General features: G+C 31.7%; 1 protein-coding gene across 1 annotated transcript; it reads right to left on the reverse strand.

Moving 5' to 3' along the window:
• Positions 1-761: 761 nt before the first annotated feature.
• On the reverse strand, positions 762-114,733 carry MBNL3 (Muscleblind-like protein 3). Its single transcript, XM_051212501.1, has 7 exons — positions 114,225-114,733; positions 56,161-56,312; positions 40,660-41,235; positions 31,438-31,668; positions 22,541-22,612; positions 8,631-9,444; positions 762-5,474 (listed from the first exon to the last, which is right to left on the reverse strand). The coding sequence occupies exons 3-7, from the start codon at positions 41,077-41,079 to the stop codon at positions 5,440-5,442; spliced, it is 1,572 nt and encodes a 523-aa protein (XP_051072686.1). The 5' UTR covers positions 41,080-41,235; positions 56,161-56,312; positions 114,225-114,733; the 3' UTR covers positions 762-5,439.
• Between the last annotated feature and the right edge of the window lie 29,446 nt (positions 114,734-144,179).

Consider the following 144,179-nt stretch of genomic DNA (forward strand, 5'->3'; position numbering starts at 1 on the left):
TATGACAAGTGACAAATTAGAACATAAATATAAACATACATAATGAGGGAAAATCATATGAATTACATCCCTCCAGATATAAGAATCAAATCGATATTTGGTGAAGGTTATATTCACTAGGATTAGTCATATTAACGTAAATGATACTGTAGTGAACAAGAACACAAGTGGGGACAATCGAATGTATTTGATACGAAATTACAGAGCATCTCACTAAAATCTGAGAACCATATAGTAAACCGTTAATTTGCAAAAGATCAGTCCATTGCCTCAGATTTCATTGTTCATGCATTTTCATACCAATTGCTCTCCGTGTCCGTTCTTTCCCTCTCAATCTTCCACTGAAATACATTCTATGCCTGACCACCGTTATATACTACTTGTGTGGATATCAGTAACCCACACCACAATACTACTGAAGACAAGATTAGGCTTCTAAATGGAAAACTGGTAAAAAATGGATATTAAAATCTATAAACGGATTGAAAAAATATATTATGTTGATAATTATTCTTTTGGAATCTAAAAAAGTATGTCTACATGATTCATTGGTTAGTTAAGTAACCATGTGTTGAAAAGAAGGCTAAATCGACTATCAATGCGACGTACTATACAACCATGGTCATTATCATTGAAAAACAAACAAACCTAGACAGCGGGTACACAATTGCGTTAATTCTCAATGTCTTTACGAACTTACATGTATGTACAGCCATATATATATATATATATATATATATATATATATATATATATATATATATATATTGAAGAGTGACTGTAATATCCAAATAAAAGTGGCTGGGAAAACAAATACAGTTCAATGGCCCATTGAAAACAAATGATAAACATCCACCTTTCTCCACTGCAAATATAGTTGATACTGGCCATAGGATTAGTTTGCAGAAAAGTGATCTACGGTCAATACCGAAATTTGCTAAAACCCTATCCCTAAGAAAACTCAATTCCATCTTTTTGTTACAAAAAGAATCTATACTTGCATTAAACCTACCGTGATAAATTTAATTGATTTTACTATTCAAAATAGTATGATGCATATGCATTTTCATTATTATCTCTGCTCTTCCTTATTTTTTAATTTGTTTTGTACGAACCTCGTTCCTCCAATAAATATCCTAACAAACAGTCGAGATTATTCGAAATGTGTTGTTACAACGTAATCTTGAAATAAACTTCAGTTTCTTAACCCCTGATCAAACGACTAAATTTAGAAAAGTTGGATAGTGGCTAGCAGTGCAATCTAGGATGGGGATTTTACCAGATGGGTATATATCACGGTGTTGATGTCTGCACCAGGAATAGAAGCCAGTGCGTTTCAACCTAAACACGTAATTAGTTGTCCACTTAACTACTGATTTCAGATAACCACTGTCTTGTGAAACGAGATTAACTGAAATTATTCGTATCATCTTAGTGATAACACGAATGTTACTAGTTAGCTACTTTTGGTATTTGTTCATCCTTAGCGGATTGCCACGATATCGCCTGATATCCACAGGTAATTTTGGTAAAATTCGATAGAGACCAGCATTGAAACTCAGGTTTGGGATATAGTCCCAATGTGAACAGACAAGTCCCAAATAGGACCAATCGCACATCGTAGATGCAACTGATAACTTGACTAAAATACTCATGAATATCTGATAATATCGAGGAGATCCTCCCAGGATGTACAAATGTTAAAAGTGACTGATCAATTACAGTCCTTAATAACATAAATAAACACCTACAAATTAAAAAGCATCCGTTTTAGTCGCAACTGTCAATTAACATTTTATATCCTTATCACAACTATTTATTACACCAAACTGAACAAATTTCAAAACAAAACTACACAGATCACACATTTTAATAGTCATAACAAGAATGTAAATAATAATAATGATAATAATAATAATATTAGTAAATTATAATTAAAAACACTGAGTAACTTTTGTTAACGTATTGATTTGTTTATTTGATTTAGTTTGAGGCACATGATGAAACTATTTTGAACATTTTCCAATTACTTCTTCATTCGAACTCTTTTCTACACTGATTGATAATCGTTTTCGAAATCAACATCAATTGATGTTACTAGGGCCAATCGTTGTTGTCATAATGGTAATAATAATAATAACTGTCGTGTTAGTGTATGTATGTATGTATGTATGTATGTTTGTAGGTATGTGTGTATGTATATAGACATAATAATAGAAGAATCACGATGAGTCGTCAAAAAAAAATCATTATAACAAACAAAATAATAATGATAATAATAACCACAACGATAACAATAAAATGGAATCCCTCGTCACGAATGTATGGAACATTAAATCATTTACTGATTAATGAGAGGATATATGTTTGTCTGTTCAATATGATCTTGTTAATGTTTAAGAGTTCACACATGCTTACGAGAAAGAAATTGGAACAATTTATTGGAAAGATAGATAGAATCAAGTTTTTTTAATATTTTCATAAAGACAAAAAAGAGGATAGTATGTTTCTAAGTGTGTTTTTGTTTGTCTGTAATTATTATCTTGATTTACATTCAACAATATCAAGGTACTACATACATTTTACACTTTTTCTGATATGAATTACACTTTTTTTTAATAAAAAAAAAACAACCAAACATCAAAACAACATGATCACACCAAAAACAACAAAAGAGAATCAAAGAAAAAATTCATTTTGTTTGTGTTTATTTTTCTTAATTAATGTGAAAAAATCATAATCCAAATTTGATTACATCATGATATCATAAGAAGAACTAAACACTGAAAACACAAGTTAGAGAACAATTAATGAGAAAGTAGATTGAGAAACATTGATTTTTCTTTTAAAACACAATGATTTGAAGAAGTCACATGGAAAGTCGAAATTATTGATCCGATTAATAAACACAACATAATGGTATTAATCTCTGTGTTAATATTCATTTGAATTCAATTCTATGTTGTTTTATGAATTTGTTTATGGGGGGGGGCGGGTATACGAAATGTATTTAGTTGTTTAAATGACTTATATGATTATAACGAATATAATGAGTGGATTTGTATGTGGGTTAATTATTGTAATACAAAATGTAATAATACTTATCTATTTCATATTATAATCCTTATCACCTTTATTATTGCAATAATGACTATCATCATGGATAATACATGTTAGATCATACACACACACACACACACGCACAGATAAACAAAAGAATAAACAAAGAATCATTCGATTAATTAATTAATTAACAAATAACTGAATAAATAGTAGTGAATCGAGTAACGATATCTGTCAGTACTAATACTACTATCAGGAAATGAAATTTGGAATAAAAAATAACACACAAACATACAGATACACATAATCTGAAATAAAATGTTTGTATGATAAATAAATAGACAGACTTCCAAACCTAAGAAGTAACTAATAAAAGTGAACAAGTCACACAAAGAAAAATTTAAAAGGAAAAAGAGAAAACACTCTTCTAGATTATCTCTAACACCTAACCCCTCATTGTTTCTATAGTTGTCATCAATAAAATCGAATAAAGAATTATATAATACTGATCAGTTTAAATGTGTTTTTTTTTCTTCTGATTAAATTCTCGAATCCAAGGGTGTAAAAGACCCCAGGATAAGACTGACGAGTGATGATCAATATGAAAAATTATGAATTATGTTTGAGTGATAAATAACATGAATAAAGTTTCTCATTTAAGGGTTGTTTCCCTACACCCCCCCCTAATTATTTGTCACTTTAAAATTTATTGATTTATTTATTTTATGTTTTGTACGAGCAGGAGGAATTAGTTGTACACGAAATAATTTGTCATTTGGTTTTCTCAACAACAACAACAACAATCAATACCTTAATTCGTTGTAATGGAACAGAAAAATAAAACGTGTCATTCACAGTAATAGTTGCTTCTTATCATTTTCTTTTCTAACAATCATACATCATTTTAAAAAGACAAACAAGTGTAATTCAAAGAACAAAATTTAATAAAAGGCGAAATTGGTTATTGAATGTGGAGAAAAAATGAGAAAAAATAAATAAATAAACAAAGAGAAAGAAGTAAGAAGAAAATTATAACTGAATAAGATAATGCAATATTTACCCATCTGTTAATAAATAAAAACAACATATAAAATCATTCATAAATGTAACACAATAGGTGATTAATTAGTGAATTATAAATAGACCATTCACATATATTTAAGAATATATCATAGAATAAAGTATAATATTCTATACGTGTATATATGTGTATGCATAGATGTACGTGATTGGACAGAAACACATACATACATACATACATGCATACAGAGAGAGAGAGAGAGAGAAATACATCAACAGCACACATAAGACTATCTGTGATATATGTAACGATGACTTTTAAAGAAAGGGAAAATATTAATTCGATAAATCAATGATTATTATAAAACTGAATAAATGAAACATTTAAACATGTATATTATATACATATACATTAGATATTTAATTATTCCTTATTTTATTTGTATTTAGTTACTATGAATGTTTCAATGTTTAATTTGTTATTGAAAAAAATAAAATAAATAAATTTTTTTATTTTTTTAAAAAAAAAAAGTTGTAAAATATATCATAAAACAATAAATGGATAAAGTAACAAATGCTTGAAGGTTTTTATTTTATTTTTTTGGGAATTGTTCAATAGTTTTCTCTTAGTTCAGTTCGTTTCTTCTTCTCTGTGTAAGTGTGCGTGTGTGTGTGTACATATGTGTGTTCAGTTCGTTTCCACCTTCTTTGAAATAAATAAATATCGTTGTATGTATATAGGTAAATAAATAAACAAATAAATAAATAAATATAAATAATAATAGTAATAATAAATTAACCGTTGTAATTATAATTTTAATGGAAGATTCACTTCGGTCAATGAAATAAAAAAGGCGCATTTTTTTGTTGTTGTTGAAAAAAAAAGACAAACAAACATCAAATTAACTTGTTTAGATGAACCAGAACAAGTACACATACGCGCACACACATATACACACACGAACACAACAATAACAGTCAAGGAGAGGGAGAGGGAGAGAGATAGCGTGAGCGTGCACACGATAGTGACTAAAACAAAACTTAAAAATTTTAATACTAAGAATTTTAAATGGTTACATAAACTAGAATCTTATTAGGAATATTATTACCAGGGGGAGGGTTTCTTTGGAAATAAAAATAATCAAAATTGAAAGAAAGAAAAAGAAGAGAAGAAAAAGAGAGAATGTTTATTATAAATATTATTGTTGTACATCCTGTTTAGTTTAGTATCAATGAATCTTTTGTGAATATTATTTGTGTTTAATTGATTAAAAATTCATTGTAAAATGATGGGATTTTCAAAAAATGTATTTCTTTTTATCATTTCAATTGTTTGTTTGTTTGCTTTTTAATTCATTATTGGTAAGAAAATGATGGTATTTCAATATGATCTATAAGAAATAAGGGGAAAATGATTATTGTTAATGATAAATTACAGAGAAATTATAGATGTTACAACTTGATTAGTTTGAGAAAATACTGAAATGAACGATGAGATCAAATTGATCATTTTCCTGATTGAGAGTTATTTTACAAATCTTAACCAAATAACTATTTTTTTTTTCAAAAACGGAACCATTGGTCAACTTACTTAATATGTTAATGTCAATTTTTATTTGTCTACAAAGTATTCAATCTGGATAGTGTAGCTAAAAATTACTATTCATCAGTTAAAAAAATATATCTCATTGAAATCATGGATCGATCTAAGTAAGATCACCATTGAAAACCTAAAAGCATTAAATGGGCGTTTTTACCTGGCATGGAACGCCTTAGAAATGTATATTCATGACCCGTCGAATGGAGATCAAACTCAGGTCATTTGGTTCCACGCATGAACACTAAACCTATAGACTGATTGATTGAAGCTAGAAATTAACACCATTGGATGTTGGCTCAATGGTCTAGATGTTAAGCGCTCGCGCGTGAGACCAAAGTTCTTCGTCATACAAGTTCACAAAAATACATATGGGCAAAGTACGTGCACTCCTTGTTTCACCAACTATCTCCAATACTAATCAGTGTGATAAATAATATTTCTATGACTACTAGTGTGATTATTAATATTATTCGTTGTACTAATGATAATTATCATAATTATAATTGTTCTACTTCTATAGAGGTGACAAATTTCACTTAAATCAGGTATTATTGTCCATTGCCAAATTTCTCCGTTTCTCTGTCATATCTCTTTATTTATTTGAACTATTAAATGATTATCAATGAACTATTTTATCTTATTGTTTCAATAATAATAAAATGGTATATTGCAAATAAGAGAACTTTTGTACAATTATTCACAATCGATAAGATTTCGTTGACATCATGAACCGATCTAATTTAAACTACCGTTGGAGGCCTAGAATCTCTAGACAACATTTGAGCGCGAGACGGAATATTGTGGGTTTGATTAATGAGTGTGGGATCATGGATGCGACATTGCTGAGAAGTCGTATACTATGATGTAATGGCCGTCCAATACTTGAATATTTTCAATAGTTGTTCCACTTAGATCGGTTCATGATTTCAATGAAATTCAACAACCTGTACAACCCCTTACTGACAATAATAAATGTATTTCAAAAAATGGAAATGAGGGTCATAGAACAACCAATAATCTTTTACGTGTAACCATTCACAGACTATAGAAAATAAGTATTATTGTTGTTTACTTCCCAAAGATGTTATGCCAACTTATTTAAGATAATTACCTTCTGTCAGTTCTTTTGCAAAAACTACAGTCTAGCAAGTTTGTTCCATTTTAGAAATCTTTATAAATAGTCACAGTAGTATAAATCATTTAGTACAATTGGTTCACTTCTTGGAACTAAATGTCACTTACTCTTCTCCCACTGATAAATCAGTCCATATACTTCAGACAATAAATAATAACACGAACACTTATTTTAGGAACTATCAATATACATATGTATATCTGAAACTCTTATAGAAAACCATAAGGCTCATAGTTATTATTTGAATAACACTTAATTCCCCTATCTAAACCAATCTTGTGCTGAAATCCCTATCATTTTTCAATGGTTTTTTTAGAATCAAGTTTAATCGAATACTGATAGTTTCGATGTTAAATAAAACAAATTAATGTCACAAGTTCTCAATTTTCAGCTTTGACAACTTCATTATTAGTTATCATAACTGAGATAATGATTGAAATGAAATATATTTTAATTCATAAATGTTACGATTAATAACATGTAAGTTAAACGACTCTATTAAAATCACGAAAGATATATATTTATGTATAAACCAGCTTCCGGCTGAATAGGAAATTAGGAAAAGACGATGGAACTGGATAGGGCATATATTACGCAAGTCATCAAACTGCATCACGAGGCAAGCCCTAACTTGGAATCCTGAAGGGAAACGGAGAAGTGGAAGGCCAAATAACACATTACGTTGGGAAATAGAAGCAGATATGAAAAGGATGAATAACAATTGGGAAGAACTGGAAAGGATTGCTCAGGACAGGGTTGGATGGAGATTGATGGTGGGCGGCCTATGCTCCTCCACGAGGAGTAACAGGAGTAAGTAAGTTAGTAACAACATATAATAACGACGTTTATGCCCGTTCAACTTTGTTAAGATTAAAGTGTTTCACTCATGCTGAAAGCTTTTACTGCCGAATATCTCTATATCAATGTAATAATTTTGATTAGAACCTGATAGTAAAGTTTTAATTATGATTTAATGTAAATATTTATATCAAAAAGTATAACTCCGCGCTGAACTCTTAATATAAGGAATAGCATAGATTGGCATTGATTAACTATTCTATGGAATATTATATTTGCTTTCGATATCAATACTTGACATTATCATAAAATGAAATACATGATCTTTAATCAATATTGAATTTAGTGGTCTTAAATCAATCACAGTGGTGTGGTTTCATAAACCCCGAATTTCATTTCAGATTTCGGGTTTAGTGTCATCCCCTACTTTTTATTATTCGACCTCATTTATTCTTTTCAAAATGTTTTATTTTTGATCTGTAATCTACACCACAAAATAATTTTATGGAGATAACTATTGAACATCGGAAAACATGAGACACATGTTTCGTCTTAATACTGAAGTACTCAACAGCGCGCTGCTAGGACTACGTTATGAATCGAATATAGGAACTTCAAGATGCACAACGAAAGTATGACAAATATTTCCAATATCAGTAACTTCATGAAGTTGGATAACTAACACCTACTGTCATCTTTGATATCTGTCTCACGTCAAATATAGTTGAAATTCCATCGATCATAGCACCTCAATGGAAGTTTGTAAATTCCTCTCAAGGTCGCCCACTACTGAGTACATATTTAGCTTATCACTATGATCGAGATTATTTCCCCATACTGTTTCTTATCCAGTTTATCTATTGCTAGTTACTCTAACTTAGAGGTATATGAAAACTTCAACCGATAGATATTCTATAACAAGTTATCATGTATTATTATTATTACACTACTTTAACTTCGGTATAAAATTAAAATCTATGCCATAATATTGTTAATCCTCAAATAATCACTTACAAGGAGCTTGAAAATAACCTGTGTGATCGGGTAATGCAACAGGAAAATGTGACGACAATGTATTATGCGGTCCAATAACTCGATTTGCCGCTGCAGCAGCGGCTGCTAACGACGCAGCTGCAGCTAGTGATGCCGCTGTTAATGGAATCGGATTCCCATGTGCTCCTGCCGCTGCTGATGGTGGTGCTGGCTGTGGAGGTGGTAAACCCAAACCAATGGAATTTTGTTGTTGTGACTGTTGTTGTAAGCTGAAAAATGCTGCTGCCGCAGCTGCGGCAGCCGCTGCTGTTGCATTCATTGTATTATTATTATTTCCATTGGTACAATTACTCCCTGAACTACCCCCACCATTACTATTACAACCAGTAGCAGTCCCAATTCCAACACAATTATTAGTATTTGATACAGCAGAAGTAACACGTATTCCAGGTGATTGACTATGTTCTTTAATATTCCCTGTTTCATTACTAGTTCCATTTATTAATCCTGATGACCCATTCAACTTGTGATGATGACTATGATGATGTTGATTTTGTTGATGGTGATGATGATGACTGTGATGATCATTTTGTGAATTTAATTTACCTCCATTTACTTGTGTTACTATTCCACATGGAGTATAAATTGATGAAAAATCAGTTTTATTATCTGGTAGACTAGATCGTTTATTTGATAAACCATTTATTGTATTGTTAGTATTAAGTAGATGACGTGGTGTGTTAGTTGATATATGTGTTGGTAAATTTGGAACACCATGTAAACTTGTCATTCCATTAGCTGTAATTGCATTCAAATATGGACTAAATCCAATATTCTAAGAGATAAAATAATAAAGAATAAATATAAAAGTATAAAGTTATATTACTTATTATCAGTATAAAGGTTAGTCGAGATTATTTATGTCAACCCAGGAACTATCAGTCTCGCGCGCGAGCGTTTAACCACTAGACCACTGTTGAGTTCGAATCTCGGGAGGCGAGGTCGTGGATGCGCACCGCTGAGGAGTCCCAAAATGGGACGAAACGGCCGTCCAGTGCTTCCAGGTTTTACATGGTGGTCCAGCTTCAATTGACTTATGATCTCAACGATTGAAATCACTATAATATCCACAAAAACCCTTCTCTGATTATATTTTTTCTATTACACATATTATAATCTTAAAAATATTATTTTCTTATAATAATCAATATGATTCATATCACAGTGTTAATAGATTATTAATTTTTTTTGCTACACTGCCTCCAAATGTCCTGGTAAGGCCGAGGGTGGGGAAAGTCAGCTGTCCCTCTCGAAATGCTCTCAAATGGCTACGTGCATATAGCCACAGCCAGGGAACTCCTACTAACTGCCTTCTCGTGGCATTACTGTTGTTGAGAGGAAGAAAAGCGAATATCCGGCGCTTTAGTCAGGTTGGTGGACACGGAGTTGGAAAACCCTTATTCCAAACCAATGGTGCACATGGGCTACAGTGTCCCGAGGGAACAAATGGCGTATGAACCTATCGTTGGTCACTGGCTACCATGGGACTGCTTCTCCTGACGCTGCTCTACTGCCTTGTGGATCAGACCTCTAGGTCAAAGGCTCCGGGTTTGGCTCCCTAAGAAAACATCTGCTTCAGTATGGGCACCCGGGCAGTATCATAGCCCACACACAAATCAAGTGAATTTTGTGGCGAATATGTATTCGGTGCCCATTTGTATCAATAATTATGTGTTCAAATAAATAGAACTACACTGAAACAGAACAAAGAAAAATGCTATACTATACTAAAAGTTGAAAGATCATTTAACTATGGAAAATATTGATTCATTCTCATTATCTTATAAATAATTTATAAATCAATGAATTATTTTCTTGATTTTTCAATTCATATAAATAGATTACATCTATATGTTGAAGTTTGTAGTTAATTTATTTTGTTTACTTACTAATTTATAAGTAGGATAATGTATAACACATAAATAATCATAAAAGCAATAACACAACTTTCGAATTATCGTAGAAATATCGCTTTGAAAAATGATATTCAGCAACCACCATTCAAAATCAAATAAATAAATCAAGAATTCATAGATATGTTCATCCGAAACTGAATGATCCCTTAATGTTGATGTTCACTCTACGACTCGAATCCAGTATTGTTCGCTTTAAGCGCCATCCCGTCACCCACTTAGCTACTGAGTCCTGATAGCCATTTGTTTGTCCAATGAGATGAAGTTGAAATTCACTTGATATTGTTTGATTGAATATTCCGATTGATGATTTAGTAATGCAATTGATCAGTCTCTTATTGGCATATGTGTTTACTGTGCGTATTTCCTCGATATTGCCTTAATTCAAGTGCATTCTAAGCAAAGATGTATAGTGGCTAGCAGTGGAATCTAGAACGGGCTCTTCGTTCTATTTATATGAAGATTCAATTAAACAATACCAAATGAATTTAGACTCCGCTTCATTGCACTAGCAAGTGGCTAACAAGACTCAGTAGCTAAGTGGATAACATGATGGCATTGGAAGTGAATAGTACTGGGTTCGAGTCCCAAACTGAACATAAACTCTGAGATACATATACATCTAGCTGACCAGTCCCAAATAAGATGAAATGCGCGTCCTGGACTCCAACTGCTAACCACTATCCATCTTTGTTTATAAAACCACTTATTACTTTTATATGTTTTATAATTTTAATCCAAATAATTTTTCCCATAATAACTTAATCAATTTATTAAAATACTAAAATGACAATTCATGTAACCCCAATTTAGAAATCTCCTTATGTAAATGATCATTAAGTAGATTTCAGAAAAGAAATAACTAAGTATATTTGATGAATATCTGTTAGGATGTTATGACAGGATATAAAGTCAAAATTAGATCGATTTAATCATTATGATTTTTATTCAACATTAGTCCCGTTTTAATTCAATTCGATGATTACTCAGTATGTGTGGTGAGCTACTTATATCCATATAAGTAGTATATAACGATGGTCAGACATAGAATGTATTTCAGTGGAAGATTGAGAGGGAAAGAACGGAAACAAAGAGCAATTGGTATGAAAATACATGAACAATGAAATCTCAGATGATGGTCTGATATTTGCAAAAAGAACAGTCAAGTTTGAGACAATTGATTAATATTTTGAAAATTAACTATTTACTGTATGGTTGTCAGATTTTAGTGAAATGTTCTGTAATTTTGTGTCCAGATACACTCGGTTGTCCAACTCGTGTTCTTATTCACTGCATGTATAGTATTTGTTTCGTTTTCCCCTATGACATTCTATTCTGTATAACATACGACATTCTCGTATGAACTGTTTTTCATATATGTGGTTTATTCTGATTATTAATCAAAAATGGATGTAAAAACCAATATATAAATGAGTGTATTTCCGACTAGACTGTGTCAGGATCGCTCGTGCTTCTGGCTGGTTGCGGAATATATTTCCCCGTTTCGAACTTCTATTTCTCTCTCTAGTTAGCTGAGCTGGGACGCGTCAGAATAGCTAGCTTATTGGTCTTTTGTCACAGAGTCTTTGTTCCGTTCACAGACTAGGTGAACACGTGATCTCTCCAAACATAGCACCATAGAAAAAATCAAATAATCATTCCTTTATAAAATAATTAATCTAATTAATATGATTATGATTTATTTATGAGTTAGAAAAAAAATAATAATAAAGAATCAGATAGTGAATTAAAGATCATAAAACAATTAATTATTTCAATAGTCGAGATCATGAGTCAATTGAAGCTAGACCACTATGGAAAACCTGGAAACATTGGACGGTGGTCAAGCGCGAGGTTGGTAGGTCCTGCGAGGCGAGGTCATGGGTGCGCACTGCCGAGTAGTCCCAAAATAGGACGAAACGGCCGTCCAGTGCTTCCAGATTTTCCATGGTGATCTGGTTTCAATTGACTCATGATCTCAAGTAGTGAAATTACTACCATCTCCACAAAATCCCTTCTGATACAATGAATTATTATTATCTTCTAGCTATCTGGATAAGAAACCTTCAAAATGATAAAAAACATTTTCAGCTATTAATTCAGTATTTAATTGAGATGGATAAACTTTTGATGTAAAAATAATTTGGTGATATCTATGTTTACAGCTTTTTCTTTAAAGTAAATTTATATATTAACTTATGAATAGGAATGTAAGGGTTTGATTTTTTCTATTTCCTATAACGTATATGTAGTGTCGGTTACTATGTTAAGTTTATATAACTTATTCTAGCTTCTGGACAGGTCAATCTATTCATTCTTCCATAGTCACATTTAAGCCTTGTTAATTATTCACTTATCAACTTTGACTGTTCTTATGTAAGCATGTATGTGTGCATTTCTTATCCTACTCATCACATGTCGGTAACCTATTTTTTGTCTGACTATAAATATCGATTCACACTTGGTTGGCTCACTCTCCTTTTCTACTATGTGCCATTTTGCTTCGCTTATTTCCTTTCGTCCCTCTGACTGTCATCCTAGATCAATGATTGTACAAAATATACATATTCTTGTACTTGACTTATTTAATCCGATTATTCACTAATATGACTTAAGTCAATGATTATATACGAAGATAGATAGGATGTATATTTTGACAGTAATCATTCAATAACGATTATTTTTTTCGATCGAATTATAGTTAGATACCAGGTCACTAAATCATATTGATCCATTTTACTCTTAAAATGTTAGTGAATTTTCTTTTTTTAATGACCCCTGCTCATCTGCATACAAGTAAAATTTAAAGATTTCCAAATCAATCTAAATGAATTTTAAAGGATTTCTCTTAGAGATCTGATTACTTTTAGTAAGAATAAACAAAGCACCCCCCCGATCATCAAATATTGATTTTTGAAATACATTAACAATAGACATAGATTTATCATAATTTTATGTAAAAATCGATAAAAGCAACTTATCAAACTGTCATTAATACCATTATTGTTGAATAATAGTAGTATGTCATAGTTATTTGTTTAAGACGTTTATAGAATAGATAATATAAGACTTAGATTTCCTATTCGTTTGACAATATTTTGATCCCTTTTCTAATTGAACATAACTTTTTTTTATGAAGAGACTAATATTTGAATGAAGAATATTCTTTTCGATGAATTCACTTCATGGTTCTACAATTATCACATATCCAAATGAATAATCCGATAAATGGACAGGTTTAGGATAAAGTGTATTGTTTAAAGTTATACCATATGAATTTGTGATTGGTAAACAAAATAATTCCGCTCGAAAAAGTCGAAATCAGGACCTTCGATCTCGAGCGCAAACGCTTAATCTCTAAACTACTGAGTTAGCGTCCAACGGTGTTAACGTCTAACTTCAACCAATCTATGAAATTGCGTCACCGTCCGTCACAGTCTTCAGTGAGTTCCTATCTCACAACAGATCCGGATGAACGCCACTGATCATGGCTTCTCACTAGAACTGCAGAAAATACCTCTTGAAGTTATGATTGGTTTTTCAAAATATTATTAATCACAATTTTGTTGTATAATTAATGAACAACTAAGTTACTATGTCTACATATTCTATTGATTATAAGCTTTCAGTTAACCAATAAACTATTATCATAAGGAGTTAGCGATACCATCCCATAGAAAACAACCTTGCTAAAAATACACTAACCAAAATAAACAATTTAAATCATTTAAACTTTGTCCTCCGAGTCGAAGGATCTTCATTCACAAAAATAATGTCGTATCATGGTGAAAGCTGGGATTATAGCGAAGCCACGAGACCAAAGCTCCTTCTAACAACAAGATTAACAATTGGTATAGGTACATGGAATGTTCGGACAATGTGGGAGGCTGAAAGGACCAATCAAATAGCTACGAAGTGAGGATACAACTTGATGGTACTCGGAATCAGTGAAACACATTGAATCCAAGCTGGACAGAAATAATTAGATTTGGACTAGGTGCTATTGCACTCTGCTCATGAAGAAAAAATGCTTCGCACACTCAGGGAGTTGCTCTGATATTATCCAAAGAAGCACGTAAAGCACTTGTAGGATGGGAATCTCATGGATCCATAATCATCAAAGCATTCGTCGAGACAAAGAAGGAGAGAATCATAATGAATGTTATCCAATGTTATGCAACCACCAATGATAGAAACGACGGCGATAAAGATCGGTTTTATGAGACGCCGCAGTCGACCATACAGAACGACCCAGGATACAACCTGACCATCCTGAGAGAAAATCTAAACATCAAAGTAGGGATGGACAACACCGAGTTTGAATATATCATGAGACAACATGGACTGATTAAGATAAAGAAACGAGAATGATGAGAGATTTGCAAATTTACGTGCACTCAATAGAGTCGTTGTGATGGAACTATATTCCACCATAAACACATACACAAAGCTTCATGGGCCTCAGCGGATCACAATACACACAACCAGATTGAACATATTTCCACCACAGAAAATTCATAAGAAACGCAGAAGATTTGAGAACTACGAGAGAAGCTGACATAGCTTCAGATCTCCACCAACTGATGGTTTTCAAGATAAAACTGAAGCTAAAGAAACACTGAATATCTCGAGAAACAGCATTACAAAGCTTCGATACAGCATTCCTTCGACATGATGACAAACTCAAACTATTCAAAATAGCTCTCAACAACACGTTCCAAACATTACAAGATCTACTCAAAGAAGAAGAAACTAACATGGAGGACAGTTGGAAAGCGATCAAACAACCACTAACTTCAACGTGTGAGGAGATTCTGAGACTCAAAAAGCATTATCATAAGGAATGGATCTCTGTGGAAACCCTGGACAGGATTCAAGGAAGGAAGAGCAAGAAGACATCAGTTAACAACGAACGAACAAGAACAGAGAGAGTCAAGGTACAAACAAAATACACAGAAGCAAACAAGCAAGTAAGGAGGAGCATTAAATCCGACAAACAAAAATATGTGGAAGAACTAGCAACGACAACGAAAAGAGTTGCAACAAAAGGAAATGTCAAACAGCCATATGATACAACAAAGAAACTGGCAGAGGAATATATTAAACCAGACAGAACAGTCGACAACAAAGAAGGAAAGTCAGTCACCGAGCTCCAAGAACAGAGTAACAGATGAACTGAATACTTCGAGGAACTCTTGCATAGACCATCTCCATTGAATCCAACAGACATCGAAGCAGCACACACACATATTCCTATGGATGTCACTCTACCAACGATCAAAGAAATCAGGATGGTCACGAGACAAAATGGCGAGTGGGAAAGCAGCAAGACCAGTTGAAGTACTGAAGTAACATATAGAAGTGACTGCAAAGATACTCCACATTCTATCCAAGTGGATTTAGGAATAGGAAGAAGTGCCACAGACAGGCTGAAAAGAAGGATACTACATCAATATATCAAAGAAAGGAGATCTGAGCAAATATGTGAACTACACAGACATCATACACTATCAGTGCCAGGGAAAATTTCCAGAGTTTTACTGAAGCGGACGAAATATTCAGACGCACACCTTCCAGATCAAAAGGTCGGATTTCCTGATGATCAGTCGTGCGAAAACCAAATCGTGATACTACGGATCATCGTTGAACAATCATTTGGATTGAATCCATCACTATACATCAAATTCCTTGATTATGGGAAAGCATTTGACAGTGTGGATAGGAGAACATAATGGAAAATTCTTCGACTCAATGGAATGAATAGCTGAGAAGATCGGAAATATCATACAGAATTCATACGACGGACTAAATTGAGAAGTGGTGCATGAAGGACAGCTGACAGACGCATTGCAAGTAAGGGTCGGAGTCAGACAATGCTGCTTACTGTATCTCACCCTTTCTCTTTCTTCTGGTGGTTGACTGGATTATGAAGACCTCGACTTCTGACTGGATGTACGGGATATAATCGAGCGCTTAGAAGCAACGAGACAATTAGGATTTGCAGACGACCTAGCTCTTCTATCTCATAAACATGAACAAATGGAGTTGAATACAGCCAGTGCGACAGCAACCTCTATACTATTAGACAAAAAACATCCTTAAATGCAACACAAAGAGCACCAACCCAATGACGCTTGATGAAGAAACTCTGGAAAATGTGGGAACTTTCGCGTACCTAGTCAGCAGCATCATCGATCAACGAAGAGGATCCAGTGCAAACATAAGGGTGAGGATTAGCAAAGTGAGGACAGCATTCCTACAGTTGAACAACATATGCAACTCAAAACAACTGTCTGTCAACCAATATAAAAGTAAGAATCTTCAATACGAACGTCAACACAGTTCTATTGTATGGTGCTGAAACTTGGAGAACTACTACAACCATCATTAAAAATATGCAAGTATTTGTGAATAATTGTCTATTTATCAAGACGAGCACCAACTTAGAATCATGAATAGAAACAGAAAAGAGGACGGCTGAATAACACACTGCATCTAGAATTGTAAACAGACATGAAAAGGACGAATAGGAGCTGGAAAGAACTAGAAAGGATTATTGAGGACGGAGTTGGATGTAGATTAGTAGTGGGTGGCCTATGTTATTCAACAAGGGGTAAATGGAGTAAGTAAGTAGGTAGGTAAATAAATTAGAATCAAGTTCTGATTGGTGACTAGCTACATGGACATTGGTCGGTGGGTTTCAATGTATAACAGTAACTATCAAATAATCATCATATTTAATTAAACACTATCGAACTATTACAAATCAATCATAGTGAAGAATGAAACGGAAAAAAATGTTTAAATTAAATGGATAAAATTCATTCATCCTACCAAATAATGATTCTCATCTCATTAATTCCTTTATACTTTAATGTTCTTTTTCTATGTAAAGGTAAAACTTTCATCATTCATGCTTGTTCAAATGGATTATTATTATTATCATTATTATAAACATGATACGCTTGTTTGTGCTTATTATTATTACCTATAATCAATAAATGATTATAAATATTATTGAAGAAATTAATTAAACACTCTTTTTTCCTATGTGGTGATTCTATCTCTGTTGGTATACTAATTAACAATACAATCAGAATGTAAGTTTGTTATCATTGAAGATAATAATGAGAAAGAAGGAGCCGAGAACGATCACGATGTTGATGATGATGACGATTATGTGAAAAATAACCTTGGCAGCCTTAATGATATATATATATATATATATATATATATATATATGTATATATACATATACTCTAATGAAATCTTATTCTCCCCTTTTTTTGTTTCAACCCCTTAATCTCATTAAGGTTAATTTATTTGAAATGCAGTCATCTAAATGGAATATCGATGAAAGAAGGTGATCAAATTGGCTTTCGTTGAAAAGACACATCCATGCACAAATATACGGATATAGATAGATATATGAGTCATAAAAATAACGATTCAATGACTTTAAAGAGATAATTTAGTTGTTACAATGATGAGATTTGTTGAGGTCGTTAGTGATAATAACAACAGTGATGATGATGATAATGATAAACAACACAGAATTAAACACAAGTAATATCATTCGAAAAAACATAAAAACTGCAAAGAAGAAAAAGAAACAAACATTAATAGTTTTATAGGAAGTAGAAATCAAATCATTCATATGCATTCATAGATACACAGGACACAGCAATAGGTTTAGTATTAAATAAAACCATTACATTTCAAATTATTGTCATCATTATTATCGTCATAAATATGTCGAATAAGTTCATATTTTAATCACAAAACAAGTATTACGATAATATAAAACCAAAAAAAGGAAAAAATCAGTCGTTAGGAAAATTCAGTGGTAATTATTAAAACACACCCAATAAGCTCAATTAAGATTTTCAACGAAAAAGAAAAGCAAGTTAGAAACACAGTTGTATGGATTATGTTTGACAAAATAAGAGAAAGGCTTTAGAAAATTTATAGAAAACCAATTAATTATTTAGGTAATTAATGCAAAATTATATTTATTACTTAATGATATATCACTAACGGTTAATTTGAAACAAGGTAACGATGTTTTTATATTAAACATTTTATGCTACTTACAAGTAGTAAAATTTATAATCGACAAATGTTTTAACGTTTGATAAGAAAGGAGTTTTGGCGCGACTCTAATTTGGGACGAGCCAATCAGAAGCGTTTGAGCAATTTCAAGGTCACGGAGCCAAGTTCAACACGCGATGCTAACATACGATCGGTTCACAGCGGATTTTAGAGAGGAGGTGATTAATGAGAGGTTACAACAGATGGTCTACGCAAGATACTCAACATCCATTGGCCGGATACCATCAGCAATAGCCTTCTGTGGGAGAGAACAAACCAACTTCCAGCTGAAGAGGAAATTAGGAAAAGACGATGGAAATGGATAGGACATACATTACGCAAATCGTCAAACTGCATCACGAGGCAAGCTCTAACTTGGAATCCTGAAGGGAAGCGGAAAAGAGGAAGGCCAAAGAACACATTACGTCGGATAATAGAAGCAGATATGAAAAGGATGAATTACAACTGGAAGGAGCTGGAAAGGATTGCCCAGGACAGGGTTGGATGGAGAATGCTGGTGAGCGACCTATGCTCCTTCACGAGGAGTACAACAGATGGGACGGCGAAACTCTAATTTAGGGACGAGCCAATCAGAAAAGTTTGAGCAATTTCAATTATTAGCCAATCAGAAGACAGTATAAAGTAAAAATATATTATAAGAAAGTAATGAATTACAGTGGATATTCTTCTTTTACATGATTGAAAAACATGTTAAGGTTTGATAAAGGTTCAGAAATTCTGAATTCATAATGCATTTGGTATAGAAACTCGTCCATAGGGTTAGGGTTCGGGTTGTAGCCTAGGGCTAGGGTTATGGTTTAGGGTTAGGGTAAGGGTTAGGGTTGTAGCCTCTCAATAAACACCTCTTCTCTAAAATCCGTTGTAAACCGATCGTATGTTAGCACCCTAACCCCAACCTAACCCCACCCTAACCCTAACCTCAACCCTAACCCTAAACCCTAACCCTATGGACGAGTTTCTATACCATATGCATTATGAATTCAGAATTTCTGAACCTTTATCAAACCTTAACACGTTTTTCAATCATGTAAAAGAAGAATATCCACTGTAATTCATTACTTTCTTATAATATATTTTTACTTTATACTAACTGTCTCCTGATTGGCTAATAATTGTCAAGGTCATTTAAGATTCGTTCAAAGGTCGTCCCTAAATTAGTCTCGCCGAAGTTTTTTTAACGAATGTTTTAATCATATATTAGTCTCCAGTAACATAAACAACTTGTTTATTTGTAATATTTTAGTTGTACAGTAGAGGAATAGACATTGTATGAAGTTTATTTATTGATATCAAAGTAAGAACGAATAATTTAGATTGTTCAGTTAGTATTCATTTTGTTCTTATGCTACAGTTTAATTTAAATGTTTTAACAAAAGTAATCAATTTGTTACTACTAATTTATCCTGCCTAATACATAACTACTAAGTAGTTTCAATAAAAACTTCAGATTCCAATTGAGTTAAGATTGTATTAGGTGTTTGAAGTAAACAAATGCTATGTGATTGGTTTGTATAATGAATCCATCCTTAAAATGAAATTTCTGAGTAAATCCTATTAGTATTAACTTTTGAGATGGGATCGCAGAAACAGAAAACTTTAATATATTTGCTTATTTTATTTAATTGAATGATAAATCTGTTCGTGTTACTTATCGCATACGAGTACTAACTTAGAAAAAAAAATATAAGTGAACTGAGTTACTAAGATTATTGAATATGGACAGAATTAAGCAAACGAAATTCATGAAATGCTGATGACTGTTTATAGAGATGATATAACGAAAAAAATCCCTATCCTTTCAAGTGGATCAAGCAGTTCAACGAAAGTAAGGATGACACACACCCAGGACGACTGTTGTTCTAGTGTGTTTGTGGAAATATTGAAAGTGTGCAATGTCTTCTGTTTCCTAATTGGTTCACTGTACAAATGATTACTGATGAACAATTCCATGAAACGAATGTTTAAAGTTAAGAAACGATGAGGTTACTGAAAGTTATGATATCTTACGGCTGTGAGATATTATCTGAACAATGAAAATGAAGATAGGAGAAGTCTATTACCAAAAATGATAAGGGAATAAGATTGATCTAAACTAAATTTCGTGGAATGATGTTTTTTTAAATTCAAGTTCACTCACTTATTAGTTAGACGACGTAACCAAATTTATAAGTTTCCCTCTAATTCCATAATCACTATTCTATGGTGCATCAGTTAGTTAAAACAATTGTTTAACTATTAACAAGTCAGAACTCACTGGTGGATCTGCCAATTTATTGCAAGTCATTTACTAGAAAATATAACTTTATAAATAAATATGCCATAAGTGAATGAACCATCGTCATATAAATAAGCAAAAATTATCTTTCCTATATTTCCCTAGTTATTCGTAGCTGTAAGATTCATTAGTGGATTCAATTCAGTCATAAGAAAGGAAAGGATACATTTATCACATATTTCATTCACTAAGTTCGTAAGTTATAGTATACAGTGAATTATGAACCATTAACATGAATGAAAATTAAAGCATATATAACATGCTCTACCAAGTTAATATCAAGATAACAGACGATCACTTAAACCATGTCATATTTGTTAAAAGAAGCTAAAAAGGTATAGACTTATACGGATATATAATGTTGTGGTATTTCATTAATCTATTCACAAATCATGAGTATAAAATGTCTTTGGATAATTCAGTGAATATTATCCACAATAATTGATCTTTCAGCTGTAATCGATATTAGATCATTTAGTTCCCTTAGCGCTAATTGAATTCAATTAGTCCTATTCTAATATAGTTTTCCTAGATATCACGATGCATATTATTTGTTGTTGAGTGGTTGCTATTATATCTAAACGAATAATAAATGAATAGTGACCTATTAGCTACTGTTATACGACTTATCATTTTTAATTTATTCCCTATTTATTAGTTACAGTATTCCATACTCACAACCACTTTTTTGACTTGATCTTATATAATCATTATTTTTCATTTTACAGTGTGATGCGGTCTTGTGTGTTTGTATACAAACCAAGTATGTCTGAAATATACAATTCAAATAGATGAGTTTGATATTTGTGTTCTGGACTCAATAGGCTAGTCTAGGTGAGAAGCTACTAAACTCAGGATCAATAAAGACTCAAGACTGCTAGCGCTGTTTTTTGACGCATCATTGCTTTAGCTTAGGGATAAGTTGATAGAAGTCGGTTTTCTGATTGGCGGTTCTGTCACATGATACGTAACGGACCATAGGACATCACAATCTCAAACTATCTCAATCCTACAGTTATTTAGTTACATACTAATTGTCTGAGTGATGACACCTATGATTGTGATACTACATGGCATAAAGCTTTGAGTATTAAGGGATGTATCAATTTCTTTGATGTTGCAGATATGTCTGGTTGATCCGTCTCAACTAGTATGAAGCCTAGCTTCGGGGATTGCTGTTGAACATTTCCAGCCGTTTTACATCACAACTGGTGTTGCTATTGATAGTTTCCGTCTATATCATATTCTTAACTCTAAAAATTTAGTATTCAATGATTTCATGAACTTCTTGTCAGTTTTATTAATACTATATTAACCTGTATCACAGTTAAAGATCTACATATTATTCAAACTGCATTTCATAGATGCAAAATATAAATGTTAATATTTCTTTCATAAACAAGCACCCATAAACACACACACCCATAAATGTTAACAAGCTTAACACTAGTAAATTGTCACAAAAATGCATTTCTGATTATTTACACAAAGAAAAAGAAAAAATAGAAATGTTTAAATAAATTTTTAAAAACAACAATACTACTAACAATAACCAATACATGACTACTTACAAGTAGCGGATAAGCTGATGGTGCACCAGTTTGATTGGTAAGAGCTAATGCAGCTGGTGTTGTATAAATTAACTATAAGAAAAAATGATAATTGGAAAAAAATCAATTAAAACGACCAATTAAATAAATGAATAAATAATTCACAATAAATTTTTATCATCTCTAGATTGTGACTAGTGACAGAATTCATACGGCATGTTTCGTCTTAACTAGGACTCATCAACTCTAAAACGATAACATATCCTTAATTGGTAAATCCTAAAACAATACAAAACATCAGTTTTGAATTCTTCCATTAGCCTTAATCAACTATAAACATAACCTAAAGAGAATATATATATATATATATATATATATATATATATATATGTGATCATAGAAACTGACTAATTACATAATTCTCTTTTCAAATAAAAATAATTATTATTCTAAATTTCACAGATTGAAATCATGAGTCAATTGAAGCTAGATCACTATAGAAAACCTGGAAGCATTAGACGGCCGTTTCGTCCTAGTATGGGACACCTCGGTAGTGCGCATCCACGACCCCGCACCCTCGAGGTTCCAACCCAGGACTTATCAGTCTCGCACCAGGCGCTTAATTAATTAGATCACTGAGCCGGCATCATTTCAGTTAGTGAAATTTGTAAAATCTCCACAAAATCCCTTCTGATAATAATTATCTGCTTACTAGTGACTGATTTCAAGAGATACTCCTGGAGTTCTAGTGAGAAGCCGTTACCAGTGTAGTTCAACCAGGTCTGTTGTGAGATATCAACTCACCGAAGACAATGGTATACGGCAGCGCAACTTCGTGGATTGGTTGAAGTTAGACATTAACACCATCGGATGCCGGCTGGCTCAGTGGTCTAGTTGGTTAAGTGCCTGGTGCGAGACTGATAAGTCCTGGGTTGGAACTTAGCGGGGTGCGGGGTCGTGGATGCGCACTACCGAGGAGTCCCATACTAGGACGAAACGGCCGTCTAATGCTTCCAGGTTTTCCACGGTGGTCTAGCTTCAATTGACTCATGATTTCAATCAGTGAAATTTCTACAATCTCAACAAAACCTTTTCTGATATTATTATAAAAGTTAAAACAATGAAATCTCAAACAAAATGCCTCCAATCCCATGAATCAATCATCATCATGAGCATCATCATTATTATCATCACAACTGAACAATCATTTATCATTTGAATTTAAACAAACTGAATTATTTCCAACATACAAAAGTCTAATTTTCTTTGACAATTTCAATTGTCAGATTATTAGTTGAGAGAAAAAAAAATTACTGTCACTTGAAAGACAAAAAGAAAAACTGTATTTAGTTGCTATGTAATCAGTTTTTTTTTAATTCTTGAATGAGTATATTATTGAATAAGTTTGACATGAGGGGAAAAAACAAAACAAATGAACAAACAGAAGTTGCTATTTAAATTAGACTGAAAACAATGACTTGTGTATGATAATAGGAAATTGAGTTAATAATGTCTATTAAACATTTTTTTTCAAGAATAAATGATATATACTACTGATAAATTAGAAGCGGAATTAATGAATGTTTCTTCTTTCTGAAAAAGAAAAACCTGCTTAAAGACTTACTGGGAAATATGAGAGAAAGGGAAGTAAGGATATAACTTAAAAGAAGATTATAGTAGAGAAGTAAAATAAATCTATTTTCATTCAATTTGGATTTAAAGGTGACAAATGATTTGGAAAAATATACCGATTAGAATGTATCTTACAGTCAAGTTGACTATTTTTGTTTAAAACAATATGTTCTTCATTCTTATCATACATTGACAGGTACCATTTTCATGTTACCATTAATAGTGTATACAAATTTACATGTATTTATTAAAGTAGTTATATTGGTAGAATAGACAGAAGAGAGTAAGTTTTGCCTTAAAAGCATATTTTAAAAAGTTTCAGGTCAATCGGACTAAAGGCTTTTATATGACATAAGTTAACAGGTTGTTATATGTAAACTATACAATAATTTTGATTATCTAAAATATTATAGATTGTAAAAAAACAACTTATGAGAACCTAACGAAATATAATGAATTCATGTTATTCTTCTCTATTCAATTCAATATGTGTTGAACAATAATATCCGTCTATCAATTAAGGGATGAATATACTGCCAGTAGTTCGCCCTGTTCTAATTTACGTCTACGAAATGTGACCATTAAGAGTAAAAGATACTCGTAAGTTACTAGTATTTGTGAATCTTCATCGACTAAAATGGTTGGGCCACTGATTACCACGACGCGCAATGCTAACCGGTGCTGGAGATGGTTGGAAGAAAGTTAGGAGCGGCCAAACCAAAGTGTAGCATCAGTGCTTGAAGTCACTAACTTCTAGTCTTAGGCATGTTGGTAGATGCAGACTACTTGGTTGTGGTCTGCTTGACTATCGTAACCAATGGTTGGAGACTCTAGGTGAGCTGGTTCAGAATCGATCACAATGGTGTCGGTGTATACACTATCTGTCTTCCCTTAAACCATAAGATTAAAATCGCTTCGTATCTTTCTTTCGATGAACTAATTCTTTCTTCCTGTATTATATTCTAATACACAATCTTTTTTTATACATTACTACCACTGAAGTGACCACTTCTATGAATTTGGTGTCGATCTTGTTGTGCTAATAAGGTGTGGCAACTTGGACCAATGCATATATGTGCCTGATCCTACATTGTAACTGACTGACAAACAATAATATTTACCTATAAATTGATATTCTTTGACAATATTAACAATAATCTTATTAGAAAACCTAAAATCTTTGCGTCAGAATTACACTTTTCTTCATTATCAGTATCTACTTATCATGAACGGGATAAAAAATGATTTCTGTAAGATTAAACTTTATCAACCAGCCAAGTAGATTTAAGATATTAAGTTTTAAATTTTTAGGGCAAGATTTAATCATCTCTATGGTTAAATAGTATTTTGCCATTATGGCCAATGTTGATTCGTAATAAAAACTCGAATTGTAATTACTGACCCCATTTTATCAAAATAAATCTTAATGCATAATCTTCTTTCAACTTTAGTAAATGATTGAATTTTTTCAAGATCATTTCAGAGATCATCATTCAAAGGTCATCCACAAAATTATAATTCCATCATTAAATGAAATTGTTGTAACGGATGGACTACAGGTTAGATGCGCAGCGTATTTATCGATCGATTCAGTGACACGTAAAACACTTAACGAACGACCTAGAGTCTCGATTGGTCCCGCTTCCCTGTCTAGCCCAGCCAGTTGAGTCCAGAACACAAGTCACAGCCTCTGAGATATGAATCGTTATATTTCAAACATACTCTGTTTATATACCAACCAAACAGACCACATCGTACCATAAAAATAGAAAACAACATTTACACAATATTTAACAAGTGAAATAAATACCGACCAATAGGGAGTGTACATTTAACGTCCAAGGACACCATTAGACTTGACACGATAATTATTGGTATATTCCTCTGCATACCTAACAGAAATGAATTTCTTGACTTGCGACCAAAGACTAATAAACTAGCTATTCTATTGCGTCTCAGACCCGCTAACTAGGGAGAGAAGTCGAAGTTCGAACGGAGCAGTATATTCCGCAAAAAGCCACAAGCACGAGCGATAACAACAGACACAAATCAAAACGTATATATACAGCACAAAACCATCCTTGGGAAGCGTTACAAAATAGCGTACCAAAAGACACAACAGACCGATAGCGTTTAGGATTCTCCCAATTGGGAAATACAACATGGAGGTGAAAAGAACGCTTTTGGCGCGAAAACAAAGAAATTCAAATTTTCTAAATACAATTACATAATTAGGTCCTTTTCCACTAAATGTTAAATTTCTGTTATAACGCTCGGTTTTACTACGTCTAATGTTATAACGGTCGGGTTTCCACGTTTACACGTATGGGACGTTTATTTACCTTAGACGAATATCTACACTAGATTCCTTCCCAGTGTCTATTCTACAGGAATTCAACACAACTCGGATCAAGAACACGTGATTAGCTTGACCACAACGTAAATATATTTCCACACCAAAACCCGACACATTCCAACAACAATGAACAATCAATAATAAGTGAGTAGTAATAATAATAAAGATAGGGAATATATAACTCATCTGATACCATTCAGATTATCTACATGACTGGCTAAACAGACAACCAATCCTTATCATTCTCGCCCACATATCATATTACTAATTTACAATAGTATTTAATTGATGACACTTTATATTCATATAGCATACAGATTGTTACTTTAGCTTAGTATTTCTTATTATATTTAGTTAACTGTCTACCTACCTACCTACTTAACTGGTTGTTCTTAACTCTTATTAGTGACCTAAACAGCAATAAAGTTTGATTGTAGGATTTATTAGTTTTTCATTGTCTTCCGATTTGTGTTGTTTGATTTTTTTTATATAGTTGTTTTGTGGGACCCTTTATTTCGGTGTCATTTAGATCGGACGATGGTGGAGAAGATTTGTAGCTCAGGTGGATGATTTTGATGGAGTTTTGTTCTCTGAGCTGGATGGTTTGGTCGTGACCAAACCATCCAGCTCAGAGAACAAAACTCCATCAAGATCGGACGATGTTTGTCGACGTGCTCTCCACTTTAGTGGCCTGGGATCTGACACCAAGTAGATCGTATGAATGGTTGTTATTGAATGATTGCTGTCGAAATGCATATGTCACCTATCCTCGTATATAATCATCGACTTAAATCGCATTAGTCAATAACGGAGTTAAATAAGTCAAATAACGAGGAAGGATTTTTCAATACATATATTTTGTATATGAAGCGAATAGAGTGGAGCGAAGTGCAGATGGAGGGCAAGCCAACTCCATTTAGTCAAGCGTTAATCAATATTTATAGTCACATCATTGGTCACTGAGTATACACAAACAGGGACTTAGCCTACTGACTATTAAATGTGCAATTTCATTTCCTATTATGGATTTCTACGCCTGGCTCACTAAGACTGGCTGCTTGTAATTATATTGAAATAAAATATTGCCTAGGGTTGCTCTAGCTCTCTATTTCAGTCGTGAATCTGACATTTGGTATAATGTGATCTAGTCTCTGTATAGCGGAATCGTTTGAATATCCAGTCCAGCGGTAGTAAAAATTCTGTCATCCAATCTAGTTTTATTTCCATGTCACGTAATAGATTGGAGTAATACTTCAAATCCATTCGTTATATCAGTTCAGTTTCTGAATTTCGATAAAACTTCAGTCTACCATTCCTATGCTGTTATGATATCATTGAATGTATTTGATAGAAGTGAATTATGAAGAGTTGACGCTATTTTAAAAAAAATCAAATACAAAGTAATGGCTTATTAGTAAAAGTACTAACAGATTTTAATAAGTATGGTCCAGCTCATACCCTTTATTACTTAGTTCAACTCATATAATCAGGGATACTGTAACTAACCCTGAAATAAACAATATGGTTCAAAGTTGTATATTGTTGGGAATGCTAAATACCCAAAATACAATGATATAAGAAATAAATCAATCTTTAAAATCACTTATCGATTTAATGTATTTTATTTTTTGCAATTGACTTCTACTGTATCTTCAATGAAATTTTCTGTTCAACTAAGAATTATTCCATTTGTTAATCTCATTAACTAATAAACATTGAATCTAACCGACAACATGATTGTATAAACTCAAACATAAATTAATTTTTTCGGTTCACCTACTATGGTGTGTGCTACTTATATTTACATGAGTAGTATATAATAATAATCAAGATTAGAATGTCTGCCAGCAGAAGATCGACAAGTAAAGAATGGGAACAGAAAGCAATTGGTATAAAAATGCAGGAACAATGAAGTTTGAAACGATTGATTGACATTTTACAAATGAAGAATTCACTATATTGTTCTCAGATTTTACTAAGATATTCCATAATTTTGTATTCAAATACATTCGATTGTCCCTAGTTGTGTTCTCGTTCACTACACCTACTACCAAGTAAATATTCTTTAGAATATTCTTCTTTTTTTGAAGTATAGCTTAGAGACAAATTAGGAATAAGAATTGTTATGTTGTGTGATAACAAATCATAATTAGATTGATTATTGTTACCCTAAACATATGAAGTTTATAAAAACTCGAAATTGTTTGTTTTGTTGCTTTTTTAAAAAAGAAAAAAACAACAAAACATGCCACCCAAAATCAATATTCATAATAATTATCGTGCAAACAAAAGGGGGGGGAATGAGTATCCAAACTGAAATCTACTTGTGTTCTACTCAAAGAAAGAAAGAAAGAAAAAAGAAAGAAGAAATCTACAAAAATATTAAAGAAAAGAAAATTTGGGAAATTCTTACAATACTACACTACAATTCATTTAATTATAATTGTCTAATGAAATATAGAAATCTATTCAAGTTGTATGTTGATAATGTTAGTTTGATAGTGATTGTTTTGTAGGGTAAAGTAAAGATAAACACTACTACTATGAATACTACTACTAGTACTATTATTATTATTATTACTACTACTACTACTACTACTACTACTACTGATATAAATTATTTTTACTCTATCATACACAATATCATACCTATTATCATTTCATAACCATATTGTTTGCTCTTCAGTTGATCGTAAACTAACATGGACAATGAAGATCATTTGAAATATAAAGAAATAGATTGTTTGGTTTGAATTAATATTCTTTTTTGAAAGAAAAAAATGTTGTTCGATTCTACAAAACTGTTGTTATTATCATTATTATTATTGTTGGTATTCTAAGGAGAAACAAGCATACCTAATAAGAAAAATAAGTAGAGAGACGAACTATTCATAATTGAGGGAATGATTTTTAAGTTTATGAGTGCAATGTTAAAATGAACAGAAACGCGATGAACATTAGTCACAAGACTGTTTATCAGTAGTATGTAGTAGAACATGGCTTTAAATTTGTTACAGTTGTCAGACGGAGAGAATAGATTCAGTAAATCCAAAACACAGCGAAAGCAAAACACTTAAAGATCAGATGAGAAGACAGTTTAGATTACAGAATACATCGCAAGATGCAAATGTATGATTGAAGGCTACATTTACATATTATGTAAACACTGTAGTCTTACGTAATTATCTTGTTCGATAGCAGTATCTTTACACAGAACTCTGTCAGTTTAAGATGGTCAAATATTTTTTATTGCCGCTTTCGAGTAAAATTATTAATTGTAAGTGTATCAGATGCTCAACTCTATCTATGTAGATTATACATAGCATACAAAATAACAATATCCTTAAAATCTACCATTGAACTTTTATCCTCAAATAAATCTTATACTAATAATTTGAAATAAATTAAACATTAAATAGATAACAATAAAATCAATAATTTATTTGTAAAATTTCGATGAGTAGAAAAATCGATTCTTGATGTTTCGTCGTTTAGTATAAGTTACTTCTTCAGGGGATATATAAATAGCCGAATTATGCTAAGAAAAAAATATATATATATATATATATATATATATATATGTAATAGTTGAATTCATGAGTCGATTGAAGCTAGATCACCATGGAAAACCTGAAAGCAGTGAAAGGCCGTTTCGTCCTAGCATAGGACTCCTCAGCAGTGTGCATCCACGAATCCCCCCGCAAGATTCAAACCTAGGACCTATCAGTCTCGCGCGCGAGTGCTTAACCATTAGTTCACTGAGCCGGCATCCATACTAAGACGAAACGGCCGTCCAGTGCTTCTAGGTTTTCCATGGTGGTGTAGATTCAATTGACTCATGGTTTCAACTATTAAAATTTCTAAAATCTCCACAAAACCCTTCTGAAAATGTGCATATCTTAAAACCTGAATTACTGGTGATTATTAGAACAATGAAAGAATAATCCATCTGACTGACTAAATGATTAAAACATTATGACCATGTGTAAGAAGATAACAGTTAAAAGAAATGAAAACTATGAATACAAACTATCTTTTAAAATGAAACTATAAACTGGCATGAATTCGCCATTTAGCACATTTGATAAAAGTTTTAATATGGATATTAGTTAAAAAAAGAGAGAATGTCATGTTATTTACAACTTGTCCAATGCATATCCAATAACTGATTACTCATTGAGTAATAATTAATGTCATATATATCTAATCCTTAATTGTTGATCGAATTCTGTCGATTAAATCATAATGTGGACACTAGTCTAAGCCAATTAACATTCAATGCATTATGTTGAGATCAAGTTGTAATTCGAATAGCGCTAAAGAACTAGACAATCATGACATTGATTGTTACTCAGTGACCAATCAATTGCAAATATTTCAGGCCTATAAAACGCTTCAGTCACAAGCAAAATAACGTAGTAGTAATGTCTCAGACTGTGAAACAGTAGCAAGTGGTTGTACTCGCCAGTTCTTCAAATACTGAAAGTATACTTTGCTGATGAATGTGGAAAATCACGATACGTAGACGCAGGGTTCCTATAGGCTACGTTCAACCATCTAACATAGATACTAAAATTTATTAATATACGTTTAGATTATTTGACCCAAGTATCTGTTGTCAGTTACACTAACAAAAAAACAATATATGTAGCTTCAGGACTCTAATATAGAAAGTATGCCTTTTAACTGATTCCTGTGGTAAAATCTATAACAGCAGAAACTCCATTATTTCAATACATTAAAAGAACCTTAACTTCAAAATACTTTCCATAGATAGTTTGACTACTAATAAGTAGCTAATTCACATGTTAGAATATTTTTCTGGAAAAAAATCAGTGATTTTAGTTATCAAACATTTAAGTAACTTTTGGATATTACTCAAGTATTTATCATATAGATAGACAAAATTAATACTGATTTTATTACTTACAGAATTTGAATTATTTGCTAATGTTCCTTGAGTTGGATTTGCTGCAGCGGCAGCCGCTGCTGCCGCTGCCAATGGACCAACACCAGTTTGGGCTAATAATTGTTGTTGTAACAATTGAAACTGTACATTTCTCATAATCATATTATTTCGACCATTTTGTATTAATTGTTCACGTAAATGTTGTGGTGGATGCAAATACTTACAAGGTGGATCTCGACGTTGACATTTACCCTACAACAAGAAAATAATAAAAGTTTTCATTCAATTAAAGTACGAAGCAGAAGAAAACAACTTCAAAGACCATTTGAAAGTTGTTTGTTTATTAAAGATCGGATATTGAATGAAAATTGTATCACTGTATGAATAAAAATTCATCTATGATCTTAAAATGATTATTTTGAAAGTGATTCTCTTAATGGAGTAGTATCATTTTGGAAATCATTGGAAAGAAAAGAAAATATTTGGAAACCCTTTTGATTTAAATCCCTTAACAAGTGTACAACTTCAACTCGAAGTATAATTATCCATTGAGTCATTAGGTATCCCAGTGAATAAATAGTAACTGAAAAGAAAGATTGCCCATGACAGAGTTGGGTGGGAAATGCTGGTTGGCGGCTTATAATCCTCCACGAGAGGTAAGAGTATTATTTACATAACTTGTGACTAAGTCCCATAATAAAGTCGATATTTCAACAGCGTTTACCGGCATCAACGGAAAAACAAATTTGAATAATGATAATAATAATAATAATGAATATCATACTCATCCAAAATTTCACAACTAAACACAATTCTAAAATCGATTGTTTGTCAATAACAAATAAATATCGAGTCTTATCTATCAATATATACTGGTTTAAGTCAATAATCGACGTCTACACTGTGATCAAACATAAACAGCTACACATACTACCCACTACTAATACTAATACTAATATCACAATTATTATTATTATTATTATTATTATTATTATTATTATGAATACTAGTGCTAATACTACTGTTTAATAGCTCACACTGATACCAAAAATAATTTAGTTCACAAATACTAAATAATCTCAATATTGGATAGTTGTGTATGTCATTTTGCTTATAAATAACTATTTACCATTCGAAATATTACAAGAAAACAATCATATTCAGAAAAAAAGAAAAGAGAGATAGGAGAAGAAAAAAAAGAGGAATGTCAGAATATATATATGTACCGACCACAGCAGTCATTCGAAATAGTAACCTAATAATATGACAAAATCTGTACAGATAGGCAAGAGCAACAAAGTCTGTTTCCTTTTCATTGTCTCCTCTCCCCTCTCACTTCCTTGCATATCTGTCAAGTTGATATGTATTGATATGGTAATGAACAGAGAAAAGTATAATTTAATATAGAGATTGAGGTAAAATACATACACAATCATGATTAAATCATATGTACATATAAACGAATACAATGTTTACAAGAGTGTATCTATTATTTTCTTGTCTCCATCTTCACTTCTTCCTATTCTTGTCTATTTTCGCCATTTTCATTACTTCAATAATAAAATATATTAATTTGATACCATTAAATACGAATAACAGTATTGATTTATAAAATACTACACAGATGATAAAGTTCTCCTTCTTTTTGATTATAAATAAATAACTTCTGTCTTCTATTTCATTCATTTCATTTCTTCTCTGTTTTCTTTCTTTATATTTGTGTTTATTAAAAAGAGTATTTTCAGTGGTTTTTTTCAATAACACGTATATTTCATTAATTGTCATTGATACATATACATATATATGTATATATTGATTGAGATGAGAAATCGATCGATGTTAGGCCACCAGTGAAAATCTGGAAGCACTGGACAGTCGTTTCGTGGATGCGTACTGCTGAAGAGTCCCATACTAGGACGAAACGGCCGTTTAATGCTTCCAGATTCTCAATGGTGGTCTAACATTGATCGATTCATGATCTCAATCAATGTGAATGGAAGTTTACTTTATTCTATCTTTATTGAATATTATCATTGATGTTACTATATTTCTGAAGAAAATAAAAAGAAATCATGAAAATCAATAGAAGAATTATTGAAAAGTAAAAGGTATTTTATAAGTTCTTTTGATGCTTACATCAATGTTTCTCAGAATATTTACAATATTGATGACATATTCGGGGTTTATGAGATTACCGTTTGAAAACAAGTGTATTGTATAAATTGAGAATAATGACTTAGAATTTATCGATTTACAATATCTACTTTTACAGTTCGACTATTACCATCCACTTACATTATAGGTTTTTTTAACCTTACTGTTCTTACAATGTATACGATCCGGTGCACACATATATAGAAACTAAGACGAAAGAGAAAAATGGGAAGAACTGTATAACATATTGTTATGATTGGATATGTGGTATGAATAAATAATAGTTTGAATTCCCTATTATAATCAGATAGGCAATCGTATTCAGAAATCGATTCTGTTAGCAAACACTTATTTGGCCATATATAAATCATACAAGTAACTTATTAGTCAACTATTCCAAAATGATAAAAATGTAATCTCTTTAGATTAGACCAAGTTATTGAAAGCTATATAAAATCAATGTCTGTTTAAGTTGACTAGTTAAAGGACGGAGCACAGAGACTCATACCTTTATAATAATAATAGTGTATCAGTTCAAATGGTGTCATGTTGTAGCGGAGCAATTTTTTTAAAAAGTGTGACTTGACTTTATTATATTGTAAACTAATTCTAAAACATTCAATACAATCCTATCTTTCCAATCGATTTACCATCATGTTATCTTGACTTTACCACAATAAGGATATTTACTATCTAATCTTTATTTTATCTTTGTACTATAAATCAGTATCGCTTCAGTTCAGTATACTCTAAGTGATTTTTTCTCTTATCAGTACTATATTAATCTAAGATAAACACAATAATGTTTACTTATTACTACTGGTACAAATTTATTTTTGATTACACTTATCTACACATAAACATACAGGCGTACACAATGTATCATCAATATACAAACAGCCCTTTTTGATGTTTTCCCTTGATTAAACAACAACAAACAAAGAAAAACAAATCTACCTAGATGAATTCTTTCTAATTTTTTTCAGCCTGGAATTCGATTTATTTATTGTTCATCATTTATTGTATGTTGAAAGATTACATTGTTTGCTTCAAATCAATCATTGAAATAAACAAGAATGGCTCTGACAGAAAGAATGAAAAATCATCTAAAGTAATCTGTTTCGTTTTTTTTTCTTCTGTTATAAACAAGTATAATTTGGAATTTAAGATTAGTCGACATTAAAGAATGAATGACATTATTTTTAGCTAAGGAGGGAACAATTAGAAACTGTGGGCGGATTGTTGTTACATCCTAGTTTGAAATTATTCAGCAATGTCCCATACCCCCTTCCTGTTGATGAGATTGATTTGTCGCCTGTTAGAAACATTACATGTAAACCGTTAAATTCCTAATCGGGTCACGAATGTCTTAATTTATAGAGACTCAAACTACAACAAAATAGTTGTTCGGTCTTTCTTTTTAATTTTATCAATGTATTGAATTTTTCATCTGTTCTTTTCGAGACCAAATAATTATATATTCAGTATTCTACTACTGATACTATGATTATTTCAATGCGTTTGATTTACAACTATTTTTGATACATTTCGCTTTTGCTATCCCGTTAAGAAGTACTATAACTTCAGTTGTTTATAGTTCACTAACTGATTGACTGTAGCGAATGATCGTTGGTAGTTGCTTAGCTTTAATTTCCTCACTAATAATTTTATCAATTCCTATATTTACAATTGAACGTTATTGATTACTATTTTCACAATTTTTCACAATAATCATAGAGATGACCTTGACATTCAAGTTTTTTACCAATCATACTTGATTCAAGTTACCTAAAACGTGTTATTAGAACCTGTTTGTAAATAATAGGCCTTGTTTTAATGAATGTATTAGGAGGTGTGAAAACACTTAATGCTTCATGTAATACAAATAAAAAGACAGAATCTGAACAATGTAGTGTAGTAACAATATCATGTTTTATTTATTTTCAGAAGGGGGTTTTGTGGAAATTTTAGTAATTCAATGGTTGAATTGGATTGGTTGAAGCTAGACAGTAACATCGTTGGATGCCAGCTCAGTGATCTAGAGGTTAGGCGTTCGCTCGTGAGACTGATAGGTCCTGCGTTCAAATCCCGCGAGTGAGATTGCAGATGCGCGATGCTCAGGAGTCTCATACTAGGGCGAAACGGCTGTTCAGTGCTTCCAGGTTTTTCATGATAGTCTAGCTTCAATTGACTCATGAATTCAACCATTAGATTATATTCATTTGTCTAATATAACAAGCAATTTTACAGTATTATTTGCCGAAATGATTTTACAAATACAAAAGGAGTTCTATTGTTCTATTATTTGGGTATAAAAAATATTTAACCCGTAGACTATATTACTATCATCTTGCATAGTGTTGTTACCCGTTCGTTCCATTGGCCTAAAATCCAATACGTTTAAAAGTTTTATAATCTTCAAATGTCCGCTAATGACATTATTTCAAAATAGTTATTTATCATTGATATTGATTAGCTAATTAATACCATTTACGGATTAAAGCTTACCTCAATCTAGTATGATTATTGTCAACCATTGGATACAATATTACGTTAAGCGGTTAGAGATAATCCATTAAGAAATTCTAGAATTTTATTTTAAAGCAATTAGTCCCTTTTATAAATTTCGATAGAGCAATTAGAAGACGAAGTTGATCTGAAAAATGTGATGTATTTGCGCTATATATTTCGAACAATCTGGTTACACATATACATGTCAGGGCATTTTTATAATGTATCACGCAAATACATCACATTTTCAGATCAACTCCATCTTCTAATTATATTTTATTCTAGTTATAAAAACAGTAGCAAACAAAGTGTAACAATAAAGCTTACAGACAATGACACTCTCTTTACTGTGACATGAATCTGTGTCATCTGGCAACACAATTCAATGAATGATTAATAAACTAATTGTGCTGTTGAACAATTACTTTCTTAATCTTGTACAAAATGTAACATCATATTGTGGTGAACAAGAACACCAGTGAGGACAATCGAATGTATTTGACGCAAAATTACAGGACTTGTTAATAAAATCTAACAATCAAATAGTAAATATGTAATTTGCAAAATGTCCACATTTGTCTCTTAATGACTCAGACTTCATTGTTCTTACATTTTCATACAAATTGCATCCTGTTCCCATTCTTTACTGTTCGATCCTCTTGTGTCTCTGCTGCCAGACATTCTGTTCCTGACTAACATCATATACTACTTATGTCGATATAAGTAGCACACATCACAATATATCGAATTATTTAAACCACTATTCATAATATAATCATTTAGATACAACTTGATCCTCACTAAGGAATAAAAAATGTGACCAGTTAATTTCCATATTATGAAATTACAAAACTTTTATCAGTAGATTAAATTTGCTTAGTCATCAATGGAAAATTGGAATTATTTTACCTATAAAAGAATAAAGTGAACAGTTTTGTGGGGTAATGTCACAGATATGTAAAAACTAAATCCCTTTTTTATTTTAGAATTGAACGTAGACGGATACAAATTCTAGGGTTTATTTAATTTTCTCTTATTAATAAAATAATCAAATTAATAAAAGAAAAACTCTTTATACTATTATACTATAAATCGAAAGAAATACGCAAACGGAAGATAAGTAGGTAAGAAAGTAAGTCAGTCAGTTAGTAAGTAAGTAAGTAAGTAAGCAACTACTAATGACAAAAGGAAGTTACAAACGAATAAATATAAGAAGAAGAAGAAAGAAAGAAACATGAGAGAAAATCTACCATCATTTATCAAACCAGATTTTCTTTTATACATATATCTATATGTGCCGTCGTTAAAAATTCCAGTTCCATTTTTGATCTTTTAAAAACAAAATTTGACATGAAATTAGTTGGTTAAATGTTTGTTTGTTTGTTCCGAGGAACAGCCATTTGCACATACCCAACCAGTATACATACATTCATTCATGTATAACGAGGGAATAGAGAAGAATAAAAAAACCAAAACCATGTTAAAACAAAGAAAGAGAGAGATTGAATTAAAAGTAGATGTGTAGAAGGAGAATGGAAATTGCAACATACACATAAACATAACCGGATGATGAAAAATTTCAACATGATGATTATCATCAGTTTTTAAGTAAAACTGAATGACAGATAGCAGTGAAATCCAGAATTTGTATTTCTTCATACTCCGAACATCTCAGCTGAATGTTCTCTCATTACAATGTTGATGTTTACACTAAAAGTTAAACCTAGAACCTTTCGCTCGAGCTTATTGATTGCAGATCAACAAAAACAATCGTCTCAGGGTTTATTGTTAGCAATTACTCAAATTTACACAAAACTTATGACTTAAAGTCAATAATGAGGTATTCCACTGAGAATATACACACGTCAATAGATATTGATCGATTCTAGTTTCTAGTATTAACAACTGAAATATTCCCGTTTCTACTAGCAAATCGGAATTAGTTATCATCGATATATATTATATTTTTGTTGAAACAGGGATCTTTTGAGAATAAAATCAACTACTTCTGAAGAACCAAATGAAAATGTGGATCGTTTAGAATGTCCTTTGAATAGTTTCAACTTCATAATAATAATAATAATAATAAATACTGTGCTAAATTCGGGTCATTTTCCAAAAAAAGTCCATTTACATCTTTTATACAAATAATCAAATTAACTAATGACATTGGCAACATGACCCTGCAATTATATTTATTTAAATACAGTAGCCTACTAAAACTTCTAGGCCATCGCATTTCCAATACATAGATTTATTCCTCTGAAATTTTGGTGTCTGGCAATCATATTGAATTACATGACTTTATGAAATATTCACGATCGTATCATGAATATAATTATTGAAATATTCAAAAGGTACCATTAACATGATGCTTCGTATAGTTCCTGGGTCTTGTTTGTCTGTCCTTTGGAGAAATGAGACAAGTACCTTAAAATTCATACATCAAATATATGAAAATAGATGTGTCATGAGAGTAAGACCGATCGTGAACATCTATAGATGAATATATTCATTGTAGTGAATCAATGTTTGGACACTTTCTATACATCTTTTGTTGAATATTCACGAGTTAAATCCCTGTGAAAGGATGATTTTATTGTAGTTTTATATATTTATTTTGCTGAATATTCTTTATTGCAAGCAAACAGTTATGTCATTGAATAAAGCAAGTATTACTATCATTATTTATGAAAAGAATAGAACGTATTTGAGTTTATTAACCAAAACAAATCTCCATTTATACAAATTAGGATAAGATATTAGATATAGTAACCGAACCGAAGCATTTTTCAATGAGAGATCTATAAAGAATCTAGATAAGCATTTTCTAATCGACATCATGTAAAATGTATGTATAGAATGTAATATTACACACTATTTTTGTAAATAAGTAAACATACAAATATATATGTTGTTTGATTTGGAGGTCTTTCAGGAGCTTAGCAATATATATAAAAATATTGTAGTGGCTTTGTTTCGTTAACCAATCACCCTCGTAACCATTATTATATAAACCTCAACGATATTTGAAATTAGAAGGCAAAGAGAAGCGGCAACTACAGTTTATTAGCGGATAGCGCAGATCACAAAGCTATAAGCATATCGAGCGTATTTGAAGCGGAGAGGCGCATACGTACATACGAGCGATTACATAGGTAAATGTTTAGTCAAACTGCGCAAGGGCGCAGCAAGGCAAAGCAAAGGCTAATAATAGGATTTCATTACATATATACATGGGGAGGCGGATGAATCATCGAGTGATATTTAAGCGATCAATGTTTTAACTAGTCTATCATGCTATCTAAAAAGCTTGTGACTTAAGGCTATATCGAGGCAATCCGCACAGGATGCACATATGTCAACATTAGACTGATCAATAGCAGTCCTAAATAATAATGAGAAGATACAAGTAAAACAACATCAAGTGAATTTAAACTTCACCCCATTTACACAAGCAGGTGACCATCAGGACTCAGTAGGTAAGTGGATAACGCGAACGGTACTGGGTTGGAGTCCCGGAGTGAACATCAACTCTGAGATGCAGGTACATCCAGCCGACGAGTCCTAAATAGGACGAAACGCGCATCCTGAATTCCACTGCTAACCACTATCCATCTTTGTTTATAAAAAGATTTTTCTTTTTCATTCCTTAAAGCAAAGTATATTTGTGATGATAGATCTATTCATTCAACAGTAGATGAGTTTATGTTCAATTTATTTTCAAGGTCCTAAATAGCTTCACAATAGATTCCTTATAGTTTTATGGTATTTATATGTGACACTCATTGAAAATCTGGTAAAATAATTTTATAAAACAATAAACTATTAATTATCCAGCATAAATTTGTAAATTCTAATCTTTTTTAATTATTTGTAAGATGCCAGAGTATCTGTTATTCAGTTCAGTTCAGTAATAACGTTATGATTAGGATGATACATTCATTTAAATGTAGGAAAATAGGATTACAATCAATAAGCACTTTCATCATCATCATCATCATCATCATATCTTTTCAATCAGATCATAACAAAATATCAGAAGGAGTCTTGTAGATATTATAGTAATTTTAATAGTTGAGATCATAAGTCAATTGAAGCTAGGTCATCATGAAAAACCTGGAAGCACTAGGCAGCCGTTTCGTCCTACTGTGGGACTCTTCAGCAGTGCGCATCCACGATTCCACTTGTGGGATTCGAACGCGGGACCTATCTCGCAAAGTGGTATCGTGGATGCGCACTTCTGAGGAGTCCCATACTGGGATGAAACGGTCGTCCAGTGCTTCCAGGTTATCTATCGTGGTCTAGCTTCAATTGGCTCATGATAACAGAAAAGGTTTTTTCTTACTTATCTTTAACAATTTAAGCACTAAAAACACAGATATTATTCATGAAACTCTCACAAATGTGAATACTAAGTTGGCAATTGTTTTCGAACTTTCAGCAAAAAAAACAAGGAAAAGTTAGCAACTTATTTCCAATTGGCTTAAAAGTATACATACACTACTATATTAGTAAATAATAAAATCAATGAACTAAACAATCAATCAATTGTCCATGGAATTATAGACAACTTACTTTAATTGAATCATAACAACAAATAACACGTCCACTTTGTACATCGACATGTGTTGGTGGATGAGCGAATTTACATTCATTTTCATCTCTTGAACATTGATTTCGTTGATATTGTCGGCATACTTCAAGTGTTAACCATCTGGAATCTTTAATATTCGACGGTAGACCAGCTGATGCAGCTGCAGCGGCAGTTAACGCAGCAACCGCTGCCGCTGCTGCTGCGGCTGTACTCGATGTGTACATACCATTATTGTTAGCATTATTATTACCATTACTGTTATTAGTTGTATTATTTGGAAACTGACTAGAATTTTCATTGGAATTTAATGTTGATGAATTTGGTGGTGGGAATGGTGTAAAATGTGGATAAACCACTGTCGCTGCTCCAGTTGGATCACTAAGACCAACACTATGAAGCATGATAGAATTAAGAGAGTAGTAAACAAGTATGTATATGTGTGTGTGCACACAGCCAATCAATCACGTACACAGACGTACGTATATGTTTATTTATTTATTTACACAAGAACGCATACACACGTACAAAATTGGTCGATCCAGTTAATTCTTCTTGATCTGGAAAGAAAATATCATTTTAAAAAAACCGTCAGTTTTCGTTAAGCAGGAGGATACTGATTACAAAATTGATCAAACGTATCGAGTAGTGAGTGTATATTGGCATATGAATTAATTATTAAGAGTATGAGAAGTGTTGGGGTATCGCTTATGATCGTGAATATATATTACGTAATTCATTTACCAAAGACACGTTTATGTACTGTGGTTTCTACCATACTATTTTTTAAGAGATAACAACACCACTTATCTACTCACACCAAAGTAATTGGAGTAGACAATGAACCTAAGACCAATTGGTCGAAATCTAGGTGTTTTAGCCCTCGACCAATTAGTACCATAAATATGAAGAGGGTAACAGATTGTTAATTAGTGTCAAGTTATCTATATTTTGTTTTCATATATCAGCACCATACCTCACTAAATGATATATTGTTAAAGTGTTCAAAAGTGATACAGAAATGAAGGTTTTTTTGTTACACTTTCGTTGAAATAAGTTTTATTCCATTTCATAAACTTTCTAACATGTCCAGTACCTATTATCTGAACTTTTGGCAAATATTCAACAATATTTCTTGATATGACATTTGCATAATTTGGAAAATTCCTCCCATCACTAAACGTTTGTTAATTTAAAAATTACGTAATCAAACTTAAAATGACTAGTAAAATTCTTATTGAGATCATGAACCGATCCATGTCAGATCACTATTGAAAAGCTGGAAGCACTGAATAGCCGTTTTTCCTAGTATGGAACTCCTCAGCATATATATATATATATATATATATATATATATATATATATATAATTGTACAGTGTTGAGAATAAGCTCATTGAAAAAAGGATTCCTTTGTTGAATAAGTTCTTTTACAATTTGGGAAACTTTGAAGAATCACCTGAGGTTTTAGATATTTTGAATGTTTCCGAATCAATTAGAATATAAATAATAATAAACATAAGTCTCTTTTTTTATCTCAAAATAGCTTAATAGCTTAACATGTTTTCTGTAGTTTACATCAGTACAAACTGGCTTGCGTCATACAAATAATGAAAACTAAAAGGCTTTAAACAGTCGTTTCATCCTTGTGTGCCATTCCAACTATGTCAGTTGTGAAGCCATTACCCACGAATGGTGCTGAATAATGGTTATATAATATCATAAATTCATTGAAGTTAGAAATGTGAACCATTAGATGTCAACTTAATGATAAGCTAATTTGATCTCTAATGCGGTCAATATCTGCCTAACAAAAGTCAGTTCATAATGTAAACTGTAATACTCTACAATTTCCACAAACTATTTTATATAACATGTGAAGCTTAACAGAATACATTGTCTAAATAATTAGATTATGTCAAAATTTGTTATATCTATAGCTTGGATGCTTAATATACCGCGTACAACTTGAGCACTAGAGCTCTAGGACCTTCCAAGTCGTAAATGAGAAGACGGAAGACAAATGGAAGGAATACTATTCCAAACAGTGTCAAATATGGTACAAAACTCCCAGGTATTTATATATTTTTTAGTAAGAACGAAATCATAATTATAGTCATCCAATCTGCATACAGGGAGTTTTTAGCATTTGTTCAATAGGGAAGCTGCACGTAGGGATTCTAGAATATTCTTCCAAAAGATGATTAGATGGAATATCTTCGGCTCTTTCTGAGCTCCTTAGAGCTTCCTTGAGTTCACCCGTGGGCTATCCTCACAAAATTATTCGCTTGTGTCAAAAACAATCCGACAAAATAATTGGTAAAACACATGTTATGATACAAGAAATATTATCTAAGTTATTTTTGTATCGATTTCTATTGGTTATTTAACATTCTACCATAATATGATGTGGTTATAACTCTTAACGGAAATAAATGATATCAGCTGTTATCAATGATGAACGCTTTCATAGAAAGAAAAAAAGGACAATCAATAATTTTCACATAGATACTTACTGTGTAGCAACACATAATCAGCCTACTTTTCTTATTATTAAAAATTAAACAATGAAAATATTAACCTGAAACAGCAATTATTGTTAAACTTAAAAACCATCTAGTTACAAATACGTGCATTAATTACGAAGAAGAAGAAAAGTATTGTAATTCAAAGAAATAATTGTCTAATACTATTTAACTAATTAAATAATCATTCCCATAGTTTATCTAAACAATACCAAGTGAATTTCAACTTCACCCCATTGCACAAGCAAGTAACTAACAGGACTCAGTAGTGAAGTGGATAACGCGATGGCGTTTGAAGCGAATGGCACTGCATTCGAGTCCCAGAGAGACTCTGAGGTGCAGGTACATTCAGCTGACGAGTCTCGAATAGGACGAAACGCGCATCCTGGATTCCACTGCTAGCCACTATCTATCTTTGCTTAATAATTCATCATGTTTGAAAAATTACAATCTTTATTTTAAATCATCAATAAATGTTCTATACTATAATAATGATTACAAGTATTATTCATTTTCATTAAAATTTATTTTAATAAATAATCTATTTAAGTAATGATAATAATTCCCATTACAAAATGATATTTAATGAAAGTATTCTAAAGATAGAAAACTATCAGATAACTGTTGTGTTTTTTTTCATTCTGATCTAGCACTAAGAAATTGATGTACATTCAATAAACTTTGCAAAAGAATTGAAACTACGATAAATTCAAAGTTTTTTGACAAGTAGACAGTAGTCACCTTGCCGAAATATCAATAGTTTCTGTGTTGTTTTTTCAACTGCAGTCAATTTAGATTGATATTGTGAATGGATCAATGTTAGACCATTAGTGAGAACCTGGACGGCCGTTTTGTCCTAGTATGGGACTCGTGAGAAGTGTGCATCCACGATCTCGCATATGAGACTCGAACCCAGGACCTACGGTCTCGCGTATGAACGCTTAACCTCTAGACCACTGAGCTTATATCAAACGGTGTTAATGGTTAACTTCACTCAATCCATGATATTGCGCTACCACCCACCATTGTTCTCAGTGTGTAATTGCCTCGCAACAGACCTGGTTGGACTCCACTGGTCACGGCTTCTCACTAGAATTTAGTCAATTTACTGGTGAAACACGATCTTCCATTTGGTGTCATCATTGGTCAATAATTGCTTAACATATAATCTCTAGTTGATTCTAAATGGCACTGATAAGTTTGGTACTCGAGTTTTCTTATACTCCCCTAGAAAGAAGGCTGGAAGTGTGAACAGAAGTTTTACTACAGGGTTAAATTATGTACAGGAAAGGAGATTTATTTGGATATGGATGGTCTTTATGTGTTGCAAGATTCTGGAAACTCATTAAATTTAATAACAAAATGTGCAATTATCCCATCAGAGTGTAACGCACATTCTATTGTATCTCTAGAAATCTCTTGGAAGTTCTCCCTTAGCACTTATTGGGTGATGTATTTTCAACATTTTCCCAGATTCTGAGAAATTCTCGAAGACTCCCAACAGTCACGACGCACCATTAGAACTTGGATAAATCATTATTGAATATGTCTACCATAACTAGTCACAGCCTAGCAATTCTATTACTAACATCATTTTTAGATGAAATCCTCTGCCGAAAACATGTTTATTTCATACACATATGACAGCAAACAAATTTAATGAACGAGAGAAATATTTAGTAACAAATCATTTCTTACAAACATAATATGGTATATGTTACTTATGTTGACAGATATAAGTAGTATATAGCACCAATCAAAAGTGGAAGGCCTGGCAGCAGAAGATTGAAATATAGAGAACAGGAAGGAAATCGGAGAGTAATCGAGATAACAACAGAATTACAGGAATAATGAAATATATAAAGGGCAGCGCAAAAAATGTGCAAATGATGTGTTTGATGTATGATTTTCATATTTTGCTAACCAACTATGTAATTTTATATTCAACAATAAAGTGGTTTTCCCCACCAAGTTTTTATTCCGTACAATACTTTAGGAAATTTTAAACACTATAAACTTCCTAAGGGCAAACTAGGTTATTCTTACAGTCGTATACGGACGAATTGAAATGCATTGCACTAGTTATATACAATGTAATAAACTATAGTATATTTATATTCGTTCACTATGTTTCATAGAACTGACAGCCTCAAAATCTTTGATGTGTCCAAATTCTTGAACAGTTTACATCATACACAAGTATACACATATGCATATACATACACACACACATGCACAATCAAATAAAGTTAGCGTAGCTCTACAAAATAACAACTAACATCCCGTTAAAGCAAAAAAATGTTATTTCTTAGAATTCAATTAATCATGCGTAAATGTGTTCCTTTTTAGAAAAAAAGCAAAAAGCTATACACGTACACACTGAAGACTTGGCATTCTTTATTTCCTAAGAATGTGTGTATGTGCACAATAGTAAGTGATTATAATCAGTTAGAAATTGTTTTTAATAATCCAATCTAGTGATTAAACACAAAGTCTTGCATGATCTTTAGAATAGAATCGACATTGATAGCTAGACACTGGGATATTTGTTACAACTCAATAAACGATGAGTGTTAAAATATCAATTTTGAGGGAGATCAGCCTGCAGTCCCAATAGCTCTATAATTACGTCTCCGATTATGATACTTAAAAATTTCTTAACATTCCTTTTATTTCTTTTAATGAACATGCGTTTCACCTGGAACTACAATTAAAAGGTTAACCTACTTTAAAAACAGTCTTATAACATCACCCTAATTGTGGTGTTAAGTAATATTTACTATTAATGTTAAACATACTCAGTGTTGTAGAAATGAAGTAAAGTTATACGTAATAATCTCAAAACTAATAAAATGACTCGATATTTCAAATGGACTAATAAACTAAGCAAATAATTCGCAAAGACTACTTAAAAAACAATGCTACTGTCGAGATCATGAATGTTTACTACCATTGAGTAGTCCCAAAACAAGACTTGAGATTTGTACAGTACTCCTTGGATTGCAGTGACGCAATTTGGAATACCATAGAAGACCGGGAAGCACTAGACAGTTGTTTTCGTTCTAGTACGGGACTCCTCAGGAGTGCGCATTGACGACTCTACAGGTACTGAACCTAAAACCTCCAGGTAAATCGACAAACATTTGACCATTCTAACCATTGGGCCGAGATCCAATAGTAAATTTCAACTGCAATCGATTTATGACAAAGAAATGACCTATTCAATCCCACCAGTGAAAGATATTTCACTTCTGATAAGTCTGAACTCTACAATTCAAAACTACTCATCAAAATTTCAGGAATACTTTTAAGTAAGTCACTGATAAGCTAAATAATATAGATTAGTTGACAGGATTTTTACAATAAAACACGAATTGAGATCAATCTGTAACGCACACAAGTAATTATAGGCGAATTTATATTCAAAGTGAATAGTTTAGGGTAAAACAGACAAAAACAACTAGAACCAGAACTGTAAACTAACAATTCACAACGGATTGAATCAATATCATTAGATCTCATCAGTGTGTATAAAGTTATTAGTGAACGATTAAGATAACTAAATATGATTTGACAAATCATAACACTATGAATAATACAAAATAAAGATGACTATGAAACAGGTAAACAGTACTTATAAGTTACACAATATATACTCATTTAGTAAATCAATGTAATCAGTTGATATATATAGTATTATCCAACACTCAATATTACTAATATGATTATCAGTAGTAGTAACACTTGTCGTTTTTGTTATATTTATAATTTTATATCACTTTTTAATGTTTTTTTTCTCTAATATTTGCCAATACTTATCTGTACAAACATTTAATTGGTCTAAGCTTACAATTCAACGTAATAATCAAGATACACACATGTAAAACAACAAACATATGAATACTGTATGAGTAACCACCGTTGTTTTCCTCCATAAAATAATGGCTTATTTTAAATGAGAAATAAATTTGTTACATACGAGTTAAATAAACATTGTAAATATTGATTAGATTATTTCAGATAGACTCGTTTTATTTCCGATAGACTAATAATAATAATAGTAATGGTAATAGTAATAGTAACAATGGTAATAATCATAATAGCTGAAACAAATTCATACATCCATAGATACATAAATAGGTACAGGCTTGTGTGTGTATAATCGCAATTCATATAACATGTATATAATGTTTAGATAAAATGAACACAGTCATTGATCAGATAAATAAATTTCTATTGGACATCAATTTGATAGTATTGATTGTATCATTAAGTAAAGTATTCAATTTTCATTATATTTAAGTTAGTTAAAAGTCAATTCATTTGGAGAGTGATATGGTAACTATTGTGATTTGTCAAAAAGATATGATTGCATAATATTAGAATATATGATATATCAACAACAGCAATAACAAAAATATGTTGGTTGTATATTTGTATTTCAAATACCCACTAAGTATTACTACTATTATATCTTGTCTAAAGTGCTGATAGATAGTCACTAGATTAAGTGATTCTAGACTGATCTATTTTGTTGAAAAATAAAAAAACAATAGATGAAAGAGATTGGCAAGAAGTACTAAACTGAAAATTTCCTATTAGTTACAACTACAGAATTACCGGAAAATGTCTCAATTACCGTGAAACAACTTGTAACTCACAAGCGGAAATTAATGGTAGCTAACAGTGGAATCTACGATACGTATTTCGTCTTATCTGTTAGATGAATCTGCATCCCAGCGTTGGTATTCACTTCGAGACTTGATAAAAATAAATTCCACCTCGATTATCTCCAATATTAAGTAATGATTAATATGCATTCAAATTTACAACAATACTTCCAGTTTATCTTTTCTTATATGATACAAAAAAAACAACATTAGATAAGATATTTAAAATGAAAAATCAACAAAACACCATTCGGATTTATACTCATCAGATGATGAAATGATATATTTTGTTTAGTTAAGAATCATACTACTTCTTAAGTAGTACATATAAAAGATGAAATAATTCCATATTTTTCATTAGGGATGTTTGATACTTCATTTTATCCATTCATATTTGTTATTGTTTTAGTCAGAATAATAAGAATGTCATTGCCATTATAATGTATGAATAACATAGTAAATAATTAAAATGGAAACGAAATAACAAATATCTATATCTGTGTATATATACATATACGTGTACACAAGGGTGCGTGTTCATTGTTTAAAATTTCTGGCTTTTAGCCAAACATTACTACTTATAATTTTCGTTTTACAATTAAACAAATATATTTCTATGAATAAAAATGGAAAAAAAGACTTTTCCCCTACTATGCTTTGTAACAAAAAATTTAATAGACATATATTAGTATCAGAAGGGGTTTTGTGAAGATTGTTGTAGTAATTTGAAAACAGTTGAGATCATGAGTCAATGGAAGCTAGACATAATATTAGTAAAATGTTTTTATTATATATAGTCATATCACACGATATGAATTTATGGAGGCTAATTTCATCTTCTGGACCATCATTTTCTAAAAATGCATAAAATTCCCTATTAGAAACTTGTTTCAATTTAGAAATATGTTCTCCAACTCCATAATCTTTATGTTATTTATTAATGAAATATTTACAATTCATTGTGAATCTCATGATCAAGAAATCTATGAAGTATTGTCAAGATGGTCCACAAGAAGAATGCAAGATGTTTACTGAAAAACCTATATATTAAATATGTGAATAGAAATTCGATTGAAGTAAGGCTGATAGCAAACATTTATGAATGAAAATAAGTGACATCGAACCATTGTATTCTTTAGATATTTACAGATTATACGCTCCTAAAACGTTTATTTTCTCAAAATATTGTGTTGATAATTCTTGACGGTAATCCAAAATATGTGGTGTTGAACAAAGCATGTATTATTATTACTAGTACTGTGGTGTGCGCTACTTATATCCACATAAGTTGTATATAACGATGATCAGACATAGAATGTATTTCAGTGGAAGTTCGAGAGGGGAAGAACGGGAACGAAGAGCAATTGTTATGAAAATGCATGAATAATGAAATCTAAGACGACGGACCGATATTTGCAAAAGGAACAGTCAAGTTTGAGACAATTGATCAATATTTTGTAAATTAACTATTTACTGTATGGTTGTCAGATTTTAGTGAGATGTTCTGTAATTTTGTGCTCAAATATATTCGGTTGTCCCCGCTCGTGTTCTCCTTCACTATATTACCACTATTATGTAACTCATCAAGCATTGGTTTGTTTAAATGACTTTAAGTCATATCGATTGTATGCAGGTTATCCATACTACTTGATTTACAAGACATTGAAGTCAACATAGAAGAGTCCGAACCTTCAATTTAATGATTTAAGGTCGAATGGGTTCATCACTAAGCCATTTGATATAACAGATAACAAATGAAAGTATATAGATCCAATTAATAAAACCATTGAAAATCATAATATGTCATCAATCCTATAAGATATAAATCAATTCCTTTAAGACTAAATATATATCTTGTTGTATCAAAGCTGATTAGTAAGGCAATTAAATCATACAACATTTTATGTTAATTATCCCTTTTTATCTAAAATTAAAACAATTTACATCATAATTGCAGATCATTTTAAGATCTACCATGTAAGACTGAATTAAACTGGTTTGAATGCATAAAAGTCAAGGAGATTTATGACCGTTTGATCAAGATATTATGTATCAGTCATCATCCAATTCATAAGTACGAATTGGCTAAATTGTTTAAAACATTCTAGTTATGATTCTTTTCAATGATTGTTCATTTTCTTTTAGTTAAGCATAATACACAAAAAAGAATCTTAGAAACAACAAAAATAGTGTGGAAACAGACAAATTAATTGTTCAATGAATAGTAACCAATATTATGTTTTTTCTAGTCTTCTTTAAAGATAACTGAATTCTATCGAACGAGTTGCGATTTATCTACCATTCATCTAAGTGAATTAACCAAGTGTGTAATATTTTGAAATGTTAATTGGTTGGTTGTAGCTGAAGTTGATAAGCATAGTGTATCTGAATTTTCGAGGCAATAGTTGCTCCCTAGAGGATTCAAAAACAGATTGGTCAATTCTAGTCTAAGACATTACTCATTGAAGCTATAACTTTATTGCTACTGACCGTTTGTAGGACTGATTGACTGATTTCACAATTCATGTTTTGTATTACTGGGCCATTAGAAATTTCATCATCTAATATAACTAATCATTAATTAGTATAGACAGTAGCTAATCAATGTTGTTAACTGATATTCATGTTATCAGAATGAAGGTTTTGTGGAGATTGTAGTAATTTACTATTTAAATTCGTGAGTCAATTTACACTAAACCACCATGGAAAACCTGGAAGCACTGGACCGTCATTTCGTCCTAGTATGGGACTCTTGAGCAGTGTATACTCACGATCCCATACGCAGTACTCAAACCTAGGAACTTCGTTCTCGCGCGCAAATGCTTATGTTATATATAGTCACAACTAGATCTCAACTTTATAGCTCGTCATGATATCTGACAGTTGTTCAATTGATTACAAAATGTAGATGTAGAAACAAAACGTCGAAATTATATGATACATTTTCTTCATTTTACCCAACCAGATTCATATCCATGAAACTTCAATGATTTCTGCTAATTTGTCATTTTTATTAATTATTTAGTAACCGTTCATAGCTTACGATTATTTATTTTCTGTACACGAGAATAATCTTCAATGAAACAGTTATAGATAAAGAGGTTTGTGAATACAGTCATGTTTTCATAGTTGAAATCACAAACTGACCTTAGCTAGAAAATCATGGAAAACTAAGAGCATTAAATAGCTGTTTCATCCTACTGTGGAACTCTTCAATGTACACAGAGTTAAACTTTGAACCTTCAGGTTTCATGGCAAGCGCTTAAACTTGAGATCACTGATCACTCATCCAATGGCATACATGACTAACTTTAATCAACTTGTGGTATTTTACAATCATTATCCATTGTGTTCGGTGAGTAACTACCTCATATCTTAAATAGTTGAAATCTAATGAATGCACATTGCTGATTTGTCCCATAATAGTATGAAACAACTATCTAGTGCTTCCTGACTCTTAATATTTGTCTAACCATGAAAATAGTTATGGACTGGTTGATTTAACTTTCAATTTTATTTATTTATTTTGTGTTTTTCCTGTTTTCTATTATTCGTAAATATTTGCTTTCTATGAATCAAAAGTTAATATCATCAGTTATGAACTGACATCAGATGGCGGGACCAAGGGAAAATGGCAACATAACATTTTGTTTGTTTAAATGTATATTCAAAAGAAATACCAATTAATGTAACTGATATATATATAGGCATAAATGCACGTGCAAACTTACACATACAGACATTGAGAAAAGGAGAAAGGCTACATGCAGTAATTAATTACATACCTTATTTATCATACAATCACAAGTCAACATCAACAACAAGGGACTTCATCAGTATAATATCATTAGTAATAATAATAATAATAATAATAATAATAATAAATATTGATAGTTATATGGTTGTAATTCCTAATCTCATTGGATTCTTGAAAGTTTTGCTACTAAATAACCAAATCAAGCCAACCACTATTATATTTAACCTCCTCATATAACTCTCATAACAATAGGGAATATCAGTTATAGAAGCAGTGGTAGAAATGAAAATTGTTGATATTTGTAAATTGGTATGACCTTCGGTTTTAAGCAGGTAATAAATCATTGTAAACATTATATATATATATATGGATTTTTAGAAAGAAGAAAGTGACTAGATTACAATGAAATTACAAGATTTGCATAGTTTTATCATATGGTGTATTTTTCTTTGAAAATAAATAGAATAAATATAGATTTATTCGGTTACTATCAACTTATTATGTAATTATTATATATAAATATCAAAGCATGCAAACATAAATATATTTCTTATAGATGTACGTTTGTGTATACATATATATAGAATGTGCATAGGGTATGGAAATTCTATGCAAATATGCGGGCATTATTTGTAAGAATTTGGTAAGTGTTGTTGATTAAACATGCACCAGTTAGTTATATTAAATCCAACTGTCATAAATCAACTTTGACCTCTATATAGAATGTAGATTATTTGTGTGTTTAAGGGAAATTGACTTTATCTCTGCCTTTATATATATATATATATATATATATATATATATATATATATATATATATATATATGGAGTTCCTTTTAGGTATTCTAATGCATGATTATTAAGCAAATTGTTTTCCTTCTTAATATTTACCACAATTAATGTGTTGTTTGTTTAAGTTAAATACGATAGATAACTCAGGTATTTCCTTTTCTAATGTTAACTAGAGAATTTTTGTTTCGTCTAAGGGTATAGTGAAGATTATTGAATTTTTTTTATAGTTTTACATCATAAAAGAATTTTAGTTAGAAAATCATTTAAAACTGTGAAGTTTTGAACGATATCGATGCCTACAATGGTAGTGGATGAGGTTGACATAATATTGAGAATTGATTGAAGTTAAGCATATAAACTGTTGGGTATCAACTCAGTGATCTTAGGCTAAAGCATTAACCCTGCTGAAATCTCTGACAAGTGCTTCTAAAGAATCGTATAATAAAACGAAAAGGATCTCGAGTGCCTTCTAGTTTTTTAATGGTTGTTTAACCAAAGTCAGTTCGTGCAATAAAACTATGAAATTAGGGAATGATCGAACACTCAATATCGTTGGGTATATGTTTTATGGCGGTTTAGATGTGATCGATTTTCCACACAAATGCATACTTCGCTTCCATTTATAAGAGTTTCGATGGTTGGCAAGGAAAACAAATTCCCAGAGCTCTTTAATTTCGTTGGTTCTCTAATTGATATTTGTTCGTGATAAAAATCACTCTCAAAGTGTACAAAAGTCATCCAAAGTATCAGCTAAATATATATAATCTAGCTTAACTATAGTTAACTTTTTTCTGATTCAATTGACAACAAATGTTACCTGAATAATATGGATACTATTAATTAAAATTTAATCCAAGATTAGGACTTTCTATCGACTTCAAACATTATTCAAACAAATTGGTTTGAAATAACTGTTCATAGATTTATTGGTGATATTATAATGAACCGACTTGAAGTATCACACAACTTAACAACTAAATATATACATATATATATAGACGTACAGGTGAATGAGATCAAGTGTCTACAGATTTTTAGATCTTCAATCAAAATTAACTCTTCTATCTTGAAGGATTTCTTTAAGAAAAGTTAAAAATTTGTCTGATAGATTAATAGAGTTGAGATTGATTAATGAGTGACTGTACAATGTGATACATGATACCTTAAAACTATGAACTTTACGCTCTCTCTTAACATGATGTAATACACACAGAAAGATAGAGACTTACAGGCATTCTGATCATTTAAGGTTAATAGAAGTTCTGAACTCAATCACAACACATCACCATATACCTTCAACAAAACATTGTTTTCCAATATGAGGTTGTGGGTACTGTAGAATATTTCTAAATTAAATCATGAACCGACCTAAGTTAGACAGTCATCGAAATCCTGAAAGCACTGAACCGCTGTTTCGTCCTTGTGTGGGACCCCATCAGTGCACACCCACGAACACACACTCGGGAGCCGAACGACTAACCTCTAGACCACTGACATGACGATCCAACGGTATTAATTTATAACCTCAACCAGTCCATGATATTGCGCGACCATCTTCCATTGTGTTCGGTGGATAACTGACTCGCACCCAACACGGGATCGTTCACTAGAAATCCGGGGATTTCCTCCCTCTTATGTGTGGGATAGTAGATGCGCACTGATGCAGAATCACATACTAGAATGAAACGGCTGCTCGATGCTTCCATATTAATCATATTTGAATCAAAGATCTCTACATGAAGACAAAGAATTCGAAGAAATAAACTTGTAACTGTTTTAAAATATGACAGTATTTTGATTATTCACTTTTTTACTTCTTAATTGTGTTTAAGCATAGAAATGAATATTTTCATATTGAGATTTCAGAAAGAAAGTGTACTGTGATATCGACTTATGTATGACTAGTGGCTACAATGCATACCTAATCGGGATTCAGGACTAGATAACGTGACATTAACTACCTATCGATAACTGATTGGTGTAAGTATATCAGCCATGTAGGAGATCAGTTGTAGTCTCAGTGGCTTAGTTGTAATCTATGTGATTGTAACTCTAGGTTAGTCAGATTTGAATCCCTCATCGATTAGCGATTTCTTCAATATTTCAAATATAGTTTATGAATGTTACCCGGTATGAAATATCATTTGAAGTTTTGCTAATAATTCCTACTAAAATGTCCGTAATTTAACTAATACACTTGGTGGTTAAATGAGTTCTACTTGTATCTAAGACAAGAGAATGAAGCATACTACAACTGTTAAAAATAAACACATCCCTTGTTCTATCGTTTTTACGATATGACTCAGTATCTTTGCCATGGAATAAGAACTATAACTGAAGAATCCTCTGTTCTTTTGATAGACAGACTTAAATTTAGCACGTGATGTGCACATACATACACGTTAACCAGATATACAATAGTCAAACATCCATATTAACAAAATCATACATAAATATTTACATTGTTATTTCGATAAAACTAGTGTTAGAATGAAGAAATAAGGAAAGAGAGAAAAAAACCCTTTATATACGCATTAGTAATCAGATCAATTCATTTTGAATAATTCAGGTGATTTTCACATATAAACAAAGTACTATAATCAAGATTATAAACAATAACAACAGTAATATACAAAAGAAAACTATTTCAGGCCACCATGATAGACACTAACAGAATTTGACTCATCTCAAAGTGTTTATGTTGTTTTTCCAATAAACTACTCTTTAAAAAACAAAACAACAGATTAATGGTTTATTTGTATAAGTATTGGGAAAATATATGCAAATTGAGTTATGAAAACCATGATTCTCCCTTTTTTTTTAAAAAAAAAAAAAAGAAAAACAAAAAAAGAAAATTAAAAATTCTATTTGGAATTGTTTAGCTGAGTGAATTTGCATCCCATTGGTCAATTCTAGATAGATAGGTAGATAGATAGACAGACAGATATAATCATCGTGGAGCCTAGTACAGATGTATATGGTGGTCCAATCTCCCAAATGAGGATTAGTGCAATGAGATGGAAAATAACAATATCATTGTAATAGATTTAATAGGTGACTAAATAATTTTCGGCCATTAAACTTCAAATAAAATAATTAATTAGTTCAAGTATAAAAAATAATTTAAAAAAAAGCGTTTGTAGGTTCATAGGTGAATTTGGGATTATAGGAACTTATATTAAAACTGGCCAAAAAATTGACAATTAACCAGTTGTATAGAAAAACATTAAGGTGTCATGAATAGATTTATAAATTTCGCTTAGAGATTTTTCAAAATATTGATTGACTAACAGTTATTTTAGGTACATTCGAGACATTCAGAAAATTCGTTACGTAATTATAAAACGTCTCCGAACAGATAATGATGTTCTCATTCCGTATTACTATTTAGCAAACTAATGAATTATTATAAAGGAAAATAACACTTTAATTTGATTCTCATCAGAAAATATATTCATTTATTGTCAATTAATAGTCTCGTGAAGATCGTTGAATTTTCTTATTTCATATCGTATACTAACGTTAGTCAGAAAATCGTAAAAATCATGGAGTACTGGAAAACTTTTTCGTCCTGGTACGTACTCTTCAGCAGTATGCACTCATGACCCCACTAGGGATGGAATGCAGGATCTCTAGTTTCATGGTGAACAATTAACGGTTAGAACCATTAGATCGGTGTCCAATAGTACAATTTCAATGTCAAACAATTTATTTTTGTATTTTTATGGAAATATCTTACTTACCTTGTTTTAATAAATAATTTCCAACCAGTAAACAAAATGAATGAAGAATAAACGTAAGAAGTGTTTATCCACTAGGAGACTGTCAATACTGGAAGAAGAATATGGCAACACTGACGGTGACCGTAACGGTGACAATAGTAAGGGTAATCAACCTGTCATTTTTAAAATAAACCAAGAACAAAGAAGAAAAGGGGTTTAGAGAAGATAAAAATAAATCAATAAATAAACATTATCCTCATTGATTATCTTTGCTTTCATGTTTACCCTTTCAAAACAATTTTTATTAGCATTAATTATTTACTACTAACTTAAAACAACATTTGAGTGAGTGAATGAGTGAAGATATTATTTTTCACAGAAATTTATCAACGAAACTAAATGTGAGATTTAACTGCAAAGAAACTAAACAAACTCTTCTAGGTAGGAGGGGAAGACAGATGTTGGATAATTTGATATTACAGTTATTATCATACTAATTATTTTTTATTTTTCTGATTAGGAAATATCAATAAATAAATAAAACGAATAAACAAATGATTATTTCTGACACAAAGAGGAAAACAAGTAGATTTGAAGTGACAGGACTATAATTTATGAACGAATCCAATCAGTTTTAAAATAGAGCCTCTTGGATTTTTATGCGAAAATCACTCATTCAAATGGTTAAATAACATTCTGGCATTAAAGCTGATTAGATTGTGGTTGGAGGTAGTCGACAGGAAACCCTGGACCTGGGTTTCGTGCTTCTTGGCACTCGTCAGCAAGGTGTACCTGTAATCGTGAGGGAACTGGTGCTCCCTGGCGGATTCCATCTCGTGTCACCCAGCTTCACAGTCAGAGACGTTACCACTGAGCTATCCGAGCCGCGACTGACCTCCTGTAGGACTGAGATGTAATCACAATTGATTGATCAGTGGGTGGTGATCAATGTCATACGTGTCTAGTCCTTATTAGTGCATTGTCGAGTCACCTAGATTGGTGGCCACATTGCAACATGATCGATAGCATTCGATCTGCACTAATAAGGACTAGACACGCATGACATTGATCGCCACCCAGTGATCAATCAATTGTGATTAAAGATTATGTAAATTCCTGATGTAAACCTTAACTGTAACTTGTAACACTAACGTGTAACCCTTAATCGTCAATTTAATTTCTCGCACTAATTCATAACTTTACTTTGAGCCTCATAAATTGGTTTGAGTTCTTCAAGGTTAGTTCGATATTGATCAAAAGTAATACATCAATTATAGTCTCTCTTCTTCTTAGAAAAAAACGGAACATTCAACAAGCATTGCTTTTAAGTCATTCAATGTGCCCAGTACTAATTGTTATTTGATGAAAGAATAATAAATTGTTGTCATTAAAAATGTTTATTCCTTTAGTCAGAAAGTAGGTAGTATCGTAGACGTTAGTACCATATCAAGCCCACATAGATTATCCTAACTACTGGACAGACCGATTTATTCATTCATTTTGAGTCACATTTTGACCTTGTTAATAACTCGCTTATTAGCCTTGAGTGTATTATATGAGAGTATGTGTGTAGCGCTCACCCTAGCTACATGATGATATTACGTTATTCACCAACCTACAAACACTGATATTGTCAAGTACTGACGACAATCCAAATAATCTCTCTCTCTCTCTCTCTCTATATATATATATATATATATATATATATATATATATATACACTCCTGTCCTGTCAATTCATGCATACAAACATACATGAATAGACAACAGAAGCAACAGTTGGCAAGCTTCAATAATGCTGTCAACATCCTGCATGGTGTTGATGTTCTTATTAATGACAACAGTACCGATTAAAAAGTACAAAATACTCATAAATAATCTTGAAGGTGGGAGATAGATAGAGGAGGGGATTTTTTACATTAAGTATCATTTTCTATTTGATTTCTTGTTAGTTAGTGAAATTTTGACTACACGTCCTGCTATTATATGCTTTTCTTAAACCATATCACTACAACATAAGATTCCTTCTCACATCTCACTGTTTCTCCCTCCCCTTCTTTCTCTCTCGCTGTCTCTTTCTATCCATTTTTTACTGTCAGTTGGAATTTATGCACACAGATTTTCAGTTTTGTTTTTTCTTTAAAGGTGAAGTAACGGTTTAACAACTAAATAAAACCATTTTTCAGCACATCAAAATGTCATAGTTGTATATGTGTTTATATATATTACTAAATTACAGTTAATCTAGTAACGATTTCGAAATCCTCTACTGCTATAATGATCCTATTTAAGTGCAATATCACTCATTGGATAATAATCAAATTCATATTATTATACTCTTAATCCCGATCAAGTCTTATTACATTTTAATTGTGAATGTGCAGATTATTAAAAGTGAACCAATCAAGATCTTGCATTATTCAGTAAATACTAATGTTTCACTATATGGAGAAAAACAGCTTGTATGTAATAACTAATCATTTTTAAGCAGTACAGTAGTAATGATCAGTTCTAAATATTTATAACATTTCAATATCGGTTTTTAACTTTTCATTAATTCATCTGATCATTTTTTAGATCGGGTTAATTTCTATTACCTGATTTACAGAAATACATGAAATCAAATGACTATGTACAATATTATAATTTAGTAGTCAAGTTCCAATTCACATACTTAGCTTAGAGCTATACAAGCTTTCGTAAAGGTTTATGATATTAACCGCTTGGTCTAAACCAACGTAATTTAAATAGAGTTGACACTTACAGCTCTGATTGAAAATCTATAAGCTGTCACATTTCTTCTTTATGTACTAACATTTGAGTCTAATTAAACAATGTTAGATTATTAGAACAATGAACAAAATCTAGTATTTTTGTCTTCAAAAGTATTCTATATTCTTATTATATTAAATGTATAGTTTATATCATCAGTGTATCTTTGATTTTTCAACAATTGTCAAAGACCATTTCATGAGATATGAGTTATGAAATCCAATTACCTGAATAAATATCTCTATGGTTATAATACCATAATTCAGTGAATATAAATGAAATACACAAGTTCTGTTAAACTTTCCAACTAAATATTATTCACAGATTGAAATCATGAGTCAATCGAAGCTAGACCACCATGGAAAACCTGGAAGCACTGGACGGCCGTTCCGTTCTAGTATGGGATTCCTCAGCAGTGCGCATCCACAATCCCGCACCCCACGAGATTCGAACCCAGGAGCTATCAGCCTCGCGCCAAGCGCTTAACCAACTAGACCACTGAGCCAGCCGGCATCCGATGGTGTTAATGTCTAACTTCAACCAATCCACGAAGTTGCGCTACCGTATACCATTGTCTTCAGTGAGCTGATAGGTCCTGGGTTCGAATCTCGTGGAGTGCGGGATCGTGGATGCGCACTGCTGAGGAATCCCATACTAGGACGAAACGGCTGTCCAGTGCTTCCAGGTTTTCCATGGTGGTCTAGCTTCAATTGACTCATGATTTCAATCTGTGGAATTTCTAATATCTCCACAATCCCCTTCTGACAAATGTTATTCAGTTTGTTTTTCCAACAAAAAAATAAACAAAAAAACAATCCCATATGATGACTCATCTGAATTGTCTATGTTCAATATTGTCCTATTTAATGGACAAGTTAAAATCCATTATTTAATCCAGCCAGTCAATCAGTTGCCCAAATCATGAATGGATTAACCAATTAAATTCCTGAAACATTTTCTCACGTTTCTGTCATATCTAGTGCATTACAAATTACACTGCTGTATTACTTGACTGTAAATTTGGATTTCAATTTGTTGTTGTTTTTTTGGTGCTTTTTTTATTATAGAAAACTAGTTGTCTAAACGAGGCAGAAAATTAATTAACTATCTATAATGAGTCAACTTCTCTTAATAAATTTATCCCCCATGTTAATCACAGACTATCACACACCAATGCATACATACATATTATCACACGCTATTTTGTCTAAGTTATTGTTACTGTATGAAAATAAAGATTAAAAAAAAGAAACGACTAGATTTTTCATGACTCAGTATGTCAAATTTCGGTTGGAATATATTTGTTTGACGTTTATTCTCCTTTCACATTTTCATCTCCCTCTCCATCTCTCTTTGCTCCTTATTTAATTTACCATACTTTCCTGTTTCGTTAGACTAGTAAAACGGTTCAATAAAATATATATCTACAAATGTATAAAGTCAAATGAACAATTTGTTTTGCATTGCGCCCTAGACGCTTTGAAAGGGCATAACTAAGCCCACAAATGAAGATTATTAAAAGTAGGCGCTCGCTAGCTAGCTCATACACACACACACACACAGAGACATGCAAATAGAAAATGTCGTTTTTATGGAACAATGAATACAAAACTAATCATAGATGATATATTGTTTCTCGTCTTTTTTTTAACATTTATAATTGTATATCCGAAACTTAAGAACAAGTAGAAATCCATACAGATACACATATACAAACATACATGCATAAATACTATCTGGAAGACAAGTTTAATCCGCTTGTTGACATGAGAATCGAATATGTGAATTGTTTTAAAGGGATGGAAAAGTTCTTTATCTCAGTTCTTTTCCGCCTTGAATCATTGTTTCCAAAATTTAATTTAAGTGAAATAAAAAATTCGAGAAAAGATGTAAAGTTGAAACAAATCTCTGAGACGACGGAAAATAAAAACTGGCAAAGAATCTTGTAAATTAATCACTGAAACAGGCTGGTATTGAAGTAGGAAATGATGAGCAAATATTCCCGGTGAAGTAATACATCGTAATCTATTGGTTAAGCTACATAACCGTTGGACACTGTTGTTATTACAAGTTTTAAATCAGCTAACAAGCTGGTTTCCCATCCAACCGCAATAATTTTATTACGTAAAGTGAGTCAGTAACTGAGGCAGCATTCGTACTCCGAATACACTAATTTTAGTGATAAAGTCTCTGGCTGTGCCAATGAACTATTTTTGTTATGGCTTAGTATCATATAAAAATCTGTTCATAAACTCGATAGCTTCATTCCAGTTTATAATTCTTCTCTCGTATGAGCCCAAGAACTTGTAGTATTGTAACAGTAAGGTAACCTTTAAATTACTGAGTTAAAATTCATTGATCGCTATTCATAATTGTAAAGTTAATCGAACCTTATATAAAAATATATTATGACTGGTACTCAACTTTTTGGTTACTACTAAGTTGCAATATTAACGTAACCCAAGTTTATAACAAATTGTTGCTTATACTCAGCTTACTAGCGACTTTCACTTCAATGATATATGTCAATTACTCAATCATAATCAACGTAGGACCTTACGCTAATGTATATTGATTAAAATGAAGAGTGAATACATCTGTTCTATTATGAGTGATTCTAAGCAATGTCATCCAACGTTTCCAACCACTAATCATGGTTCAGGCTTGCACGCTAACTAGGTAGTTTGTGTCCACCATATGCTTCAAACGAACAGTGAATAACTTCATAGACTGATGTCGTGTCTTACTCTTATCACTCCTAATTTTCTTCGGACGTATTCATACTTCAAAACAATATTACACGTTAAGGGACATGTAATGTATTACATGTCCCAGTCATCTCAATTGATGAAGATTCACTATCTGACTAATTGATTTCCCATCTCACCCCAGTATATCCTGACAAAATGTGTAGTTAAACACATTTTCAGAGTTTAGAGACATCTTAACAGTAAATCCCATTCTATGTAAATTAACTGTACAAAGGTACTGGCGAATTAACATTAATTTTTTATCTAAAGTAATTTCGAATGTATCTGTCTGTCGGGAAAAAAATGTCCAACTTCATTCTCCCTAACTATCTTCATTGTTTACCATTTGTTCATTTATTTTTAGATTTTTTATTCGTTGCTTTATACTAACTAGATACCATAATAATAATATCACTACTTATGTATACAATTTCTTACTTAAATGTCGAGCCAAATATTTATTTGTGTCATGCAAGTGTCTAATTTATTAGACTAACAAATAATCACAAGGTATACTTACATACTCTCGTAAAACACAAACATTAATATACGCACATATACACACACATACATGCATACATACATATACATACTCTTACAGTTACAAACACCTTGCCTTTATTCAAAAGTGAGGATGTACAACTCGTGCAATTGACATCCCATCAAAACAAACAAGGACCTATTAAGTATTATTATTATTATTATTATTATTAACATATTAATCATTCGATTGTGTCTATATGCATGTATGGGTATGTGATTGTGTTATGAGGGGTATTTGTAAAAATTAGTCAAATTCACTTTCATGTAATTCAATGTTTCCAATTAATCAACTTGAATAATAAGTTTTTATTTGTTTGAGAAATGTATAAATTCTTACTGTGGCATCGATGAGAACACGCAGATACACACTTACTTACTTACTTAGTTACTTACACCTGTTACTCCTCGTGAGGGAGCATAGGCCGCTCACTGATACACACTTGTATGGATAAAAATTATCGAGTGGGTTTATATTATAATAGTTCAAGTGTTCAACACAACATTTAGGTACAACTTCAATAGTCACATTTTCAATGGAACCAAAGTGTTAATATGATCGTTGAGTTTGGTTCCCATTTCAGCAACAGGACATCATAAAGTACAACTTGTATAGTAATCGAACAAAGAAAGAAACCTGTTGCATGATTAAGTAGAGTAACTTTTTCTTCATTTTCAATTATCCTCTCTTATGATAAATATAATTTTTATGGTGCCCCAATGAGCAGAATATTGTATTTATGTTTTGAAACTTAATACAAGCTACTTCTTCAGAGTAAATAATCCCCCCAAACTGATGATAGTCATGTGCTTCTCAATGATTAACCTCAAGACAAAAGTCCTGGAGTTCTAATAAGAGCCATCGTGGCGGAGTTCAATCGTATTCAGTGTGAGACAGCTACAAACCACAGGCAGTGGAAGACAGTAGCTCAATACCGTAAAACTGGTTGGAGTAAGATGTTGGCTCTATTGGATCCTGGCTCAGCGGTTTAAAGGTTAAGGGTTTGTGAGTGAAACCAATTCTGAGTACGGTCTATGGTTGCCGGACCGATGGTGCACACAGCTAAGGAGTTCCATACTAAACGGCTGATCAGTGCTTCCTAGCTTTCAATGGTGATCTAACTAAAATCAGTTTGTGATTTGAAAACTGTAACAACTAAAAGTTTGGAACAGATAAAGCAGTAATTTATTTGGATTGGTTATTTGAATCTTTGCATTGATACTTAGCATCATAATTGACCACTCTTTTGGAATATGTACATTCTGTAAGGATTGCCTCAATATTGCCATTAAGTTACAAGCATTGTGAGCAGAACTGAATAAATCCAGCAGCTAAATGGATAATGCGCTCGCGTTTGAGGAGAATGGTACTGGGTTTGAGTCTCAAAGTGGGCATCAAGTCTGGGATGCAGTTACATCTAACTGACAAGTTCCAGATAGGATGAAACTTGCGCCCTGGATTCCAACGCTAGTCACCATCCATCTCTGTTCAAAATAAAGTAGTAGCTTGTATTTTATACTAGCATATACTGGTAAGGTTTTACATGTACGTTTTAATGGATGCATAATACGATCACCACCACTAAACCTCAGACTATTAATTATCCACTAACCACTTTGCTACAGATATGAGTAGTGGGCTAACGATTCAATGGTTTGGTTGCCAATCGACCGGTGGCAAGTTCAAACCCCTACATTCGCTTATAGGTTAGTTAGTGATACAAACCAATTTAGTCTATCAAGTAAACTGAGGTAGGACAGAGTTTATTCACTGCACGATATGATTAAAGAATATCAATACTTGTCAATGAATTATGTATTCCTCTTCCTAATAAAAACACAAGCTAGCTACCAAACATCTAATGTATTGCGAGGTTTAAGCCATGTATGTGCATGTTAACGTTCATCTAGATCCTTGTTCAAAAAACTAATGTTGCCTTCTCTAACATATACTGAGTTGGATCACACAATGAGGCTACAGTGATGAGGTTACAATAATATCATGAATTAATTATTCGTACAACTGTTATGATAAAGATAGGTAATACTGCCTTAAATTATTCAGACGAGTTATGAACAACTTAGGAAAACGACAAACTTTATACATCCTAGTGTATTTGAATGATTTTAAATACTAACTTGAATTCGATTGCGTTGCCTGATTGTTTGATTATTCAATCAACTGTTTCCTCCTCTGTCTTATGGTGATTGGCTCAGTGCATCATGCAAATTTATCGACCATATCATACATATTTATTAGCCAAATATTTTCAGCCTTAAATATGTCATGATTGCTGTGTGAGGAGTTAGCAGTGGACTTTTTTTTGTTAAATCATTCCAATGTATATGTATACATTATTTATATATGCACATACCCATAGAATACATACATATACACTCTAGTAACTGAATGGAGCAGAATTTGGCTGTATTCGTTTTTTTTTATTGTAAAATTATGTTTTCACTTAATTCAACCCATTTCATCAGTGGTTTATGTACGTGGGCGGTATAAATGTGGTTAGTTTGTACTTTAAATTTGAATATGAACGGTCCATAAAAAGGCAGACAAAAGTTAAAACAATCACAACGACAAGTCTAGATGAGTCATCAGTGTGCGAAATAACTTTTTTTGGGTAGTGGATTTTAAAAGTCATCTAAAAATTGAGATAACAACTGAGACTAATATTTTATTTCCCACATCGTGGAGTAAAGTGTTTCTCGCATATTTTGCGCCTTTTTCTCTCTTGTTCAAGTCACTGTGTAGTTCTAGCCTGGGGATTACGAGTATAGCTTAGGAACTGAAATATATAGCGTTCAAGTAGCAAAACTTATCAGTCATCAATGTGCGAAATAATTTTTTTGGGTAGTGGATTTTAAAAGTCGTCTAAAAATTGAGATAACAACTGAGACTAATATTTTATGGGCTACGTGACACACAAAAAAAACATTAATCTGAAATAAATTTAATGATTGACAATGAGATAAATCAATTTTTGTGGGTGGTAATCGTTACAAATTGATTTTAGTTGAAAGTAGCTCCGAGGACTAAAATAACTTTGGAAATTCATTTCGTCTTAATATCGAACTTTTTAGAAACATGCATCTGTGCTCTAGAAATCTGAGGTCGCGCAATAAGAACTTTGGCACTAGATCACTGGGTCAACATCCATTTATTTACATTTCCGACTTCAATTCATGACATTATAACACAGATATTAATCGGTGACAATGATAAAGACCAACTAAAATATGAAATAATCTAAATCGATTTTTAATAGGATGTCTTTTAAGTACAATAATATTTATTATTTTCTACTTATGTGTTTATGAGACATTTGGACAGTCGATTGCGTTTATCCTGAACAGCAAGTTGAGATTACTATAATTTGAGCATCTTGACTTTAAATGGTTTTTAAAACTCGTCAATGATATATGATTTATTTACTTACCAATATTAGTATTTCAACTTAAAGCTGTAATTTGACAGCCATTCATTCAAACCACTAAGTTATAATTATATTGTAACGTAATAATATTGTGTAATTGATACCTACTTTTATTTGGGTATTCTATCTTGCAAAATATTGTGTTTAATTTGTTAGTTACTTGTCTGATTACCTTTAATTTACACATAACAGCTCATCTGTAAAATCTTGTCTTACTGCTTCATACTAGGTTCTTATCGTTGAAATATTGTTGTGTCTTAGCTGTTGACCAATCTAGTTAAGTTTAATTCACTTTTGTAATATTAAAGTGTCATCCATCATATATTTTTTGAAGTTCAACTTGTACACATCATAATAATTACATGGTCCTTTTATGTAAATTATCACAATAATATTACAGAATGGGAACATTTTACATAATTCAAAAATATATCAATGTCATCTACAGATTACTTTGTCAATAAATCAAAGAAATTGCGAGACATGAACTCGTTTTAATGGATAAAAGCCGTCCATATTCTCGAGATATTAAAGGTTCCAAACAGATTTTTAAGTTTTCACATTATTCCTAGCCAGGGATAGGTATTCAGAGTTAGAATCGGGTGGTTACGTTTAAGATTTACAGAATAAACTGACATCACTCATAATTGTAAAAATGCCCCGTATCCATGGCAATGGATGAATTTCGCTCAAGAATACAAGAGGCGCTACCTGGTTAGTTCTTTTACAAAATGTAGTGTCATCAGATCAATGTTTGTTTCAGGATTAAGGGTTTGAGATTAGGATTTAGAGATAATATTGATCAACCTGACATGTATAATCTACAGAAATGGGATTGGATACTTTATAATGACAAAAAACTGACAATCTGTAGTTATTTTAAACAATACACGAAGGTAGTCCTACTGTTTGTCATATGTATGTAGTAATTGAATTTCACATTAAAGCCGACAAATCGCGTTCTCCGAATCTGATTGGTTCATCTTCAAAATATACTTTAACTTAAGAATGTGGTTTATTTGAAATTGTACAAATTCATTGTATCGGTCTTTTCTTTTAAAGAATAAAACAATGAGAATAATGCAATACAATTACAATAACCATCAAAACACTAAATGAACTAATTAATTATCTGATGAATTTATTTATTAACGAATGCAGTTCAGTTTATTCATATCTGTCTAAAAAACACTGTCATATTTCAGATTTCTTTTTTGTTTTTCCAATAATACACATAATGTCTGTAAAATTTGTCGGCTTAGAGAGAGAGAGAGAGAACAGAGAAAGGATTCCTTTCTCATAACATTAACATACCAACATAGAACATTGTTGCTCATTCATCATTTACTAACATAGATAGTTCGTACAATAGTAACCGAAACAAAACAAATCGTGATAAAATTGACAATCAACAAGAGAACACAAACTCACATCTGAGCACAGATAGATATTCATACATAAACGCATATACTAAACAAATGAAAATATGAGATCACTTTTTTTCCTCCTCAATTTCTACTAATTGGACATTGAATTGTCACGAATTACGAGATGATAAACAAAGTAGTTTAAGCGGGAAAGCAAAATGATCAAAAAATCCTTTTAAAATGTGGGAAAAACCCAGTAAATTAACTAAATAATGATAACCATAATCAACATTTTAGGTTTTTATTGATTTACTCATATTACAAGACATCCTTTGCATTGTTATACATGGTTTAGGTGTTGTGCATTTCAGATTATGGCAGATGAAGAGGAATATTCAGAAATGTACAAGCTTAACACACACACACAGAGAGAGACTAAAACAAATTTTGTGAGTGATTGAAAATGAAAGATATTTTTGAGTAATTCAAAAGAATAAAGAAATAAACAGATAGATAATAAATTTTATAGACGTTTTCCATAAGTATCGAATGTAAGTAGCTTTGATAAATTTGGGTGAGACATTTAAATTGCAACATAATTTTTTGGTGTGACTACCAACTTTAGTTCATAGAATTCTAACCCTAACCATATACAAACAATACGTGAATACTGAAGTTATCTTTCATATACTTTTATCAGTCAGTAAACTATCATCAATATGAAACCAGGTATAATAAATGTTTATCCGTTCAAATCATCACATCGCATATAAATACAGTAAGAGAGGGAATTATTACAAGATAGGAAGCTTGTGAGTGAAGATAAATATCATCTGTAATGAAAATCTAAGCGCCTAAGCAATTCAGACCTCAGAATGTAGTTATAAACGATACTTAATTGACGACTGAGAAAAAAAGAGAATGAGTGGAATTCGACATATTTTACACCATACTACTTGCAGTATATTCAGTCAAGCATCATACCATTGACATAGACTTCCAGATTTATCAACATGGGCTTAGATCAATAGCTGAAAACTTCATTGACTAGTACGCTATCTTGGTTTGCTTACAGATAGTCTAGATTGGGTTTGATATGGAGTAGACGATGATTGGACATATGTAATCTATTTTATAGCCACTTTATCATATTATAACATTTCTTAGGTTACTTGTCTATTTAACCAATTTAAATAATTAATGGTTATCGAGTAGTTATTGATTAGCCAGTCATAAACAACATAGAGCGAAGGAATTATGTGCATAGGATCAAATTGTTAAACCATATCACAGTGAAATGAAATTATAAGCATAAATACCACATAAGTAAAAATGGGGACAGTGGTAGTAGAGAATAATAATTATATACATTATTATTTTAGAAAAAGGAACCCATGGACCATAAATTATGAAACAAATTAAAAGCTAGAGCAAGAAAAGAATGAATGCAACCGCATCGTTGCAAATTATTCTCAGTCATGTCGCCCATCGTCTCCAACTGTTGATCATGATTATCACATGAACTCAACCTCGTAGTTTGAACCTATCGATATGATTCAATCTAACATTCAATAACCATTTGGTTATAGTTTGAAACTCCTATAGGTTTCTGGTTTCATACATATGAACAGAACTAGAGAAATAATTGAACAAAATGTGAATAACTAATAGGCAGTGACTAATAAATTTAATCAGAATTTCAATCCCATTTGAAATTAGCCAAGTGTATTATGAACTTTAGTGGTTATCAACATTGGTAACGACAATTATTCATTAAATCTAAAATGATTGATCATTTAGTTGAAATTTATGTTGAATGACCAAATGATATTGATTACTTTACAATGTAGTCTTAGCGACTCAATATCCTGTGCACAATATTTTGTTGTTAACCGATTGAAAGTAATCAATAGAATGCAATTGTTTACTTAGGTTACGAGTTAGTTGAGAATTGTTAACAGTGAATATTTTTAATTTTGTGGGGGAAACTGAGGCTTTTGATATGATTTGAATCTTCATCACTCAGTATTACAGTCTCAGTCGCTAATTTACCACTGTATTGTTCGAACTGTTGGTTCGATTTTCACGAGAAGCTCCCTCATGACTGGTGATGCGTCTCTTAGTGAAAATTACTAACCGGCACAAAATCTTGGTTCACAAGTTTATGTCAACCGTCTCAAATCATTTAGCATATACTCAGTTTCAGTAACAGTAATCTCTTTAAGTGATTTTAGAAACATATTAACGACAAATACTTATAGTTAGAGAGAAAAACAAAATTGCTTAAGATTTTTTACCGATCAATTCAAACAAATTGAAATTTAAAGTGTTATTCTATCTGAACTTTGTGCTGATGATGTCGTTCAGAAGAACGATGAAAGCTCCACGACCAAACCATCCAGCTCAGAGAACAAAACTCCACCAAAATCATTCACCTGAGCTACAAATCTTCTCCACCATCTCAAAGTGTTATTCTAATGTTCAATTATAAATAATTTGATTTCTTTCAATAATTCATATTCACACTTAGTTACCCCTTGAGGTTGATTAAATTGGAAATAAAAATGAATTTCATAGTTATTGGTACATGTTTACTGTGATTAGTTTTTCTTCTTCTAAATAATGACATATTTATGTTGTTAAATCAAATTAATTGTTATATTAATAAGAACATTTCTTCTTAAGGTTGGACAAAGACTAAAATCTCCGTTTTACTTAACAAAGTTTAAGATAACCTTCTCCGCTTTGTTTTTCATCCTGTTTATAACTTATTTCAATATGGTGATATGAAATTTGGCCATTTGAGTTTGTTAGTAGGATTTAATGCCTCCATGAAGGCAATATCTGTGTAGTATGTACTATATGTACGGACATATATAAGTAGTATGTATTAGGAATTGAAAGTAGAATTCTTACGGACAGAAGAGGAAAATGAAGAAAAGAGGAAGGAAAACAGAAAGTAATCAAAATAACAACATAGTTTGTAAGGGATGACTCAAAGAAAGTTTGGACACGTTGACAATATCTATATCTCCAACTCATTTTCCGTGACATTACAACACAACATCCTACTATTCACTGTCATTACGTAGGTTTCTATGATTGATTTCACTATATGTACTTTTATTTTGTCAATAAGCAAAACGATTATTATATAGACATCCTATTTATTCGCTACATTCCTTATCATAGTTTACACATTTTACATGTTGAATTTTGCTGATATTCCAGATTAAATGACCTTCAATCTCACTTTACACAGAATTGACTGTTGAACATGTTTGGACAAGCGTTCAACATTGACTTGTTTTAAACCTTATTCATTATTGTCAGTTTAAATGTTTATTACTGGTGGGTTAGATAACTAATATCCTATCTTTTCGTGGATAGAATTTAAATTCCATTAATTGTTTTCATTTTGAATAATTAATGTTTATTTTTCTGAAAGAAGAAGAAACTACTATGGAGGACAACTGGAAAAGCATCAAGGAAGCATTAACTTCAACGTGTCAAGAGGTTCTCGGTCTAAAGAAATACCATCATAAGGAATGGATCTCTATAGAAACACTGGACAAGATCAAAGAAAGGAAGAACAAGAAGACAGCAATAAACAACAGCCGAACACGAGCAGAGATAGTCCAAGCACAAGCTGAATACATAGAAGCAAACAAGCAAGTGAAGAGGAGCATTAGAGCCGACAAGAAGAAATACGTGGAAGAACTAGCAACGACGGCAGAAAAAGCTGCTAGAGAAGGAAATATGAAACAGCTCTACGATACAACGAAGAAACTATCAGGGAAATACAGTAAACCAGAGAGGCCGGTCAAAGACAAAGAAGGCAAGCCAATCACCGAAATTCAACAACAGCGTAACAGATGGGTAGAATACTTCGAGGAACTCCTGAATAGGCCAGCTCCAATGAATCCACCGGACATCGAAGCAGCACACATAGATCTTCCTATAGATGTCAATCCACCAACTACGGAAGAAATTAGAATGGCCGTCAGACAAATCAAGAACGGGAAAGCAGCGGGATCCGACAACATACCAGCTGAAGCACTGAAATCAGACATCGAAGCAACCACAAGCATGCTTTATCTTCTATTCAAAAAGATTTGGGAGGAGGAACAAGTGCCGATGGACTGGAAAGAAGGACACCTCATCAAGATTCCAAAGAAAGGAGATCTGAGCAAATGTGAAAACTACAGAGGCATAACACTACTGTCAATACCAGGGAAAGTCTTCAACAGATTGTTGCTGAACCGGATGAAGGATGCAGTAGACGCCCAACTTCGAGATCAACAAGCTGGATTCCGAAAGGATCGGTCGTGCACAGACCAAATTGCAACACTACGGATCATCGTCGAACAATCAGTTGAGTGGAACTCATCACTATACATCAACTTCATTGATTATGAAAAGGCATTCGACAGTGTAGATAGGAAGACATTATGGAAACTTCTTCGACACTACGGAGTTCCTGAGAAGATTGTCAATATTATCCGGAACTCATACGACGGACTACAGTGCAAAGTAGTGCATGGAGGACAGCTGACAGATGCATTTCAAGTAAGGACCGGAGTCAGACAAGGCTGTTTACTCTCTCCCTTCCTATTTCTTCTGGTGGTCGACTGGATTATGAAGACCTCAACATCTGAAGGAAAACACGGAATACAATGGACAGCTCAGAATCAATTAGACGATTTGGACTTCGCAGATGACCTAGCCCTCCTATCACGTACACACGAACAGATGCAGATGAAGACAGCCAGTGTAGCAGCAGTCTCTGCATCTGAAGTCGGTCAGCATCCGCACCAGATCACGCCGTGCATCAACCGCAAAAGGATCAGAAACCAAGTCATCGTCCTCGAAATTGGAACAAAGCGGAGAACAGCAATCCAATCACTGGTGATGGCGAAACTCTGGAAGATGTAGAATCCTTCACATACCTGGGAAGCATCATCGATGAACAAGGAGGATCCGATGCAGACGTAAAGGCGAGGATCGGCAAAGCAAGGGTCGCATTCCTACAATTGAAGAACATATGGAACTCAAAACAACTTTCAACCAATATCAAAGTAAGAATCTTCAATACGAACGTCAAGGCAGTTCTACTGTACGGAGCTGAAACTTGGAGAACTACAACAACCACAATCAAGAAAGTACAAGTATTTATAAATAACTGTCTACGCAAGATACTCAACATCCATTGGCCGGATACCATCAGCAATAGCCTTCTGTGGGAGAGAACAAACCAACTTCCAGCTGAAGAGGAAATTAGGAAAAGACGATGGAAATGGATAGGACATACATTACGCAAATCACCAAACTGCATCACGAGGCAAGCCCTAACTTGGAATCCTGAAGGGAAGCGAAAAAGAGGAAGGCCAAAGAACACATTACGTCGGATAATAGAAACAGATATGAAAACGATGAATTACAACTGGACGGAGCTAGAAAGGATTGCCCAGGACAGGGTTGGATGGATAATGCTGGTGAGCGGCCTATGCTCCTTCACGAGGAGTAACAGGCTTTATTATATTTATTATTATATTATATAATGTTTATTTTTCTAAATAGTTGAAACGACTAAGACAACTTTTTATAAAACTACGAGTCCAACCATTTTATAACTATTAGTCATTCTCTATGGTAATTAATCATTCACATTGCAATAAAAAAGGGTGGGTATTAGTTAAATAATGGTTACATTATTGATCAGGATCGTATAGCAAAAAAGTGAGATCGAACCAATGACATGAGTAATTTTTGAAAAGATAAAAAGGTTAGGAATTAATGAATATAATTCTCTGCCACCCCGCTCTGTATGAAACTTGTCAGCTTTAATGTTAAGTTCTAATTTGACGACAACTGTCTAAATAGGTATCACTAATATTTATGCATAAATATACAAAATGTATGATTCTGGTTAAGTATAAACATGAACCATGTCGTGCTCATTTCAAAATAAGACTGTCGATGGGAAATTGTGATCTCAGAATGATATTAAAAGTCGATTATGCTCATACTCAAGCTCTCAGATTACATATCCTTGTTTGGGTGAAAAGGACAGTCGTATATTTACACATCATTAGTGTATATTATTATTCAGTTTTCTACTAATGCCTTCCTACTAATTTCACTCTTGTCTTTTGCAATTATGAGTTCGGTATACTGTAGGAAGTAAATATTGTAACTGAATTGGGCGGTAGAACAAAATAAAAGTCAGGTAACTGACTCCTTAGTTGTGTATATCTATGACTCTACAAAAGATTGAACATAGAACTTTTTAAGTTTCACAAACAAACACAATGTAAAGTGAATGATTTGATAGTTCTCGCTTTTCTCTCTGTAGTCAAATATCGAATTAATAACGATAATCATTCATGACAACACTAGGATAGATAATCGATAGAGTTGTACATATATATATATATATATATAATCATTTTTGGCAAAGCATCATTTCTAAGTTCGAATGTTCCAAAAGTGTTTTCCTTACAATTTTTAGATGAATGAAAATATTTGACAAAAAGGGACACGCATAGACTTGTTTTGTATAAACTCACGATTATTATTATTATGTTGTTGTAAGTCTGCATAGTATTCTTATTGACAACTGTTTGTGTATGAGAGATATTTTGAGACTAAGTTTTACAAGTAGATGTATTATGTATTGATCGTTTGATAATCAGTACAAAATAAAGAATTTCTTACAACTCTCATTTTTATCATTTAATTTAACTAAATTGAACAGTGATAATCAAGAATGTTTGTTTAGGAGATATTGTATTCTCTAAATTGGATACCATTAGAATACATTTTAATAAGAAGTGAATGATAAGCATTTCTCCATAATTAATTAGTAGCTTGTTCTAGTTGACCTAGAATTTCATTGATTACTATCCATAGCTATGTGAATGGATAATAGTTGAGTAAAAATAAAAAACGAAAGCACTGAAAACCTGTTTTGTCTTAATTAGAAACCACTTTTTTTTCAACAGAAAAAGTACTAATGCGCTCTATTATTGTTGAGTTAAAAACCTACAATGAAAGTGCTACCTATTCAATAATAAATACTTTTGGAACATTTAAAAATCTTTAGATTAAATCATTTTACATTTAGAGAACTCCTAAGAAAATATGTCGGTTCATTTGTAAAATCGTTGTTTTTTTCTTGGAACATTTTACTTATTCTCTGATTATTATTTATTTGTTCATCATCATATGTTAGCTATATTAGTAGGAAGTGTTGACGACGTAATCATTTCATATCTATGGAAAATAAGTTTCTTGAACCTCTTCCTCTCATTCACACACACACACACACACTCTTTACAGAAAACATGTTAACATGTATAAGTTGTTATTTTGTCAGTTGTTTCAAATTCGACAATAGATAGAAACACAATCATTAAGTAATATAAAGTAGTCCACATAGTAGTAGTAGTACTAATAGCAGTGAAAAGATAAGTAGAAAAGTAGTATGAGCAATTCATTAAATTAATGAACAAAACTCTATTCATCAATTCAAAACAACAACAGTAATAATAATCATTACATACTTCAACTAACCACTTTAACAAAAAAAAATGATGGCAATAATGTTGAATAGGGCTAATTTAAGAAATACATATATTTAATTCTATGTTCATTGTTTTTATCAGAAAAAAAAACAAAGAACAGACTTGTTAGAGCAGTTCTAGATTGATCCAAAGTTTTCTTGAGTAGATATTGTTAACAGAAATTATAATTGAATTGAATAGTAATAATAATAGATGAGAAAGAGAATATTCACTTATGTTTTATGGCAGAATTAAACATGAAATATGGAAACTAAATGTACATGAAAGAGAGAGAGAGAGAAAAAAAAGTTAACTCAATTGGTCAAAATACTTGAATAAATAAGTAAAAATGTTGTTAAAATTTTTCGAAAAGAACTTTTTTTAAAATTATTATACCAAACATCTTATCACTTGGAAACTGTTTTCTGATTCATTTATTAAATTGTATTAACCCCCCTTCTTCGCCGCTTGGATATACACATATTCTATTTTATTTAGGCAATGAGTTTTATCAATGGAGCTATAGGACTGATTAGATCTTAATACATTTTAAATTATCTAGTGTCTTCGAAACATTGCTCGTACATCCTGGGACCATCGAGTAAGTAACGCAGTTGTTAGGAAATGGGTACTAGGTAAGGATGGCAAATCAATTGATGAAGTAGTAAAACTTCATAGGAGTAGGTTGCAAGAAAGCTAGAGGCGGCCAGACCAAAACATGGCACAAATCCATGAAGTCACTGACAAGTGGACTGAGCCATGTTGGTAGGTAGGTGTAGACTACCTGGTTGGGGACCGCGAGATGATAGCAACCGATGGTTAGAGACCCTAAATAAAATGGCTCAAAATCGTTTGCAATAGCGCAGGTGCGTCCACTCTTTGTGTTCTCCCAAATTCTAATCTCCTGATTCCTCCTTGTCTCTTTTTTCTCTTTCCAAATTTATTTCACTGGATTATACTCTTTAAATAACATCTTCAAACCCTAATGTTTCCGATTACTGCTTATACTCTTACCATCTTTATCACTACGGGAATTGAATCAACAACTGCATCTCTGTGCTAATGTGGTGTGGCAACTCGAACTGATGTACGTATGTACGAAGTTCTACGTTGTTACTGGCTGACTGATTTATTTGAAATTGAATCTTTTTTTTTCTTACGAATAAAATTAATGAAACATATAATTCTAATTATTTGACCCTCTTATTTGTTAGATCAATTAAGTAGTATGTATACGTCTTAATAAAATGTGAATATGTCGATAATAATAATAATAATAATAATAATAAAGTGTGTACTTTCATAAAACTATATTTTTTAATGATTTCCACATATGTTCACACATTGTGCATACAAAAAATCTTATATCTATGTAACTATATGAATATATTAGATAAGAAATACAATAGAAACACACATACAAAAGGGTCTAATTATTCAACACCGAATAATTCACCTGAGGGTATTGATAGATTATTGATTTATTTATTGTATAATGTGTTGTGTCAAGATCATTTATTTAAAATGATACGTTTCCAAGTGAAATATGATTACTAACCTGAATTCATGACTGAATACAACAATCTATACTGAGGTATATAAATGTATGTTAGAGGTATGAAAACGTGTTTTATATGTGTAAATATTGAATGTTTATTTAAATTGTAAAAATAAAAATAAAATATTTTTTTTCCATAATTCTTTTTATCATTGAAATAAATATATGAAGTATTTATAATTTGGCTGGTGTATATTTTAAAACTGAGTTGTAGTATGACATTAGATTTGTGTTGCTTTGTAATACTCATTTTGAACATAGTGTAAAACACGCATTCATGTCTACATACATACATACATACATACCTACATACATGTATACATACATAAGCGTATGTACAAACGTAGAGACAATAATTTGATTTATTTCATTTACCTGTTAACATGAAGTTTTAGTATGTATTACATACTGATTAATTGTAACAATTTAAAGAGTTGTAGCAATTCAACACAATTAGTCAAGTTACTAAGTGTTAAGAAATAATATCAAAACAGAGAAAATGTAATTAAAGAGAGAGATAAAGTGAATAATATTTTGTAAAGGAAATGAAATCTTTATGGTAGAATAACACTTTATTACATGACTAAAATAATTTTTTTAATCATATGCTATCACATACTTTTGTTCTATCCAACTGTAGACTGTTATCTTAACTTGATAGTCAGATTTACCTTATTGTAATAACCATACCTGTAAAATACTATCTGGAGCAATTATTTCATGAAGTTCTATCATGTCAAATGGTAAGTTAGTGGAATGGTGAACGAAGCCAAAAATAACAGGTTCTAAATTTAAATTAATAGTCAACTGTTTACTACTACAAATACCCAAGTTTTAAAAGATATCTGTAGAATGTGAGTGAACAATGAGTCAACCAATAATCAGTGATTACATGGAAAACAAACTGTCAAGTTATTTTATTTCTTTTAAAAAAAAAGATGAATAATGGAGTATTGGTTAGTGATATTGGAACATATGTTTTCTCAGTGTTTTTATTTTCAAAAATTGTGAATACACACAATACTAGTTTTATAGTTAAAATCACGAATTGATATCTCAGCTTGACCATTACCATTGAAAAGCAGGAATCATTGAACAGCTGTATTCGTTTTAGTATTGAACAGAGGATGAATGTTTATTTCATTTCGGTTTGAGACTCATTATTAGGAGTGTGTCCCCACTTATCCTCATATATATATATATATATAACTGAATCATAAAAGTACAGATCTTTAGATGACTAAAACACTCATGAGAACACTTAAATAATCAATTCACTGTAAAACCTGATGGTCATTCAGTATTATTTATCTGAATTATATAATATAACTGAAGAAATCTAAATTAGAATAAAACACATTGTCTAACATCATTTGTATTTTTCATGGTTCTTTATTGAGTATCCATTCGTATATATTTATTATAATATGATACACTTGAGAGTAAATATCTTTCAGTAAACAGTCTATCTTGTAGGATAGAAAAAAATAATATGTAATATATAAAATCTTCCCAATTTCAATTTTTCGATATACCCATTTAGAAAAAAAATTCCATTATTCTATAATAATATCATTCAAGAAGTACAGATGAAAAAGAATGTCTTGGTTAGTATAATTTTGCCATGAGATAATATAAATTAGATAAAACATGGAGGGGTAACTTTGCTAGATTAGTTGGGAGGCTATGAACGGTAAATTCATTACAGACATGTATGCATAAATCGACACACACACACACACACGCACACACGCACACATTAAAACTGTAATGTAGCAAAAAAAAGAAGACAACATATTGTCTTTGCACAGTTTAAAAAGATATAAATGATTCCAAAATGGCCTTTAGCAAGTATTTTGAAAGAAAAATAAATAAATTTTCCAGTCATTTAAAAATCTCTTTATTTGTTCTCTGTTATTATTAGCGGTGGTGATAGATATTAAAATGTTCTTACAGTATACTGAATCTATTCATAGATAATACAATATATATAATTATAGGCTTTTCATTTATAATATCAGTAATTGGAAATTTACAGAGTTTCAAATGTCCCACATATTGTTAACTCATTAAAAATACATTAAGAATTCACTTAAACTACTGTGGAATAACTTAAAGGTATATGGGACTAATCTTATATGTATGTAACAGAGAGTATTGAAGATGCAACAATTTGGATATAGGGTACATACATTAAAAGAGAAAAAAAAGAAGACTAAATTTAAGAAGATAATTAAACGTTACTTATTATCAAATTCAATTGATTATTATCTACATTTAGATCATTGATATTTTCTATACTCACATTCAATTATAAATTTATTTACTTAATTAATAATGAACACAACTCTATCTGGAGACTTTCTAGAGTTACTGTCTGTCTAAATCCCAGGTAAATAATGTGATTTGGATATGAAGTTAACAATCCAACCTTGTAAAAAAGAGTCTTGATCAAAAGAGCACTGACTAGAATATTAAACTCATTTAAGAAAGACAATAAATCTGTCTAAGAAACTTAATGTGTCATATAATCATACACATATTATTTGTAAGGATTTGGTCTTATTCTGTCATCAGTATTCAGAACAAAAGCGGATTAGTATCTGAAGTGAACGATACTTGAGTTTGAGTGTCAGTGAGATGCATACATGTCTAGCTGATGAGTAGATAAAAGAATGAAGAGCGACTCAACTTAATATATATATATATATATATATATATATATATATACATGTAAACAATAAACATTGAGTTACCCTTGAATGTTTATTTATCCTTGTATGCTTGACTTGATTAACTCTTCTTCTTCTTCTTCTTCTTCTTCGACCTAATATTCTTCTACTGCCTAGTGTCTTGGGATATTTCATTCAACTGATTCTCAATTCAAAACACAGCTTGAAGAGAAAAGTAAATTTCTCCCACGAAAAAAATCCCACTAATATAAGTTTATTATAAGAAAATGTCAGTGTATAAATAAAAACTTTACACATGAAATTTCTAGAATCTTCTCAGCTTATCCACCACTAGTTGAAAATGAACCAATCAATGCACTTCAATGTTATCTTGTATTTCGAAGTTATAATAGTAGTCAAACTTTAAAGAATTCAGTTAACATATCATTTACTTATTCATGTCACATTACTTATATCCACTTGTTAACAGGCTACACTTTTAAATGTAAAACAGTAATTCCTAATGACACGATATGAAATAGTTACTCAGTATTTTTCCAAAAAAAAGGATATAATGCGATTTGAGCCAAAAATTTGTTGTGATACTTTTTTTGCCAATAAATTTATAATTGATTTGAATGTAGCACTCGAGACATTTCTCATTAAAATGTTTTTCTTTTTTTAAAGTAAAGAAAACGCTGTCTATAGACGATAATGGTTTACTATAACGACTAATATTCATTGAAGAAGTATTAAACTATTGAGGAGTATTGGACTAATGTTCCGTTCTTGGTCAAAGACTTCTAAACAATGCAAACCAACCAATAAGTTAAGAATCAAATCTCATTATCAACTTGAAGTCTCACAATGATTAATGTTACGATTAAACCGTTGAGTTGTAATCCTCATTATTATATACTTCTAACTTCAGTTAATACGTATACATGGTTCTCGCCTCAATGGGGGTAGGTGATACTTAGCGCTAAGGAGTCGTATGTTAAGATGAAGAAACTGTACGATTAGTAGTCATAAATATTTCCCTTCAGCGGTCAATTGTTGATGAAAACTGTCTATTAAAATCAAACTAATCTCCACAAACCTCATTAAAAAACAATATATGCACATACAATTGATTGACCCATGAGAAGTAACGAATATCATGTTTTTCTAGTCTTTTAATGCTAATCGAATTCTATAAATCAATTTTCAATGTGACCACTAGTCTAAGTGACTCGATATGACGTGCACTAAACTGAAGTCTTAAGTGGTTGGAGGTATTCAAGAGAAAACTCTGGGCCTATGTTTTATGCTAATTCGCACTCATCACCAAGGTGTACCAAAGTTCATGAGGGAACTGATACTCCCATTGCAATTCAAACTTGCGTCACTCAATTTCACAGTCCGAGACATTGCCACTGGACTATTTGTGCCTTGATTGATCGCCTATAAGACTTGAGCATTTACAAATGATTGATTTCTGAAAAGTGACCTATTTGTATGTCATACTGTTTATTAGTGATAGTGTGGTGCGTGCTACTTATATTGATGTAAGTAGTATATGACGCGAGTTAAAAACGCAATGTCTGGCAGCAAAAGATGGCGGAAGATCAAGAAAGGAAGAGCGGGAACACAATGCAATTTGTATGAAAACTCATGAACAATGGAATGGGGAACAATGGATTGATGTTTGCAACAGGAACAGTCCAGTTTGATGTGATGGATTAATATTTTACAAATTGACGGTTTACTATATGGTTTTCAGACTTTCTTGAGATACTCTGTGATTTTGTGCTAAGTACATTCGATTAGTCCCCACCCGTGTTCTGTTCATTACAATAGTACACTTTGTTGAATCATAAAATCATGTTTTTTAACATGGCACTTTTAATTAAAAACGAAAAACACCATGAAAAACAAGGAGAGCATACAATCAAGATAATGTTGATGAAAATGGTTTACACTGCTGAGGAGTCCCATATTAGAACGAAACGACCGTCCAGTACTTCCAGGTTTTTCATGATAGTCTAGCTTTAATCGACTCATGAATCTAACTATTAAATCAATTTAACTAACGTAGTTACATTTCATTTCGTCTAATGACATCTCATTATTTCAAATAACTTATGTTTTTATTAACTGTTCATAGATTTTTTAGTTAGATTTGAAGATAAAAAATCATATGGATCACATTACATATGTGAGGTTTAGTGATACTATTGAGTTGAACTAGAAACACTGAACTAATAGTTCAAATTCGAATGCTTTAATCATCAAGGAACTTATCTGCATTGATAAAATTCATTGCCAAGTACTTGATATTATAATTACTACTAATGAGATCATTTGAAAATTATCAATTGTTAATTGATAGACTAATTAATATGTCATTAATGGATTGTGGAGATCGTTGAGTTTTTATTGTGATCATGAATCGATCAATGTTAGACAATTATTGAGAACCTGGAAGCAATGGACGACCGTTTCATCCTGGTATCGGACTCCTCGGTAGGGCACATCCACAATCCAGGGTTAAAAAAAGTTCAACGTTCTATCGGAAATCAGTAGTTATAATTAAATACCCTATACTGAGAACACTGGACATTTATTCCGGCCTACTTTCAAAATTTCTAAATAATGAGAACCTACAATTAAAACACAGTGAATTGAATATTCTCATTGATTATTGAATAGTACCAGTGATAGTAGTGATAAACAGCGGCATATATTATTTAGTTGTTAGCGTTCATTATATTCTATCGATCAAATTGAGCTATAGAATATAATTATGTGTATACTGATGTTATTGAAGTTAACATTCACATATCATCGTTGTATAACAATGAATGATAATAAACTTATGTATGAACACTAATGTAGATGAAATAAGGTTGGTATCAATGTAAGTTATTTATTTATTTATTTTAAAATAATTTCTCATAAATATTCACAATAATAAATGAAAATGTTTTGAAAAGAGTATAGAATGGAGACAAACTTAAAATAACATCAACGTAATTTCATCCAGTTCTATATAGATCAACAACAACAACAGCAACAACTCCTCCTAGTATTTGTAAGTGGATAAGTTTATAGAAAAGAAAATAATCATATGATACAATGTAAATAGAGTTTATACAATTAATAAGCCTCAAGTATTCTATGAGTTAATCTGATTGTAAATCGGGAAAAAAACACTGATATATAAACTAATCCCTATGAATATAAATTCACAATATTCTCAAATCATGAAAAGGATTCCAATAGATTTGTATAGATTCCACACATTGTTTTTATTATGGTTCACTATGTAGGGTTATGGTTTACATTACAAACTAATATTAGTTACAAGGCAGAAATATTCTATAGTCAAATAGATGAATGAATTACATGCAAAAATACAAAAGATAGTATTTGATTAATTCGTTCATAAGATATAATGATACCAAATCAATGTTTATTTCAGGATTCATGGTTTAGTGTTATGATTTAGGGATAATGTTAATTTGCCTGGTATTTATAATCTATAGAGATCAAAACAAGTACTCCGTTCATTCGAAATTATTATTTCTACTCTATGGTGGTTATAAATGATTTTTCACAACCATCTTAAACGTTTTGGGTAGCATACGAAGGTATTTCTAATGCTCGTGGTTGAGGATAAACTCTAGATCGTTCTCAAATTTGACCTTGGAGCCGACAACCAACCAAAATGAAGCGGGCTTTACTATTTACACTATCGTAATTCATGATGGATGGTATGTTTTGTTATATGTCATTTTTACTGGCTTACATGAAAAATGTAAAGTTTTCTACAATGAAAATGCCACTCCATCATGTTACAGACGTGTAAAGTGTAGAGAATCCAGTCATGATGGAAGCAAAATTACATAGCAGAAGTCATACATCCAATTAATCCTATGATAGAAATGATTCCAAAATATCTTTAATTGAGTGATTAAATAAACGAAAATGTAAACATAATTACCGACTACGATACAATTAGATGATTTGCCCTTCTCGTTAAACAAGATAGGTGAAGTTCGTACTAAAGCCCTAAAATCTCGTCCTCGATTGGCTCAGTTCGATATTGTACTTTTACAAATATTTATTTAGAACATTTGAATAAGTTGATGAAATTATAATGCATTATATAAACTCGAAGATGTAGAGTTATGGAAGCGTATTAAAAATGTATGTGTTCCTAACAGGAATAACAAAATGAACGATTCATTAATAAACAGTGAATACTGTGTAAAACAGGGTTGACATTAATAATAATGAGAATAAAATATAGTGATGGATGTACACAAGTGTCAAAAGTAAACAGGACAAAATTAAAGATTATTGTAACCCCTGAATGATTGATGAAACTTATGTTAGGAAAAGGTTCAGAACAAATGACTATTGTATGTAATAAGTTTGATTAGAAAATCTTATCAACTGTGCTTAGTAAAAAGTGACGTATAAGCCATAAAAATCTTCTTCAGAACTCTATTAACAGCGTTGAGTACTGGTTACTTATCAATTTAGTTTCATACATTCCCTAAATGAGAATGTATTGAACATCTCATGGATTTATTTGGCTCATTTCATTATTGAACAACGTTTGCTCTCCTTGCATTACTATCGCCACAGGATCACATAATAGTGACTGAATTGAAAAACCGAAACTTGAAATCAGCAGTATATACTTTGGTTTGTAGATAAAATGGGTAATTGTTTCATATATTTCTCAGATTGAACTCATGAGTCAGTTGAAGCTAGACCACCATTGAAAACCTGGAAACCATTAGACCACTGAGCCGGCATCCAACGGTGTTAATGTCTAACTTCAACCAATATATTTCTGTTATTATCTCTACAAAAATATTTTGCTTGTGTAAAGATTACAGATTCAAAGTAGAATTGTTTCCGAAAATTTTAAGACTAACTAGTTTAGATCATGGTAGAATATGAATTAATGAGGGTAAAAAGCTACTCTGTAAACATCCAACACATTACATCTACATTATAATCAAAGTTTTTATTCTAATAAAGTATGAAAGATCATATCAGTGTTTGTTTGTTTGTTTGTTTGTTTTTCATTAATCTATGCATAAGTTGATAGATCAATTAATGCACATATTTGTAGTTTGTCACAATGATTTCAGGACAATAAATAAATATGTAATAGGAAAGAATCAATTATTGATTATTTTACATCAAAACACATTAATGTATGATAAGAGATCTTATTACCGAATCTATGAGAATAAGCCAAATACCATAATAAAGTTACTTAGTAATTATTTAAATACATTTTGAGTAGTATATTTTCATCCATACCCTCTGTATACATATATTGGTGGAAACGATCGTTTCAGCACTACTTAATTAATCACCTTTCCACAATGAATTGTTTTGTACACTTTAGTATTAATTCACTGATTATATTCAGTTTGATTGATGTCAACTAATATATTGGTAAAGAAGTGTCTTTTCCCAAACAACTATTTGAATGATATATAAATAATCAGTAATTATTAATTTATATCAAGGTAAAGATATGGCTCAGTTGTGCTTATAACGGTTTTTTCCGATGCTCATTAACAATGAGTTCAATAAAGTTAAGCCATACTGACTAACCAATCAGATTTAGGATAATAACTTTTGGATTTTTGTGCAAAATTGAAAATGCGATAGCTGATAGTCTGTAAGTTAATTGAGAGTTAAGTAAAAATTGCCTATATGTAGTTCCTAAGATGGTTAAGATTTATTAAAATATCTGTTAAACAATCATAGAGTCATTAAGATATACTGAGAGTTAAACGACAATGAAAACTTTCATGATAAAAATTGTATATGAAACAGAGATTACTTGTAAAGTATACTTAATGTGATTCACAGCATAGTCAAGAGTGCTTATGGTGTCTTTCAAGTTGTTCTTTCCATTGTTACTTAACTAATATAGAAGAAGTGTTTTTTAGTGTATGGTTAGCGCAATCAGCATCTATCACTAATACAGATTATTAAAGAGTGAATAGATTTTTCTTCGAAGATATAATTCTATTCATCAACTGGTGTCTACACTAATAGTGTTGAAGCAATGCGGTCAAGATTAATAGAATAACTTTGTCTTTTTAATGGATTTAAAATTCAAATGATCTGATGTCAAATGGACACATTTTTGCACTGAACACACTTTATCTTCACGTAGGTGAATCTGTTGTGGACCTTAAAAGGTTTTTATTGTTAAATAATTAAGTGAAATTTCGAAAGTACACTCTTAGAATAGACTAATATCATCAGTGTAGCATAGTTTCATTTCACTATAATCCTCAAAATACAGTTAGTTTAAACTTTAATCAAATGATAACCCACTCAGAATTCTCACCTGTCCTACAATCTCAATATTTAGCATGATTATGACATTTATAGTACACAGTTAAGTTAGTTGAATATCAACTTTGTAATCAATGAATAGTAACCAATGATAAAAGATTAAAGATATAACAATAAATAAATAGGATAAATAAAAATTTAAAATTAAGATCGAAATTGGAATACCATAAACTAATTTGTATAATGAATACACAGAAGAAATATATGTATTAATTCCCCAAGAGAATATCTTTCAAGATTTCACACTTCCTATCTTAACTGTATTGTGATGAGAATATTGATTGTGTTTAATTAGTTACTTACTCACTTACTTACTTACTTACTTACTTACTTACTTACCTAGTTACTTAGTTACTTACTTAGTGAAGTGAATGAATAAAGGAATTTCACAGAAACATTTATTCATTTAAGATATCGTATTACAAATTGTTTTAACACAATCTGTAAATATTTCCTTTTTTTGAAAAGAACAAAACAAATTGATTGTGTTAAATATCACTTGTAAATTAAATAATAATCAATTGACTATGATGAGATAATGAACAAACAAACTAAAAAATTGTTGGGTAGAGATAAACAAAACAACTATCTATTTTAATGATCAATAATCAAATAATTGATAGTATGCATATATCGTGCCCCCAAATGCCCTAGTATGGCCGAGGGTGGGGTGGGCGCGCCCTCCCTCTCGAAATGCTCTCACATGGCCACGCGTATACAGCCTCTGCCAGGGAAGTCCTACTCACTGCCTTCTCGTGGCATTACTGTTGTTTACGAAATTGAGAGGACGAAAAACGAATGTCCGGGGATTTAACCAGATTCCAAACCAATGGTGTACATGGGCTCCAGTATCCTGAGGGAACAAATGAAGTATGAACCAATCGTTGGTCACCGGCTACCATGGGACTGCATCTCCTCACGATGCTCAGACCTTTAGGTCAAAGGCCCGGGGTGTGGCCCCCTAATAAAACCACCTGCTTCGGTCTGGGCACCCAGGCAGTGTCACAGCCCTCACACAAATCGAATGATTTATGTGGCGCATATCTATTTGGTGCCTCCTTGTACCAATGTTTATGTGTTTAAATAATAATAATAATAATCGTGAGGGCATGTTGAAAGGCACTTTTAAGAAAGAGAGAGAGAAATAGTAAGTAGTTCTTGAAATTGTTTACTGGTAAACGGGTAAAATTGACATGTAAGCTTTGGAAATTCAACTGATGAGTATGATCTTTACTTGTGCATACTGTCCGACTTCAGTGTCTGACTAGCTGCAAGACATAGTGGATAAATATAGCATACAAATTTCTTTGAGCATAGCACACAACAGTAACGTTATGCACTGTCCCACCGCTCTAGGTAGGCCAGGCATCATGAAAGTCATGAAAACACCATCAGAGCATACGACATGCTAGATAACCTGTCGAGAAATAACTTGGAACTGGTTGAGACTTCGAGAAAACTGAACTCAAAGAAGCAAACGACACTTCAGTTAGTGTCTAGTTTACATAAACCCAATATGTATTAGTTAGACAGCTGTTTACTAAATTAATGACGGAATTACTCAGCTTTTATGAATAATATCAGTCTTACCAAAAGCAGCAACTGTTAGTGATTTTTTGTTAATCCAAATTTTCGTATGACCCCTACTTTTAGTTCGTCAATTTTCCGTGTATCTTTAGGTCATGCTTTATTACTACATAAATGTTGGAGTATACCATTTTTTCAGTTCTTCTGTTTGAATATCAATTTTTTTCTCATAATTCGTCCTCTTTCTGCATTAGAGGCTGATTGGTGAATCGTTGTGTGCTAGATACGGTTATCCAACCCATAATAGAACTGTTAGTATTAAAGATAACTCAGTCGCTCCTTAATTCCTAAGTCTTGTAAGTCAATTGAAAACTGAAATATGTAATCGTTTTTATCAAGATATAACAGTATACTACTGTGGTGTGTGATACCGATGTTAACAGATATAAGTAGTATGTATCACCAGTCGGAAGTGAAATGCCTGGGGGCAGAAGGTTGAGAAAATCGAAGACAAGAGAACCAGAGCAGAGAGTGATTGGATTAGAAACCAAGGAACAACAAAGTCTGGGATAGTTGATGGATATTTTTCAAATGAAGTATTTAATGTATAGTTCTCAGGTTTTATCAAAATATTCTGTAATGTTTTATTAAAATGTATTTGGTTGTCCCCGCTAACTACCCAAAGCACCCATGTTTCTAGTGCCTTTTTATGTAACTTCGATTCCTTTATGGTTTATCGTCATTTCCAATTTCATCTAGGCAGCATACAATTTTCCTTTTAAAATATTTCTTTGCTTTAATTAAAATTAACTGGTGTGTAAATAATACGTTTTTTCAGGCTTACCAGGGGGAAGGCTGGTCGGTGGTCTATGCTTCAAGAGGGAAGGAGAGGGGTGGAGTTAAAAAGCTTTAATAATGGTGTTGTACAACAAAAGAAGACAATAAAGTGATCAGAAAGTTTCCAAAAAAAGATAAATAAAGAAGAACAACTGTCAGAAATTTCAATAAGTGTTTAGACAGAAAATTGACATCCTATTTTACTCCGATTTACGTAGTTACATTCTGAAATTAGAACTTTGTTATTAAGATGGAGTGTATTTTTTTCTGTAGATGGTGATGTTAATCATAAACTATTCTTTAATGGAATACAATCAAGAATCAGAAACGATCAGGACAGATGTTTTCTTCTAGTATAAAATCCTATAGCTCTGCTCAGTCATGACTACGGGTCAGTGATTGAACTCAATGGTAAGGACTAAACCAACATTAGACCAATGAGTTGACATAAAATTGTACACTTTTGCAACTACAATCAAATCGTAATATAAAATGTTTATTATTCACTGTCATTGATGACGATCGTTTCTATCCTGACATTGCTGATAGCTATAAGATCACACGATTTCCTATAAGAGCTCTAAAACCTCATCTAATGAGTATACAGTTAGTTTTCATGTTATAATTTTTAAAAATCTTACCAAATCATTTACACTTTTTATTTTACACTTGATTAAGAATGAGCATCAATTAAACATTTATAAACATATTACTAAGATATATAAAAAGTATTTGGGAAATGTGCGAAATGTAATGCAAACCATTGTTGCTTAGCAACATGTCGGATAAACATAAAGCTGTTTATTCTCTATTGGCCATGACCCTTTCCTTTTTCTCTATCTTTCTATTCAGGCATAAAATGAATAAGAATGCGTAACATTTTGCAAAATTATTTCTACTTCGATTGAAATTTCACTCTATCATTCATCATAACAATAACAATAACGATAATAATCTTGTCTATCAATCAAATCAGAGCTAACGAAAAATTAGTTAATTTGACCTTGATGTTGTTAAGATATGAGAAGATTAAATTAGTTACAATGAAATCATCGGCTATATTCATCTTCTTTCTCGCTAGTTTCTATTTTAAAAGAATTTTGCCATGATGATGTCTTCTAGTTTAACAATGAAATATATTAATTATTTCGGAGGTAAATAAAGAGATTTCCAGTTTTACTGATGGGTAATTACAATCTCGAATTGAAACAATAATCAATACACCTTTTTAAAGTAAGTTTAAAAAAGATCATAAAAATTTAGAGGGAACTGGATGGATGATTAGTGGACATAGACAACGGAACTGTTTGAACCATAGAGTTAGATTCGTTCTAGTCTATATTTCTAACTTCAGTTAAATTATAATATGGCTGATCAACGATCATCCAATGTTTCCAGTGATGACTATCCGACCATAATAAAGTTTTCCACCGAAAATATAAAAAAAATTAATGAGAACTTAATTCAGGGTCTAATTAAGACAAATGATTTTATGAGTTCTAGTCTGATCTTTTAGAATTTAAAATATCGTCAAACAAATTTTGATAAAATAAATATTTATCAATATGGGGTTGTGGAGATTGTTGAGTTTTTATTGAGATCATGAACCGATTCATGTAAGACCACCATTGGGAACCTGAAAGCACAGGATAACCGTTTTGTCTTAGTATGGAACTACACGGCAATGCGCACCCACGATCCCGTATGTGGGAATGAAACACAAGAACTTCATTCTCTTACGTGAGCAGTTAACCTCTAGACCAGTGGGCCGACATCCAACGGTATAAATGTCTAGCTCCAATCAATGCATGACAGTGTGCGAGTATCGACCATTGTTTTCAGTGGGAAACAACCGTCTAGTACTTCCAGGTCTTCAGTGGCGATCTAACATTAATCGGTTCGTGATTCCAATGAAACTGAACATATTCCACAACTCTATACTTATTTTTAAATAGTGTGACATAAACATTACTAATCTATGCTTCTTTTCAGTAATTAGTAGTATTAGTCTTAATAAAATAAACGGTCGAGTGAGTCATATATATATAGACTGGAAAACCAGATGAAGTAAACTCTTTGTAATGATAACGAAATTAAACTGTATTCGATGGAAAAGAACAGATTAATTGATTGTGACTATCTCGTATTACTCATTGTGTGAATCATCATTATCACCATATGGTTGATTTAGTCTATTGGATTAGATTCCCAGGTAAAACGAGTCTTGTAAGCAATGCGATGGTGGAGTAAAAATAACTTGGTTAGTTTAATTCTTTTTTTTTAAAAGTAACTCATTTGCTTGTCATTGAAATATATATGTTTTAGTATCTGTATACATGTTCTAATTTCTCACAAGAAATGCTCTCTATAGAGTTTAGTTGTTTGATTTGTTATAGTTTGACTGTTATGAAATTCTCATCATACTGTTCGACATGATTACACCAATCACAGTGAATTTCCATGATTCATATTACTAAGACAAAACAGCCATTCAATGCTTCCAGATTTTTCATGGTAGTCTAGCTTCAATTGACTCATAAATTCAACTATTAAAATTATAATTATTCAATCATGATAATTTAATAGTTAACTAGCCTTTATCTTTCAAATTTTACACATAATCAATATCGATTTATTGTGTTGGAATTTACAGATTTCCTTGAATCACTTCAATTAGTTACAATAATATTGAATCTAGTTAACAATATGTATGTGTGTATGTTACTAAGGGTTGGTGTTTTTCTTTCATTTTAAAAATGAAAATAAAAGTGAATGTTGATCAAATAAGTTTTGTTTAATCATTGAAATTATTTTTCAATTGAATTTATTCATAATCGATAATAAAAAATCATAAATTTAAATTAGAAAAGAATCTATTTTCAGATTAGTTACTAATTTTTTTTTTAATTTTTTTAATTCATGAAGCGTTATCATCATCATCATAATCATCATCACCATCACCATCACCACCACCACTATCACCACCATCGCCGGTTTATCTAATTAACACTCATAGAATTTCCCCTTTGTATAATTAATATTTATATTTTATAAACCATTTTTTAAAAATAAAAAAAAATAAATCTTAGGTTTAAGATTTCCAATGATAGGAATGTTGTTATATACACATTGTTGTGATTAATTCTCATTTTGGTTAAGTATGATAATAATTTTTGTTTCTATATATATTCAATTTATGTGTAAACGTGACATAAATGAAAGTCATGTGAACTGGAAGATTATGAAGAGAAGAAAATGAAAGAAGGAATTAAGGAAACAATTTAAGGAGTAAATAAACATTTTCCAGTATTGATTAACCTTCCCCTATATATACATATGCTATGCGTGCTTGAGATCTGTGTATATGAGAAAGAGAAAGATAAATCAAAGCGCCAAAACACTTGTACAGTGAATTGTTCGTTACTTCCGCGGTAATTTGTTTGAATGACTTGAAATAATATTTAAGTGTATTTAAGAAAATAAAATTCAGTTTATCAATATTATGATTAACTTGAAATAATAAGTTGAATGGATGAGATATAATACTGGTCAGTAGCAAAAATGTTTTCATTTTTTTGTACTCAACAATCCAGTACGTAATTGCCGGTTTATAACAGTATTTAAATATGTGTGTGTGGGGAGAGAGGTAGGCCGAGGTGATGATAGTCTATATATAAGAGGAAAAGCACTACAGTGATGCTTTCTTTTTTGTGATTGTCACAAAAAATTTGAAAGTCATTTTTTCAATAATTAGACCTATACTTTTTTGTAACGAATTTAAGTGATTTATTTTCAAACACTTAGTAGTCATAATAGCAATGAGTAATTGATAAACATCTGATTATAAGGTGAGAGAACATCCAAAAAATGTTTACAACCGTTCTCCTATAACAACGTCGAACTTAAGTCATACAGATAATATGTTTACCTTCATTAAATCTTATCCCACTGTTCACTCAAGTACATGATCATGTATACTCGACTTTAAGCTACACGCTGTTTATATCTGAAGTCTGTTGATACAATTTAAATGTTTCCTTTAATTATAAAATCACACCTATATACACATTTAATTATCAATGACATGGTGTTATATTTGTTTTCAATTCAACATTAAACAATCTAACTTTAAAATGTAGAGATTGAACGAATTATTCCATAATCGCGAATCACCTTGAGGATTGGTTGCTACAGATGGGATCCCTTTCAATTGGTCATCTAAATAATATATAGTGACGTACTAGGTCGACTCGAAATATTGTGTGCCTAATACTTTTAACCACCTAACATATCAACATCGTGCACATGCACTCATATAGACTACTGTTAGTAGTATCACAACTTGATCGACAGAATTCAGTGAACATTAAAGTACTAGACAAGTGTAACAATGTTTAATACTTAGTGATCAATCAATCTTAGATTGATATATAATGCAATTAAATTACTGCTTATGACATTCAATAACCAGAGAAGGTTTTGAAAAATATAATTGGATTTAATATGAAAACAATATAGATTGAGAAACATAAGTAGTAAGTAGTCACCACCGGAAGTGAAATGCCTGGTAACAAGTTGATTGAAATGAAAATAACAGGAAGGAAATCAGAGATAGATCAAAATAACAACAGAATTAGAGGAATGATGAAGCATGTAAAAGACAACGCAAAGGAGATGTGCAAATGATGTATTTGATGCATGATTTTCATATTTTACTGAGCTATTGTGTGATTGTGTGTCAAATATTAAATTGGTTTTCCCTACCTGAGTTATTCGTTTATTACAACAGGTCAAAGTAAGTAATGATAATCAATTTTACAATCTTAGCACCAGAAAAATTGGTTTAATTTCATGTTTAATTAATAAACACCATCTAAAATACCACAATAAATCCAGTAAAACTGATAAATAATTATAACTGTGATAAGGGGGTTGTGATAACTGTTGAATTTAACAGTTTACATCATGGAGTGATTTTATTTAGACAATCATTGGAACTAGGAATGACAATAACAGTCGTTTCAACTTTACTATGGAATCGCCCGATGAAATGTAAATAGAAGGATAATGTTTATTCATTACATTTGAGTTTGTAGAAACAACAAACGATAAGATAAGAAACAATATAAAGAAGGAAGTTAATTGCAAATTCATAGAAGTTGAATGAATCGTTGAAAATAATAATCGATAAACGTTAAATTCCACGGAATATTTTTTTTGCATTTTACATCAGAGACTAACTATACTTAGGCAACCCCATTACAAAACAGGAAGTAATGAACATTTGTACTTGCCTTGATACAAAACTCTTTACCATCATGCATCCATGACCTAGTAGGGGATTAAATGATGGATCTTTAAATTTTAAGACGAGCATTTAACTCCTGTACTACTGAATTAGCATTCAAAGCGTCTTTATTCTTAAATTTGAATAATTCAAACTAAAATTTTTAGGAGAATTATTGATTCTGAAATAAGAAGCATTGAATAGCTCTATTTTTATAATGTAGAACATGTCGTCATCACACTATATACACAACCATATGGTAATTATGAGTATACTACTTAAAATTGTAAAAAGTATTCATTAGTTGTCTTATATCCAACTATTCAACTATTATTATTATTATTGTCACTATTGTTATTATTACGATATACGTTCATTTGGCCTATTCTCATAGATTCGGTAATAAGATCTCTTATCATACATTAATGTGTTTTGATGTAAAATAATCAATAATTGATTCTTTCCTATTACATATTTATTTATTGTCCTGAAATCATTGTGACAAACTACAAATATGTGCATTAATTGATCTATCAACTTATGCATAGATTAATGAAAAACAAACAAACAAACACTGATATGATCTTTCATACTTTATTAGAATAAAAACTTTGATTATAATGTAGATCAGAATGGGTTTTGTGGAGAGTTTTAGGAATTTCACAGGTTGAAATCATGAGTCAGTTGAAGCTAGACAACCATTGAAAACCTGGAAGCACTGGACGCATTGGATGCCGGCTCAGTGGTCTAGTGGTTAAGTGCTCGCGCGCGAAGCCAGTAGGTCCTGAGTTCGTGCCCCGCGTGGTGCGGGATCGTGGATGCGCACTGCTGAGGAGTCCCATACTAGGACGAAACGGCCGTCCAGTGCTTCCAGGTTTTCAATGATTGTCTAGCTTCAACTGACTCATGATTTCAACCTGTGAAATTTCTAAAACTCTCCACAAAACCCATTCTGATAATAATCAACTGCTCACTACTGACTGACTTCAGGAGACACTCCTGGAGTTCTAGTGAGAAGCCGTTACCAGTGGAGTTCAACCGGTCTGTTGTGAGATAACAACTCACTGAAGACAATGGTGTACGGTGGCGCAACTTCGTGGATTGGTTGAAGTTAGACATTAACACCGTTCGATGCCGGCTCAGTGGTCTAATGGTTAAGTGCTCGTGCGCGGAGCCAGTAGGTCCTGGGTTCGAGCCCCGCGTGGTGCGGGATCGTGGATGCGCACTGCTGAGGAGTCCCATATAATGTAGATGTCATGTATATTTTCAAACTGGCCAATATAATAGTGTGATTTTATTTAATGTATTCATAATCTATGATATAAAGCAGGTAATCATTTTCTCAATTGTTATTGTGATTTGGTAACAATATTGAACACTTTAAACACATATGATTATTGTGACAGTCAGTATATTTATTTAAAATATGCTATTTTAATTAGTAGTGCTAATTTAAATGACCATATCAACAGTAAGAAATTGGGATTGGAAAATGCTATCTATGATTTTATTGATTATTTAAGATGTATGTATGACATGAAACTTCCATAATCGAAAGGAACGATGTGATAAGGTTTGAAGCGATTGATACTGTGCGAAAAACCACATTACGATGCTGGTTCATTCAACTGATCAGCTTTGAATAGCAAAAAATAAATGTCCTTGGATCTCACTGTCAGTTACAATCCATATGTACTACAGTTATGAAGTAGTATTTGATTTTTAGCAGGTTTAATGCTATTTGACCAGTTCATAAATTATATAGATTAAAAACACCCAATTGAACTCCTGGAAATAAACTATGCCCTAATCAAAATAATTATTCTGTGAAGTAAATAGTATTCGGATTTCAAATATATATACAATGTGTTTTAATAATGGTTAGTGGGTAAAACGTTCAGTCAGAGTATTTTGAGAACTCATGTTTACTAATCAACACTGTTACTAAGAGTATAATACATCGAACCGATAGCTTAAGTCATGTCAACAAATATCGGCAACCAATTGGTCAGTAGTATAATATTAAATATATTATATATATGCTTATATTATTAACTGTAAATACTTCCTATGTCTAATCACTTGAATTTTCTTCTATTGTTATCTTTCTCAGTTTTTTTCCACATACACACTGTTCTGCATACTCTGCCAATATATGAAACACCATCAGATTGGAGACGAATCATTACATGTATCATTCTTATTAATACTGTTTTCTGGAATATTGTAAATTATAAATCTATACGTTACCTACTTCAATATTAAAGGGCATCAAGAAATTTTTAGTAGTTTTGTCTAACTTTGTTAACGTGCTTATTCAATGCCCATGATTAATACACCCCAAGATTAATTTCATATATATATATATATATTCTGTGATAATCCCGTTCATCATAATGTGAATCTGAAAGGCCAGATTTAGAAATGTATGGAGGGTGAATATATATTACAAGCATCCATTTGTAAGCAGACAAACAAAGCGTATAATGAGTCAATATAGAAATTGACTTTCAGCTACGATCGCCGCTGGTGTAAGAGTAACTCAGTTTTTTATAGTCAAATAACAATATATAAAGATACATAATCACACATAAATCTAGAAAAAGGTACAATCTATATAAGTAATTACACTTACAAAAATACATACAATAGGCTTATGATAATAATTCTTAGAGAGAAAAAACACACAGCCTGTATACGAGAGGTCACGAAATACCTGATAAGATTAGCATGACCCATATATATTGACCAATAAATAAAAAAAATTGTTGTATGTGTATCTGTGTGTGTGTGTGTATGTGTGATAAGAACTACCACAAGCTAACTGATTATATCTTGTGCAAGTTAGTTACAAGTATTACAAACAAACATTCTAATTGAATGTGATCTTTCTTTTCATACCAAACAAAAATCATAATTAACCAACAACAAAAAAAAGAAAACATTCACTTGGTATAGTTTGGCTTGTTTAACACATTCGATATATGATAAATAAATAAATTTGAATTAATCAACAATACAAGATTGATCTATTCCAATCATAAATCATAATTTCAAACTTTAGTTTATTACCAAATAAGAAAAAAAGGAAGTATGATAGAATTCACTAAATTTTTTTTTAATTATTATTATCTGATCACTTTTGTTGCCAAATATTGAGAGAACCCAGAGAACGGATAGAAATGAAAACGGTAAAAAACAAACAAACGAGAAGTAGAACAAAACACAAAATGGACAATATGACTGGCAAGAAAAAAACGACCAACCATGTCTAGAGTAGAACATCATGTATTGTTTATTTTTTATAAAAAAAAAGTGCATATATTCACATAGATAGTGGAGTAGTCGATTAAATTGTAGATGTGTATGGATGTATATGTCTATGTTTTAGATTGAGCATGTCCAAATTCTAGGCAAATAAGACTCATATAATATATTTATACATAGTACATATTATATATACATATTCTTTTAGCGCTAAACATAAAAACTATTTTCGTTACATGAATTCATTTATATTTAATACAAGTTGATTAATGAGCAGTAAGTAGATGAATGAAATGATGCTCAAATATAAGTAAAGATGTATGGATGGAGGGTTGTTGGTGGTATGAGTGAATTCAACAAATCTACTCATATATTTGGATGTAGGCATGCCTGTACATATATATATACGTATATTTATAGAAACATAGCAATATGGATACACGTCTATATGTCTATGTATATAAGCATATGTAATGAAACAGATTGCATGTACTATAATTAAAAATGTCTTGTCTATAAAAATTGATTGCACTACAGGTAAGGAGTGAATTTTGTTGTTGTCATTATTACAAGGTGATGTAATGATTGCTGAATTTCAAATTTTACATCATGGATTCACTTTAGTTAGACAATTTTGTCTATTGTTCACGTAGAGATACAAAAAAGGAGAAAGTACGATTGTTGTCTAAAGTTGCTTTAGTTGGTAAATTATTGAGAAGGAAGTTGGCCTGTGAATATTTCATACAGAAAAACTCCCAATTCAGGAAGTTGTTTCAGTATTTTTTTTCTTCTTAAAACGCTCATTCATATATACATCGTTCACTTTAAAAATTCCTTAAACCAGTTTACCTCTAGGGAGTTGGACGAGCAGAAAACAATTGTACAAAACATAGATTCTCCATCTAAATTAATTATTTCATTGAGTTTATTTGGGTTTATTATAGATTGGGCTATAAAATCACCATCATTACATAATCATAGCTTTTCAGAAGACTTAAATATTATCAATCAAGTTACCAAAGTATTTCATGTTTGTAAGAACAGTTTTTCTCTTACAATAAAATCGACTAGAAAAACCTTTTATTTTTCTTCTCTGTATTGATTATTCAGTTTTTAAATGATTTATATTTTTATCCATTATGATTACTACTACCATCATTAGGTTTAAACGAATCAAACAATAATAATCACACCATTGATTACTAAAATAATAGAAGTAAACAAAATCATTCACATAAATGAAATAAACAAGAGTGAATAAACCAATCATAAGGCTGGATTCAAGGATCTGTTGTTTTGGTACGGAAGTTGTAGAAATGAATAGGTGAAATGTTAGACATGTATATAATATTTAAGTAGGCAGGTAGGTAGATAACAATGAAAGTAGGTAGCTTTATGCATAGAAAGTATGCATACAGATATACATAAAACACACATCAACACCTTTAACTTCCGAAAAATTGTGCCATTTAGTTACAGGAAATAGGAATTAATAACGATGGGAAATAATCTAATATAAATCTTACCATTAAAATAATCCAATATTAATAATGAAAATGGACACAAATAAGTGTACTTTTAATGCATATACAAAGCTGGGAAGTATTGTTTATCACGGATTTAGTATAAGTGAATAAATGCATAAAAATAATTCAGAACCAAACATTATTGCACCAGTGAACGTGTATGTGTACATAGTGACTGCTTGATTTAAGACGATATATATTCAAGGAATATAATTTCATCTACTTGATTATTAACAGTAGTAGTAGTGTGGTGGATGCTATTCGCCAAATTGCTTGTAAGTAGTATGTAGCATAACGTGGCGTCGAAGTTGTTATAGTCGTTATACGGTGTGAAGAGTTTCAGTACATCAAGAGCAAGGTGTAGTCAAAACACTTGATAACTAGACAAGGAGACAGTTTGAATGGCAGAATCCACAACAAGATGCAAATGGATGATTAAAGGTTATATATAGCTAATATGTCAGTCAGTCAGTCAGCTACAACGTAGGACCAAGTACATATATGCACCGGTCCAAGTTGCCATACCTCATTAACACAACAAGATGAACATCGGATTCATAGAAGTAGTTAAGTCAATGGTGGTAATATATAAAAGAAAGATTGCAATAAGGATATAGTACGGGGAGAAAGAATTAGTTCGTAGAAAGAAGGATATGAAGCGATTTTATTCTCTTAGTTTAAGGGAAGACAGAGAGTGTATACACCTACGTCATTGTGATCGATTCTGAGCCATGTCACCAAGAGTCTCCAACCATTGGTTACGATAGTCACGCGGACATCAACCAAGTAGTCTGTATCTACTAACATGCTTAAGACTAGAAGTAAGTGACTTCAATGACTGATACCACGTTTTGGTTTGGCCACTCCTAACTTTCTTCCAACCATCCTCAACACCGGTAGCTATTATGTAAACACTTTAATTTCTCATACCAAACGATCTTTCTGCTTATAGGCTTGTTCTACAACAGAATTAATATTTAAAGAGTAAGACAGCCATCTACCACATCATCCATTAACCTTACGTGCATTCCGACTCATTTTCCCTAATTATATTTTTCATTATTCTTCATTATTTATTGGACGAAAGTTACAATTTTATAGATGTACAGTATAACATTTCCATCATTACAAAATGTTTGCTCTGTTAACTTCATATAAACCCTATCTACGGAATTATTTTAATTAGTTATTAGGTTGTTTATTTCACTGCGCATTGATTTGTAGCAAATTCTCTATCTGAAACATGAATGAATAGGCTTTTCTCTTGAAGTGATATGTAAATTTTTTGTCTGAGATGATAGAAGATATCTTTGATTACTTAATCTGTATTTGACAGCATACTTGTTAGCTTGATCAATAAAAATACTGATTGAGATATTTACATTATCTATCTATATTAGCAGTTGGAAAAAAGTCACACAGAGCACATACATTTAATCCTACAATCAATTTTCGTAAATATATATTCAGACATATTTAATAAGTATTGAAATTTAATTAATGATTATTTACGTATGGATAAACTGCAATAATCAGTACGTACTCACATTTATTGTATCCAAGGTTTTGAGGAATTACGCAACAAAGAGATATTTACAGAAATATGTAAGAAAATACAGACGAATAAAACTGAGTTTGTCGAATAAAATTTCATGAACTATAACGATTATTTGTAGTTTACATTATGGAGTAACTTTAGGTAGATAGTTATTAAAAATTAGAAAGAAATGGACAGCTTTCTGGTACTAGTAAGGAGCTCATCAACAAAGTTCACTTATAACTTTCTCAGGGATCGAACCTAACGCTTTGGGACTTCACAATAAGTGCTTAACGATCGGACTACCGAGTTCATCCTAGCTTACTGGCAACTTTTCTTATGCATTTTTACAATCAATAATCATGTTATTCGTTCAATCAATAAAAAATGGTAACTCAATCCTTCGAGAAATATATTTATGGAAGAGAGAAAAAGTATGTTGACGTGTACGGATTAACACGAATGGATTAATGATTACTTAATATTTTCACTAAAAAAAAATTAATATCACTTTGGTAAAAAACAACTAAAAAACTTAGATACATCGGAAATTGTTTTATCTTAATATACAAGAATATTCCGTGAATATAAATTATTAACATTAAAACAGAATATCTTTCGATCAGTCAATCAGTTATTGACAATGTCGAACCCAGTATGTAAATGCATCTGTTTAAGTTGTCACACGATATCAGTACAGTGAGATGAAGTTATCAAGAGAAATAACAGAGTAGTATAAATACTATATTATCAATGGCAGTAGAATAAAGTAAGTATAAACAACACGGTTTGACAATAAAGAATGAATTAATTGAATAAGATCATTTTAAAACTCAAGATCTAAAGAAAACCAAACACTGAATGCATCTGCTCAACTGTGATCGATTCTGAACAATGTATTCCAATTTCTCCAACCATTGATTACCATAATCATATGAATCTCAACCTGATTGTTTGCATCAAACAACATAGTTTAGTTCAATAGTCGATGAATTGATGAACTGATTCAACTTCCTGGTTTGGTCCTTCCCAGTTTCCTTCAACTTACTGTGACGCAAGTTAACATTGTACTTCGAGATTGGCGGTGGCTGAACATACACATAATACATGTTTCAACTACTAATAAAAGGAGAATAGTATATATCTGTATGATTCCATTTGAACAATCGATAAAATAGTAATATGTTCTATGCTAACGAATTTATTATCTCTTACATTTGACCTTTCACGAAATCAACTGTGTCTATTTTTATTAACAAGAGTAAAATAGAATCAAACAACCGCATCAGTGCAATCGTGTATTTTCAAATATTTTTCCATGTTTAAAAATTTATTATGATTTAAATGCCCTATTGACAAAATCTCCCATCGATGAGAAACAAATTTTGTTTGAAATGTACTGATTTCGAATGTATTTGATCTGTGAATTATTTATTTTATACACCCATACATACACACAGAAATAGTTTAATCACAATCGAAATCCCAGTTTATATATATATATATAAATGATCGTAAGTGGGGTTTGTGAAGACTGTTGATTTTCTACTGTTTACATCGCGAACCTCTAGCGAACAACATTGACCAGTAAACTTCAATCTAGTCGAGTGTGCGGTAGTTACCCATTAATGACATTAGAAGATGGTTGCTCATTATTGAAAATTGTCTGAGGTTAGAAAGGTAGACCACTGAATGCTGACTCACTGGTTATAAGGTCGGATGGTTTTGGGTTCAATGCCCAAATAGCGTAATGAGTGTCCACTGCTGAGAATTCCCATCCCAGAAAGAAAAAGTTGTTCAGTGTTTACTAATTCTCAATGGTTTCATGAGGTCAAGCAGTTATATAGGCCATGAATTAATGTAATTTATTAAGTTCTTTACTTGAATTTTATGGTGTAGTTATAGTTTATCAAAGAACTATTAAGTCAGTGCTTTCGACCTACTTCAACAAACTACATTTAAACAGAGATAAGTAGTATAATTAGCTTACAGGTAAATAAGTACATTTAGATTTACGAGATGGTTGCAGATAGACGCGAGTAAAACCTGGACCTGATTGTTGTATAATTTAAGAATGGTTAACAAAGTGTACCTGTATTCTTCATGGAACTGTTACTCCCTATCTTATATTGATTATTACTCAATAACCACCCAGTATAAATAAGTATTATATTGAATTAAACATAACACATATATTAGAAAAAAAACTTATGCACATATTAGGTGTATCCAACTTCATAAAGATTATTTAAAAAAACTAAAAAAATTTCTCATTGAATCCAGAGGTTTTAATTGAGCGTTTTAAATGTAGATCTATGCCAGGTTTAAATAAACCAAAACACTAGTGGAAATGAGCATATTGAGCATAAAAAAAAACAACACAAAAAGTACCATTAAAATAAACATTTATAAAGGCAAATTGTCTATTTATTTAGTACTCTCAAAAACATCATATTTAGAAATGACTGTTCTGGTGAACGGTCATGAAAAAAACTATTTCAAATGATCAGGTCTACTAAAGAGGAAGAATGTATTTGTAAAATCTCAGAGAATGAATTTGAAGTAAATCCAACGTTTCACTTGGCAATCTGGTCCATGTTTTTTTCGAGGAAATTGATCAAGTCGATTGTCTACATAAAAATTCCTAATTATAGGTTCAACTATCTGCTCTCATCGGTCATGACATCAATGTGTATATTAGTCTGAAGCAAACAAACAGTGACTCAAATTTTGCACAACACACCTATGTAGTATTAGTAACCAGAAAATGGTATAAATAACTCTAGAATTATCAGTATGGAGTTGTGGAGATTGTTAACTTTCACTGAAATTACGAAAAGATCCAAGTTAGAAAACTATTGAAAACTTTGGAAGACCGTTCTGATATGGGACTTTTCAGAAATGCATGTCCACAATCCCGCTAAAAAGAATCTAATCCACTACCCTTGGTATCATGTACTAGCGTTTAACTATTACACTGCTGACTATTCCTCATAATCGTGACTACATTCATAAGACTAATTTTATCACAGAATTTATGCTTAAGCTATTTCCTTACTATATATTTCCCCTTGAGTTGGATGGTTTACTCGTGAAATTTTCATTGTCGTTAGACCTAAATTCGATCATTTTATGATTTTAATAGAACTCTAACTTTATTCTCGCCTTGTTTAAGCAAACAAAAGATATAAACTGGACGATTATTTTATTTAAACGGAGGGAATATAAACCGGAAACAAATTTAATCAATTTAGTTTAATCTTTTTTTTATAGGAAAATATCACTGTGTAGAGTCGGATATCAGATTGCAATTTCATTTTGCGATGATTATATGACGTATATATATATATATATATATATATATATATATATATATATATATATATATATATATGATATTGTCTAATTTGAAGTTGAAATGATTTATCAATTAAAGGTCAAACGATAATTAAGTTGGGATAACCCTTTATTTATGAGTATCATTGATTATTTTATACGATATGAATTTATGTATTAAGTTTTGAAACGTTTATTGCATGGATATGACACAACTGTTGTCTTAATTCCACCAGTTGGAATAGTGTTCATAAAATAAGTAAGATTGGTTCGGCGAAGTGTTATCTTTTTGGCGAATTCATTTTCAAAACTGTACAATCGCATATATATACTTATTTTTCAAGTGTAGCAGCAGTCTCTATATCAATAGGCTCCAACATACATAAGGAAAAAAGCAACATCCTCAAATGCAAAACAGAAAACACCAATCCAACCACACTTGATGGAGAAATCCTGGGACAGGTGGAAACATTCACGTATCTGGACAGCATCATTGATGAACAAGGAGGACCAGATGCAGACGTAAAGGCGAGGATGGGCAAAGCAAGGACAGCATTCTTATAGTTGAAGAACATATGCAACTCAAAACAACTGTCAACCAATATCAAATTTCTCATCCTCAATACGAACGTCAATACAGTTCTAATGTGCGGAGCTGAAATTTCGAGAACTACCACAACCATCATCAAAAATGTACAAGTATTAGTGAACAGTTGTTTACGCAAGATACTCAGTGTGCATTGACCGTATATCATCAGCAACAAACTACTATGGGAGAGAACAAACCAGCTTCCAACTGAAGAGGGAAGTAGGAAAAACCGCTGGAAGTGAATAGGACATACATTAAAGAAATCATCAAATTGCATCACGAGGCAATTACTAACTTGGAATTCTGAAGGGAAATGGAAAAGAGGAAGACCAAAGAAGACACTGCATCGAGAATCGGGAGCAGAAATGAAAAGGATGAGTAGCCACTGGAAAGAACTGGAAAGGATCGCTGAGGACAGAGCTGGATCGAGATTTCTGGCGGGCGGCCTATGGTCCTTCCTGAGGAGTAACAGACGTAAGCAAGTAAGTATTTTTCAAGATGATAACATTTACGATAATAGTGATAGTAAAATTCTGTTAAACATGGTAACAACAAAGTAAAAATAACCAAAGGTATCAAAACGTTACTTTTTTATAAGGGAAACTAATAATATTTTGATTGTTAAGGCCTTAAATAGTCATCAAGAAGATAAATAGAAAAATTATAATTGGGAAACGATGGATCAGTATGATAAGATAAAATGTTGAAATTGAGATAAAATGTAATCGGAATTATCATAGAAACAGAAATAAGCCAGTTTTGGGTAGGTCTTTGGAGAAGGTAGGTGAAACAGCTGGCTTTGAAGGAAGACAAGTATAAAGAAGGAAAATTATGAGACACTAAGACTATAATAGAAGAAGAGGTTGTACCAATTTCGCTTGGACATATAATTATGTTTTTTTCCGGATGTATAGCTATTGCTTCGCTAATGTTAAGAAAGGTGGTCAATAATACCAGTGGACGAAATCTTTACAGCATAGATAAGATTTGACGGATAGAAACCGACGAAATTAAGGGAAGTGATTTCTTAGAGAACCAATTATCCGAAACTCTTATAAGAATGAACCACTAGTCAACTGCTATTTATGTTATATTGTTGCACTAATTAATGTCTAAGTCGTAGCTAGTTTCATTTGCTTGTTTAATTCTTAGTATTGATCGAATTCTACTACCTTAAGCCCAAGGCATCCTGTCAGTTGCCTTCAATCGTCTAAAATCAAATCGAAATGGACGCAATGCCAATCATTTGAATTAGTTGTTAAATTACAACTCGACCGATAGAATTCGATCGGCACTAAAAAATGGTAAGAAAAACATGACTTGATCGCTACTCAATGATCAAACAATTGAAATATCTCAGTCCTACAAGTTGCCACAAGTGGCACAAAAATATCAATTTTAACGTTGCTGACTTCGTAATTTAGAGACGCTAATTCAAATCCCACGTGGAAAATAGAGTATCTCGCAGTTGTAGATACACCTTGTTGACCAATCTCAGGCAACAAGACCTAAGTCCATAAGTTTTCAATGAAGTTTTGTTCTCGGAGCTGGATGGTTTCGTCGTGGAGCTTTCATCGTTCTTCTGAACGACATCATCAGCACAAACGTCAGGTAGAAGTCTCTCCTGACTATCTTCATCCGCATAATATTCCGATACAGTGCACTTTGTGTAGACTCACTTCGGCTAGTGCTCATATTGCAACTTGATCGATAGGATTCGATTAACCTTGTGGATTAGATAAGTATAACATTGTTTACCAGTCAATAATCTTGTCAGTGTACACGACTGTTCAGAATTCAATGGTTTCCAATGGTCATCAATATAAAGTCAGTGTCCTAGTAAAGTGAGTTGCTTCACATACTTCATAAAAGATTATTTTTAGTATTTCTTAACTAACACATGATTGGATTACCATAGCCAATAGGTATTTTCAAAATTTGCCACTTGATTTACTTGTTATGTTTAAAATTCAAAACTTAAAATAATCATTCCTTAACCTCATGGGATATAAAATTGTGTGTTATTCAAAGATGCTCCATCCATGAGATGAATTTCTCAAGGACATTTATTGACCCGGGATCTGACTCCAAGTAGATCGTATGAATGATTGTTGTCAAAATAAACATCCTGGCTATTCTCGTGTACTTCATCGACTTAAATTACATTGGTGAATAACGGAATTAAATAAGTCAAATACGAGAATGGATTTCGGATACGTAAGATTTGTACACTCGTTGATCGGAACAGACAACCAGAGAATCGCAGCGAATAAAGTGAAGAAGAAAGGGTGGAGCGAAACGAAAGAACGCACAGTAAAGGCGTGTGGGCCAACTCAATTTAATTAAGCGATAATCAACATTTAAAGCTAGATAAAAGTAGGTTACAGACATAAAATGAATAGGATAAGATGTACACACGCACACGCTCATATAAAAACAGTCAGGGTTGATAAATGAATAATTAACCAGGTCAAAACGTGACTCAAGAAGAATGGATAAATTGGCCTGTCCAGAAGCTAGAATAAGTTATGTGGGCTTAACATAGTAACCGATACTACTGGGATTTCGGTTACTTGATATGTGATGGTCATTTTTTCTCTTGTTACTTGGCTGCAATCATAACAATGACAATCAGAACGGAATTTTCATGATTTGGAAACAATATAATCCTAAGGCGAGTAAAATTGTGAAGTTCTTCTGATACGAAACTTGTTCTAATCGAACTAGGTAGGTAGATAGGATAACTGATACACACCAGTGTCAGACAACAAAGAAGAGAAAAGACGGAACTTTCAAGAGGGCTTTAACATTTCCACAATAATTAAAAATATTCTATTTACATAGTAATAACAATAACCTTGAGAGCATATAGTAGAATGCCAGAATAAAAGGAAAAGTAACCAATCAGGTGATAGCAAAAATTAACGTGGCAATATAAATTAATATTATTGATGACTTGCTTAATCGTTAACACAAAGCGATAGTTAACTGTGGTGAGAACTTCATTTTAATCTTTAATTAATTAACATTATTAGCACATTAACAAACTGAACTCACAGAATTTAGATGTCACAAAGAGCAGATTACTGGAGTTTATTAGTTTTTTTTTAATAGGAAGTTTCCAGAACATTATTATCAAACAGTCTATTTTATGAAGGGAGTAAATAATAATGAAGCCATTGTTTCAACTACCTTGTTTAATGGTTGAGATCATGAGTCAGTTGAAGCTACACCACTATAGTATCCACAAAAACCCTTTTGATATGAATCAACATATGCTCACTAACGACTGGCTTCAAGGGGTATTTCCTGGAGTTCTAGTGAGAAGCGGTGACCAGTGGAGTTCAACCGGGTCTGTTGTGAGATGGTAATTCATTGAAGACAATGATAGATATGTCGCTCAATTTCGTGGATTGGCTGAACTTAGACATCAACAGCGTTGGATGCTGGCCAGCCCAGTGGTCTAGTGGTTAACGTTCGCGCGCGAGACTGATAAGTCCTGGGCTCGAATATCGCGAGGTGGGGTCGTAGGTGCTCACTGCTGAGGAGTCCCACAATAGGACTAAACGGCCTTCCGGTGCTTCCAGGTTTTCCATGGTGGTCTAGCCTTAAATGAGTTATGGTCTCAACCATTGAAATTATTATAATATCCACAAAAACCCTTCTGATACTTTTTTATTTTAAAAACTCATCGTTTCTCCAATGAATTTTCTGTTAATTAAAAACAGACAAGTGGTTAGAGCAGCTATGAATAGAATTACGGCTACTACTACCACTACTACTGATGATAATAATAATAATAATACTAATCTTTTTAATCTCGTTTCAGGATATAAAAAAACACACCCAATTTGAATAGATGCGTATTTTATCATTCCATAGTCTCGTCAACAATAAATTTTATAGAAAAATCCCAATAGACCTATATATCTATCTATCTATGGGATAGTTTCCTATTTGTTTTCATTTCATATTTAAAGATTAACAATAAATATAAAACAAATGAAAATTAATCAGACTACTTACTGTTTTACTGTTACTACTTTTATTACGATATTGAGTAATTTTCAGTTTGACTCATTTTTACTTGTGTAAATTTGGAAGGAAAAATAGAAGTCTAGTTATCAATACAGAATAATACAATTACTCACAGGAAAAAAACGAAGATTTTGTAAAGAACATTAGCTACAAATACATTTTCAACAATAGTTATATTTAAACAGGGTTATGAATTACATTATCCATAGTTTTATATCGTCACAAGACGAGCCCTCACATGAAATCCTCAAGGCCAAAGAAAAAGAGGAAGACCAAAGAACACATTACGCCGGGAAATGGAGATAGACATGAGAAGAATGAACAAGAATTGGATGGAACTAGAAAAGAAGGCACAGGACAGAGTGGGTTGGAAAATGCTGGTCGGCGGCCTATGCTCCTTTAGGAGTAACAGGCGTAAGTAAGTAAGTAAATTTTATATTAAGAAGAATAGGGCAATGTATGAAATGGGAATGACGAAAATATACAAAATTGTCATTATAATTATTATTGCAAAGGCAAGTTGATATTATTCCGTAAAGCTTTTAAGTTATGAAAACGTTGTTTAGTGTTTAATGATCATTCAATGAACGAGATAGATAACAATACGATGACCACCTTAATTAATCCCAAGAAATATTGATAATAGCTTTTGTGTGTCGGTGAAAATAAACGGAGTAGTTGTATTAATTCAGTCTGAGTACTGACTGTCAATCTAGTACTAGTGACTAACAGTTAACCAATGACATGTTAAATGTGAGATAACAATCGAGATTAACACCAGATGACTATTGGTCCGGAATGCAGTTTCCCATGTTTATAAGTCTGATAGGCAGAATAGAGAACAACTTAGAAGGCGGACAACTCCTAATCATACAGTTCGAATTTATAAATCGTCCATACGATAAATTAGAGCAAAATCCTAACCACATATTAAGATAATTGAGATTACAATGTATGGATAACTACATCATAAGTGAGAAAGGATTGAGTGATAGGTCCAGAATAAATTAACAATAATATGGCAAGGATAAAACACAACAATTATTCCTATCAAACAAAAAAACTTACAAGTAGGGGAATACAAACATACAATGTTTGAAGTATATAATAATTATTATTTTCAATGGGGGTTTGTGGACATTGTAGTAATTTTAATAGTTGAATTCATGAGTCGATTCAAGCTAAACCACCATTGAGAACTGGGAATCAATGGACGACCGTTTTGTTCTAATATGGGGTTTCTGAGCAGTGAGCATCCACGACCCCACAGATGAGACTCGAACCTGGGACCCAGAGGTTAGGCATTCGCGCGCGAGACCGAAGGTCTTGGGTTCGAGTCCCATATGTGGGATCGTGGATGCGCACTGCTAAGCAGTCCCATATTAGGGTTAAACGTTCGTCCATTGATTCCTAGTTCTCAATGGCGTTCTAGCTTAAATCGACCCATGAATTCAACTATTTATTAATTATACAACAAAATATACGCAATAACTTCACATAGGACCATTCTGAATGTTCACTTTTCTTTAATACTTATTCCGACATGGCGAACTTACATAAGGATTACATCTTATTCACTGTAGGCAAATTTAATTCAGTAAAAATATTCTGTTTCATACATTAAGCTATTAGTTATTTCTAATGTATAAAAGTTATGTTAGCGTATTATTTACTATTTGAAATGAATGAAGTGAAGTGAATTCATTGAGTACTCTAAATAATACTAGAAAGGGATAATTAAAAAAAACTAAGTAAATTAGTAATGTTTGTTGATTATAGTGGATAAATTTTACTATATTTGTAAACTGTGTTTATACATTAAGTTATTGATTAATTAATATAGTGTTACTCAGTTTAGTTTATTTAAAACCTAACTATATTAATCAGTGAAAATAGGACATAGCGACCAGTGTATTTGGTTTTGAGTGGTATTAGAGGTATGAGGAGGGTTATCACTTCCCGGTCGCCCACACCGTAGAAGTGTTCTTCAAGAGGTACCTGAGAAGGAAATTGGGTTAGAGTTGGTATCAGTGACCTGAGAGCGTGAACACAGTGTCCGAGAGACAACTACTTGAAGCCGGTCACACATGACCGGTTCTAAGGAAAGACAGAGTGAATGCACCTGTGTCATTATGAAAGATTTTCAGTTATGCCACATAGAGTCTCTAACTACTAGTTACGATAATCACGCGGGTTCCAACAAAGTAGTTTAAACCTACCTATATTTGATAAGTGGTAGGAAAAAATGTCATGCTAAAGAGCTACTGGAGAACAAGTTCAAGATCGGATAACATTCATCTTAGCTTTAGGCATTTTACAATCTTCCCCCCAATACACATCATACAGAATTAAATTTTATAGTTTACATCACAGAATAACCTCAGCTAAAAAAAACTACTGGAAACCCGGAAGCACTGAACAACTATCACACCCTAATATGACAACTCCTCAGCTGCACATCTGACTCCACCAAGGATCGAACTCAGGATCTTCAGTTCTCTCAGCGAGCGCTGAACCTTTAGATCACAGAATCAGTACCCAATAGTTTAAATTCACGTCATTATGAGATCATTTTTGAAAGTCATCGGTAGATAACTACTTTAGGTCTGGTATGATCATTACTAATTTAGATGTTTTGTTATTAAGATAGTCCTATGTGCTCAATTACATACAATATCTAAAATTATACGTATATCACTTAAAAATTATTTCAGAATTTCTTTCACCAATTTAATCTGAGTTTCTTCAAGGAAATAGGCAGAATTAAAATGATCCAAGATGAAACAGAATAAACCGAATAACTGTTTAATTATATTTCTGAAAAAAAGACTATGACTGTTTAAGCTCGAGCTTTCGAGATTTTTATTATAAATATTAATTTAAACCTAATATTTCCTGTATACTTAACTCACAATTTCTATGAAATTACATATACCTACGTAAATCTTTCATTGAATCGTGTTTAAATAGGTCATTCACAAGTTACATCAAGTTCCTCTTCTATTTCTCTTTCTATTTATGTTTACCTATCTATCTACCAACGTTACTTTTTATTTTTTTTTAAAAAAAGAAATATTATAACACCATTCGAAAAGAATTGCTGTACAATATTTAATATTAAAATGATCAATAAATCAATAGTCATTATTGTAACCATGTCAATGATGGCGAATAAAAAACACTACTGAACATATAGTTGCTATCTACTACCACCTTCTGCTTCCCAAACATGATGTTATATTTTATTAAAACCTATCTTAAACATCCTTTTAATGGTAAATCAATATTTCATGTAAAAAAGATACACATGTAACTAATACTACTTGTCCCTTAGAGAAATAAAACAGTCCACCACATATAATAAAATTGACTTATTAAATTACTTGGAAACAATCTTTTTTTTTCCTTTAAATTTCTTCTAAAAAATTTAAAATAGTTATTGTTCAGGCAATAATTCCCAAGCATATTGTTGAATACAAATAACTTGGAAGCTAAAGAAAACTGGGAAGCTGTTTCATTATAATATATAACTTAACTGACGGCTTGTTCGATTATTTGGGCTACCTGTTCCTACTATTTAAATAATTCAACAACTTATCTGTTTTCTTTGTTTGTTTTAACACATCATTATGTCTATTAATCGCATAACCTACTCAAAGCACGTTTATGAAAAGTTTATGATCTTTCACTGTACAAGTTACGAAAAAGCCAAATCAGCGACATTGTGATTGCTGGCAATACGCACCGAAAAGAATATACTTTATTTAGATGTCGAGTCATGGACTGCTAACTTCCAACTGGCGACCACGATCGACCAAGAAGAAAAGGAAACTTGTTGAAATACTTTATGCTGAGAATTCTATATTGTATCAGAAATATAATATTGAATAAAGCCATTAACAATGATAATAATAATAATCACCAACTATCTATCCACGATTCTATCAGAAATGAATGAAGTCGACAATAAAAGCCATTTAGTGTGAACTTAACAATCTATGGATAACATGTTCAATTTTAGTAGATATCCAAAGTCTATTTTGTTAATGAGTTCTATGCTATAATGAAGCAATTACATGTAACACTACTTAGTATTCAGTAGTTATTTAATTAGATTCAATTCATATTCATGTAAATCATCTTCATAAATCTTTTATGATTTTTTGAAAATGAATTTCAAATGACGTTAAAAAACTATTGTAATAGTTATGAAGAAACCAATGGAATGTCTATTACAAATAGAGTGAAATCATTGAATGCTTCTACTGGGTTTTTTCTTTAGACAACATTTTAACACAAAGACAAGCTTAAAACAAACGTGAAATTTTTTTTAACCAGTTCTTAGAAGATCAGAAAACAAATGGATAGTTTATGAAAACAAAAAAAGGAAACAGTAAAATTACAATGTGTAAACAGATTTTGCACAATTAGTAAGTTTATGAATATCTTTTATAGGTTAATCTACCTGTAGATGGGGAAACTAACAACATGAGAAATCTTCCTTATGAATAAAAATTAGCCTTCTTCTAGAAAGCTTATAAGGATTCAAATAGATTTTCAAGAACTCAATTGTCTCTACTTAGGGTTAGATATGTAGGATAAAGATTAAAAAAAGTTAAGATTAAGCTCATCATCACAAACTAATATCAGTTATAAGGTAAAAATAACACCAGATTAAGGTTTGTTTCACGGTTCAGGGTTTAGTGTTAAGACTGAAGAATAGTATTAATTTACCTGTTATATACAATGTATATAGACAAAAATCAAACACTTGATTTGTTTAACACTATCATTTTTCCATCCTGATAATAATCAACTGACTGGTGACTGACTTCAGGAGATAATCCTGGAGTTCTAGTGAGAAGTAGTGACCAGTGGAGTTCAACCAGGTCTGTTGTGAGACATCAACTCACTGAAGACAATGGTGAATATGTCGCTCAATTTCGTGGATTAGTTGAAGTTAGACATTAACACCGTTGAATTACGGCCGACTCAGTGGTCTAGTGGTTAAGTGCTCGGGTGCAAAGCCAGTAGGTCCTGGGTTCGAATTTCGCAGGGGGCGACGTCGTGGATGCGCACTGCTGAGGAGTCCCATAATGGGATGAAACGGCCGTCCAATGCTTCCAGGTTTTCCATGGTGGTCTAGCTTCAATTGACTCATGATTTCAACCTGTGAAATTTCTAAAAATCTCCACAAAACCCATTCTGATAACTATCATTTTTATTCTGTATTGGTTAAAAGTGATCTTTTTTCGTTATCATTTTAAACGTTTTGAGTAGTACATATAGAGATTTATATTTTAGGTCATACGTGAAATTTGATTTTGGTGATAGGACTAAAATTCCTTTCATTCTTGATTCTGATTGGTTTATCTCTATACTATACTTTTACTGTTTATATTTTTAGCTTTGTTTAAATGAATTCTCCTAATTAATCATTAATTTTCCACTTGTTTACTGAATATTACCTTAGAGAATATGAAAATGACATTGGGAGAGGAAAGAAATATTTCCATTGTGTATAGTGATAAATTTCAGTAATTCTTTTGAGATAAATTTTTTTTAAAGTAGAAGATTTATAAATGATGAGACTATAATTTATGGATGACCTTTGAGAGACGCTAAAGTGACCCTGAGAATGTCGACCTACTAACTAGAACTTAATGAGGATTAGAAACCAGGGTAAAGAATTAGAATTATGATTTATAAATTGGTGGTTAGGGTTAGAAATTAGATTTAAGGTTTTCATCACTAATTGACATCAGTTATAATGCCGAAATGATATTTATTCAAATGTATAAATAAATTTCGAGTCAAAATTCAAGACTGGTTATCTTATATCTGATTGGTTCGTCCATAAATTATAGTCTTGACACAGAGACTGTTATTACTACGACAGACTTATAAGTATCAGACTATCATACAAGACCATGAAATTGGCGTGTTCGAAATTGTACACATATAACCTTAAATGCCCACAATGAATGTCAACAGTGCATGAAATGCTTAATTAGTTAATTAAGGATTTGAGAATTGAATAAAAGAAATTTAAAGAATACAAACTAATACTGGTTTATTTACTCAATTTCCGATAATGCTTTAGTCACTAATCTGCGAAGTTACATATAATTATTAAATCTTTGCAAAATTACATCACAACTCCCTATTTTTAAATACATGAACTGGTTATTGGTTATCGTTCATTTTGATCAGATAATACTACATTCTTCTTATATATTGAGTTAAATATTAACTTGAACAACGTTGAAAGCCGTAGCATAGGTATTATAACATAAATCTCTTTTCTATTTGTCATTCACTTGTTTGATGATCAAATTTTATTGTTTGAAAAGTACCAGAATGTATTAATTGTTACCTTTGACTTAACAAAATAACACCTTAAATTAGATCACATGTTAAAACTGTTTAAATAACCCATAACATAAAATTGTATTTGGGATTCCTTCGAACTTAAGTAAGATAATTGGTCAACAATGTTATTGTATAAATAGTGCATGCAGTGTCGAGTCACCTAGACTGGTGGCCACATTGCAGCATGGTCGATAGCATTCAATCTGCACTAATAAGGACTAGACACGCATGACATTGATCACCACCCAGTGATCAATCGTGATAAAATTATACGAGAGAAAATAAACTACTATTTACTAATCTAAATCAGTAGTATATTAACGACCTGTTGGAGAGAACGAACCAGATCCCAGTGGAGGAAGAAATCAGGAAGAAGCGCTGGAAGTGGATAGGACACACATTGAGGAAAGCGACCAACTGTGTCACAGGACAAGCCCTCACATGAAACCCCCAAGGCCAAAAGAAGATGACCAATGAACACATTACGCCGGGAAATGGAGACAGACATGAGAAGAATGAACAACAGTTGGGTAAAACTAGAAAAGAAGACCCAGGACAGAGTGAGACGGAGTATGCTGGTCGGCGGCCTATACTTCATTAGGAGTAACAGGCGTAAGTAAGTAATTAAGTAATATTATCAATATAATTAACAAAAATCAGAAACCTGCCCATATATAATTGCAACCAAGTAAAAAGATAATAAAACATAATTTCTTACCTTTATTGATAAATCTTCAAAATTCAATAATATCAGTTGTATTTATTCACAAATTATTGATATTAGAAACAAGAGGATACACTTTCTATCCAATATATAATGATGTCAAATAAACAATTCACTTATTATAATTTGTTTTTGGTCTCTTGTTTTTCTTAAAAAATAATTTTTAGATCAGATTCATAACGATAATATGAGAAGTTAAGGCACAATTTAGTTGTGAATATGTTAGATGAATTTAGTAATCAAATCAATTTCAGATTTTGTTCTTGTTGTTGTTGTTGTTGTTGTTGATGTTGATGTTGATTAGAATTTGCCTTAGCAACAACAATAATAAGGCAAAATAAAAGTATTTTAATTATTACTCAAATTTTTCAAATCACGTTTATAGTTCAAATGTGACTGACTCAATGTCACTTTCTATTATCTTTATAAAATAAATATGAATTCTATTATTATTACCATGCCTATCATGTTAATAATTACTGATATTAGAACAATAAAATAATATAGAGATAGACTTATTGAAATTTGATTGAATAAAATATAACCAATCATGAATTGTGATAAGATTTTACCCAGTCAGAAACAAGTTATATTTCATTAAAATTTATTGGTTAATTTATTTCTATGGTTAGAATTCGATAATTTTATATGAACATTAATAATGATAGGTCGATTATTATATACATTTGGTTACTATTCATATTTATTTATTGAAACATTGAACATTATGTTACGTATACTTTACTTAAACCAAAAAAAAAAACAAACTCAAACAAACAAACAAAATTGGATTGTTTTAATCTTTGTATTTAGTGAATCATAAATTAATAATTCAAGTTTAAATTTACCACAAAGAAATAATTAATTTAACTTTGAACCATTAAATATTTCAATGGTTAAGATCATGAGTCAATTGAAGCTAGACCACCATGGAAAACCTGGAAGCATTGGACGGTCGATTCGTCCTATTGTGGGACTCCTCAGCAGTGCGCATCCACGACGTCGCCCCCTGCGAAATTCGAACCCAGGACCTACTGGCTTTGCACCCGAGCACTTAACCACTAGACCACTGAGTCGGCCGTAATTCAACGGTGTTAATGTCTAACTTCAACTAATCCACGAAATTGAGCGACATATTCACCATTGTCTTCAGTGAGTTGATGTCTCACAACAGACCTGGTTGAACTCCACTGGTCACTACTTCTCACTAGAACTCCAGGATATACCTCGTGAAGCCAGTCACTAGTGAGCATATGTTGATTAATATCAGATGGGTTTTTTTTGAGATTGTAGTAATTTCAGTGGTTAAGATCATGGTGGTCTAGCTTCAACTGACTCATGATCTTAACCATTGAAATTACTACAATCTCCACAAAAACCCATCTGATATTATTAAATATTTACCGATATTATAAAATGTATTAATAATGAGAAAGATGATTAATAGGTGTGAATCATTAATTATGTATGTACAGATTCATTAGAAGAACCAATAAATAAATAAATAAATGGGTGTTCTCTTCAAGCATTTTGATTTGACAGATAGAATAAAAAAATGTTAAGGGAAAAAAAACGAACAAACTAAAAGATTATTGGCTTCCCCATGATTTTCAATTTTATTCTTGGTTGCGTCGCTCAGTTTCGTGGATTAATTGAAGTTAGACATTAACACCGATGGATACCGGCCAACTCAGTAGTCTAGTGGTTAAGTGCTCGCGCGTGAAATCAGTAGGTCCTGGGTTAGAATCTCACAAGGGGCGAGGTCGTGGATGCGCATTGCTGAAGAGTCCCACAATAAGACGAAACGACCGTTCAATGCTTCCAGGTTTTCCATGGTGGTCTAGCTTCAAACGGACTCATGATCTTAATCATTGAAATTACTATAATATCCGCAAAACTCATCTGATCTTGGTTAATTGTTTATTATGAGATTTTAGTTGTCCTTTTGTTTTGTAGATGCCAGATAAGAGATGTGCTAGTGATATGGTAGGATATCAGGTGTTAAGGTTTTACGGGTATTTTTCTCTTTGTACGATAAGTAGTTGCTGCATATGAGAACACTGATGATTTGATTTCAAGCTCTGATTTTCCCTTTCTTTGTTTTTTATTTATTTGGTATGTTGAGATGTGCTTCAGTAATTGTTCACAAAATTATATGTAGATAGCTCTAGGTAATTCAAGTGAAATCCTGAGCATATGTTATGCTCTTATGCACAATCCTCATTCACTAAATGAACAGGAAATTGCTCGAAAATGATAGATACTGCTCTTTTAAATTTTCTTTATCTCGAATCAAACTAATATTTATCGGGAAATCATCCATTAAAAAATAAATTCAACATAAATTCATCAAAGATAGTCTAGTAAAAAAAGAATCAATGAATTGTTTTGAAATCATGAACCAATCAATGTTAGATCACCATTGATAGTCTGAAAGCACTAGACGGCCGTTTCGTCCTAGTAATAATAATAATAATAATAGTAATAATGATTTCTGATGTTTATAGACAGTGTTTCTTGGTTTATCTACGATTGATTTATTATTGAATAATGATCTACGTTATTTTTATTTAATTCGTTAGTACCAACTGAATTCAATCAATCACGTTTTTATGTTTTCACCAGCGCAAGTGATACATAACTATGTCTACTATGCTGAGATATAAGGTAGTGGTTATAAGTGGTCGACAGGAAACCCTGGATCTAAGTTTTTTACTACTTAATACTCATCAACAAAGCAATACTTACAATGTTAGGTGGTTGGAGGTAGTAGAAAACCTTGATCCACTGTATCTCGCCGACTAACTCTAATCATTTCACATAGTTTTATTTGTTGGCAAAACCAACATGTGACGAATATTGATATTTACTTAAAACTGTGATTGTTTGTAAAGTTGATAAGTCATACTTCTTTCATTTCATTCATTTTTCCTATCATTGTATGATCGTTTTTAAGTAACGGCATTTTTGTCCAGTTTTGTTAATGTATCATCTGGAAGTTGATTTTGAGATGGTGGAGAAGATTTGTATCTCAGATGGATGATTTCGATAGAGTTTTCTTCCCTGAGCTGAATGGTTTGGTCGTGGAGCTTCTATCTTCCTTCTGAATGATATCATCAGCACAAACTTCAGGTAGAAGTGAACGCTGATGATGTCGTTCAGAGGAACTATGAAAGCTCTACGACCAAACCATCTATTTCAGAGAACAAAACTCCATCGGAAGTTGATTTATACTTTTCTTTAGGAAATTTTATTACAATTTATAATTATTTCATTCTCGAAAGTTGTAATCAGTTCATAATTTAATTGATATAATTGTACTATTATAGTTCTATTAATATTTTCGTCTAAAACCGTATTTATTTTTAGCCAATTTAGGTTTCAACTTTTCAATGAAACTCAGATAGTTACTTTCTCGATCGATCTCACTTATGATGATAAATTAAAACTATAAGTGAGTATCATTGGTTATATGTAGTTATCATTAGATTGCTTGTTGAGTGATTTTATCCGCAACGCAACCATGTAAGCCTAATGTATCGCCCAGTGTAATGACGGTCATCTGTGCGTTCAAGTAATCATAGAATTTGTCATTTCATAATGTATTTTTATTAAATAACTAGATTATGCTGTCAATTTTGCTCTGGTTGTAATTTTTATTCGCCTCATCCGACTGCGTTACACTGTACGTTCATTGCACGCTGGAATGATATCTCAAGTCATAGTTAGTTTAATCACACAGTTTATTGTTTCCAGATAGACCGTCAGTGCATGATGTTACTGGAGAAAGGTTTGTTGTACTGTAAACTATGTTTTTATGAACAACTGACTGTTGTCTTCAGTCTTAAAGCAATATATATCCTTTGTCTTCTGTTAGGTAAGTTCAACGGGCCTATATTTCGTGTTTTGGTTTTATCGGCTGAATTATGTCCATTTAATTACTTTGAGCAACATGTCTGTGCAAATGAAATAATAGTTATGATACTTGCTTAGTTTAGTATTCTTGGCTGTCGAAATAATTATGGTATACTTAAGTATAGTGTTTGAAGCCTGTAACGAAACAGATCAGTTTAGTAAGTAGAGCTGCCTGTTTCTAATGAGTATACGGATTCAAATCAGTCTGATTAAAAATAGGAAAAAAAGTGCCTTTGATGCTGTTGCTGTCATACATTATAAGATAGCGATAAGTATGTTTGTTGTTTATTTCTAGACTGTACATCTATCACTGACCATATTTCATGATCACTGTCATCAAACGAATTTCCCCAGCAATAACATAGGTAGCAAGATGGCTAAGCGTCTGAGGTTTTAGTTGCCCACATAACAGCAGTATACAGTCTTAGAAGATGAGTGTTCTGTGTCTCAATTAAATGCAGCTGGCTGTGAACAAATGTTAAGAATCTTTTTGACAACTGGGACTTTTAGTTTATCAGACACTAACTCTGCTTGTATGTCGTCTTGTTAAACTAGGCGCATATGCATGGGAATACTTAAATAGGAGCAAAATAATAAAAACATTGCAATACGGTACTAAGCCCATATTACGCTTTGCACAAGTGATAGTAGCTGACCTGATCTAATATTCATGAACTCAAGGTAAATCACAACTGCATAAATTCTTTGCTAAAAAACATGTAATTTGGTTATTTATCTATTCCACATTTCTGAATAAATTCATTACTATTTTTTCATTTAGAATGCAACAGGAGTGAGCCTTCACAGATCCTAAAAACTGTTTGACCCTTAGGACTATGGCCCTATGATACTGTTTACGGGAGACCCAACTAACAGCAGATTATAAAAAGGATGCTGGATGTTCATTTTAGTCTCACAACCACTTCCAGTATTTTTTTGAGTTACTTCTTTGACCCTTTCGTTTGAAAAAAAACAACAACAAAGACTGCAGCTTAACATTACCAATGCAACTTTTAAACGGGAATCTGGTTTAAACTTTTGTTTGATATTCGATTCTTAATAAAAGTTCCTGAATAAATTTCTAAATCTAATGCTACTTTGTTTTATCTACTTAATCGTGGCAAGAAACTTGTGAAATACGAGCCCCTCAGCACCTAGTACATATGTAGTAAATTTAAGTAATGTAGTATATATCTTCGTCATTTTCTTGGGAAACCTACAGAATCGGGTCCTCTCACAACTTATTCTAACTACCATGAGTTGTCACGGCAGCTGATGGATGGACGCGCGTTGCACATCCTAACCGTCCCTGCGTCTAATCTCACAGTTTCTTATTCAAATGTCATATGATAAGCAAGTAATGCCTCTACCCACACTAATGGAACACTAGTAACTCAAAGGCACCCTGTATGGTACCTTACATTGGTCTACGCACTCGCTTAGCTCTTTAGTGAGAATATTACTACAGTCCTGATAAAAATCCCATGAACCCCCCTATCTCCATCAAAACGAATAAGTCTGTATTTGCTGCATATAGCAATTTTATTTTTCAGAACTAAGATATAACAGTTAAAATTGGAGTAAAATGGCAGTATACAGCAGATGCACGTGGTACATGTCTTCATCGATTAACTGAAATAGAGAATACGGATATTAGCTTAACAGGCTTATTTAGAAAGACTATTGTCTACTTTGAACTTACTGCGTGAGAAAGTTATACTGGAACTACGAATAATGTAGGAATCCAGTCTCCCAGGGCGTACGAAGCACTCAAACTGTAAGACAGTTGTCCAAAAGTAATTCGAATATGAAGGTGAGAATTTGCAGGTACTTTTCATCGTAAGGGTGAACATAATAGGGACCGGTTGACATCATACCCCAAAAAAAACAAATTTGCGAGTGGTGAAATATGAGTTTAATAACAGTTAATAACCTTTTTACTCGCTGATCATGACCCTTCGACTTTCTTTTATGGCCAAAACAGCAAACATATACTACACACTGATAGCAGATTTCCGGCTTTTCAATGTTAAGCTTACTTTAACGCACTACATAATGAGTACAACCCCTCCATTACTGCTATGTGGCATATTTTTTTATGACAAACCCTCTGCAATAGATTGGTAGCATCTGTAAGTTCGTCTATGGTTGTCGGAAGCCTGGGTCCTTTCGAAAACAACACTGATATCCCCTACTGCTGGGCACTCAGTATTAGTTTGACTCGTTGATGGGATAGTGTTGTCCATAATACTGAAGAAAATTAAAAACCGGAGATTGTTTCCTTTCATTTTGCTGATAACATCATAAAGGACAGTTAGGAACGAACATGCGGACAATTAGAGTCACAGGCGTCAGTAACAATTATTTTAGCCAAAAAAAACGAACTTCGGCTTTGGATATCTAAAAAACAAGTCAAAACAAAACCGATTATTATTTTAAAACATAAGAATAGCCAGCTTGGCTGAAGAAATACATTGACTTGAGTTGCAGCAGCAAAAACCCAGAAAACAAAGCTAGATCAGAAAAAATTTTGCTCCAACATTTAGAGTATTACATTAACTTCTGCATTTTAGCACACTGTAACATTAAATTATGTAGCTACACAAAAGAAATAGCGGAAAAAGCAGAGAACGAAGAAAGCCGGCCGCCATTGCATACAAAGATGGCGGACATAATAATTATCGCTTCATTCTGATTTGTCGCTAAGCTGGCTGCCAGACTGCGTTTAATAGCAGCCTTGCTTGTTTAGTATTAGAATTCAGATAGAAAGGAAATAGTTTGTTTTAATGTATGTATATAACGCTAAAGTTTCATGCATAAACCTTAGTTTATACAAAATAAAGATAGATTTAGAACAGGTATATTAGTCATACCCTTTATGCATCATTATATTTCAGATGCATGGTTAAACATGAAATGCATATGAACTGTTTGCTTTTTCAGTAATGATTGGGAAAACACATGATCACTTGATATTCATCATTGTGTTAATTCAGATTTAAAAAAAAGAAACTTATCTAATGAAAACATATACTTTTCAATTGACTGATAAACTAAGTATAACCTTTTTAATATATATGTAGGCGTTTACTAGTGTACATCTACATTCCTTTTAGAAGTGTATAAACATGTATATACATGACCTCTGTAATTATGATTGATTCAGATAATCAATCAAAGACAGTATAATTTCAATGTAGGTGTAACTAATACACCCAAATAACTATCAGTAAACATTCCTACATATAATATAATAAATGGTACAATGGTTTATCTACTTATGAAATGTATTTAACACCTATACAAATAGGAAGTATTCAAAATATCCATACTTATTTTGATAAACACTCTTAATTGAATAAATTTAGATTATAATAGATTATTTGACATTGAAATTACTGTACAGAATCCATTATATCTCCTTCTTTAATCCTACGTTTAATTTTCATTTAAGTAAATTAACTCTGTATAAATGTGATTTACTATGGGTTGTTTGCTTTTTACAACGCAATTAACATTTTTGATTGTTATTAGTTCGTGAGTACCATTAATAAGTTTCGACTTAATAATTTTAACTACATTGATTATTAAGTAGATGGTAAGTAATTGTGAAGACAGTCCATGGGTGAACTCAAGGAAGCTCAGAAAGAGCTGAAGATATTCCATCCAATCATCTTTTGGAAGAATATTCCAGAATCTCGACGTGTAGTTTCCCTGTTGGACAAATGCTAAAAACTAATGTATGCGGAATGGATGACGGTAATGATGGTTTCGTCTTGCTAAAAATAAAATAAATAGGTAACCGAATTAAATTAAAGAATTAGCATATTTGAAATGTGAAGCAGTCTTTTATTTTGTTGCCAGGGTGATTATAATTTGTTAATTAAACTATAAGACTTCTAATGGTTATACCTATTGTTTACAGTCAGGATTGAATTGAATCGGTTTCCTAAACTCTTCTAATAACCCATAGGACAAATCTACACGACAACTTGAGCACGAGAGAAAAGACTTGAAGTACGAAAAGAAGGCTTTACTCCAAAATTAGTTCATGTACAGAAAATCGAGGGTGTTTGAAGTATTTCACATAAAATGTTTCGCAGCGTTTCCAGGGTCCCTCTTGACCTTTTTAAGGCATTATTTCGATCTCCTCAATGAGTTTTTTTTAAATGTAAAACTGGCTAGTATGTGATGAATACATGTCACATACGATTGGGAACAAAAATCAATTTCGTATATCGTTCGCAGTGCAATTGTTTAAGTTATTACTCACCATATCAGTCTTAATACATTTGTTATTGTTTAATCCTCAAATATAATTTATTCGAATGAAAATTCAATACCCCATCGTGTATCGATGATTACTGTGATTCTATTCTTGACTTCACATTTTAATCAGTAATAAGTATTCATTTATATCAATTTTATGTGATGTTTATACTGTTTGATAAATTTTTGTTTATTTATTAATTATTGTATTTATACAATCTGTATGGAAATCAATGGATTCAACGATTAATAATCTTTACCAATACATCTTTATTGTAAGACTTCAATAGAGTGGATTAGATAGGAACTTCACTTCACCTTTATTATTTAGTGTATCCAGAGCTAGAAAGGGAAAAGATGTTATGGTATCCTGATATCTAACGATCATTTAAGAGTTATCGCTATTAACATAGAATATATAGACATTCGATTTGATTCAGAATGATCATATCCTGTTGAATTCATGATTTGTCCGATTAAAAATGTTTCAGTTGGATTCGTTATCATATTGGTTAATAAAGTTTACGGTTATTATTATTATTATTATTATTATCCTTTTACTATACTCACAATGCTATAATTCATTATATTGTTCTGATAAAATTATTTTAACAATGTATTCCTTTGATTTTCTTTCCTTATGCTAACAGTATTAACAAAATAGTCGATGATTCAACTTCACACTTGATTTATAATTAAATTGTATTTGTATTAAATTACTCTTTTATCTTTATCAGAATGGGGATTGGTGAAGATTGTAGTAATTTTAATAGTTGAATTCATGAGTCGATTAAGCTAGACCACCGTTGAAAACCTGGAAGCAGTGGACGACCGTTTCGTCCTAGTATGGGACTGCTTAGCAGTGCCTATCCACGATCCCACACATGGGACTGGAACCCAGGACCTTCGTTCTCGAGCATGAATGCGAGATCATTTTTGTTGTTCAGTATTCAAAAAGAATAAGTGGAATATCATGATCCCTTTTTAGATAAGAATTAATGTTACAAATTATAATTTAGGAATTAAATGGCAAAATATAAATTTTCCAGTAAAACTTATTTTTAAGAAAATGTATTACTTAAAACGATTATTTGTTGATGGCATTAATTTACTCTAGCGACGATGTAATAACAATGTACTTGAAGGACTGTTGATATTTTACTGTGTCAAAACTGTAGTTCCTTTGAAATAGTTAATTTAACGATAGTTTACGTGATGGTTTAACCTTTATTTACAGAAACTTTGAAAATGAATAACCTGTTCATAACTATTTGGTCATAGTAAGTGATTAGATGAAAAAATTCACTGGTTCAAATATAACACAAAGTTCATGGATTCTATAGGTCTTCAGTTTGATCTTTAAAGGTATCGTTGAAATGAAAAGCGATGAAGTCTTATCAAGAATAAAACAACTGAACAAATTTACATAATTTGTGATATCTCCTTAACTGAAATCATTGTATAATCTAAACAATCTTTCCTACAAACCTTCTAGATTGATGATTAATTTAGTTATCATTAACATTTTTGTTGAAAATGATTCAACTGAATAAGGAGCTGAGGTTTTTGTTTTGTCTAATAAACAATTATCTTTCATTCATTTGAATGATTCAAATTACTTTGAAAATCAGTAGTTTTTCATAACACAAATAGTAACCTTGTTCATAATTACATTCAATCCATTTGTATCAATTAATAGTGATATTTTGGTGAGAATATAATTTATGGATAACCTTTGAGCGACGCTAGATTGAACTTGAGTGTGTCCACCTAATAACCAGGACCAAATGATTTGTGGATGATGGTTAAGGTTAGAAATTAGATTTAGGGTTTTCATCACGAACTGACATCAACTATAATGCCGAAACTATTTAGTCAAATAGATGAGTGACTTTCGCGCCAAAATGCGATACCTGTTTTCTCATACCTGATTGGTTCATCCATAAATTATAGTCTCGCCGATATTTTTTAAAATTTTCATTTAATTCACATTTTACGGCTGAAATTCAAAGAAGAAGTGAATACACCATAGAAGTTATTCATATACATGGTTGTTTATTAATACAGATAAAAATAATTTTATATTTTTATCGGTTAATTGATGAGTAGTAATCAATGTCACGTTCATTTACCCTTTAGTGCTAATTGAATTTTATTCATCAAGTTACCATGTGGTCATTGAACTAAGTGTGTTGACAATACGGTTATTGAAAGAGGTCAGTAAGAAACTTCCGACGTAGCTTTCTCTTCATTTGGGATTTATCAGTCAAACCACGAAGCTAACTGACTTGAATTCAGATCCTACATGGATTACCAGTTCTCTGAAGTGTAAGGGTACTCCTAACTGACGATTCGCAACTACCATGAAATCTTACTCAAACAGATTCTCTCCGACTACCTCCAATTATATTACACAAAATCTATTTGTTAAGCGGCTCAATATCATTTTCTTGGTTTATTTACCACCTAAAAACGTCACTGAAAGTGATGGTATCTCGAAATTATTATTTTCGTTCTAGCATTTCACGGATAACTCGACGATACTGTGTTATAATTATTCGTTGAACAACAAATTCTTAAACAGGATGGACTTTTTTGCTAAAACTAACAAATATTCTATTTCCACCTTCACGTCCATTGTAGGATGAAGATTCCATCAAGTTAAAGACTTTATACTGATAAACCACAACGAATCCATTGTGAAAAAAAAGAAAAGGAGAATGGAAAACTCTGTGACCTGTCTCATGGAAATTATTGCTCTAAATGTTTTTAGCATGAAATAACTAACAATTGGTTTATGGTTTTCTTATTCACCTAATCATAAGTTTGTGTCTGATCTATAAACTGTTGTTACTAACTTCTTTCGCAATGTAGTGAAACTTAATTATGAACACTGTATTCCCAATTTTTATCATAAACGTCTTATTTTTGGCAGTCATTTTATTTTCTTAATTATTGTACTTTGTGTTCTAGTTATTTATACATTTATTCATCTATATATTCAAGCTTGTTAATGATCAGGTATAGAGTTTGTACTACTGTTTGCATAACAGATTATTAGTCAAGACGGTGAGATTATAATTTATGGATGAACCAACCAGATACAAGACTTTGGGGCGAAATTCACTCAATACATTTGGTTAAACAGATTTTCGGCATTATAGCTGATGTCAATTCGTGGTGAAAAACCTAAATCTATTTCTCAACCTTAATCATCAAATGTAAATTATGATTCTAATTCCACACACCGGTTTATAACCCTCATTTGGTCGTAGTTATTAGATGGACACTCTCAAGGTCAGTCTAGCGTCGCCCAAAGGTCGTCCATAAATTATAGTCTCGCAGTCAAGACATAAGGATAGTTTGTCAGGAAGGCAAAATTAGCTGTCCAACTCACATGTTGCATAAGAAGGTAAAATTAAGTGGCCTAGTGTGTCAAGGATGTTTATAAATTATGATCCACCTACCTGGAATTGTGGTGTACGCTACTTATGTCTACAGATAAAAGTAGTATGTAGCACCAATCGGAAGTTAAAACCCTGGCAGCAGAAGGCTAAGGAGATCAAGTTGGAAAGAAAACAGAAACGGAAATAGAAAAGAATTGTGACTTGGAACAATCATACAAAATATGAAGGATAAATGATGGAATTTTGAAAGTAAATTATCCAACATATGGTTCTCATATTTTTCCAAGAGATTCTGTAATTTTTGTACGAAAATACATTTGGTCGTTCCCACCTGAGTGTTTATTCATCACAGTACATCTGACGTCAGAACTACTGAGGATCCAAGGTTAGCACAAAGTTTTGTTTATGAGGATGAAAGATTATTTATTCTATTCAAAACGACTCACTTTTCTTTTTTAACCTTCATACCATTAAGATAATCTACTATGGAAGACATTGTACAGTACAGTTCAAAATGGAGTCACGATGCATTGATTTTTATCCAAATTTCGAATTATATCTCAGTTCATAATTTTCATTCTTCACTTATATTCATTAGTTCCAAGCTGTATTTTTAATTTTTGAACAAAGTCAAAGTGTTTTCACTCTTTCTTTCCTTCATTTCTTATTTTATAAATGTAATATCTCTCTCTCTCTTTAGGTATACACATTCATTCTAGGTTTTTACATTGTCTATAATTGATAGCTGACTACTAAATGTTCCATATATTGAAATATATTTACACACACACACACATACATACACACACACACACACACAATTTTGTACATTATTTAGACATGCGTGATAAAATAGATTAGATTAAAACAAATTTATTTGAATTCAATTATGCATTATTCCATAGACTTATTGATAGTAGTAATGAAACCATGTGTATTCAATGTTGAAAGCAACGAGTTAAAAAAAAATAACGAACAACAATCAAGCATATTTCCAAGAATAATTGCTAGACGGTATAAGCATTCATTTAAACTGTTAAAAAGATCTTTTCTAATAGAGCATTATTTTTAATTGAATATGACACCTTTTTTTTTCTACAAATTTCTATACATATATTTATTATTGTTTTTATTATCATTATCAGAATGGGGATTGGTGAAGATTGTAGTAATTTTAATAGTTGAATTCATGAGTCGATCTAAGCTAAACCGTAATTGAAAACCTAGAAGCACTGAACGGCTGTTTCGTTTCAATATGGTACTCCTGAGTAGTGTACATCCATGATTCTACACATGGGACTCGGGCCCAAGACCTTTGCTTTCGTGCGCGAACGCTTAACCTCTAGACCTTAAGATCATGAATAGATTTGAAGTTAGACATTAACATCGTTGGATGCCAGCAATAACACAGTTGTGTTTTTCCAAAATAGATATTCATTATTTCAATTGAGAATAATAGTAATACAATTAGATGAAATAAACCGGCGAGACTATAATTTATGGATGAACCAATCGGATATAAGATAACGGGTCTTGGGTTTTGGCGCGAAATTTACTCATCCATTTGACTAAATAGTTTCGGCATTATAGCTGATGTTAATTTGTGATGAAAACCCTAAATCTAATTTCTAACCTTAACCATCATCCAGAAATCATAATTCTAATTCCTCACCCCTGGTTTATAAGCCTCATTTGGTTCTAATTAGTAGGTGGCCATTCTCAAGATCAGTTTAACATCGCTCAAAGATCTTCCATAAATTATAGTCTCACCAATACATCATAGAAATCAATTACAAATCTTAGTATAGATACGCTGGCTTGATTACATTTTTTTTGACGTCGATGATTGAGTACATGAAAACAAGTTCTATTTGATATATTTAGAAAGCGAGATAAATGTCACTTACGTTTAACAATAAATGATTATTTCACTAGTTTGTATATTTAAAATGTAAAGTACCCTGCCTGAAATAGATGAATCATTTAGAAGTAGCAAACTGTTTGACTTTTTCTATCATGCAGTTTCTTTAACCATATTCAACTGACTTAAGGCAGATTAATTTTTACAGTTTAAAATCAGTCACAAGAAATTTTTTTTAAAATTGTGTCACCTAATTTCGTAGGTTAGTTGAAGTTAGACATTAACATCATTGGATACGGTCTAGAGGTTAACGTTCGCTCGCGAGACCGGTAGATCCTCTGTTCGAATCTCGCGTAGCGAGGTCGTGAATAACCGCCGCTGAGGAGTCACACAATAACACGAAACAGTCATCAAGTGGTTCCAGGTTTTCAATGGTGGTCTACAATTTTCTCATGATCTCAACTATTAAAATTATTATAATATCCATAGAAACCCCTTCTAATATGACTTAGTTAAAAGTAAATTAATTTAGAAAATTCACACTTAACATAATTTAAATCCATAGGATATAACTAATGAGATGTAATTCAATACGTTTATTCTGTAATATTTAATGGCTACAACTTAAATCTAAGGGTGTTTTTCATTCATTATAGTATGTCATATTACAGTGAATACTTCAATGATAGATTAGTAAATAACATACACTTTAAATCTGTTAATATCAACGTTAGATTATCATTTTATTGAATTCTTAAACTTAATTAAAACAAAATTAAATTTTATAGTTTTACATTATTGACTGACTTTATAGTAGAGAAACGATTAAACCTAAGAAGTATTAGATATTTATTTCGTTTTATTATATGATTTCTTAGTAATGTACATTAATGATTTTGTCAGGAATGGAATGCAGACAGGACTGTTGAGCCTCATGATGAGCTCTACGATTTTATATTAGTGAGTTGACGTCTAGTGGTTTAGATTTCTAATTTTAATTAATTCATGGTACTTAATTAGTTATGCCTGTTACTCTTCGTGAAGGACCATAGGCCGCGCATCAACATTCCCAATCCAACTATGTCTCAAGCAATACTTTCCAGTTCTTATTCATCCTTTTCATATCTGCTTCCAGTTGTCGATTCAGTGTTTTCTATGGTCTTCTACTTTTCCATTTCCCTTCAGGATTCCAGGTTAGTGTCTGTCGCGTAATGTAATTTGATGATTACCTTGATATGTGTCCTATCAACTTCCAACATTTCCTAATTGCCTCTTCAGTTGAAAGCTGGTCTGTCCAGTCCCACAGTAGACTGTTGATGACGGTATACTGTCAACGAGCATTCAGTATCTTGTGTAGACAACTGTTTATAAATAATTGTATGCTTTTATGACGGAGAATTCTGGTCGGCAGCCTATGCTCCATTGGGAGTAACAGGCGTAATTAAGTAAGTTTCATGATAATTGTGGTAGTTTTCGAAGTTTCAGCTTCGTACATTAGAACTATGTTTACGTTTATATTGAAGATTTTGACTTTGATAGTTTGCAGACAGTTGTTTTGAGTTTTATATGTTATTCAATTGTAGGAATGCGACCCTTGTTTTGCCAATCCTCGCCTTTGCGTCCGCATCCGATCCTCCTTGTTCATCGATAATGCTTCCCGGGTACGTGAATGATTCCATACCTTCCAGGGCTTTTCCATCAAGTGTGATTGAGTCGGTGTTCTCCATGTTGCATTTGACGATCTTGCTTTTTCCTTTGTGTATGTTGAGGCCTACTGATGCAGAGGCAGCTGCTACACGAGTTGTCTTCATTTGCATTTGTTTGTGTCTATGGGATAGGAGGACCTGGTCATTTATGGTATTTCACGATTTTTATCCATTACGTCACTCTCAACATAGTTAACCTTCACTGACTGTCGTTTCTAAGTAGAACTCCAGGAGAACCTCTTAAAGTTAGTCAGTATTAAACAAAACCTTCTATTTAAACAAACTTAAATATACAAGATCAGTAATGATACCGAATACTTGTTTCAATGATTTCACATTCATTTTGGAAGTATAAATATACATTCTATGTTATATTTAGTTAGTAATTACAAAATGCTTGAATAATTAACGTTACCACTTCTACTCTTTATACTACTACTACTACTACTACTACTACTACTACTACTACTACTACTACTACTACTACTACTACTACTACTACTACTACTACTACTACTACTACTACTACTACTACTACTACTACTACTACTACTACTACTACTACTACTACTACTACTACTACTACCACTAATAATAACAATAGTAATAATAATAATAGTAATTATAACAATTGTTTTAAGTTTCTTATACATTATTCATTATCTTAATTATTGGCACCATTTTTCAATTGCGGAACTAATTCATTTTAAAATCCTATGATTTACAAATTATATTTTTCCAATGAAATATCAAAGAACACATTACGTCTGGAATGACAACTGGAAAGAGCTAGAAAGTATTGCCCAAGACAGGGTTGGATGAAGAATGCTAATGAGCGGCCTATGTTCCTTCACGAAGAGTAACAAGAGTAAGTAAGTAAGTAAGTAATGAAATATCATTTTAACATTGAATTACTTCATTGCATCATAATAAGATTGTTTAAAATGTAAAACAGTAAACAAAGAAGATATAAAAAAGGATAAATAATAAAATGATTAGTTGCTTATGTCAATGAATAATTTTTAATTAGTAAAATATTATAACTCTGTATTGATACAGTTATTTTCAATCATTTTTGAAAATGTCATGTTTTAGGGAAAATATGATTTTTCAACAACAATTGTTTAAATAATTTTACTATTATTATCATCTTTCTTATATAAGAAAAATTCTAGATGAAAAGACAGATTTAAAGAATGGGAAAGTAGAGAAAGATTGTAGAATAAACAAAAACACATGTTGAATAAATATAATGTCACAATTACAAGAAATATGTTGAGATAAAATGGTGGTTGGAGATAGTCAACAAAAAACCCTGGACTTAGGTTTTCTGTTATAATGGTACTCATCAGCATGGTATACCTGTAATCTTGGGGGGATTGATGCTCTATGACAGATTTGATCTTGTATCACACAGTTTCACAGTCAGAGACGTTAACACTGGGCTATTCGTGTCGCAACTGACCTCCTATCGGACTGCGTTGTATTTACAATTAATTGAGCACTGGGTAGTGATCAGTGTAAAGAAGGACCTGACACACATGACATTGATCACCACCCAGTGATCAAGTAATTGTAATTACAACATATATATGTGTTCAATTGAATGATCTAAGCATAGAATGTGATGTATGTAGTCAATGAAAATCATTTCATAAACTAAATAATTCATAATACACATAATTAAACTATATTATTTAGGTTGTGACCTTGAATTTAATTGGTTTGAAAGTCAAATTAAAGGTCATTGTCCTGTCCTAAATCCAGGACAACCATTTTAATGGTTTACGTTCCAAAAAAAAAAAAATCAAAATAATTTAATGTAACTAATACTGTAAGTTTTGTAGATGAAATAATACCAGAAATTTAATCTTTCTTCTCATTAGTTTATTATGTATATACACATATTACTGTTTGTCCTCATCGTAAACGATTTGTTCAATGTTCAAATTTACTTGAAATTATGAAATCTAATTGTTGTGAAGATATATGTAAAACTGAAACGCTAGTGATTTTAATATTTGGAAACCGAGTAGAATAGTAGTTTATTTATTGTTTGTATAATTAGTTTAAATGGTAATTTCGGTGTTTTCAAATAAAGTATCATGATAAAAATATCGTAGTAAATTATGTTGAAAGGAACTAATTTAAGTTCTGTGAAAGCAACTAATGATAAGCAATGATTATAAACAAATATCGGTAATGATTAGCAGTGTAATCTAGGACGCGCGTTCCATTCTATTTTGGACTCGTCAGCTGGATGTACCTGCAACTCAGAGTCGACGGTCACTCCAGGACTCGAACCCAGCACCGTTTACTCCAAGCGCCATCGCGTTATCCACTTCACTACTGAGTCCTGATAACCAGTTGCTTGTGCAATGGGGTGGAGTTTAAATTCATTTGGTATTCTTTTACTTGAATCTTCCCATTAGTGTTTAGGACTGTGATTGATCAGTATCTTATTGACATATGTGCATCTTTGCTTATAATGTTAGTAAATTAAGGCAATATCGAGGCAATACTCACAGTATGCACATTTGTCAATAAGAGACTGATCAATTTCAGTCCTAAACATCAATTGGAAAATTCATGTGAAACAATACCAAGTGAAGTAATGATTATCGTAATATTAAATATTGATTCAACATATAAATACGTATAAGATGAAAACAAGCTTGATATTGACTGTGTGTGAGTGGGTGGGTGGGGGCATCCGTGAGGTTTACAAGAGGATAAAATGTATATACAATAAGATAAATTAACTAATTATTTAATTTTTCAAAGTTGCTGTTTGAATTATAATAAAGAGATTAATTGTTGTACAGGAAACGTTACGAAATGTAATTGAGTAGACAAATTTGTGTGATTGAAGACTATTTGGAGGAAAACCTGTTTGCTCTATAATTCATTTTAATTGGTATTCACTCACAAGTTATATCTATTTATCTTGAAGGAACTAATATTTTATTATAGTATTTAAATCCTTGTCACGTAGGGTTTACAGTAAGTGAACTTAGCCTTTATAGTTATTCGAGTTATAAAGATTTTACATAAACTCAGTTTTATTTGTGCTTACAAGTCTGTAAGATTAAAATAGATGTAGTTAGAAAACATTTTTTAGTCTTCCGTATTATGGACATTTAATTCATTTAATGTTGCCAGATTAAATGCAATCTTCTACAGCCATCCCAAAATAAGAACAGCCAATAAAGACAGACTGCCTGAATTCGCCAAATCTATGTGTGTCTGTCGTTTCAACTGCTCCTGTGGAGCCAGTTATATTCGGCGTACAATTCGACAAGTCCGTCATCGTTTTACAGAACATCATCCGTCATTGGTAAGCAAAGGACAGGTAAAAGGGATTAAAAGTTCTATTCTCTCTCACTTGGTTGACACAGATCATCAAGTCGAATTGAATAAAGCTTTTAAGGTTATCTACATTATCCCATCACATTTGCCACATGGTCTACGAGTGCGCCTCTTGCACATTTCGGAAGCCATCGTGTTCCATATTCACAAACCTGACCTTTGCATTCAAAAGAGATTCGTACAACCACTTTCTCTACCCTAGCCATCAGTATAAGATTTCCTTCAAAAGAACCATTTTGAATACTTCTTCCACTTTTTTTGTTTTTGTTTTTTTTTACTTTTGTAATTTTGTTTCTGTTACTTTTGAACTTTATAACTCCTAAACATTCATCTCTTGATTCTTACGTAACTACTATTCTATTGACCAATCATTAAAAAATTCTGTTCTTTCTCTCTTCTTCATATATTACGCAATGTAGCAACGTCTTGATTTTGAATAATTACTTTGATTATTAATAATCCTCTTTCTTCCAATTACTCAATGTTAATTTAAATGTCATTATGTGATTATTACGTAACGTATCCACTCGATGAGTATTATATCATTATTGTAAATCATATATATATTAGTGTAGAGCCATGATGAAAAACTGATTGAAAAGAAATTTCTTCGCTCAATTCGTTCCTTCTTTATTTACCAAATGACAAAATGGGAATTTTCACTATATTTAATTCATTGTTTCGGAATATTGACTTGCACTTAGTTTGTAATTAAACCAGTTGAAATTTTCCAATTTATTCGGAGTTGTGGTAAACAAAAAACGATATATACATATATATATATATATCGTTTTGCAATCAAGACAACAGCTCAGCGAACAATTCTTGTGATTTGTGGTTCGATTCACTATCTATCATACTACTAATATTTGATCAACCAGCTATTAAGCGAGAAAAAAAGAAGAATGTGTAAGAAGATTTGTCGCTGAAAACCGAATAGTATTGTATGCAGCTCATATAAATCTATGAGGTATCAGACTAATAGTAACATATGTGTGATAACCTTAGCTAAAATAATAAGTCATTTAGTAAAAATAACTTGTCAACACTTAAGCCTCTCACTCTCTAGATTCACAGATATAGGTTGTTGTGTTTTTGGACAAATCTACCCGAATTTTCACACTGTCATATCTTTGTGCTAAAATGACTCCTTTCAATTGTGGATTGACAAAATGTGTGTAAAATAGATGTTGTTGTATTTTCATTAATTACTTTAGTGTAACTCGGACATTTAATTAGCTATGTATACTTTATGTGTTTGATGGTGTACATATCTTTAACTTATTTCTATCTATTTTCATACTGGTTTTAATGCACTCAGTCAATAATTTGTAACTAAGATATATTCACTCAAATTGATATTCATGCAGATTTTCTTTTAACTGGTCTAACAACTATGGATTTGGTCGTCTGGGTTAGAACTCTAATTTCGTATTTGGTTTTGAATATCTCGAGTCAAAGTAAATCGAGATAGAATTCGGGATTTTGCCTGAGAAAATATACTTGGTTAACTAAGATTATTTATAGTTGATGTCAGAAAATATCAATTTACAATTTCATAAACCAAACTGATTCATTTCATCTAGTATTAATGCTAAAAACAATTCGTCTAAAACAGTAAATATCATCTCAGTGAATCGGTTGTTATTGTCATAATCAAATATTTGCATGCTACAACATAAACGATACTTGTTGGGTTTTTTTTTAATGGAGATCGGTAATGGTTTGTATTATATTAGACTAGAACAATTATGAACGAATTAATGTAAAGGGTTGGAAATATTGAAAGAAAACCATATATACATATGTATATTTCAGTTGAAATCCTAAACTCTAACCCTACTAAGAGCTTGGATATGTATTGTTGAATGATCCCAAAAAAATTATGATAAATTAATTGTGTAGTACTCTATATTTTTCCAATAATACACTTACTATACTGCGCCTAGTTATAATCCTTTTAATTACAATGGTACAATACTTGAATTCATTCATTTTTGTTGTTGTAAACTACTGTTGTAAATTGAATAGAAATGAATGAATAATCAGCATTTTCCCCTTTCTGAAAAGTTTCGTGTCCCCCATCCCTCCCCAGTAATAATTACTACTTTTCCTATTATTTCGTTTTTTTTCTCTCTGCTAAAATTTCTTAAAAGAAATGAACATTTCACTTTAGAATTTAAGTTATTCCTAATTGTGAATTTTGTTTAAATCTATTTCAACTAAAGTTTTGTTGTTTTTTCTTCAAGAGGAAAATATAACACGCACACACACACACACACAGAGAAAATAACAGTTTCTCTTTATTGAAGTTTGATTCTCTCTAAATTATTCAATTGCCTAAGGGTTAGTTTAAAATTATTTGAAAAAAATGTTTGTTTTTTCTTTCAAAGTGTAGTTTCTGGTAAATTAACACTATTAAAAAAATGCTCTTTCTCTTTTCTTTTCTTTGTCTTTAATCTCTTATCTTTTATTTCTTTCTCCTTCTCTCTTACACATAGATATATAGTTTGTTCACAGATGTGATTTAAAAAAAAGGGTGACAGTACATTTTCTCTTTTACCCCCTCTCTCTCTCTCTCAATCCCACTCTCGCTCTTAATAAATTGTTCTGATATTTTCTTTTTTTTCCCATGATTTTATTAATAATTTCTGTCTTTTCTCTCTTTTTTTTTGGTGTGTACAATACAGTTATTTATTGTAATTTACAAATAATATTGACAATTTTACTTGGATTCACGTACACATTGACGAACGTATGTATATAAATATATATATATATATACATACGCAAACACACACACACACACGGAAGCATATTTGCTCATACAAACACTTATACACAAAAAAAGTCATCAGAAAACTGTTGATCATTAGTTAATTGTCAAAGTGATATATATTTACTTCGTTATAGTTACAATGTTATTTTTATATGATACTAATTATCAATAAATTGGCTTATAATAAATAAACTCCATTTAGCTATAAGAAGAAATAATATTTTAGAAAAAGGAATTTCAATTAAAGTATAATATAATGATAACCGTCAGTAACCTTTTAGCCAATCAGAAAACGGTGCCTAGTTACAAAAGAATTAACAGTAAATTGTAAATATAATAGTGGAATAATAGTTTTGATCTGAATAATCAATCCTAAAATATTGAATTATTCTTTACAGTAAAAGAAAAAAAAGGGTAAGTTTTACAAATTATGAGTTGGGGTAGTGTTATGAGTTAGGATAATTATTCCATAGAGTAATTGCTACTAACTGAATCCAGAAATAATTAAAATGGGTTAGGTTTAGGTATTAAGAGTTAAGCTGAAGTTTTAAGATGGTTTTACAAATTAGGGTTAAGGTATTCATCACGAACTAACATCGGCTATAATACAACTCTTCGTCACTCTTCTGTTTACAAACTTACGAAACATGCGACTTAAGTTAGAATAGGAGAATGCTATCTAGACTCACAAAGCATTCTTGACTACGTATTGAATCGTACCAAGTACTTTACCACTTATTCTGTATTTGGAGCAGGTATGTTTTGTTATTTAGCGTAATAATCATGTTAAACTCACTTTTTGGTTGTATAATAAATATTCGTATAAACTTCAAATCGCTAAAGGACCAAATATAGCCGATATTTACTTCGTTTGTAATAATATAAAAGTTATCTATCATTGCGCCTTAAATTTTGTTTGTAAAACACATGAGGCGTCATCGTAATGCTGATTGGTTAACTGAAAGACAGTCTGTATATTATACTTTTACAGGAGTTTCTTGTCCATAATATGGGAAAAAAGACCCATAAAATCATATGGTATATATATAAATTGATATGAATGTTTTGAAAGGTTATTCAAGTAACCAGTCAATTTTTTGGAATCACTGCTGACATAAACAGAGTAGTTGTTCAGACCTTATTCTATACATGTTATATCGATTGATGACTGGGTAATAATCAGTGTCACGTTTTCTAGTACTTTAAGAGCAATCGGATTCTTTTGATTTGGTAATAATGTCACTACCAGTCTAAGTGATAGGATACTTTGTGTTATGAATGTGTTTAATAATTAGTTGTAACTTTGTTTACTTAAGGCTATTGGCTCTATTTTCATCGTTAAATAAAATTGACTAGTTTTAAGTTTCATCACCACTGCTAATATTACGTGAAGAACAAATGGATGAATAGTGTGAAGACATTGAATTATTGCTATGATATTTTTGACTGATACATTCATAAAGTAAGGTTATTTATACTAATAAGATCTATGTTAGAAAAAATGTTTATTTATTTTCTAACTTAATTCCTCTATGATGTCATTTGAACATCCGTCTGAAATTCAGCGGTCACAATTGAAATAAGCGGCAGTTTTTTCTGAGACATATCTAATTTTTCAAAAAACTATGTTATTAAATAATGTTTTTCTTACAAAAATATGATTTAATTAGATGTTGTTTCTATAAAGTGGCAACCAAGTTACAATTAACTTAGTATCACCTACTGATCTTAGTTGGACCGTCACTGAAGACCTAGAAGCGCAAGATGCCCGTTTTATTCTAGTGTAGAGCTCCTCATAAATGTGCATATATATATATATATATATATATATATATATATATATATATAGTTGAGTTCATGAGTCTATTTAAGCTAGACCACCATGGAGAACCTGAAAGCACTGCACGACTGTTTCGTCCTAGCATGGGGCTACTGAGCAGTGCGCACCCATAACCCCGCACTTGAGACCTTCGGTTTCGCGCGCGAACTCTTAGCATCTGTGCCACTGAGTTGGCACCAAACGGTATTAATATCGACTAATGAATTCGACGAATAAATTACTACAATCCCTACAAAATCCCCACTCTCTCTCTCTCTCTTTATATATATATATATAGTTTCCTTTAATGACCCCTTCATAATAAAAATAACACTAAACTTAGATACTGATTAAAGGTATGTACTGATGTGATAAGTCGGATTAATTTAATAACAATAGTAATAGTAATAATAATAGTAACAGGAACATATTTGTGCTGATAACTCTCAAAGTAACATTGAGTATAATCATCAACCCTTAAACCGTATGTTTCACTGAGTCGCGTAATATAAAAATAGAATAACTGGCTTTTGACTGAGAAGCATCTATATTTTGGCAAAAATATCACTTATTATATTCATATTTGAGTAAATTAAAATTACAATGAAATGGTGATCAAATATCTTCTGCTGATTGCTTTAATATCAGACAAAAAACATTGTTAATGAGATTATTTCGATCAAATTAGTGGGATGATTTAAAATCTGGAGTAGACATATTTTTTATTTTGTAGTGTCGATGGCTATGTTATGCTCACATAGCTTATTTTGGCATACGGACAAGCCAATTTACTCATCCTTCTTGAGTCACATTTTAACCGTGTTAATTATTCACATATTAACCCTGACTGTTTTTATATAAGCGTATGTGTGCACTTCTTATCCTATTCGCCACATGTCTGTAACTTATTTCTATCCGATTCTATCGACTCGCTATTGGTTACATTATGTTGGCTCACATGCCTTTCAGCACTGTGTATCATTTCACTTCAACGATTGTATGAAATATGCGTATCCGATTTGAATTCCGTTATTCACTAACGTGATTTAAGTCGATGAGTATATACGAGGATTGGCAACATGTTTATTCGATAACTATCATTCATTTGATTTAAATAGTCAGATCTTAGGTCACTAAAACTTAACCTACCTTAAATATTAATTTTTGATTCTGTCATTCCCTATCATGTAAGAAACCTGGTTAAGTGTCAATGATAAGTGATGTGTTGATAACGAAATCAACCAACCGATGTTCAATTTATGATGTATAATTTAAAAGCATATTTTCAAATTAATAAAATTCAAACCTAAAATAGGAGCTCAACCTAGTTGTGAATATGCCATCCAGATAAATACTTCAAGTTGCTCACGATGTCTTCAATTTTTTCAAGTTCCAAAAAACAGAATCAACAATGGACCCAATAGTTAACAAGTAATATTTAAATATCAGTTTCGAGTTGTGGAGATTATTGAGCTATTATGGATATTGTGAACCGATGAATGTTCGACCACCATTAAAAACCTAGATGTATTGAACGTTCATCTCGTCCTAGTATGGAACTCCTCAGCAGTACGCATCCACGATCTCGCATGAGGTGGTCTAACCCAGTACATTTCACGTAAACATTTAAATTCTAGACCACTGAGCCGGCATCTAATGGTGCTAATGTTTAACCTCAATCAATCCACAACATTGTGTGGTCATCTTACATTGTCTCACGCCTGATATGGTTGCACTTCACTGACCACAACTTCTCCTGATTGCACACTGCTGAAGAGTCCCAAACTAGAACGAAATGGCCGTCCAGTGTTTCCAGGTTTTCAATGATAGTCTAAAATTGATTGGTTCATGATAATAATATTTAAATGAGATGATTGGCACTAAATTTTGCTTGACCTAGATTTCATGCTCATTAAATCTCATCACCATTTAATGACTAGATGAACATGAGTAAAATAATATATTGTCATTAAACCTACAAAATCAAATTGAATTCTTACTTAAAAAAATATAATTCATTCTAGGTTTGAAATATAAGTACTATTGAAAAAGTTCTAATCAGAGAATCAATGTTTCTGATCAACCTTCAGCTGAAATGTAGTTCCCATTTATTTATTACCTTCTTAATAATATTTTGTTTTGAAAAGATATATTATGTTGTGATAAGTACATTATCTCCTATTAAGATCAAAATTAATTTATAATGTTTATATTTAATTATTTCATTATTATGTGTTCCAATTTAATTGTATGTACAATTCAGTGAATCCGATGCGATACACAGTTGAGTAAGATATATATATATATATATATATATATATATATATATATATATATATGATAGAATAACATTGTCAATTGAGTTAAGAGGATAGGATTATTTCGGAAGAATTTTAGAGGGGAATAAATTCAAAACAAAATAATACATGGATAAACTGATAAATGTGTATAGTGTCTGTACCTTTGGAATGTTAAATAAGTAGTATATATATATATATATATGATTTAACACGTACACAGAGAAGATAAAAGCAGAATTCAAATAGTTTCTGAACCAAAAGAACAACCAAACAATTTCAGTGATAATTAAAAGAGAAATACATAGACATATACAAATGGATAGAGAAATAGGTTTGAATTTAATTGAGAAATATATAACATGAAGTTTTTGGTATACCATAGACACAAAACATAAACTCGATAATATCAGTAATTGTAATAAAAGAAAAATACGAATCTATACGGGGAAAAAAGGAAACATACATATATATACATATTAGGCGGTCAAAAACAAATGATTTATAATTCGATACAATAAATGCAAATACTATTTTCATGCACCTACATATATATATATGCTTGTGCTTATGTGATTATATTGCATACGTGTGTTAATGCGGAACGCTGGAGGCTTTTTTTATGGTGTGAATAATAATGCATTCTACTTAATTATTAATTCATCTAATCTATTTGTATGATCATTATATAATAAAACAATATTTTCGATTGAGTTTAATTCATTTTGTAAGGGGATTGGAATCTTAAAAATGTTTCAATCTATCCAACTCTATTGAGTCACTATTTGTTAAGTCGTGTAAAATTCATCCAAAGGGAACCAACAGTACATAGTAAATGAAAAAAAAACACAACCAATTATAATAGTATTCGTTTTATTCAGTATCACATTCTTGATTACTCTTGAATGCTCAGAACAAAATATACAAAACTACCATAAATTCCCTTCGTTCACAATCACTTAACTAATAAATATTCAAGTAATATGTATAGAAAGGTTTAAAAATTGATTAAATACCATTCATATTCATTTGTCAATGTTTACAATTAGTCTTAATCCCATCACATCTTTTTTCACATGTTCAATGTTCTTTAATAATCATATCACATTTCTCTAAAGGACTGTCTTAATGGGGATTCTTGAAATTCTCAGCACTTGAATTTATGATTAATTGTAATCATTTTATGGAGTGGCATAAGTGTATGGAGTTGACAAACATATATAATGAAATGAAAAAATCTAAAACATAGAAATTCATGGCATTAAATTGTAGATCACTAGCGTAAATGATCTATGTCGAATGATTGAGGGCCTACTCGAGTTCAACGGTAAAGGGTGCGAAGAACCAGCTAGCTTCCAAGTCACACCTCGTGGTTAACACCTAACGTGGATTACCCCTTTGTCGTAATAAGGTACTATGGCTGCTTTGAAGACCGTATAATACAAAGGACGTTATTACAGAAATATATTAGTTAGAGTAGGTACAAAGTGTGACCACCACCACCACTACATGGGCCAGTCCATGGCTTACGATTAACTGGTGCGCGTTGGTTGTCCTCGACTTTGATGGGGATCGATGAACTGTTCGACATTCAGTGACTCCAACTACCGGATGATTTCGCTAGAGCTCGGTAACATTTTACTGGCCCTACAGCGTAAATAATTGGGAAAATAGTGGGCAAGAAGTTTGAGACAGCCACCGTGACGAGGATCCAGAACATAAAGAAAACAATGTATTTAAGAAAGGAAGAAAAAATTCTGTAGTTAAACGGTCAAATAAATAATCCAGTGTATGTTTATACTGCTAGTGTAAAATCTGTAGAAATTTTTCCAGAAACTAAATAACTGAAATACTTTCTATTTAACATTATAAGTAGGAGTAAAACATTTTAAAAATAAAGGATACAATGCATATATCGTACATTGTATGTTTTATGATAAGGCTATACCATATACAACACCTAGATACTGATAACTGTATTAATGATTAATTAGTGGTCAAAATTCAATTAATTAACAAAAATATTTGTATAATTACTAAGGAAGTGGGTGATCATCTAAAATTCTGTTCGAATATTTTCCTAAATGTGTATTTGATAACATAAATTTCCCTATTTTGGATGTTTATTTGAATAGATATATTTGCCAACTCCATGAGTTTTTTTTATTGTAGTTTAGTATATTTAGAGATAACCATTCTTTATCATAACCAAATATATTTGTCACTAAATAAAATGAGTGTTTCTTCTTCTCCTCCCTCCTCTTTTTCTTTTTCTTCTTTTTTCTTCTTCTTCTTCTTATTTTGTTACTAGAGTGGAATGATTAACGGCTATAAATTGTAAATGTTAATTAAATAGTTCGAAAATTTGTTCCATTTACCGGGATTTATATACTCAAGTTGTGTTATTAATTTTTATAACCAATATTTACTTAATCGTTTGACTAAGAATTCTATCTGATGACTGATATGCTTAGTGTTCATTACATTGTAATCAATATATATTGGCCAATAAGTGTCAATTAATAAAAATAATTTAATAGTTGAGATCATTAGTCAATTGAAGCTAGACCACCATGAAAAACCTGGAAGTACTGGAAGGCCGTTTTGTCATATTGTAGGACTACTCAGCAGTACGCATCCATGATCCCCGCCGCGAGGTTCGAACCCACGATCTATCGGTGTTGCGCGCGAATGCTTAACCTTTAGACCACTGAGCCAGCCGGCATCTAATGGTGTCAATGTCTAACATTCCGATAATAAGAATAATTCGAATTCATAAAATAGTTATCAACATAGATACAAATTATTCAAACAGAGGTTCATAGATTACAGTTAATGTTATATTTTTGTTGAACTATCAAATGTTTTATGATCAAGCCTGTATTCAATTCATAATTTCTGTTATTAGCAACTGATTGCAGTCATATTTGTCAAACCCTTTGGTAATAACCGAATTTTAACTATGAAATCGGTTAGTACTCTGTGATTAATCAAAGTAAATTTCTTAGTCGTTTAGGAAACCAGTCTCTGACCTAACAGCTTAGTGGTAACATCTCACCCCGTGAAGTTAAGTGGTTCAGGTTTGAATTCCTAACGAATAATCAATCTAGTAAAAATTATTGTTGAACCTTTGTGGCGAGTATCAACTAGAATGAACTTAGGTACACGGTTTTCTCCCAATAAAGTTTCTAGTATTTTTATAACAAACAAAATTTATAATATCCCAAATAATCTTGTATTTGGTTATGTATGTGACTGTGGTTGACCGTCTCTGAGGTGTCTGACACTAGTATTTGACGTTAACACAATGTTCACTGGTTTAAAATAACTTGCTTAATGATATATGTTTTCAGATCTGGTGATTAGAGTTGAAAATAATATATTTTTAAAACTTCAAAAGTTCAAGGGAACGACTTTTATGTTCAGATAAATAAAGTGATTCAATAATAACGAGAAGAAATGGGCAAAAACGAGTCAAGAATACACATTCTAAATAAACAATATATTTAGTTACATGTTTTGTTGCTAAAGATTTTATTTTAAAAATATAAATAAAACCATAGAAACAAGAAGGAAGATTTAGTAGAACAGACTATTAAACATTTCTTATCGAAATCGACCTCTTTCTCTGTGTAATTGACATGTGGGAATAAAAAAAACAACAAACAACCTAACAACACTTGAATACTAGGACAAAGTGTTTAGTTCAAATGATTCATTCTTTATTGCTTTTTGAAGAAACTTTCCTTTTTAAATATATATTTATTTATTTATTCAATGTCCTCTTGTCTCTCTTTAATCATTACTCCTTTTTTACAGTATAGATCTTTTCTCATTCTTCTTTACTTTTCGAGGTTATTAGTTTATGATAAGTAAGCATAATAATCAGTAAATAAATATGTAAATAAACAAATATATATATATATATATATATATATATATATTAACTAAAGTTTTATTACAGTTTAAGTGGTGGGTGATTGTTTGAATATTGGAGATGTACACTGTATAACACATGTGATGAGAATTAAAACATATGTGAAACTTTCAAGATTGGATACCAAGTTTCTTTTGCTTTCTTTTATTTTAACTGTATTCATTTATTATTATTATTATTATCATTATTATCATTAGTAATGGTGGTAGTAGTAGTAGTAGTAGTAGTAGTAGTAGTAGTAGTAGTAGTAGTAGTTTATGTTCATTTGCTTTTAAGATCGGATTAGTTCAGAATAGAATAGTTAGTAAACAAGTTAGATAAATAGTTTTTAAGGATTATTTTATGATGATTCATAAAATGAGATCATTTATTGGTCGAATAATTAACACCTACACAAATATGTGTATTTATCTACATACATTTATAACCAGAGGATTTATTGATTTATTGAATATATATTCTTCCTAAACTATTTTATCATTGATAAGCAAAGATGAATAGTGGATAGCAGTGTAATACAGGACGAGCGTTTCGTCTTATTTGGGACTCGTCATCTAGGTGTACCTGCATCCCAGAGTTGATGTTCACTC

Source organism: Schistosoma haematobium, chromosome ZW, assembly GCF_000699445.3.
Source record: "Schistosoma haematobium chromosome ZW, whole genome shotgun sequence".
Classification (NCBI taxonomy): Eukaryota; Metazoa; Platyhelminthes; class Trematoda; order Strigeidida; family Schistosomatidae; genus Schistosoma; species Schistosoma haematobium.

Coding starts and splice junctions, on each gene's coding strand:
- MBNL3 (XM_051212501.1), bottom strand. CDS start 41,079: ATGCTTCATAGTGTTGGTCTTAGTGATCCAACTGGAGCAGCGACAGTG. Junction 31,669..40,659: donor GTTGTTATGATTCAATTAAA/GTAAGTTGTCTA, acceptor TTCTTGTTGTAG/GGTAAATGTCAACGTCGAGA. Junction 5,475..8,630: donor AGGTTATTTTCAAGCTCCTT/GTAAGTGATTAT, acceptor TATTTCTTATAG/ATCATATTGAAATACCATCA.